Consider the following 136,483-nt stretch of genomic DNA (forward strand, 5'->3'; position numbering starts at 1 on the left):
GTATCATATCAATTTACTAACCAATATGTATCGGTATCATCGGAACCTGATATCAGACTGGATATACCAGTCAAAAAGTGGATCATTTTTGTAAGTGCACCTAATACCAGCCCAATATAGTTTGATTCCAATTAATCTATATTAAATGGGTCTACCCTCTTTATAGAATTTCAACATCCGTACCTGCTTTGTGGATCATTTTTTTTTCTACCAAAAAAAAATCTCTGTTTTTTTTTGCTAAACAAGAAAACCCCAATCCTTTGGATTTTCGAATGCTAAATAAAGAATTTGAATGCGTCAGGGTGTGTTAGAAACCACACGTAGTGAACTCATTTCATCTTTGTTAACCAAAAAAAATCATTTCATCCATGATTTTGCCCATGATTTGAAGGCGTAACTAAATAATAATATTTTTCTAATATGGATTGGGGTCAACTGAAGCCATTACCCAAAACCAAAAATATAACTAAAGTTAGAAATGGCGCTATTTTTGTGTGTCCATCATATCATGGTACACATCTGCTTTTTTTGGTGATGTGAAATAAAAAATAAAAAATAAAAAATTATATGGTCCCAGCATTTCCCATCAATAAATTAATAGATATCATTGGCTTAGCTTTGCAATTGGTTTTGTCAAAACTGTTATCATAGGTTGTTAGGGATTTGGATAGAATTTATCCTTTAAAGTTTAATAGTTAACTATTAAAGATAGGATGTTTAAGTACTCATAAGTTTTCATCAATCTACTTGCGTTTGATGTGAGATTATAACTTTGGCATTTGATGTAGAATCCCAACACATTCTTCCATGGAAGAAAGATGAATCATAAAATTGAGTGATTGAGATATTTTGAAGAATATAATTGGCTTTACTAAAGATTCACTTTAGCGTTTCTATGCCTCAAAGAAGAATCAATTCCGCTAGGACTATCACTACTATTAGCATAATTGTCATGATGTTTAGATGACCCAATGCGTTTGAGGGGACTGGATCCCATTTTCGTCCGAGAATGGGATCCAAGCTCGCCTCACACCTAGGTGATACTTTGACAATTCTAAAAGAAAATATGAGTGTAATGCTATAATATCTCATTTAGTACTTAATTGGAGTTTAAACTTGTGAAGTGTTTCTTCTCAACATGCTTTGATTTGTTTTGGGAATTGAGACTTTGATTTTGAGAATCCTTTCTCTTCATCTGATGGTGATGAGGTTCAATCAGTTTCTTCCCTTTAGTAGTCAAGACTCGCCAACACTTGAAACCTCACTTTAAAGGTTAGCACTTAGACCGGATAACCAAAGCCTACTCATTTTGACAATTCCTTCTCAACCAACCTTTTTTTCTTGGAAGTGAAATGAAATGTCATACCTTTCTATTTCAGCCACCCTTAGCATGTGTTTTTTGTGTTTTAGCGGTTGGTGTTTCTTGTTCTTCGTTAGACTAATAACTTTTCAACCTTGGTTTCTCACCTATATCAAGGACGGCATGGAAAACGGTATCATTTACATAATTAAAAAAAATATATTTAACAAGATGTATGATACATTAACGTGAGAAACTTTTCCCTAATCTTTTGCAGTTTTCATGGTGGCAGTTGATTCCACTTAATCCTTCTTTGTTATCTTAAAGCAGTAGAGAAATTGTAGGCAGGACCAGTCAAATTCAAAAACCTTATCCATTCCAAGGATCATTAGAATCTCTTTTGGCAATCTAAGTTTCCACAACAATCCAAAATCCTGACTAGGTAGTGTTTAGTGAAGTATGGAATAAGATATATGTTGTCATCATGGTTATAAATATCAGTATTGTAAAACGGAACAGGGCCAGGGCGTCCACAAGGGGCAGCCGGCCCGTCCCGCGAGCAAAGGGAGAGAGGGCCAGTCACTTTAAGTGACCAACAACTCTCTCCCCTTTTCAAACCGTATCCATTTGGATCATCAATCAATTGATGTAACAAGTATTGGGATTCTTATCGTTCGGCCGATATTGATATATATATCGATTGTATCGGGACGTATAGGCGGTTTTGCCAAGATAAGATCAAAATGAAGATCATCAAGCTATCACATCGACCATAGAATCCTTTGAATTTCAAGGGTAACACTTTCAAAGCAATTCTTAGTATCCCTTTCATGAAAACTAAATAAGTGGAATTGTGGGGAAACGCACTACGCTATTGTGTCATGGATCTTAACAGGTGTGGAAACTGACCTTCCAGTGCTTAGTGGTGAGTTTCATCTCTCTGTGTCTCACATATCTCAAGTTCTATATATACTCATCCAGAGATGCTTTTCTCTGCAGTGGTTATATGCCTCTGTTCCAAAGTGTGAGGAAACAAACATGGCAATGACATCTACACTTATGTTGGTTCTCAAGGTCCTGATGATCTTGGTTTTTGCTTCTTGGGTTTGTCTTTGGATTCTTAAGCCCACAGAAAGATGGAATAAATCCTGGCACACAGCTGAAGAGAGTGTGAGGACTACATACTTTGGATACAATGGTAATTAATCAGCATTACTTTGTGTTTTCATCCAGATGTTCTTCATAAACCCAAATTCTTTCCTTCTTCAATCCAAAGATTTTGTTTTATTTGATTCATGAAGGTTCTCTGACCCCCTCCCCCAATTGCAGGTCTTAATTTTCTGGTTTTCTCATTTCCCCTTATAGTGGTGGCTATAGTTGGATTTGTTCACATACACTTGAAAGATGGAGAGCCAAGAAGCAGGTAAAGAATTCTGTATCCACTACTCTATTATCAATTTACTGTGTTTCTAACGCGATTTTGATTCGTTTTCAGTGGCAGAAGGATGAGATTCTCAATCACCACTCTCTCTAATCCGATCATCGTGCACAGCCCAGTGGGTACTGTATCAGGAAGTGAGCTACTGGTTGGAGCCCTCTTCTTTCTATTTCTAGCTTGGACATTCTATGCTCACATCTCCAATGACTTCAAGAAGATGGAACCTATAAAATCATTGAAATTGAATGTGTGGGTACTCAACAAGTACTACTACTTATTAAGTATATAGAATTGATTGAAGATTGCAGAATATAACCTTTAAGTCATGCTTTGCTCATAATTCAGATGGCAGTACAAGGTCATGAAGTTAGGGATTCGATTTGGTTTGCTAGCAGAAGCATGCTTGGCATTGCTCCTCCTTCCCATCTTAAGGGGGATGGCCTTATTTCGGCTACTGGGTATCCAGTTTGAAGCTTCAGTAAGATACCATGTCTGGCTTGGGACTTCAATGATATTTTTTGCCACATTGCATGGCTCAAGCATATTTTTCATATGGGGTGTTAAGAATCGCATCCAAGACAAGGTAAAACACAAGTTTTTTTTAACAATTTTTGCTGCTTTGATTACCATTCCATGTACATTACAGTGGAAAGAACTCATTTTTTGAATCCATATTTCAAGAACAGGCAGGACTATGGCAGAAAACAGGGAGGATTTACATTGCTGGAGAGATTGCTCTGGTAGCAGGGTTAGTCATCTGGATCACATCACTTCCACAAGTGAGGAGGAGACAGTTTGAACTGTTCTATTACACCCACCATTTATATGTTATCTTCTTCGTATTCTTCTTGTTTCATGTCGGAGACCGGCACTTTTACATGGTTTTTGGTGGGATTCTTCTGTTTGCTCTGGACAAGCTCCTTCGTATTATACAATCAAGAACAGATACTTGTGTTCTTTCCGCACGCATCTTCCCTTGTAAAGTCTTAGAGCTCACTCTCCGAAAACCACTTGGTAAGTACGAAAATCCTAGCTCAATAAAATTGTACTAGTAGTTAGTTCACTGTAAAAGTCTTCTTTACTGTTTACAGGATTGAAATATACTCCAACAAGTGTAATCTTTATGAAGATACCTAGTATATCAAAGTTTCAATGGCATCCTTTCAGTGTGACTTCCAGCTCCAATGTAGACAAGGACACAATATCTGTGATGATCAGATGTGATGGAGAGTGGACAAGCTCACTCTTTAATATGATCACAAGTGATGCTGCTGACCAGATGAAGTGCATTCCAGTTGCAGTTGAAGGTCCTTATGGACCTGACTCAATCAATTTCCTAAGGTGGGTAATGTGAGGAAAGTTGTAACTAACATGGAAAATAATGATCCCAAGGTCTAAATCTCTTGATGAACTTTGTCCTCAACATTGAAGAGAAAGCTCAATGTTAAAAGTCAATTTTTTATTAAAAATTCCACTTTTTGGCAAGATCAGCCAATCCATATGGTTGCTGTATCGGTATTGGGCTCCGGCGATACCGATACTCAGAACAGTGGTGCCTCTAGGTTTACATTGAAATGTTGTACTAATAGGCAGCAGCTCTATCACTAAGGGGTTATATTTAAGCTTTCATTGGATTATATTTGATAACAATTTACTAAGTTCTTTACAATCTAATATGGAGTACTAATAAATCTTTCATCTCTGTGGCTTCAGATATGACAGCTTAATTCTCGTAGCAGGGGGGATTGGAATAACTCCATTCATAAGCATTTTACAGGAAATTATATACATCCATGGCAGAAACAAGAACAGTATGCCATCAAATATACAATTGATATGTGTTGTAAAGAAGTCTCAAGACATCAGCTTGTTGAACTCAGTTTGGCCAATACTTCTGAACCAAAGCCATGAGCAAGTAAATGCTATAAAAATCAAAATCTTTGTTACCCGAGAAGAGAAATCTAGTAAAACCATAGGAGAACTAGTGAACGAGCTTTCTCATGTGGGTACAGTAGATTTCAATACAAAGGGTTCAAGTTATACAATGCCTGGACCTGAAAATTTGCTTTGGATGGCAGCCATAGCTGGGTTTTCCTCCATTGTTTTCTTTATAATGTTAGGGTGCCTTAACCGTACCATTCTTCACAATGAAGATAAAGCATCTGAAAAGAAGAACCCCACCTGGGTTACAGATCTTCTTCTAATATGTTCATTTGTCATTGCTATAACATGTGGCACCTTGGCCACAGTCATTATGAGATGGAGGAAAACAAAGAATGAAATTCCAGAGAACCCAACAAAACAAGCTAAAGAGGTTGAACATTCTTGGCTAGAAGCAAGGGGTGAGCTTGAACAACATGAGATCCATTATGGCCAGAGGCCTAACCTTCAAGGTACTAAAGCAGTTCTTTTTCTTTTTGTTCTTTTTTTTTTTTTTTTTTTGCTTTCCACTTCTTGAATTTTGACATTGAATGAAATGAACAGATATACTGTCAAAGTTTCCAATCCAATCTGGAGTGTCTGATGTAGGAGTTTTAGTTTGTGGACCTGAATCCATGAAAGAATCAGTGGCTTCATTTTGCCAGCAGAATTCACAAGGCCTAAAGATAGGTGCCAAGAAAAGGAAGCCCAACTTCAGTTTCCATCCATTGAACTTTGCACTATAGTTTTGTGCAAGCTTTCTTACACAAAACTGGTTTATGCTTCCACACAGTAACACAATCAAGAGAGTCAAGTTATCTATGATTGCCTCTGGTTCTGTTAATTGTTATTGGTAGCAGAATCTCTGTATGTGTGTGTAACAATAACATAGTAGGTTTGCTTGATAGAATTGGATCCCCTTCTCTCTATGTCTCTGTGTAATATATAAGATCAAAAGAATTTAAATAATAAATTAATTACCCAATATTTGGAAACTCAATTTTGGGTCTGCCAATAGTATCCGGACTCTATACTCACATTCCAAGTATAACTCAATGTAATCCTTGTAATTCAGGCAGTGTTTGGTATGCATTCTAGGTCGATGTCACATTATCGGACAATAAAAACAACTATTTTTATTATCCGAGAATGTGAAATCAACTTAGAATGCATTTTAAGAATGCATACCAAACACTGCCCTAGTTTCCTATTTGATCATGGCCTACAAGGACTCACTCATGTAACCTATATATTGTAATGTTCTATGCGATTAATGTTGGAATTTTAATTTGTCTTTAAAATTCAAAATTCAAAATATTTAGAAGATTACGTTGGTTTCCTAGTAGGCACCAATAGGTGTGACTATTGGAATACTTGTTTGAATGGTTAATAAATAAGTATTTTGGGAAAATGCATGATGTTAGGGCATGTCTCTTGGAGATGCCTCCTAATGGTGTCTCTTCCTCACCTATATATAGAGAGGGGGTATTGCCTATTTCTCTACGATTTTGTGTGGAGACAATCTCACTATTTCTATTTTTCCGAAAGCATTAAATCATTTTTTCTAAACCTTCTAGTGTGCCTAGCTTTGCTCTCCCTTATAACCGAAGTCCTTGTGCATCAGACCAAGGTTCGGTGGTTGTTTTATCTTGGAGGTAAAACGCAAGGAACCCCGATTGCACTGATACGGGGGGTGTTTCAGACCTTAAGGAGAGCGTCTTCATTGATGCAACTCAACCACAATTATTGGTTCGTGAATGGTTAGTGGCTATCAACAACATCAGTTTTATTTTTTCAAACCGGGTACTTGTTTCTAACAATTAATATACAGTTTGAACAGTAACAAACCAGTGGCGCTTTCAACCAGAAAGATTTATAGGCCAAAGATCCTCCTCTATCACGGTATCGCCTTCTTGGGCTTGTCCAAAATGCAGAGGTTGAAATCCAAATCCAGCATCATCTCGTTCCTTTTCCTGCTCTACCCTCTTATCTGGACCAGGTTTTTGTGTTGGAACCTCCACTATCAATCCTCTAGTTCTAGGGGACAGTTGCAGCTTGGCTGCCATTTCTTCTTGGGCCGGGCCTCAGCTCTCATGGCCTGGATCAATTCTGAACCCTTTACCTAATTACATTGGTCTTTCCCACAACAAAATCAGCATTGGGCCAATATGAAAAAACTTGTTCCAGGACAATCATCCCGTACGGGGAGTTTTCATCTTATTAAGGTTGTGTTTGATATTTATTCTCAAAATAGATTTTGGGTTTAGAATGCATTCTGAAACCCAGTTTTTTTTTGTTTAAAATGCATTCTAGACCCAGAATCTATTCTGAGAATACATACCAAACACAGTTCAAGATTTAAGCCTACAAGGGCCTAGACATCCAGCTGTTTCTTATTACCTATGGTAAAGAAATAATCTTCTCGCAAAGATAAGATATGAACTGTTTGATCACAGAGAATGATGGACCTTGTACAATAGGGAGTGGAAGTTAATGATAACACAGGAGTTTAATCACAGGGTCACATCATTGATGGAGAGGAGATTCTGTCTTCTCTACATGTGACCGGAAAACTTAATCCTTAGAAAATCCTTTTATCCCTTTTTAATGGTTGTCTTCGTAGGTTTACATTAAAACATTGAAATTTCAATTTTTACACTAATATCCACCTTATTGATGAGCTTCATTTTCTCAAACTTTTTCTTTCTTGTGGGAAGGTCTTCAAAAAATAATTCATGTGGATCTCTTTGGCATCAAAATCTGGTTTTCTTATAAAATGGAAGAAGGTGTAAGTTTGGCCCGGCGAGTCTAATCCCAATTGGACCTGGCTGGGCTTTTCAGCCTGCACGCTGCGCCAAGGTTAAGATTTTCAGACCTAGTATAAAGTCGGGCCTAGACATATAATGTACATACATAACATTATCATATAAAAAAAAATAAAAATAAAAATAAAAATAAAAACAGGGCTAGCCCGGCCTTGCCTAATCTAGAATGACAAAAGAGAAACTGTCGGGGTCAATAAGAGCTGGGTTGAGCCCAATAGGGATGGGCCTGGGCTGTGATATCCAAGTCCAACCTCAGATTGGGCCGGGCTGGGCTTGAAAAAGAAATTTTCTCCTCCACAGATGTAGCAAAACTTTAGTAAAATGCGATTCCCTGCTAGGTATAGTTCCTGTAAATCCTCTCATATGAGTGGAAATGACCACCCTACCCCTATCCGAACACATTGCTCAGGTGGGGTCCATCCCCCTCCTATTAGAGGCACTAGAGATAATTTTCCTAAGGGTGATTGGTCGCAGCGCGACCCTTATTTTACTTAAACGAAACATTAAACGCAATAGATCAATGTTAGCCGTTGATTCTTGTGACTGCAATCTTAACCGTTGGTATTAATTCTACCTGATTATCCTAAGGTTACCGGTACCACTTCCTATCTCCGGTTATGAAAACAACTTAAATGAAGAAATGAAAATTATTTTCTTCTTCGGTTATGAACAGGCCGTCTCCGACGATAAACCTGCTGGAGACGGAGAAGGAGATGGAGAAGAAGTGTCATATGTGCTCTGTAGATCGTCTATGGACACAGCAAATAGCGTTTCCTGGTATCAGCCAATAAAAGAAAAGCTCCCGTGGCAACGCCGACGACAACAAATGAAGAAGAGGAACCATTGAAATCGTCGGAGATTTGAGAAGAAGAAAGTTTTTTCAAATCCTAATGCGGAATGATGGTTCCTGCAACTTCTTTTTGAATAGTGCATCATTGAAACTAGCCTCTTGTACCAAGATTCCCAAGTGTATTCAATAAAATTTTAAAAAAAATACAAGTTTTGAAAAACTTTTCTTCTTCTTTCTAATTCCAATTTCTGATGCTCAGTCCATAGAATTCACTTCCAATTCCATCATCAAGACAATAGATGGGTTAGGAAAGGAGTAGGGAAGAGGGAACATTAGGTTAAAACCACGAACTCTGCAATAAACCCTAGTATCCTAAAGAAAAAAGTGGAATTCTACTGAGATGGGATGAAAAAACAGAGCATGGGTAGGGACTGGGATGGGGAAAAAGGGGATGGGGGTGAGGGGTTAGGCGAGGAGTAGGGAAGAGGGAAGGCGTGAACAGGGTTGAAAGAGCAACAGTCATCTCCGCTTACATGAGGTACCTGTACTGGATGACTCCGTTGGATTCAAGTTCTTGATTTGGGGATTTCTCAGTTGGATTCTTAGGGTTCTATAGACTCTGTGTTTCTAATCTTCTGAAGTCTCGCACCCCCAAAAAAGAAAAAAATAAATTTCTTAACTTTCCACGAAGAACAATATTGTTCAACACATTATTGATTGAGGTCTCTGACACTAGTCTTAAAAAATGGCTGGTTTTCAAGAAAAATTTTAGTCAGCCCTTATGTTTCCATGGTCATGCTCAGACATCAATCCTTGTAGGATTTGGATTTGCAAATCCTGAACCTGTTTAAAATTCCTTACCCTTAACCACAAAAATTAATCTACCATTAATAAAGAAGAAGAAGACTAACAATTCAAAGCCAATCTACCATTACTCTGTTTTTATCTTCCTTCATATGTCCATGGTTGTACAAAGTATAAGTTAGATTTTCTCTCAACTGATCGAAATATGACGAAGATTCTTCGGAACGATGTTGGATCTCAAATGGAGTATTTCTCACAAATGAAGGAAGAACATTCGCCAAAAACAAAAGGTTTTCCCCACCACCAACCGAGAAGAAGACCCTTCGATGTTCGATGAGTTTTTTTTTCGTCTGCTCCTCTAACCGGTTAAGGGAAAAGTATTAGCCGGTTAAAGAAAAAGTGTTAGCAGATTATGGGTTCACATGTTGGACAGTAGTCACAGTACATATATTTTTGGATTAAAATCAACGGTTCATATTGATCCGTTGCGTCTAACGCTGCGTTTAAAGAAAATATGGGTCGTGGCGCGATCTTTTTACCTTTTCCTAAAAGGAGTGTTTAATCATTCTTCTCTTTCCTCGTGATTGTTGATATCTGGTCTGAGAGGAGACGGGTTGGGATTAGGTGAGGAGTAGGAGTACCAATACAACATGGCCATGTGGCTGGTCTGCATCACCCTAAGTTGTTAATATTCCTGGGTCCCATCTTTCATGTGCCACTGAACAACCCAAGATTCCTTTCTGATTTGATTGCTTTCATCGCCGTAACAAAAATCTGTCTAGCGTTTGACCTGTGGGTTCAAGGTTTAGGAATCGGGATCGGACCGGTCGAATCAAATTATTGGAATTGGGTTCAACTGATTCTAATCCTGAAGCTGGTCGATTCAGATCATGGAGACCGATATCAATATGTATCTACTGTATCAAGTTGATACGATATCAAAATATCGTTTTTTTAAATAAAAATATGGATCTTCATATCATGTATCAGTTTGATGTCGGTATCGACCATAGCCCATCTGATCCTGATACATAAAACCATGATTAAAATCAAAGTTTCTAGGCTTTATGGTTGATTTCTTTCAATCCTTGACTGAGTCTTGTCGATTTAGATTGAAAATCTACATCGATCAATTCTAATGCTGATTCCAATCAAGGATTTAGTAATCGGTATCGAACATGGTCTAATCGGTCCAAGATCGACCACTTTCATGGTTTTAAGATTTGGTATTGGCCTAGATTGACTAGTATTGTCCCTGATCAGTTCAAATCGGTATGTGATCTAAGTATCGATACAAATTCCCTTATCAGGATCAGCCGATACTAATCCAATCCGGCCGATTCCAACCTCTCAAACCCTCAGTGGGGTGGGTTGGGTTGGGTGTAAGTGTAGCCTCCCAAATTAAATCTAATTTGAAGGTTGATAGACTTAAAAAAGAGTTCGGGGTTGGGTAAGGGGGTTGAGACTCAAGAGTCGAGATGCCACCTCCACAAGTTTAATAACCTCATATTATAATGGACAAAGTTTTTCTCCACCTATAGAGGACGAGTCATCCACCATTTAGGGTTTTTGTATGTTCCAAAAGACTCTCCCGATACCCATTCCCGCGCTCTCTCACCCTACGATGAATGGGAATCAGCTAATCTTTACCATTGTATTGGCTTTATTTAAAACCAAACACACTGAAACACATCATGGGGTTGTGCTACAAAAGAGAGAGACAACTTCCAGCATTTGTCACAACTCTGTTCCTATGATGGAAGATTTCATTTACTATTATCATTAAAAAAAAAAAAAGATTTCTTTTACTAGATGTAAATATTTGATGCTCTGTTCGTATTGATGGTGTTTAACAAGAACAAAACAAATATCTTTCTTGGCTTGTGATGATGGTTCACGCAAGATTTGATCCAATCATCAAACCCCATTTTAAGGCAAGAATTGGACCTAATAATTCATATTTTCCTACCATAGAGTATCATAAGAGTTCCCCTTATATAATACTTAAGTGGAAAAGTAAAGGATCCATGTTAATGCCTAATAACTGACAAAAAATTTTTAAAAAAAGTTTTATTGATATTTCTTAAGATATCAAATAATTTGTAATTTGATTTATTGTTTTCTTAATCTAACATTTTCTAATAAGGGTAAATCTTTCATTTCTCGTGTATACTAAAAAAACATATGAGACAATGACGATTCTTAAGAGATTTTCTTATTGATACCCTTTAAGGTATCAAATAATTTGTAATATTATTTTTTTACCTTTTTAGTATAAAACATTTTTTTTTTTTGCAATGAGAATAAATCTTATTATTTATTTATTTTTTTTGGGTGGAAAATAAACTTATTTATTAAATTTCTCATGACAACCAAACAATGATATGATTTTCTTTTCTTTTATTTCACTTCATTGCTCAACGTTCTCAACATTTTCACACTCTCTCTAAACAACCAAAAACAATGGAATGCTTAGCTAGCAATTCCCTAGCCCTAGTTAAAGCAATCTTTTCAAAGTGGGTTTCGGTTGAGCCACAGTGTACTCTATGTGGTTTTGATACAGAATCGATTTGACATCTCTTCTCCTTTTGTGAATGATCTAAACGAATTTAGGTTGCTGGTCTTTTGGAATTGCGAGTGGAATGCATCTCTCAATCCTCATTAATCAATTTTTGCATCTCTTTCCTCTTAGATGGCTCCCTTGATAAATTTATGTCAATTTGGTTTTTCTCAGTGATTGTCTTAACTTGTTATTTTATTTGGGACACTTGGAACAAGGTAATTCGAGGATCAACCAAGTCTGATCATCATCTAGTTCTTAAGCAAGTTCTTCGATGGGTGTGTAATCTAAACATTACCCCTCGTCTTGTTAACTCTTTGGATGTTGATTTCTTCGACTCATTTTTATCTGATGATAATTACTTATCTATTCTTTCTTTACCTTATTATGACTATTATATCTTGATCTGCAGAGGAGTTGCTATCCAGCCTTAGTTTCATCTGCATGGGCTTTTCGCATTTTGTTTTAAGGAAATATTGTATTGATAGCTGCAGGTTTTGAAGCTTTGAGAAGTAAGGCAGAAACAGAGATAGCTGGTATTCTAACAGGAATCAGTCAAGCACAAAAGGACCATCTCTCGATTACTGAGCAATAGTGCCTAAACAAAGATGCTCCTAGGATGCTGCTGATTCCTTCTAAGTAATCTTGCCCATCATGTTTCCTACCCACCCTACTTTATATTTTGTCCAACATTTTTGTTTTGGCTATGTTACATTACCATGATAACCCGCTGGTTTTAATCATGCAACATTTAGCTTTATGCACTCCCTTTGGAAAACAATCATCCTATATTAGATAGTATGATGTAAATATTTTTTAATTAATATAAGTTTTCTTTTGTTACCCCAAAAAAAACAAAAAATTCCCTAAGCCTGGTTCCTACTTCCTACTCTTTTTTAAATGATTGAATATTCAAAATCAAAATTTCAAATATACACTTGTTGGGTTATCAAATTTTGGCTTGTTTTTTATTTTGAAAATTGTTGTTTAAAGCTTGATGGAAATGAATTCCGTAAACTTTTGTCCATCTTGTCTTTTACATGCTTGCACGTAGCTCATGCTTCAGGCCATCATCTCAACATTTTTTTTAGTCTATTATAATAATTATAATTATAATTATAATTATAATTATAATTATTTTTTTTAATAGTTTATAAAAGGAGAAGGTTCTTGAGCAAGAGACATAGAGGAACACCTATAAGGTGTGATAAGATAGTTTTGTACATTGGAGTGTAGCACAATCATTCTATATGAAAAGATAAAAGATAAACACAGAGGTGCTAGCTAGTGTATCCTATGTTCCTACTCCAGTGGTTTAGAAAACATTTTCCCTTTTATAAAACTCTATACTTTTTAATTTTTGATTCTTGTTTACCAAAAAAAAATTCTTGTTTAAGTGTTGGGTTATAGGACTACATGTTAATCTTGCGAAATATTTCGGACTTAAGTATGAATAATATTTTCATTCTTTGGTATACTTTTTTTCATATGACTGAAACATCTTTATTTATAATTTTAAATATTTAACAAAAATTAAAATATTGTCCCACAAAATGTTGTTCCAACACTTGTTCTTTTGGAACAGCATATCCTTCATCTCACGACTTTAAATAAATTTTCCTTTAACTTAACAAATGTGTTGTTTCCTCCACAATGGTAGTTGACATTGGATTTTTGTTAACCATAGATATAATATGCCACCAAAAACTACTAGGCATAACACCAGGGTTTTGAGAGATTTGAATTTTTTTTTCTAATGACAAAGTTTTCTTCTACCCATAGAGGACGATTCACCCACCATTTTAGGGTTTTTGAATGTTCTAAAATACCCTCCTGATATCCATTCCTGCCTCTTGACAAATGGGATCCCATTCCCATTCACCGTGGACAGAGGGAAACTCGATTATTTTTTTAATATGTTACCAGATATTTTGAAGCTAAGTCATATATCAACCTCAACTATTATCTTGGTCGATTGATAAATCAATGCATCATTCATGGTGTTTAAGTTATGAATAACCTTACATTAATTATTAATCAAGAGATGTTTTGTGGAGTTGTTCTTGAATTCCTTTTAAAAATATTGATGGTAGGTATTCGTCGCTCTTGCTTCAAATCTGCCATCTATCATACCTTTAAGATCCATAACAACGTAGCGCATACGAAATTGAAAATTTTTGCACAAGTAAACCCAAATCTTTCTTGCTCATGGGTCAAGTTTCACCCTAATATGAATTGGCTAAGTAACGAAATAAAGCATTGAAAAATTTAAGGAGAATTTTAATTTCTTCACCCCACGAATCTACTGTCATAATTATTTTCCTCTCCCTAGTCATTGATTCCAAACACTCATTAAAAATACAATAATAACCATTGATGAAGGAATTCCTCCTTCACCATAATTCAATGAAAACTCGATCCAAAAGCATAACATTCTCATCTTTGAAGTGGAAGCTTAATAAAAGCCACCAAATTTTAATTCCATTTTTAAGATCTATCCAAGTTAAAATATTTCTCTTACTCAAAAAAAAATTTTTAAAGATTCCAAATGGCAAAAAAAGACTGATGCCACATAGGCCGTTGGTTTTCCTTTTCTATGATCTTTAGGAATCTTCCATTTGCTTTAATTTTTCAACTTTCAAAAATCAAAAGTACCAAACCGCTCTTCCACCAAAGAAAAGGTACCAAATCCCTCCAAAAGTGCAGTCCAGTCTTCAAGGAAAGAGGACCACAACCTCTCTATGGTCTGTACTCTCTAGATGTGTGGCACTCTGGTCTGGTCTTTGTTAATATTTTTTTTATTTTTTATTTTGGCTGAGTAATAATATTAAAATTTTTGTTTAGAGAATAAAAAAGAGAGAATATTCTTGTATGTCGACTACCACGAAGTCGACACCAATCACCCAATCTTTAAATCAAATCTCCCAGTCCAAAGGAGAAAGTTGCCCAAATCCATATGACCATATCCTTCCTTCTTTCCTTCCTTTGTCACCTCTAATTGTAGCGTGTGTTTGGTGGGCCCTCCTCCTTGACTGAGTGGCGTAGAAACCTCGTAGCCGATGATGGTGCACCTTGACCTCAACCTCTCAATCAATCTTCCAATAGGCGTTCCATTACTGTGATTTACGCGTTTACAATTAAGGCTTGAAATGGACTCCCATATGGACATATCACAATCCTATTGTCCAATGCGTATTGGTATCGTATCGGACCATATGTACCAGTTTTGCAAATGATCAATTCTGATACCGTATTGGTGATGACATGGTATTGAATAGGGGTAAAATGATCAAAAAAATCTATTTTTAAAGGAAAATCAGGGGTAAATTTGTCTAATATGATCGATCTGTGCCGATACCAATCTGATTCCATATTTGCTTTTGAGTAGACCATTACCCATTTTGATATTGTGCATTAAAACCATGATATCAATAAGATTACAGTCAAAAATGTTTTTCGGATCAAAAAGTGATTTTTTTTTACTAGAATCGATCCTATATGGCTAATAGAGTTAATGCTAGTCTGTATCATTATCAGTATTGATATCATCGGTGGCTGATATTGGATTGTGATTATAGAAATCAAGATCGTAGGGTTGCTATCATGTAACATCCAAAAAACTTTGGAGTTGGCCATCTATTAATCGTATTCGTACATGAAGATTTACTCTTTATAGGTGAAGGCTTCACATATGGTTCTTGACTCCATTCATTAAAAGTGTTTAAAGGGGTATTATAAAAGAAAAAAAGACATGTATTGTCACGAAATCATACATAAACAATCGTTATCCATCACATACGAGGAGGTGATCCGGACTCCAATTAATTAAAATTTGAGTTATTCCAGTTACAGGGCCAGCCCAACCCATAACTGGGCCCCACTTGTAAAATACAATAATTTAATAACAGATACTACAACTACAAGTCATATTCTGATCCATAATCCGAATAATCCAATTTTTCTTTCCGGATTTTTGTGTACAGTCCACACAATCCTATCCGTATTATGATATTGTGGTGGACTACGCTGCTTACTTAGATAATAAGGAAAAAGTATCCAAGGGTACTATTGCAATTACATATGATGTATTATTTGAAAGACTTTTTAGAGAATTGGAGAGGATTATTTTCCTTCAAACATTGCCCCACATCCTCAGTCTCTAGACTGGAGAGGGACTAGAAGAAAACCACCGCCCTTTGAAAAGGCGCTTAAAACCGTTTTATGTCAGAATATAGGTCAAGGATTGGATCATGGGAGGGCTCTGGCTGTCTGGCTGGCTGGCCAAAGAGCCCTAACATTTAGGTTCATGGGAGGGCTCTGGCAGTTCGCTAGCAAAAGAGACGTCCAGGGAAGGGTGTCACAATCCAATTCGAACCGGTTGGTTTGACTCAAACCAGACAAACAAAATTGAGCCAAATAGAAACTGAACCCTTGTCGAGTGATTTTGGATTAGATTTTTGAGACCAATAAAAAATCGAATTGATTAGATCGACCAAAACTGAAAATCAAACTGAACTCGAAATCAAACTAATGGGAAAAATTGGTCAGAAATCGAAAAATGAAAAACGAAAAACATGTAACATTGAAATTGAACTGAACCAAAATCAGTATTGAACCGATAATAGCTCGATGAGAGAAAACTAATAAAAGCTGAATCTAATCAAAACAAAACTAAAACTGCCCTTCAGCTTAACAAAATCTTTTTCCAAGTATACGACAATTTAACAATTTAAGTTTTTATTTCATCTAATACAATCAAAACAAGACCGAACCAACCGATTGAAACCCTTAGACTGTTAATGTATAATGTGGTCCTCCTACGAGTCGTCTCTGAATGTTGACACCTCCAACCCTAAACCGGTCTTGTTGATCCATTTCTTAGTTTGTTTCAGTTTTTTTTTCGGCATACGTGTGAAGTCACACGATTTTGAAAGTTCACAAAAGGATTATCGTCGAGTTCGGATCTTCTATCCATGGCCCACATGGTGAGAACCAATCAAACAGAATTTCCGCGTCATCTGACACAGAAGTGCAGAGATTTTGTTGGGTTGGTTTTCAGCATGTGTGGGGTGGCACCCCAAGTGGGTAGAGGATCCAGTGGACACTCCACCAAACCCAATTAAGAAAAGGTTGCGCGTGGGGCCTCTTGGCTATGCTACCTATCGTGTCACCTGCTTAGCATGCCACGTAGTAGTGTAAAAAAGTTGGATGGAATCATGATCAAAAGTGGAATTAGGAATTAAAAAAAGGAAGAGCTCAGTGAATAGACATTGAAGATAGATTATCGACCTTTTACTCTTAAGCGTATATACAGTGATGATGACGTGGCTAAAACTGTATGCCACAATATGTGGTACTGGTTAGACCATGAATAGAGAAGGAGAGGGAGAGTTGAGGGGAAAGGGAATGGACGTTTTGCATCTCTCTCTCTCTCTCTCTCTCTACCCAAGAGGATAAGGAGATTAAAGGTGGATATCCTCTGCACCTTAAAAAAGACTAGAAATAACTAAATAACTAGAAATTGAAGGACATATGGGAGCTGATGGATTTGTATACCTAGTTAGGTAGGACCCAATCAAAGGCTCCATCACTCATATTCATCTAGTTTGGAATTTTTTTTTTATTTTTTTATCATAAATCATGTAAACAGAGACTAATATGAACCCTTTATCAAAAAAAAAGGACTAATATGAACCCGACTTTAGCCTTATTAAAGGTCAAAAGTTTGCCGACTTCATTAGTTAGAATTGAAAGCTGCAAATTGGGAAAACCTGAATCGATACAAACCAATAAGAAAAAGAACCAAACTCTTAATGGTTTTGAAACTAAACTGGACTGCAATCAATCGATTGAACCTGAATTTTTAAATTAGGTCAGCTTAGTATGTGGTAGGTCAAAAGGCTTGATTTAACGTATTTCATTAGTTCTGGAGTTTTTGGAGTATTAATCAAATAGCTAACATTTGGTATTAAAGCCAATCACCATGTCACAGGTTCGATCAAGCCACGAAAAATGCTACTTAGGAAAGGACTATCTGGAGTAGAGTGAAACTATTAAGAAAGGACTACTTGCTGCCAAGCAGAAACCTTAGGGTAAAGTGGAACCATTTGAAAATGATTATTTATTGTTAGAATAAAAACTACCTAGAGTGAGAACCGCTGAGGATAACAGTTGCAGAAGAAATCGAAAATGGATTATGTTACTGACTTTTGGCGTGATGGTCTGTTATGTGCCTAATGGTAGGGATGTAAACGGATCGGATTTAGCTCGGATAGTACTATATCCGTATCCGCATCCGATTAGTTTTCGGACGGATTCATAAAGTGCTAAACGGATATGAACATGGATACGGATCAGATATTTTATCCATTTACATGTAAATATAGCTTTTTCGGATAGCTATAACCTATCTGTATCCATATCCATATAGCTTTCGGATGGATTCGGATAGTGCTAAACGAATATGAACGTGAATACGGAAATGGATTTCGGCTATTCATTTACATCCCTACCTAATGGGAATTGATCTAATGTATGGACGTTAGATTATAATTAGGTCAGCCTAGTTTATGATAGGTTAAAAACTTAATTTAACACGTTCAATTAACTCTGGAGCTTTTGGCGTATTAATGAAGTGCCTAACACCGACTTTGATTTAAGCCTAATTAATACCTAAAACAGATTCGGCTCAACCGGAGCCAAATTGACTGATTGACACCCCTGGTCGGGGCTTAGAAACTTCATCTAAGAATCTTCTTGTTGCTTGGTGTGAGCCTCGCTGTTTGGGAACACACTTATATTATCTACTCGAAGGTTTTCAAAATCAACGAAGATAATCATAAGTATCACATCCACATATAAAGAGACAGATAGAGAGGGAGGAAAGGGAGTCGTGGATAATCCTTTACCATTTAAAAATTTAACAGAAAAAAAACCGCAAAAGATCCAACATTAAACGAGAGGTTACTGAAATTCTGGGCTGATTCCAGGGTTAGCATAGTTTTGTCGGTTCCAACTTCCAAGACAAAATCACATATTGACATTATTTACATTGGACACGGCATGTATTTAGATCATATTTACCAAGAATAATTATTAAAGTTAAGAGATCGAAAACGGATTATGTTGTAATTACAAAAGATATTTATTTGAGTGTTTGAGACTCTGGAGTGTCTAAAACCAATGAACCAAATCGTCCCATTATATTATGGGGATCGAGATTCATAAAAAACTGTGCTGATTATCCAGAACTATCTCGTTTGAGGATTCAAATCCTCTTCAATGAGGAGATCGTTCAATGAGGCATCCAACGATTGGGCTGCCTGGCACACATCTCATCGTGTGTTCAGGCAATCCAGTCAGAAGCCTGGGATCCGGCTCCTCTCCAGGGAGCCCATCACCCAGGGAGTGTCTAGGGAACATCCAAAGGTTGGGCTGTGTCACACAAATCTTAGCACGTGTCCAGTCAGCCATCGAGATATGTGCGACACAACCCAATGGCTGGATGCCCCCCTAGGCGCTGGGCTCCTGGGAATTTAGCTCGTCTCCAAGGAGCCCAACACGCCTAGGGTGCTGTCAGTCGTTGGGTTGTGCCACACACATCCCTAGGCGTGCGCCGAAATGTATGCGGTACCACTCAACCGCTAGATGCCCCCTGGTCGCTAGGCTCCTTAGAAATGATCCTGATCCGACTCCTGAAGAGGAGCTCAATGATCCTCATTGGGCAATGCCCTCATTGGAGAGGATCGGGATCCCCGTTTGACATCCTTACATACAAGAATGGGGAATTTCTTGATAATTTATTTCTCAAGCCTCAAAGCATTAGATTAGGATTGTAATTAAATAATTTAGTTTAATAATCAAGATTACCGTGGTACCCGTAACTAATTACCCTTCTACTATTAGTAGGCTAGTATAAATATAAACAAAAATAATTTGGGTTCATATTCCTTGACGAAATTATGGATAATAATATGTTGGGATAATTACTATCACTATCCTACACTTGATCTATATTTATTAAAACTACCGTACTTTAAACTATTTTTCTGAAACTACCCTGCTTCTAAACTTTTACATTTCCTTCTACCTTCGTGTTTTTAAATATCCAGATTGCCCTTCCTTTTCCCATAGTAACTTACTAATCTATTTAACCTTTCATTCATCTTTCTTACGTCTACTTTTTACTATTTTTATCCTTAAAATAGTAAAAAATAAACCACCCACCCACTTCTTCTCTCTCGTTTTTTACTCTATTCAGTTTTTTTTTGTTGTTTTTTCTTCAATTTTTCTATTTAATTAATTTTTTATTCAACATTTCATCCTCATCATTCTTCAAATAGATCATGGTTCTAAGTATCGGTATCGTGTCGCCCGTACCGAACGATGTACCGGTTTTGTTAGTCATCGATATCGATACCATTCTGATACCGTATCGGTAACACGGTACTGACAAGGGGTAAAATGGTCAAAGAACTCATTTTTTTAAGGAAATTCAAGGGTAATTTTGCCCGATACAGTCGATCTAGGCCGATACCGTACCGGTATCGTATTGATTTTGTAGGTTACCGATACCTGTTTTGATACCGTGCACTAAAACCATAGAACAGATCGACTCTCATCAAAAATAGTAAAAAGCAAATTGAATAAAAACAGGAAGAGAGAGAAGTGGGGTGTTTTGCAGAGAGTCCATCTGTTCCATGGTTTTAGTTTTAGTGCACGGTATCGGAACGAGTATCGATAACCTGCAAAATCGATACAATATCGGCCTGGATCAACTGTATCAAGCAAAATTACCCCTGAATCTCCTTTAAAATGAGTTTTTTTTTTTTTTTTTTTTTTTTTTTAACATTTTACCCCCTTTTCGTATCGTACTACCTATACAGTATCAGCACATAATCGGTGACTAGCAAAACTGGTGTATATTGCCCGATACAGGTGATACGATACCAATACTTAGAACCATGATATGTTCGAAGAAGAACGATGAGGATGAAATGTTGAATAAAAATTTAATTAAATAAAAAATTTGAAGAAAAAAAAAACCAAATGGAATAAAAAATGGGAGAGAGAAGAAGCTGGTGGGTGCTTTCATTTTTTACTATTTTAATGACAAAAATAGTAAAATGTAGAAGATGAATAGTAGATTAAATAGATTAGCAGGTTACTAGGTGAAAAGGAAGGATAATCTGAGTATTTAAAAATATGAAGGTACAAAGAGATGTAAAAGTTTAAATGTAAGGTAGTTTTAGAAAAGAAATTTAAGATAAAATAGTTTTAATAAATATAGGCTAAGTGGAGGGTAGTGATAGTAATGTTTATTTCGAAGGAACCAGAGATTTTTGGGATTTAGGTTCACATTCCTTGAAGAATACGAAAAGTTTGATTCCAAGTCCAGGTGGGCCACCTTTCAAATACTTTTCCTTCTTTTCCTACTTTTCCTACTATACTCCTTCATGCTCGAAACGTCACTAAAAAATAACCCAAATGGGCCATGGGGCTTCGGGTATCTGTTTTTGGCATATCTTCTTCCGTTCTCTTCCTACATCTTCTTCGTTCCTGTACTCTTTTGAATATTCGGATTTGTTGGGTTTAGCTTTAACAACACATTAACAGTTGCGTTAGACATTGGGAATTAGAATTCCTCCTTGGGTCGGATCTGGTAAACAATCCAACCCGAAGCGTCCATTATAAAGGTGCACGGTTTCAGCGCCAGAACCACTTAACCCCCCGATGCCGTTAAAATGGTATATCAAGCAAATAGTAGCTAACCCTAACCATCAGAGAATTAAACGCCGTTAAGCTTCAAGTTTAGAGTCCAAATCGAAATGGGAAAGGCAGTCGCTTTTAAAGAGCAATTACTTTTAACCTTGCCGTGTGGGGTTGTCAACGACGTCAGTTTAGGTGGTGGCCCACCAGGACTGGGCTACCCATTCTCTCTTCTCTTCTATCTCTTCCACTCAGAAGCTCCAAAAACAACTATAAATAAGGGAGGGTGGGTGCGAAGGAAAGGCTTGAAGGAGCCACTCGAGCATCTCTCTCTTCCTCGCCTTCTCTTCTAGTTTTCTAGTCTTGTCTTTGACTCTTTTCTCCTTCTCTTTTTTCGAAATTCGAACTTTATCTCGTAAACTATTTCAGTTTACCTCAAAAGCTACACCTGATATCTCTTGGGGTTTGGTATCCCCAAAACCCTAGAGAAGCATGGTCGGAACTTGTCTCGATTCCAAAGCCAACACCATCAAGTTCCTCTGCAGCTACGGCGGCAAGATTCTTCCCCGACATCCCGACGGCAAGCTCCGTTACGTCGGTGGAGAGACCAGAGTCCTCGCCGTTGACCGTTCTACTCCCTTTGCAGGTTCGTTAATTTCTTTCACATTCTATTTTTTGTTTTTCTGTTTACAATTTCTGATGATGAAGAAAACTGAGAACAAAAATTAAACAGTCGATTTCGAAAACGATTTGTTTATTTGGTAAACGTTTGGGACAATTGAGAGTGAGATGTTTGGATTTGTACAGAGCTTTTGGTGAAGCTTGGAGAGTTGTGTGGATGCTCTGTGAATCTGAGGTGTCAGTTGCCGACCGAAGATCTGGACGCTTTGGTGTCCGTTACTTCAGATGAGGATCTCGCCAATCTCATCGAAGAGTATGATCGAGCGAGTATGTGCCGAGAGAAAGAATCACCAGCAGTTTCTTCTTCTCCGTTAAAGATCAGAGCTTTTCTGTCGCTGCCAAAATCCATGAAAAAAGTTTCTCCTCCCCCGTCGGCTACGTCCAGTATCGATGTTGCTTCGGCATCGAAATCACCCTACGCAGCCGTTCGTTCGAATCTTCCTGGCATGGAGATCCACCGTCGCGTCCATCACGGATCTTCTCCGGTGGGATATCCGGTCTGTTTTGAGAAATCCGCCGGGAAACTCCGTTACTATGCCTACAATGCTCAAGGGGACCCTAAGCGTCCCTCTTACCTCGTACACAACGGGAATCACTGGCAATGACTCTCTCCATTCGACAAACTCGAACTGAAAAAAAGTTCCAGAGAACCAAAAGAGAGGCAAAAAGGATGGAAGAAACATATTTATAAACAGAAGCAGAGGATAAAAAAAAGAGTGGAAGAAGTTTTTGTTCTATGTAATCAGAGACTGTAAAAACGTTAAAAACTGGATTCCTGGATCCGAGCCATTAATGCATATCGTATCAGCCCCAAATTTCTGAATCCAAATCCCTCCCAATGTGATCGTGACTCATGAGTTACTTCTTCGTACTTTGATATCGGCGCCATTGTTTCAGAGTATCTTTAGTCAGCGTCTTCGTCCTTTTCCGTTGTCCCGTGGTCAAGCATTGAAGCAAAATACCCGTTAGGGTTCCGTTAAGTACCGTCATTTTTTTAATTACGAAAAAGACCTTATTGACGGGTGTTTGTTCCATCTTTGTCGGATGCGTGTATCATGTGCCACCTGGTCCCTCTGGTCATTTTATTTCCCCTTCTTCTGTGTTTCTTCCTTACACGTATCTGTTCGTTTTCTCCGTAAGTCTCCTTTTCCCCACACGTCTTTTTTTTTTTTTTTTTTCCTCTTTTCATTGTTAGACACTCGTTCTGTCTATTACTTTTCCCCTGTTCTTTCTGATTTGATTGGGTTTTACTGTTTCTGTTTGCAGGTTTGATGATGGTCTCGAGTGGTTGGAGGAGGATGCCTTCGCCCGTTCGAGGAGTAGAGATCCGAGAACCAGAGTACGTGAATTCAAATGAATACATAAGATATTTTTTTTCCCCAAGACTTCTAATTCCACGATTTTATTATAGCGATCTCTTCAGGCTTGGAAGATCTTTAACTGGGTTTGGAAAGACAGGGAAGGAGAAAATGTTCTTAACAGTTAACCCTCTAGAATTGCAGATCCATAGAAGATAATAAAATAAACTAAAAGGATAAATAAAAAGATAATTGAATGAAAACGTTGAAGGTCTATGAACAGTGAAAGAGATGTCATGAGTCATGACCCACTACAGCTGTGAACTTGCAAGATGGGCAAAAATTGCTTTGGAGGGATTATAATGAATCTTTGGGTTCCAATTGAAGTGATGAAAACGAAAGGAAAGCAGAAAGGAGAGAGACAGAGAGAGAGAAAGAAAGGTATGGATGGAAGGTGGGTGATCGCCATGATTGACCACATCTCAGGAGAAGAAAGAGAGAAGGTAGATCTATTATCTAACCCAGAATTTGTTAATTGATTCAACAAGTTTGTTTGAGGAATTCTTGGGTTGATGCACCCCCTTAAAAAAGATGGAAAAAGGGAGGGGGGGGGGGGGTTTGGGTTGTAAAATTCTAAAATTAATGATGAAATGAAAAGGAAAGTAGGCTGAAGAGAGAAAGAGAACCTAAAATTACACCCACCTCCTTTCCCCAGGATAGTGGGAACATGAGACATGGGATGCTTCCCAACACGTAAAAGGAATAAAAAATTGTGGGTTTTTCTTATCAGAAGAGCAGAAAGACTTGGAGAAGTATTAAAAGGATAGGACGTTCAAAGAAGAAAGAGATCCACATTCCATAGAGACTTGAATAGAGATTATGATGTCGAGAATAAAGCTGAGTTTTGGTGATCAGAATAAAGCTGAGGTTTGAAAAGTATACCAAAACACACGGCAGACAAGAATGTTGGGAATGATTCATATATCAGGTCACTCTATTTAATGGTTTAAGTTTTAGCCTTTTAGGTTAGACATTTCAATATGGTATTAAAGCATTTGGAGGATATACATTGAGTATTGGGTATGAGAACTTAGATGACTTCATATACTTGTTGGGTCTTTACCTAAGGGAATGTCTGAATGATACTTCTATAGTGTATTTTGAAATTGATACTGTTTTTTTAGTTATCCTTGTTTTATTTTCAAAATATTTTAAATTAAGTGTATAAAAAGATTTTCAAAAATAATTTTGAAAGTGATATATTCATTATCAAAAAGAGTTGAAGCAAGGTTCTAAATATCGGTGCCTAGACAAAACTTGACATTTCGTATGCTGTCAAAACTGGTCAAAATTATTGAAATTGGTAGACCGAAGGTTAATAAAAAAAAGACTATCGTGTGCTGTCAAAATAGAAATCCCACCCAAGACAATGCTTACACACGTCAAAAATTGGTATTTTCTTGGATGCTTTCGTCAAGGTCAAATAGAAAGGATAGATTGAGTAAAGTGATGAAATGATAGGGATCCTCTAAATTACTGCAGCTGCGTCATGACCATGATTTAATTAGAGCAGATTAAATGTATATGCTTCTCCGCGGTATTGCTCCTGAGCTCTTCGCTTAATTCTTGAGGGCCAAAAAAAAAAAAAAAAAAAAATTGGGCAATATTGCTGATGAGATGACTTTTAACAAATCTTTATCCCATAAACTATGCGTTTGCGCTCCTGAGAAGATAACCTTTGGTAGTTGTCTCTTTCGCCGTCCATAGTCCAAGATAGGAATGATGTATTCTTAAGACTGAGATCATGAAATGCTGATTCCTAATTGGCATATGCAAACAGATTATCTGTCAAATTGAGAGCCCAAAGACACATCATCATCATCATCTTCCAGTGGTGGTGGATCCAAATCCTCCCTCTACCCAAAAAAAAAAAGAAGGGATCCAAATCCTCCCTAACTTCACTTTTTTTGTCTACTAAAAAAGATGGAAATCCTCCCTGACTCACTTTTTTTATCTACTAAAAAAGATGGAAAGATGAGACATCCACTGTTTCCTTTAAATAAGAGAGAACTAGAGAACTAGATGACCTTGGCCTCTTGCAAACAATGGTCAGCGTTTGCTGTTGGGGAGCATGGCCCTTGTGCGAGTATGGGGACCAATGGAAATATGCACGTTAGCATCATGGTGGGTGGAGTTTTTGCTTTTCATGGGTGTGAGGTGGTCATTCTACATTTCCACCTCTTCTATGTTTGGGCATGGGTATGGGCAGTTCACTCCTCTCACAAAGAACTTTTCTCCTTCAAATAATATTAAATAGATTACAATCCGTAGTATCTACTATTAAAATCTAACATTTGACTATTAAAATGGACTGAATTTTCCTACACCTATAAAGAAAGAATTCATCTTCGTAGGAATCTAAAACCTTTGATTGAATCTAGAAAGGTATTTGTGACCAAGAACAATAGGGTGTCAAAGTTAATAATGAATCTAAAATCCAATCATACTAGTGGAAAATGAATTCTTCTTTCTATATAGGTGATGGAAAATTTAATCAATTTGAAATACGAAAATTTTCCTCCATTGTAGATGATAGGAATCCCACCACTGGGAATCTGGGATGTTATAATGACCACCTCTCTTCATGGGAGTCATTATGAGATCACAGTGGCCACCACCTCTAAAACAATACTAACATAGCCAATTTAATATAGTATAACTACTTATTTAAAATATCATAGTCATTATGAGATTGCATCGATCGGTGGAGTTTCTCTTCATCCTTTATTTTTATCGAAATTGTTTACAATTGATCAAATCTTTGCCGCTGCATAATTTCTTGGGGCCACCCACTTAAGGCTCACTAGGGCCCAGAAGCTTTCGGTTCATGCGTGGCATGGGGGCCATGTACGAGCCCAGGGGAGATTTAGTCGGCCTAAAGTCGGATACCCCTCCTGTCTCCAAAAAAAAAAAAATTTGTTTACAATTACGTGTATTTTTTATTTTTTTTAATTTTTAAATGTGAATCATTAAGATGTTATTCAATGAAATCGGATCGGGTTCGGATTAGATATCTTTATTGGGTTCGAATATGGCACTATTCTATATCTATTTTGTAGAAGCACATGTGGAGAACCTTAAAAAGAAAATACACATAGAAAGTAAGAAAATTTTCTCCATTGCTTTTTAAAAGCTGCTTTTATATTAAGTTGCAAAAAAGGACTCAAACACAGCTGGTCCGTTGGGCCTGTGCCCCGGCTAACATCTCTGGAGAACGCAATGGCCTTTAGAACAAATTAAACAATTTGAACCATGATCTGGAATCAGATAATCATGAAATGGATCAGGTTTGTTGAAGGATTTAGATGTAAAAAATGTTGGCAATTTCAGCTTTATAAGGGTGCGGTATGCAAGGCCATGTCTGTCAAGGGAGCTTCTTAGAAGAAAATTTTATGGCCCTTAAATCTTTCATTCAGTTTTGACTGGCTGGCAAAACATCAATAATCAAGGGTACAGTTTTATGGGAGATAGATATATACACTAGCGTTGTATATTGGCATCAAATACGTTATAAGGGGAAATATATCTTTTGATGGGTATCAGAGTATATAATAGAAGGTTCACCGATATTAATGATGAGAGGAGAGATAATGTGTAAAATAACGTATTTATAAAGTGTCGTGTATACATCATTTTCTCAAATTTTATAGGTTATAACATTTGTTTTGATGCGCGTGGCTGGCTGCATGTCTTGTTTGGGTTTGGTAACATGAATATATCATTTTTCTACCAAAAAAAAAAAAAACATGAATATATCATTCTGAACAACTCTCCCCCCCAAATCTCCCTCAAAATTATAAACAAAAAAGAATGAAAAAAGTAATCATGTCAAAACACTAGAGTAGTTTTTTTGGTGAACAATACACTAGAGTAGTATTTTCCTCTCACATGAGGTTCTTGATTATTATTCTCTTCGGCTTTGATCATATGGGTCCCAAGTGAATGATACTATTCTTGCACCACCATTGAGGCGACATGCAAATCCCCTCCAAACCCACGATGCCATGTGGCAATGTGGGAAACCCTCTCCAAAAATTAATATAGCCCATTTAGCTTAGAGAACAAGTCAACTAACTACCAAAAGGTCTAACATAAATAAAAAAAATAAAAAAAAATAAAAAAAAAAGAACTCTGTCCGAGAATGTGACATGCGCCCCCATGAGTCTATCTTTTTTCTCCCCATATGAAAAGACAGCACTGCCTCCTTGTTTTAAGGAGGAGGGAGAGATAAGACACATGGAACATAGGAGAGCCATACCAAAAGGTCCAACAACACAGTTATGTCATTTTCCTGACCAAATCCCCCCACCTTTCCCCTTTCCCCTTTCCAAATCACATACATGCACATTGTCAGACACTGCCACTATACCTCCATTATCCATCATCAGAAATAATGTCCCCCGTTGTCCTCTAGAGTTTGGATTCATTCTGAACCATTTATCTTCACTCCCTCCTGAAATTAAAAAGAGATGATATTTGAGTGAGGACCTGAAAAATACCAGCTTCATTTAGCTCGTCTCCAGGGAGCCCAGCATGCCCAGGGTGCTGCCAGCTGTTGGACTGTGCCGCACATATCCCTAGACGTGCGCCGAGATGTGTGTAGCACAACTCAACCGTTGGATGCCCTCTGACAACACCCTGGGCATTGGGCTCCCTAGAGAAGATCCCGATCCCCACCCCCACACACACACCCCCAACCCAGGGAACCCAAAAGGAAACAAGTCTGAACTGTTCCAATATAGTTTTCCATCTCTCTTTATTCTCTGCCCTTGGTGAAGGCAATTCGATATAAACACTTTCCCTCTAAATAGACAGCACAAATTGGTAAGCGAAATTACTTTCCTTTGGAATTACCACAGAAAGATTATAGATTATGGCAGCAAACATCGACTATTGGCAGAGACATTATTGTTACCTGAAGATAAAGTTCTATGTCCACCAAGGTTTCAAAAGACAGAATCGGGGATTCGAATCGGCTTGGAAAATGAGCAGAATTGGCGGGAATCGTTCGGATTGGCTATGGCTGATTCACTATTATTAAAACTGTGGATTTCCCTGGTTCTAAAGGACCTCATTTTTAGCAGCTAATATTGCTTTCATTGTTTTTTGCCCTTCTTCAATAATTAACATTAGCAGAAAAAACGTTACCTGATCGTGTGGCCCGCATGGATCTTGCACCTAGACACAGAAGCGCGTGAAAGTACTGCACTGTCCCCATAGAAAGGCGAAAATCTGGCCAATGGGCAATGCTTGTGCATGCACACCCATTGGCCAGCACGTACGTGTATCTAGAGGCCGAGGCAGCATTCTCTCACCCTTAACAGTATTCATCCAAAAAGATTATGAAGTGGCAAAATTGATTCGGAAGGAGTCAGCAAACATTGCATATACGAAGGGAAAAACTTGATAAATTGCTGCGATAAGAGTATTGTTTGAAACATCTTCAAATGTAGCATCCTACAGAGAAAACCTGACATCTCCAAACCATGCCGGATAAAGGTGAATGACCACAATATACAATATACAGAGGCAAACTGATGAACCTTATAGAACCCACATCTGAGCTTCTTTAGGGAATTTATTTATTTATTTTTTGGTAAAGTTTAGGGAATTTAAGTGCAAGTGAACTTTCAGTTAATGATCCAAAATTCACTTTCCATTAGCAGGGACTGAAGGATTATCAATATTTTCTATGAGGAGGTGAAATTTTCCCAACGAATCCAACAAATGATGAGGTGAAAATTTTGATGATTAAAATACAAATATATAACAGGTAATTTATGTCCAAATTCACTTTTGGAAAATATATAGGGTCACATTCACTTGACCCTAACTCACCACATATCTCATAGTCAGGGGGATCGGGATGGTCTATGTAAGAAATTAATACGGCTAGATCAGTCTGAGTAAGTAAAATAAACTGATAGAAACTATGTATTCTTCTTGAACAGGAAAGGAAAAAAGAAGAGGAGAATCGATGAGAGCTCCCAAATGACTGCAGATCAGATGGTTGAGAGATAGCTAAAATGGCAATTTTCCTATTTAGATAATCTGTTTGATAAAACCAACACCGTATTGTTTCTGATCCTCCAAATATGAGATGTCACTGTTTGGCAAGACCAACACAGTATTATTTCTTATCCTCCAAATATGAGATGTCAGGAGATATTGGAGCTTTGTGAACCATAAGTCCCACAAGCAATATGAGCACAATCAGTTTTGGTCATTCTGAATGATCAAACCTTGAGAAAAGTTTACAGAAGTGCCCTGACAACTTTCTTCTGTCAACTTCCAGATGCAAAGAATTATCAAAATGCAACGGAAACCTTGCAAAAAGAACATAACATGATGTATAAAGCTCATATTCTGCTTCAACAAGAAATGTGACCGATATGTGAATGAGGAGGTTAAACAACATACATGTCTAACAAAAGGGTTGTGCATCACCTAAGTGCAACATTGACTATAATTATCAACTTTATAGTTTGCATAATAGAACATTTTCAAGTGCCTGGATCATCAACTGGTTTCCTGTTCGAATTCATCACCTTCAGACTCCTCTGCATTATCGGCATCATCATCATCAGCATCATTATCAAAGTCTTCTTTGTCATTATCAACAGTCATTTTCCCAATCACAACCATGTTGCTATTTGTCTTTCGAATCTCATTACACTGCGAAAGAGAAGATATATTTAAGTGATGCCAAATAGACATGAGAACAAAATGGAATTGTGATAATTGTCCAAGTAAAATGATTCAGAATGAGGTATCATATACTTAAATAATCGTATCTTAATCAAGAAAAATAGGAAATAAGGTTGCAGGAATAGTGGAATCCACAAACACAGACAAAGGTGAAACCCCCGGAAAAGATAGAGCAAGAGCCATTTATATATGAAGTAATCTTAGAGGAATAACAAGTATGGAGGACAATGCTCATCCACAACAAAGGATCTAATCCCACTTCTTCACATTTAATCCAATAATAGAATACAAAAGTGTCTCTTAATTCCAACATTTCAGACTGAGTCAAGATAAGTTTCTTGAAGTGGGATAAACCTTTCTCAAGGTTCATATCCTCCTTCCACCAAATAAATACTTAGAGATTTAGTTTACTCTATGTTAGCCATGAGATTTTTTTTAGGGTGTTAATTATTTTATCTAAAAATATAGTTAGCTTCCAATAGGAATATTCATAAGGTTCTATTCTCTAATTATAAATAATTTTTCAAGAAATCAACACAGTTCCACAATCCATGGAGCATGACTACTAAGCTCTAATATCTAACAATTAACAATTATTCATAAGATGCTCCATCATATTAGCAGTCGTCTTAACAACATTTCTATTTGGATATATTTGTACATATTCGAATAGAGCTGATTGGGGGGCAAGGATCCACGTAGCTGACCCCATTTAGTTGGGATAAGGCTGAGTTGTTATTGTATTCTCATGCGTCTTATGTGAATAAAATCTAGGTAATGTTTACAAACAGGAACATCTTCAACAGTTGAGCAAACCATGAGACTATAAGAGCATTCCTGGAAAAATAAAGATTTTTAGAACCAGAGAACTGCCGTCCCTGACGGGGGGGCATGGAGGGTTACAATGCTAAACCCAAACAAGAAAGCATATGCAGCAAGTGGATACATATCCATGACCAGTTTTCATTTTCTGGCCCTACAAAAAAATGTTGGATACTGAAACGCATGGGCACCCTATCAAACACTGATAAAGTAAGCTAGGCTAAAGGAACAAAAACTAGCAAACCTATGAGAAACCAGAATCGTAAGTGAACCAGAAAACTATGAATAATGGCAGAAACTAAATGTAATTAGAAATTGCAAACCATTAATCTGATGGGGCTGAAACTTACATATATTAAAGGTCCTAATGGGGTGAGTATGTGGTAAAAATATCAAAGCAAGTTGATGGTTAGATTCAGGGAAACACACAACAACAAATACAACTCAGCCTTATCCCAATTAAGAGAAACACACATAGACAGAAACTAGAAAGTAAAGGAAACTAACATAGCTCTCAATCTATCAGTGCAATGGTGCTAAAATTTGGTTCGATTGGAGTAGAAGGGGAAGGGAATCACATATGCAAAATCCAGCCTAATTTGATAGTTAAATTCTCTGAAATCATAGGCAGAAGTTTCAGACTTAGAAAAGGAAACTCCTATTGCAAGAACTGTAACAGTATGTTAATCAAGAGCTATAAGAACAACAATAGAGGATTAGATAAAACACTAAAGAAGTTAGAAATCTCCCAAGAGAAGGCCACGGTAGAGAGAAAACCTGATTGAAATTCTGCAGAAAAGTAAAAGAAGAGGAAGAAAAGAAACTGGAAAAAAGAAGAAGAAAAAGGGGCTATGACCAAGGGCTTCACTACCTATGGCCTGCGGGAAAGGCTTCACCGCCAGTCCCAAACCAAGGATTCACCACCTTGGATTGCCACTTGTTTCACCACAAGGTTTGTGACTGATTCACCACAGTGCACACTCACATAGAGCTAGTATTTCAAGATATCATATTCATTGGCTAGGGCTCCCCTCACTTTTTATTTATTATAACCAATTAACTGATTACAAGAATTGAAACTCTCCTTACTACTAGGCTGCCAAGCAAACACTAAAAAGGAATACTTTTAGAAAGGACCCTTAGCTATTACAATGAAAATAGAAAGCAAATAAAGTAAAAACTATGATGGAATACTTCTAGAGGATCCATTGCTATTACATGAAATATAGAAAGTAACAAAATTAGAAACTTCTACTTGATATCTACCTTAATCACTAAGTAACTCAGTACATGGAATTAGAAACTAATTATATTAAAGCTGATTTGGAGTAGATCCAATACATGATAAGCTAAGAGAAAGTTATTTAAGGTGGCATGGCCATGTTCAACGGAGGCCTTTGAATGCTCTAGTATGGATGAGTGATTTGATTCAGATTAAAGGAACTAAAAGAGCCTGGGGCAGAGTTAAAATGACCTTAGGAGAAGTGGTGAGGAAAGACATGCATAGCTTAGGCCTTGTATCAAGTATGACGTTGAATAGAGCTGATTGGAGGGCAAGGATCTATGTAGCCAACCCCATTTAGTTGGGATAAGGCTAAGATAGTTTAAAATATTCTCACCTTGCAACACCTCCAAAGTGTTTTCATGCTATATACTTCTCTTCTTCTAACCTTCTAAAATCCATAGAACATTCCTCATTTTCAGGACAGCACAATATTTCCCACCCAACCCAATGCTACTCCAAAAACTCACTTCCTTCCCAAAATATAGTAGCGGAAACAAGAATTATTTGCTGCGTAACAACTTCTGGTGTTCCAGTTTCTGCTAATACAAATACAACCCCATCTTCTCTAATAAGGTGATTGGTTTTAAGTTGATCAAATATAACTTACCCAAAATGGGAGGGGAAGAAAGAAAAGAATACCTTCCTTTCTCCTGATGCCTGGGAAGTTGGCTTCTAGTTGTCTTATGCAGCAAACCCCAATGCAACAATAGTAGAGAATGATTTTGGTGCAAGTTTTAGAGCCCTGCGATTTAACAGATGGTGAAGCCCCTGCGATTTAACAGATGGTGAAGCCCCAGAAAGAATGGGGGTTGGATTCTTGCAGCTAATCTCAAACAGTTAACTAATTGCCTCAATGACAATGGCTATGAGATCCAGATCTGAAAAGTTTCTCTTTTTACTAGGGGTGGGGGAGTTAGGCAATACCCAGATAAATCTTGAAAAACCAGACTGCTTCAGAGGCAAACAGAAGATACAATCTCACACCATTGATTAACTATTCTCTTATCCTAAAAACAGATTGTTTTGTTAAATTAATGAAATCACTCCATTTGAACATACAACGTCTCAACTCAACTCAACTAAGACTTTTCTGAACTAAATGGGGTCGTTTACACAGATTTTGTGCGGCCATTCACCTCTATTTAAGTTCATGTTAGTTGTCAAGCCTAGATCACTCAATTGGTTCTCACTACTAATGCCCATTAGACTATGTCTTACGTGCATTCTGCTTTGACCCATTGATAATGCTTTTTTATTTTGCTTTTGGATTTTATTTCTTTTTCACTTCTATCTGTATGGTATGATGTAGCGAAGCCCATGAAATCCGTTAAAAGGGCAGAAGATAGACGAAGCTCTACAGATTAAACAAAAGAAATTGATGTTGGGAAACCAGGGCTTAAGCAAGTGGATGAATTGATTCCATCGTCCAAGCTAATCAGGCGTTGGGATTAAGGGCAGTTAAGGCAAGGGCCGCAAGGCTACAAAGAATTCATGATACAGGTGGTTTCGTTCCTTCTAAATCTTCGTCACATATATACTGTAATATATTTGAGAGAAATGTTCAAAAGGTGAGGGGGGAGGGGAACGGAGGAAAGGAAAACCTTTTCTTCGAGATCGGCCTCTTCCATGGCGAGGAGGAGTTCGTCGCTTTGCGGGTGGGGCCATTGAGATGGAAGTAGAACAGAGGAAGGGATCATGCTCGTCGAGGCCGGATACTGTTTCATGAAAGCCGGAAACTGTAACATTCTCTTTCCCTTCGAGCCACCCTTTTTCAGTTTTCTCTCTCTCTCAACTTACTTACTATTTCGCTACTGTCTTCTAATCTTTCTCCTTTTTCGCTCGTCCACTGCGTTTCAAGATTCAAATGCTACTATAGTGAATTCTCCAGTAATCAGATCCTTCTCAGGGTTTTAAGAAATAGAATCGGGGATGGAATCAGTCAGTGACCATTTTGATCCGGATTGATTCGCGATCGGTTGGAATCGGCTCCAAGAACTTAGAATCAGTTCTCAGATTTAAAACATAGGGAGAATGTTCTAGGGGGCGCAGGCTGCGCCCCGACACATGGGGGTGGGTACAATGACCATCCCTACCCCCTGAATGGTAGACCCATGTGTCTGAACACAGCCTGCGTTGTGGCACAGATAACATAAATCCTAAAAATAATATGAAGAATTTCTGAGGTTTAGATTGCGAATAAGCCGTACCAGATCGGTTGGAATCAGAAACAATCACATTGGAAATCAGTCCCGGCCAGATTGGGTATCAATTTGAATCGATCTGATTTGAAATGGTCGATTTTTAAATCACTTTTTATTATTATAAAGCATACGGGATGAAAGGTCCGGTCGGGTTCGATCGATCTTGGTTGAGCCTAACCGGACTTAACCAATTTCAAACCCTACACCATGGCCTCTTGTATAGCTAATTGGGCTTAGCTTGGACGGACATGGTATGGTTTACAAACGGTCGGTCAAGCTAGTATAGATTTCAATCACAACTAACATGGACATTTATTGATTGATTGATACGACACCAATAACTAAAACTGTGTCAGCATCCAGGCTTAGCGAGGGTTCCGAGAGCCCATCACATGAGGATTGGGCTCCTCTCCTTGGAGGGCATAGCCCAATGATGCCCAATGAAGCATCCAATTGCTGGGTTGTGTTACACACATCTCGATTGGCTGACTGAACAGATGCTGAGATGTGTGCGGCACAGCCCAACCGTTGGATGTCTCATTGGGTGATGCCCTTCAAGAAGAGGAGCCGAGTCCATCACGTGATCCGAGTCCAACGGTCCACATGCCCAATGGTAAATCCGGTTCGGTCTAGCTTTTATGTGGCCAACCCGAAACTCAAAACGAAAGATTCCCGCTAACCCGTAAACTTTATTGAAAAAATAGAAAGGCCAATTCCCGCAACAGATTAGGATTAGTACTGATTACAGATAGTCTTTAATATGAGATTGAAGGATCGATCAGATGATTCAGATCATCGAAGGAGAGGAGAATTGGAGAAATGAACTGAACGGTTTCTTCACCTGAAATTTGAATTCCCCATAAATTTTTATTCTCTCATTGCCGTGTCTCTGCAGCATTAAAATCAACTCTGGAGTTGCAAGTGAGGACTTTGATGGTGGTTTACTTTTTTTAATTTTTCTTCCTCTATCTCTGACCCTCGTGTCGCTTTTCTTTCTCCTCCACGTAGCTCTATCAGGCTTCGCCAGCACTTCTCTTCTACTTTGCCGACTGCCGAGACAACAGCCTTTCTTCTCCTTCTCTCTTTCTTTCAGGGTTCACAATCGATTCGCTTAAACCTCTCTCCTGGTTTTAGTATTTTCTGTTGCTTTTCAAATAAGGAGGAGAAGAAGAAGAAGAAGACTTGTAGTAGAAGATAGTAGAAGATAGTAGAAGGAACGAGTTGCAGGAGATGAGGTTGTACGTGTATGTGTTGGAAGCCAGGGATTTGCAGGGGACGGAATCAAAGGGGAATCTTTATGCGAAGCTCCAGGTTGGGAAGTATAAGTCCAACACCAGGGTTGTTAGCAAAGCCCTGAACCCCGTGTGGAATGAAGAATTCGTTTTCAGGGTCCATGACATTGACGAAGAGCTCGTTGTATCCATCTTTAACCAACGTGATGACCACGGCTTTTTCCATGCCTCTGCGGATTTATTGGGTGGAGTTCGGGTTCCTGTCTGGTCGGTCGTCGGTGAAGACAAGCAGACACTGCCTCCTACTTGGTTTTCACTCGAAAAGCCCAAGACCGGCAAATTCACAACCAAAGACTCTGGTTAGAACCTCTCTGTTTGTCTTGTCCTTCTCCTCCTAGTTCATTTTACCCATGTTTTGGTCATTAGTTACTCTGCTTCTTTTTCTTTTCCTTTTTCTTGCGATGCTCACTATTAACAATTTTGTATGCAATCACATGGGAGAATGTTCTCTGTGCCGCAGAGCGGGCTGCGCCCAGGCACATGGGCAGTCTGTACAAGGGCAGGGTGGTCATTGTTCCCACCCCATGTGCCAGGGCGCAGCCTGTGCTGCGGCAGAGAGAACAGCGCCCCACAAATTATTGGGAAAAAAAAGGAGAATGGATCATCTGTGCGTACCAACAGGTGAACGTACTGTTATGGCAGACATGGCAATGCTGACCAGCTTAAGGGCCCATTTGCCAAATACCTAGAGGACTCTGGGATAGTTGGTCAGTTTATTATACCAGGAAGTCTTGAGCAAAATGGTGTCGTTGAAAGGCATAATCGCATTGGTGAGGAGTATGGTTAGTAGGACAAATTTATCTAAGTTTTTATGGGAGAGGCTTTGAAAACTACTCTTTATATCCTTAATCGTGTACCTACTAAACCCAGTTTAAACCATCTTAGAGTTTGGGGTGCCCTGCAGAAGTAAAACTATATCATCCGACTTTGAACAAGTTGGATCTCAGGACTATTCATTGCTATTTTGTTAGCTACCCAGATCATTCGAAAGGATATAACTTTTATAATCCCTGAGGAGACACTAGGAATTTAATATATGTCCAAGTGGGAGAATGTTAGAATTTTAATCCTATTGGGTTTAATATTCCAATATTATGGACTAATATTTAATATTCTAAACTCAGGCTAATTATAGTATTGGTCTAATTAAGGAGGTCATTAGGTCATATTAGGAATCTATCTGACCACATTAAAGCCAGTCCACATAGGATTCTTAATATAACCCAATGACCTTCTTAATTAGACCAATACTATAATTAGTCTGAATTAAGGATATTAAATATTAGTCCATAATATTAGAATATTAAACCCAATAGGATTAAAATTCGAACACGTACATCTCAGAGCCAATCACATTTTAATTTTGTTTCCATAAAAACCCCTTCTCCCCTTGTAAATGGCAAAAATAGGATAGGTGGTTGGCTCTCGCATGTATGTTCTCCTTTTGTTGGTACGTGCAGAGGAACCGAACTCAAAAAATAACCCTATTCCCACCTTTGAGTAAAGTAAAATAAAGAATGTGTTAGCACATGAACAATAACTGGGAATAGTGTCCATGGGTTGAGGTATCGAGCGATATGTACCGGTTTTACAAATGACTGATCCCAATACTGTGCCAATACCGTATTGGTGACACAGTACGGACAATGAGTAAAATGGTAAAAAAAACCATTGAGAATCAGAGGCAAATTTGTCCGATATGACCGATCCGTGTTGGTACCTATCCGATACCGTATTGGTTCCCGGGTTGATGCATACCCATTCTGATACCTTGCGCTAAAACCATGATAGTCACTTGAATAGTAAATGTGAAGACATACACAGGCCCCCAACACAAATCTGGATGGGCGGGAAAATTCTTGAACTGCCATTTTTCATAAATTTTGATTTTTTTATGTAAGTTTGATCTTATTTGGTTTGTTAACTGCATGATTCTTTGCAAGGTAGCTGTTTGTATGTTAGTGTAATCCACAATTGCAATTTCGGTGGCAGTATTTAGGATAAACAGTTGTTTGTGACCATGGATGATAACTAGTAATCTAGCTTTACAGAATCAATCATGAATATTGGAGGGAAGATTCATCTCACTGATACCTTGATTATTGGATGTAAACAGCAACTGTTTTGTTGCCTGTAATATTTTTCTTAATCAGTGCAGGGAAGATTCTTCTCACTTTATCATTACATGGAGAAAATAACAGCAGTCTGGAGCCTCACCCTCTTTCTGTACAGTCAAGGCTCCACACTGCAAACACCAAAGATTCCGCATGCCCAGTCGAACAATCTCAAGATATTGTGAACTCTGCATCTCCATTCCAGAAGAAATCTGAGGGGAAGCAGTTGGTGAAGGCTATTGCAAATCGCTTGGAAAGGCTTTTCAATAAGAATGAGGAAGGTCTCACATCTGATTCAAGAAGTGAAGTTTGCTCAAATTCCGATTACGAGGATTGCATGGATGAACCTTTCCCTAGTTGCAGCTTTGAAGAAGCTATTGAATTAATGCAGTCCAAAGATGGGGAACAAGAAGTGCTGGACAACCTCCAGGGGGGCATCCTTCTTGACCGTTCCTATGTGGTATCACCAATAAATTTGAACACATTGCTCTTTGCCCCCAATTCCCAGTTCCAGAGAGATCTTGCAGAACTGCAGGGAACTACAGACTTACAAGAGGGATGTTGGACATGGAAATCAGTAAAGATTTCATGTTTAACTAGAACTCTTACTTACACAAAAGCGGCCACAAAATTAGTCAAGGCCGTGAAGGCCATTGAGGAACAAACTTATCTTAAAGCAGAAGGAAGGGAATTTGCAGTGCTGACAAATGTGGGAACACCAGATGTTCCATATGGAAATTGTTTCAAGATAGAGCTACTTTACAAGATAATGCCTGGGCCAGAGTTATCTTCTGGAGAAGAGTCCACTCATCTTGTTGTGTCCTGGAACATTAGCTTCTTTCAGAACACAATGATGAGAAGTATGATTGAAGGAGCAGCTCGGCAAGGATTAAGGGAGAGCTTTGAACAGTTCGCAGACTTGCTATCTCAGAATCTAAAGGAGGTTAATTCTGCAGAACTCTTAGGAAAGGAAAATATGCTGGCAACACTGCAAATGGATCACAAGTCGGACTTGGAGTTGGCAATTGAGTTCTTTTGCAATTTCACAGTAGTTTCAACGATTTTCATGATCTGTTACATCCTATTACATATTCTGCTCTCTGGGCCCAGTAAACTCCAGGGGTTGGAGTTTGATGGTCTGGATTTGCCTGACACTTTTGGAGAATTGATCACCAGCGGAATATTAGTTCTTCAAGTTGAGCGTGTTTTTAATGAGGTTTCACATTTTTTTCAGGCTAGACTGCAGAGAGGTAATCTTTTCTACAGCTTCCATTAACAGAGATTAGCAAATATATGTTTGAATTGAATTATTCCAGATAGTTTATTCTTGCTTATAAATATACTTCACCTATTGTTATGTTGATATACGCTCCTCCTAATAGGAAGTGACCATGGTGTCAAAGGCCAAGGTGATGGATGGGTGCTTACAGTAGCTTTGATTGAAGGAAATAACTTAGCATCTGTTGATTCAACTGGATTTTCAGATCCCTATGTTGTTTTCACCTGCAATGGTAAGAGTAAAACAAGTTCTGTCAAGCTTCAAACTCGTGATCCTCAATGGCATGGTATGATTTTGGATTTCTCACTATGTTGTTTAAAGATGAATTTTTTTTTCCCCATTCAGTGGAAAGTTTGTGCAATGGCTAATAGGGAGAGTTTATGTAGAGATACTGGAATTTGATGCTATGGAGGACCCTCCATCAGTGTTGGATGTGGAAGTTTTTGATTTTGATGGCCCGTTTGATCCAGCTGCTTCACTTGGTCATGCTGAGATCAATTTTCTAAGACATACATCTGCAGAACTGGCAGACATGTGGGTCTCCCTTAACGGAAAATTGGCACAGGCATCTCAGTCTAGGTTGCACGTGAGAATTTTTTTAGAAAACAACAAGGGAGTTGAAACCATTAAAGAGTACTTATCAAAGATGGAGAAAGAAGTTGGAAAGAAGGTAAAACTATTCTATCACAATTTTTATTTGTTTTCTAAAGTAGTCCATGACTCTCCTTTGGTCCTTGATCCTCGATAAACAAGACAATTCACATGGTCCACCAACTCATTAGTCCAGAGACTACACACAATTCAACTGGTGGATGTTATTGGATGGATTGACTTGAAAAGTATTCAAACACCAAGTGATGAGTAACTGGGAAGAGTCAAAATGATTTTAGTCAATGACCTATCCAACAGTCCTTGCTTTAAAAGGAAAACCTGGATCAATTAGTCAGTGGGTAATGTTACTTAAAATGGATGGGTATATGCTGAATGTTCTTCAAGCCCTTTCTTGATTTCTCTTCTAATGTATGGTTTTCTTCAAAATGCACATTTTGCAGTTGATTCTTCGGTCACCTTACAGGAATTCAATGTTTCAAAAGCTCTTTGGGTTGCCCCCAGAAGAATTTCTTATCGATGACTTCTCATGCTACTTGAAGAGAAAGATGCTTTTGCAGGTCCATATATTGCCTTACACTTTTTCAGGAATTTTCTGGTGATAGGCTGAGTAGAGTTTTTTGTGCCTTCTAGAGTCTAGAGGTTACATTACAGGGCTACGAATAAAAATGTTGTGATTCCTTCAAGTTATAAAGAGCATTTGACTGTCCATGTCTCATTAAAGTCATCTTTATAGAAGGGAACTCTGTACTTATGTATTTCCCAAAAGTGTGATTATTTTTATTACTTTTGGGATAATGCTCTGCTGGAGGCAGCGCTGGTGGGTTATCAAATTGACGTGTATAGCTGAGAGAGTTGATTCAAAGTTGTGAACTATAATTGCATGGTAATGAGATTGGTTGTTGTTGCAGGGTCGGCTCTTTATTTCTGCAAGAATAGTTGGGTTCTATGCTAACTTGTTTGGACATAAAACTAAGTTCTTTTTCCTCTGGGAAGACATTGAAGATATTCAAGAGATTCCACCATCACTTGCTTCAGTGGGTAGCCCATCTTTGGTCATAGTTCTGCATAAAGGCAGAGGTATGGATGCTAGATATGGTGCAAAATCTCAAGATGACGAAGGCAGGCTTAGATTCCACTTTCTATCATTTGGTTCATTCAGTGTAGCAAGCAGGTATCGTGCCATTGTGTCAGCTAGTATGCGTCAATGTACAAATACTTACGTGTATAACAATTAACAAATGATGGGTACTTTATTTCAATATAATTCAGTCCATTAATGTTTTGGCTGGCGACCTTTTATGGACAGGACAATCATGGCCTTATGGAGGTCAAGAACCCTGACCACAGAGCAGAAAGGGCAAAGAGCAGAAGACTGGGAAGATCAGGATGATAGATCTATTCTGGTTGAAGATGACGAGAGATTTTCTGGTTTTGAAGGCGCAACCATGTCCAAGGTTTACTCAGCAGAACACCCTTTCAATGTGAGTGGTCAATTGGTTGTTCTTTGATTCTCTTATTTTGTGATTGCCATTTACTTCTTTTGGTGGGTCTGGGTGATATTCGCCGGAAAGATTATACAGTTGATCTAATGTGTAAAATGCTTTGCGTGGGAGTCATTTAGGTGTCTCATAGGAATTGCGTGTGCCATCCTTTGAAAGTGAGTGGCCGTGCCCCATCTACTGTTATACCAGACTAATGTAGAGAAGTAGTCAACAACTAGGCTTTCCTGAATGAAAACAGTAGAAAAGAGTACAAAGATCTAAGAAAAAAATTTGGAAATTCATTTACCTATTTATAGACCTGAAATTTAGGGAAGTACTGGAGAAAAAGTTAGAAACTAAACCAAGTATTCTCAGCTGGTGCAAATACAACTGGAGCTAGGATTGATTCTCAACCTTTAGAAATGGGAGCTTTGACCTCCGTTTGCGTATCCATGGATGGGTAACAATGACAACAATAATGCTGATCTTAGGCTCGGTAGAATCTTTCTAGTAACAGCAGTTGAGTACCACATTGATCTTCTGTTTTAATTACTTTCTATTCTTCTTACTGGCCTTCAAAATGTCACTTCTGCTGCTACTACATCACAGACCCATGGAATTATGGACATTTTAATGTAGCATATGTCCACTTGGTGTTGCTTTCTTGTTCAGATGTCATCTTCCCTTTATTTTTGAACTAAAAGGTACTCAAATTCCTGTCATTTATTTTTCTGTTGAGGCTTTATTTTGCAGATAAAATCATTGATGAGACTGTTTGATGGAGATACTTTGGAACATAGTGTGATGGGAAAATCTGGTTGTCTGAACTATGCAACGACACCCTGGGAAGCCGTAAAACCTGAATTTTATGAAAGAGATATCTCATACAAGTTCAATCGCCATGTTTCAATCTTTGGAGGTGAAGTAACCAGCACACAGCAAAAATTTCCCATTGCAGATGGTAACGGGTGGATGGTGGATGAGATTATGACTTTCCATGAGGTCCCATTTGGTGATCACTTCCATGTAATAGAAGCTTATCTGTTTCTTCTTATTTGTTCTTATTTCCAATGCTGAAAGACATTTTCAGTCCCATTGAGCTTCCATAGTATTCTCTCTCTTTTATTTGCAGGTCCATTTGAGATATCAGATTGAGACGCGTGTACTTGGCACTGATTCATGCCATTGTGAAGTTTATATGGGGATAGCATGGCTGAAAGGCACCAAGTTCCGGCAAAGAATTGGCAGAAATATAACGGAGAAGTTTACCCGCCGTTTGAAGGAAATTTTTGAACTGGTAGAGAGAGAGATCCTTTTGGCAAATGCGCAGGATAGTTTAGCCTGACTAATAATGCACTAACAAGTTGCTTTTATTTGGTTCTCATTCTTTTTTATGTATTTGGTTTAATTCAGTTTAATTTGGTTCAGATTCGGTTTATTTGGTTTATTTTTTTATCAGATTAATTTGGTTCGATTCAATTCATTTTTTTTCCTGGTTCGGTATAATTTTAACGATTGGTTTCGATTCCGATTCTAAGTTAACACTCTTAATCTCATTCGCTCTCAACTTCCTTCAGGATTGTTTATGATTTGGCTGTTAGACCAGGTAAATCTCAAGTCCTTTTTATGGGTTGACCAAGTAAAACCCCGTAGTCCAAGTAATACATTGCAAGCCATATGAACCAGGAAAGATTGTAAAGTTTAGAGAATGGAGAATAGATGGAATATCTTCAGTGATTTTATTATCCATACGATGGTGCAAATATGTAGAACAAGGCAATCCCCTTGATTGAGGGAATCAAGGGATAAGATTTTACAAACATAGATGAAACAAATGTGGAAGGCATGTTGTCGTTGGAGTTGATGATGAGATTCTTTCACTAATTCAGCCAATATAACTAATATTCCCCCTCAAGTTGGAGCGTGAGGATTTCGAATCGGCAAGTTGCAAGTGAGATAGAACATGAGAAGTACAAATCGATCCATTTGGAGGCGTTCACGGATGACATGACAATCAATGTCGATATGTTTTGTTCATTCATGAAACACGGGATTAGCGGTAATGTAGAAGGCTACTCTGATAACATGTAAAGTTTAGAGAATAGAGAATAGATGAAATATCTTCAATGATTTTATTATCCATACAATGGTGCAAATATATAGAACATGGCAATCCCCTTAATTGAGGGAATCGAGAATAGGGAATCAAGGGATAAGATTTTACAAATATAGATGAAACAAATGTAGAAGGCATGTTGTGGTTGGAGTTGGTGGTGGGATTCTTCCACTAATCCAGCCAATACAGCTAATAAAGATTGGGGCCGTGAGAATCATGAAACCACTTCAGTCAGGTCTAAGGTTGGAGAAGAGTTGAGCTTAGGACCTATGAATCTATTAGTAATACCTATTAGGTTACTCAGATGGAATAAATTCCACTCCCTATAGGACAAATCATCAAAATTGCCCTCCATTTTTGTTTTTTTGTTTTTTTTTTGCCCCTAAAATTAATGGTTCACCAACCAGCGAACCCTTCCCCTTAAAAAAATGGTAACTTTTTAAGGGGAAGCGTTCCCGACCCTAAGGTGTTTCCTATGCCATCTCACATCTTTGATTTTTATTCATATTTTTAAGAGAGAGAAACGGGGAGATGGAGGAGAAGGAATGAGGTGTTGCGGAGAGGGAGAGAGAGTGAGAGCATGGGGATGAACGGGTGCTTGTTAAATTTTATATGTTTTTAAGATTCGAAATCTCTTTTTTTGTTTCCCTTTTCTTTCTGTAGTGCATGCAAAAGCAAGGGAACTTTCTTTAATCCAACATTCCTCACAAACAAGAGGGATGACTAGCTTATAAGTATTAATAATGGGACTTATAAGGGATGTGGATTCAAACATAAAGTATCCTTCCTTGGGGATGTCCGCCTTCACACATGCGGACCAGGCTGGGCTGGGGTCGGCTGTGGGTCAATCTTATTTTTATACGTATACCATATATTGATACTGATAATGTACCGGTTTATCTGTGTCAAATTGTATCGAATAAATTCGATATGGTATGAGTGTATTCATACTAGTACCAGATATCATATATCGATATCGATATCGTACTGATTTATCTGTATCGAACCATATTCAATATAGTATAAGTATGAGATACTTGTACCGAGTTGGTATTCGATACAGTGTTGGTGTGGACAAAACAATGAAAACACATCATACCATACCGATGTCTATACCGAACAATACCGAATAGATACAGTACGGTATCGATATGAGGTATATGTGTAGCGTACCAGAGTACCGAATACTGGATACCGAACTGATTGACACCCTTATTTGTACTAGTATTCTGAGTCAATATATTGAGTATAACTTTTGGGCTCCTTGTGTAATCATATTTAGAGGTGCATCTTATGTGATTAGAGAGTTGTTTTATCTTAGGCTCTCTTTATATGCTTTTATTTTTTATTTTTGCCTATTTAACAAAAATCATTTGTGAAAACCATTTTTGGTCAAAGCATAAAAGTTGTTTGGTAACTACTATACAGAATAGATTGTAAACAAAGAAATATGTTTGGCATACCTATGTGCATAATAGTTTTTTGAAGTGGGTGGGTGGAGAGATGCCACCTTTACCCATCTTCCTTCTCAAAGCATTAGGGGAGGAACAATAAGTTTGATGAGATGGTGCATCTATACCAGGGAAAGGGTGGGGAAGGAGTATTGATGTGGATATCAGTTTGGAAGCTCAGGCCATGGAGAATTTGGAGAAAGATAAGGAGTTCCTCATGGAGCAACAGTTCTAGTCTCTGTTTATTCTCGACTCAAATGAGTATAATTTGTTGTAAGTTGTGCTTGTGTGAAAGGTTCTTCTGGCTCTTCAAACTTCTTCAGTGTCTACTGCTCTGGAATGGTCTCCGTGACCATCCGGGCCGATTGCGCGCATCAACATCATCTTCTTCTTCCTCTATGGTGACCGAACCTCATGGCCTTCATCTCCTCCTACTCCGGTAATGGAAGCTCTGACCTAACCTATCTCCTTCCCTTGTTCGCTGTTAATGGCGATCGAGAGCCCCACCTCCTTACTCTCTTGTACTTTTCCTTCGAAAAAAATCCCTAGTATGAGGTACTATCATATTCTCTAATATCTTCTTTCTTCTCTGTTCCTCAACCTTGGCCACATCCCTATGCTCTCACCATATCATCTTTTCCTTCTTTAAATTCATCTTCCTTCCCTCATCCACCCAATATCTAACCAAGCCCTGACCCACATCGTTTTTTAATCCCCAATATTAGGTGCATTTAACTCAAGTCGTGATTGTAGCATCCCCATGTCTGGATTGAGGATTATGTGAGGGGTGTCTCGAGTTCCTGATGGAAGCTGAAGCAACCCCCATATCTTTTCTAGGTTAAATTGTCGTCTATAGGGTATTTAATCGAGTTAGGATTTTAATCTAACTGTTTCTAGTCGACAATAAGGAGTTTGAAGGTTTTTATTTGATTCTTGAAGAAACAAAAGATTGCTGATATAATCTTTGGAGATCAGATGCCAAACCTTTAATCCTGAAACCAGCAAAGCCATTTGGGAAGACAGTTACCTTGGGGTCTTCAACCTTTGATCTCGTTGCCTGACTTCGTCTTCTTCGTCTTCTTCTTCCCCTCCTCTGATTTTTTCTTCTTTATTTCCTTTTGAAAAAGAAGAAGGATCTATGGTTACAAGTTTAATATCTAATTCAGATCTGGACTTTCTTCTTTGCTTCAATTTTTTATCTTCAGTTTTTCAGCAAACAAGAGATAAAACAAACTGAATCTGTTGCAGGAAAAATAAGAAGATGAGGGGGTGGGTAGGGTTGTAGGAAAAATAAGAAGAATGGGAAGTGGCGAATAGGGTCGCAGGAAGAAGAAGATGAGGGGACGGGTGGAGTTGCAGGAAAAATAAGAAGAATAGGAAGTGATGATGGGGGAGGAGGAGAGTCGATATTTCTAATTCAACAATGAAATGAAATTATTACCTTTCGATTTTGGGACCTATGAGCACGTGCTCATTAAAGTCCCGGTATATTTGATTGAAAGTGATTTTCAATCAAAAATCATAAACACCTTTCAATCTATTTTAAATAGAAACAGGCTCCATAAACGATAACAAACACAACCAAAAACGTTTTTTGAGGCAAAAATCAAAAATAAAAACTATACCAAAGATGGCCTTAGAGGTATAAACGAATTGTCAACCCAGTTTACACATTTTCGGACATTTAAAACCTTAACGACAATATCATTCTAATTAGATTCAACTCAACGGTCGTCAACTTCAACAGAAAAGGAGAAGATACTTCGGTGTTGTGCATTTCTACATCAACCAATACAAGAATATTTCGGCCATATACTCTGCAACTTTACTACAGATAAGTCTTATATCTATTGCTCATTGTATTACTTTACAATAGTACTAGATGAAGAGGATGAATTCTAAGGTTGGTTCCATGGGGCTTCATGAGTCTAGGCCATCGTTGCACCAGCTTTGGTGTCTCAATGGTGGAGAACAACCAGGGAGTAACTGCTCATTAAAAAAAATAAAAAAAAAAACAGAAATTTTTGTTTGGGAAAGAAAATTTTCCACCATCCTCCAGACAGCAACAAGAAATCAAAGTCTGATGGTAAGAAACATGGAGATAGGGAATATGAAAAAAGTTTAAAAAACGATTGGATCGAGTTTCCCTCCACCCACGGGGATGCCATTCATCGAGAGGCGGGAGAGTGCGGGAATGGGTATGGAAGGGTATTTTAAAACAAACAAAAACCCTAGTAGGGGTTTGTAAACCCTAAGATGGTGGGTGAACCGTCCTCTATAGGTGAAGGAAAACTTTGTCCAAAATGATTTATCAAATATCTCAACACGTAATTTCTCTAAACATGAGTATAAATGTGTTGTTTACCTATTAAAACATTGGCTGGTGGCGTGCCCAGCCTTTTCCCAGATTGGGTATGCCATCAGTTTTTGGTAAACTAGTGGCATACATCAATTATAGGATTGGACATAGGAAGGTAAGGGTGTTTTTTCTAAAATTAGTAGAGGGAGCTAGGATGACATATGTTACCCACCTTGGTGGCGTGTTCTACCTTTTCCCTAAAACATATATCTATTGAATGTAAAATTGAGCCATTTAATGATCGATTTGATTTTTGATTTATTGATGATAATTCAGTCGAGCTGGTTGGTGTAGGCCTCCGAGTCCAGTTCCTCTGCATGTACGTACAAGAGCAAATACATTTGAGAGGTAACCACTAGTCCCATTTTTGCCATTTACAACAAAGACAAGTGGCTACCCCTCACATGTAAGTTCACCTACACAGTATGTGTAGATGATCCATTTTCCTCCCCAAATGGGGTACCCTCCCCTACCTATGGTGCATGAATGACAAATGTCCTTTTAATGTCATAAATACCCTTCATGCCCTCTTAAATGGCATCCAAAGGACCGGTACAGATAGGGATCTCGACTCATCGTCCATGACTTTAGTTCAGAGCGGGTGAAAGCAAAACTTTTCCCGCAGTTTTCTTGGGGAAGAAGGAAAGAAAAGCAATCGACTGGTTGTCGTCATCTCCCCTTCCTCTCCATCTTCTTTTCTTAAATGCTACTGGTGAGTGTAAGCAAGTCACTCGTTTGCATTACGAACTGAGGATTGAGTGGAGTTAAGGAGAGAAAGCTAAAATCGACGGTTCTTCTTCTTGTTGGAAAGCGCTTAAATCGGCTTATGGCTATGCATTGAGTGTTTCCAGGCGTTCAGCTTCAGACCGAGAGATCTCTTTCATTCTAAATATAATTCTTGTAATTATTATTCTTCCTTCGTTACTGCCGATCATCTCGCGCAGGCTTGGTATATTTGAACAATTTCTCTTCTTTTCCTCATATTTTTTCGTGTTAGGGTTAGGGCTTTTACTTCGTATCGTCTTCTTCAATTCACTGTTAGAGTTTCTGCGGCTTACTGGAACGCTTCATCGATCAATCCTTACTTCGGAGTGTTAACGTTCATACAACATGCCTGATTTAGTGATCAAGGTAATTTTTCCTCTTCTACGTAATTGATTTTATTTACAGGGCTGGAGACATTTCTGGTTTATATGTTCCTGCCTTTAAACGATGTTTCTGTAAACTTTTAAGATTGTTGTTTGCTCAAGAACAAGCAAAAATATTGGGTATTCGATTAGATTTTAAAATCTAATCTTAAAAGTATGGTATTGTCGAAACCATCAACTGGTCGAGGTATTGAGCTCTGAGGTTGCCTATTTTTGTGCATTTCTCTCCGTTATATGGTGGTTCTTTCTATTTTCTTTTTACAGAAATGTTTTCTTATCTGAATTTCTCCTGCACCACTTTTAAATGAATGAGTTCCCCCCCCCCCCTCCGTGGGTTTCTATCGATCATCTTTCTTACCGTGTTATTGTCGTAGTACGAATGATCCCTACTCTCTATCCAAACGTACCTACTTTCTCAAGTCATGTTGAATTTAATTGTTTTAGCATACTTGGTCGAATATTGTTGCTGGGATTCGCTTTTCTAGTCCCTTGTTGCTCTAACAAATGTGCTTTATGCTATTTAAATTTGTGACGTGAAGTTGTTTTTAGAATGCCACATAGTGAATCCTTTACTTGATGATTGCACTGCCTATGAAGTTATTTTATGCCAGAGTGAGCCAGGGTGAGTTAAATTGCAATATTTATTTGCAGTGATCAGAATCATTTGAATGATAAGATTGGATTTGGAGGCCTGTATGCCCAGCGTAGATCGTTGTTGAACCAATTAAATTGTGTTGCTTGTTGAATTGAATGGATCGCAATAGTCTGATTCAAAAGGAAGACTACTGTTGTTTTACCTTTGACCTACTTTAGTTTGACCACGAAGTGAAGCCAATGAGCCTACTTAATTTGCTCTATTTGGATTTCAGAATGATGCTATATTTATCCTGATGGCTTAAATTTCTTGAAATCGTTCTATTTTCCATCTGGCTATGAAAAAATATTTCTGCTTTATTAGATTAGATGGGGAACCTGTGATCAGTGTCGATATTTGAATTTGAGCATTGATCAATCTAATATGTAGTTCCCTTTCAGTTCCTTTGGAACGTGCTTCCATTGTAACATTACCTGAACATTTGAAAACCAAATTTGAATTTAGCTGACGTTCATTTCTGAATCATCCCATTCTATGTAGGTAAAAGCCATGGATCACCCAGGTGGGTGATCTTCCAAATTCACGCTCCATCACACAACCCTTCTGTATATTAGTAGTAACTTATCATTCTGTTCTTATCTGTTGTTCAGTTACATGATTAGGTGGCCAAGTTGAAAGCAATGCTTAAATCATTTGAAAGATGCTCTTCTTTTCCAAGTGCTGGTTCTCAAATACTAATACAAAAAGTGTTAGGTCTCAAATCGTAACCAGAAGAAAATTTTAAATTAACAAAGAATTCAAAATGAAGCAAAGTTGAGGTCTATAGGTGTGATTTTTTTCTCATATTTTGACATTAAGGACTTTAATTCCCTTGGTTGAGAAATTGAGATTGCTGTACTTCTACTATCCCTGTTTAAAATGTGAAGGTATGTACATCTAGTTGGTGCTGGCCATATACCTTATGTGAGTTTTGACTGAGTTTATAGACAACCTACGGTCTTTCATAATTGTACTGGATTTTCCTTTTTATTTCATATCTATTGTCCGTTATGAGTAGAAAGATTTTTCTTATTAAAATAACAACAATTATAAAAGTATGAATAATAATAGTAAGAAGAAGACAAAGCAATTATTATAATTGTTGATGTACCTGGTATTTCACTGCATGGTTGTATCTCGCTTACACCTGTGGTCTGATCAGCTGTGAGATATTATGTATTCTAGTTCTTCACTTGTTTGGGTATTGGTTCAGGTGAAGTATGGGGATACACTTCGACGCTTTTCTGTGTTCGTTCAGGAAGATGGCTCCGTGGATCTCAACATGGCCCTATTGACGGCAAAGATCTTTAATCTCATTAAGTTTGCTCCTGATGCTGATCTTAACCTCACATATATTGATGAAGACCAAGATAGTGTAACACTTGTTGATGATGATGACCTGCATGATGCCTTTAGGCAGTGTCTCAATCCGCTGAGAATAAATATATTGCGGAATGGTACTGGAAATGGAAGATATGACACAAAATCTAGTGGAAGTTCAACCCCTAAGAGATCACCCTTCATCCAGGGACCTTCATTCGCAAACATCAATTCTGCTATTACTGAAGTCATGAAACCTGTACCAGAGCCATTCCATGATGTACTCTCAAAGCTCTCTTATGATTTGGCTGCAAAGGCTGCATCCTCTGTTCCACTGATGACTGAGCTTGTTGAGTGCTTGTCAAAGTTAGGACTCAATAACCTGAATTCAGTTTCCCAGTGTAATGATGATGCACATTCAAGCACACAGGGTGTGGCTGCTGAGAACCCTGTTGGCTTCAGAGTGGCTGAGGATCTGGAATCTTTAAATAAATCAGCACATGTTCAGATTGCTAAAGTTTCCAACGCAAACTTAGCAGATGATAAAAAAGAGTGTGACAGTTGTAATATTACCAGAGGTGTGGGGACCTCAGTTCCTAAACCTGCTACTTCTGTGGATCTTAATCTGGATCCAAGAGATTCTATAGCATCAGGATTTTCGGCTACTGGTTTCACTGTTCCTGCAGCTTTGGGACATAATGATATCAGTGGCAAAGGAAAGGACATCCAGAATGAGCATATTGGTAATCTCAGTGGGAAGCCAGTTGCTTTTAGAAGCGCATTTTATACATTACCTGATCATCAGGTGCATATTAGCCCCCATCCATCTCAAGCTTCAAACACAGCCAAGCTACCTCTCTCAGCAATTAATACCCAAGGTGGTTCAAGTGTCTTGGGTGGAGACAACAACAACAAGCAACTTCCTACTGGTTTTCGGCATTCTTCTGTATCACAGGTTGGTTTCAATCCCCAGAGCAAATGCCCATTCAGGGGGGAGAGTGGAGTGGAATCCTCTGATGTTGTGCCTTCTGGTGGGTACTATCGTTATCACCCATCAAAAAGGAGCGGCAGAATCTTCCACAAGGGTGTTAGGTGCGATGGTTGTTTTGTGTATCCAATAACAGGCCCTCGGTTCAAGTCGAAAATGTAAGAGTGGCAGAGTTTCCATATCTCTTGTTCTTTATGTTAGTTACCAGGGCAGTTAGTATCATTTACAGTGCTAATGATTTACTTTGGGATCTCATTTTGGCAGGAAAGAAGATTATGACCTGTGCAGCATCTGCTACTCAGAAATGGGCAACAAGGATGAATATATTAGAATGGATCGTCCAATGCCATTCCGGTCTCCACGGTTATTTAAAAAGCTCTATGATCCTGTATGTGGAGACATGATCTATTTATACTAATGATTTTTATGTACGTTCATTGTACAGTGACCTATTTAACTCTCTTCCTCTGTCTTTCAGCGCCATCGGTTTCCAGAACCATCGTTACCACACATGATGCAAGTTTGTAAGGTGAAACCATGCCGACAAAAGCTTGACAGTTGCTTCGTTGAAGATGTGAATGTTATCGATGGAACTATGATGGCCCCAGAAACACAATTTACTAAGATATGGCGTATGCGGAACAATGGTACTATTGCTTGGCCCCGTGGAACACATCTTGTATGGATTGGGGGGGACCAGTTCAGTGATAAAGTTTTGGTGGAGTTGGAGGTTGGATATTAGTTTCTTTGCTGTTTAGTTTGCAGTTTCTGTGTGTTGGGGTATTTGATTCTGTTAATAAATGCTCGTAACTTGTGCAGATTCCAGTGGATGGCATCCCTGTGGATAAAGAACTTGATGTTGCTGTTGATTTTAGAGCTCCTCAACTCCCCAATGGTTATGTGTCATACTGGAGGATGGCGTCACCATCAGGCCAGAAATTCGGGCAGCAAGTTTGGGTCCTCATCAAGGTTTCATTAATCACAGTATCACACCATTTAATCCCTCCCCCCTTTTTCTCTTTGAAGGACAAACTTGTGATGATTTAGTAACTTTTTTTCGTTCATGCTGGTGCAGGTAGATGCTTCTTCTCAAGAGGGCTCAATTGCTAGTAGTTTTCATGGCTTGAACTTGAACTTGCCCCCCGAATGCAGTGGGGCAAAGGGAACCGAGATCATTGATGTGAATGTTGAGCCGGCAGATAGTAGCTCTCTAGGGACTGGACGCTCTACCGTTGAGATGGAATTAGTGAGGCCTGTCTTAGACAAACACCCAAGCAAGGATCAAGCACTTGAGTTCCCTGTAAATGACAGCTTACTTGTTGGCAGTTGGGTTTTTGGTCCTGTCAATCCAGGAATACCTGCTTCAGTATCTTATCCAATCATTGATATCTCCGAAGGGCTTTCTGAACCTTTTTCATTGATGGATATGGAAACATCAGCTGGAGAGTCTGAGGCTGAAGTTGAAAAAACCCTTCTGAAGGAGCTTGAAGAGATGGGTTTCAAGCAGATTGACTTCAACAAGGAAATCTTGAGGATGAACGAGTATAACATGGAGCAGTCTGTTGATTATCTCTGTGGTGTTGCAGAGTGGGATCCAATCCTTGAGCAGCTGCAGGAGATGGTAAGATAATGTTACTTTTGAGTTTTAACTGAGAAAATATGGAACGGGACTGCTATCTTCAGTCTCCATATATTTACAATGTGAAGCAGAAAGTGCATGGCATAGCATAGAGTTATATGCCATCTAGCAGTGTGTGTTGGTCGTTCTGACCACTGGATCTGGTTATATGAAAATTCCCTAGGTAGACCATGTGGCAACTTGGTGGCCTATGTCAGTCCCTTTGTTTTTGTTCTTTAATTGGAGTTCAATTTTTTTTAGACAATTATCAAAGCATTTTGCGTGGGCATGTCTAATTGGAGCAACAGTCCACCCATGATCGGCTGATGATGTGGACATGTTCATGAAGTTAGGTGTCTAGAGGCACTGCCATGTGGCAGAAACAATAGTTTTTGTGTGGAACCTACCTAATATGTATCCTTTTGACTTTGTTTATTGGTTTATATTTGAGCAACACTGATAAGGTGCTTTGTTCTTGGTGTGGCCTGGCCTTCTCTACATGGACAGTATCAAGGAGACTGCCCCTCCCTGCTGGACCACCTTTTAACTACCCTGTATAGAACCAGGGAAAATGTTTGAACCCTAGAGTTGCCGTAGGACTGCACTGATTCTTTACGAAGGCAGGTCAAGGAATGGTAAAGAGATGAAGCTGCCTCCTTGGCCTTTTTTTCTGTGGCGTAATTTGTAGAGGTCTCTGCCTGTTAATGTGAATGTCGGCTTGGAAGGACCCAAAGGAGGGTTGGTTTTTAATTTCTTGGCTACAGACTGATGGGTTGGAAATTTGGGTTTGGTGCAGGGATTCTGCGACAGAGAGACAAATAAGAAGTTGCTGATTAAGAATGGTGGAAGCATCAAGCGGGTTGTCATGGATCTTATTGCAGGAGAGAGCCGAGTAGAAACCTCTCCACCTGCCTTTTAATGTAGATAGCTAGTATCAGGGACGATGAATGTCTTATGTGTTAATTTGGAAACATTTGAAGCTGGTGTATAAAGGATGTTGATGTTTCTGTTTATTCTGCATTTATGAAGAAACTTGGGAAGTTATTAAACATGACCTAATTGGTGATCTAGTAAGGGACATTTTCATTTTAGTAGAAAGATATTTATATAGTGGTTGACTTTGGCTTCACAAATATGTGGAGCCAGTTGCAGTTATACAATGTCTATGTTTTCTGGTGTGCTTCATGTTTCTTCATGCAGGAAGCCATTAATGCTATACTTCAAGGGGGGTTAGGTCTCCTTCATCTACGATCAAGAGAGAATCACTTCATTCATGTGTTCTGGGTGTGGGAAGGATAGTTCGAACTTTCGTATACAAAATATTATATAGTTTTCTTTTCTACCCTGATTAGGGTAAAAAGATTATGCTGGTCTATTAGGTATAGTTATGGGCCTAATGCATAATACAGGTGGGTGTGACTTGTACTTTTGGCCTGAGTATATAATACTATGCTTGGCATGTCAAGAGTCGAAGACTAACTTCCTATCAAGGTAATAGGTATCGGTGTTCATATTGGTTTTGGTTAAAATAATACTGATACAAATCGGCTGAAATCAGGCCATAAAGAGCCAGTATAGGATCCAACTTCCAATACTGATTATTAAAACCATGTTTCTTATGCCCTCTTCCTCTAGTCCTTGTAATTTGATTCAGCACATAAAATTTAAAGTAAAAAAAGTGTTTGTAATTTGATTCTAAGTGAAATATGGGTCAAGGCTTTTATTGAATTTACTAGACCACACAACTTTCGTCCTGTGCTCCACTCTTTCTATTCACAGTGGTTTTATTTTTCAATTGATGTAAATGGTTGTGTTCGGAACAGAATAGGGTTTTTCGGGAGTTATGATGTTTTATTCACGACGGACAAAGTCCTTCTTGCAAGAGCATCTGCTATAACATTAGCAGTTCTTGAAATAAACTGGAAGATACGGGACTCAAAACAACTTACAAGATTCGTAATATTTGATACTATGAGACAAATTACGAAAAGGAAATCATAGGACCAAGTACAACTAAAGTAGCCTAAGCTGATTAGGAAGGATCAAATTCTTTGGAGCAATTGAGTTCATCTTTGAAGTTGAGTGGAGGTCGGCACAAGATTGAGAATTGAGACAACACCAGACATCACATTAAGAGAATGGTTGATGTTTCTTCCTCAAATCTTCATGATATCAAAGGACCCTTTTGGTTCACACCAGTTTGCATACTGTCCCTATTGTGGTCCACTGATTGAAACAAACTTGGTCAAAAAGAATGAAAAGAATGAAGAATCACATAGATCATTCTTTTGAATTATTTTAGAGGTAGGCACGCCACATGATTTATGTTGGCGAAATTTTTCCTTCACCCACGGCGAAAATTTTTCTTTTTGTTTTTTGAGGGGTTGGGGGGAGAGGGAGTTTCCCAAAGTTTCAATATTCGGAGTCTCTTCAGTCGGAGAATTAAATTGGAATCGGACGTGACTGATCCCGATTCGAAACATTTTGAGGTGGCCGCTTCTAATGTTTTTTAGACCCAAATCGCTGGATTTCAAATCTGAAGGGCTGATTCTAGGGTTTTTGGGACTGATTCTAGGACAGAGACCGACCCCCAATTTTGAATATAAAATCTTTGGGTATTCTCTCTTCGATATTTTTAATATTGCCCACAGCAAGTTCTCTATCAATAATGAATATCTAGTAAGGTAATAATCATTAATGATAAAATATATTCCAAGGGACCAATTTGGTTTTTTATTTTATTTTTTTGTTTTGTTTTTTTAACAACTTGGTTCCATGTTATATAATTAATTAATGTATCCTTAACATCTACAAGAACTAACTAATAATTATATTAAGGTGGTGCAATATAATATTAGTTAGGGAACGGCTATTCCTGCTCCTCAATTTTGCTAGCAACCCTAAATTTGGCATCTCCACCTGCCTTAATGGGAAATCACTTTTATTGAAAATATTAGAATTAGATATTGTATTACTTTTGGATTTAAAATACAATAAATGAATGAACTACTTCCATGCCTTCTATCTCGATTCTCTATACACCTTTTAGTAAGTTGACCCAATTTTAAAAATTGATATAACAGAAAATTTCTAACTAAATATAATATGTCATATTTCTTACATGAACCTTTCTATTTTTTTTGTGAAAGAAACTGATTTTTTCTAAATAAATAAAATATGTCATTATAATTTTTGGAATTGAGTTATGGGAAGGCATTCTTTGTTGGGAGTGGCCTCATGTTGGGACTTGGGAGTGCACATGGAAGCACCTTTCCAAATTGAAGCACCTTTCCAAATTTCAAATGGTATTTCTGTCTTTCATAAGTTGGGGTGGTCATTTCAACCCCCCCTTACACTTTCGAACAAAGTTCAAAGTTTTTTTTCCCTTGAATTATCTATGAACTTTTTTGCAGTGCTAGATTTACCCATATTTATAATAGAGTAAAAAGTTACATCAATAAGAGGGCTAGAGATGGATACATTCAATAAGGACTCGGATTTTATTGATAAGCAAGAGTATCAATATAAATACTATAGCTCATTATGTGAGAGGACATGAAAAGATATTCGCACTCCGACGTCATGGGGATCTTTTTTCCTTTGTAATATTTAGGATTTGGTGCTAATTACTTTTGGTAAGAACTTGAATTAAAATGTTAAAGGCTGTCAAAAGGGACCCTCCTTTCAAAATAAAGGAAACCAAATTAGGATTTAATAAATTGAGTCCAGCTATTAAAAGAAGTAGTTCCATGGTAGAGACGTTTGTAGTCTATTGTATGTTAAAGAACAACTTGCACATCTCTCTCTTGTATAGTTGTATAATATTTTCAATTCAAAGAGGAAAAAAAAAAAATTTCATCTTTTCTTCACAGGTAGTTGCAATTGCCATTCTCATAACTTTGAAGTTGTTGAATGCCAAAAGCTCAAGGACAATGGTGTGTGTGAGAGAGAGAGAGAGAGGTGGCCTTTTCTGTTAGAACTCTGGATAGAGGTACAGTATTGCATATGGTAGGTAACAGTCTCCCATTCAGTGACCAAACTTTTTACAATCTATGAGACTTTGACACTATAATTCGTGTCTACCAGTCTGTGCTTGAGAAGACAGAAGGGACCAAAATGTCAACATGGGAGAGACGTGGGGAGTGATATCCATCTCAATAAATTCTGTTAATTTTTATTTCAATTAAAATTGACCAAGTGATAAGATAAAGTATTAAAAAATTAGATCAAGTTTTCTTTAAATGATAGTAAACTTATGGTCATCATTACATTTGGATGGATGCTATGAAACAATGAATAGTATTTTGAACCACCTTAGGGTCTGGGGAGGGTTATAATGTATGCAGCCTTACCCCTACTTCACAAAGAGATTGTTTCCAAAGACTTGAACCCGTGACCACTTGGTCACAATGGAGCAACCTTACCGGTGCACTAAGATCCACTAAGGGTGTCAATTGGTCCGGTTCTAGGCTATCGGTCTGGAGTCTTAGCGGTTCCGGCTCTAAGGTGTCAAGACCATAGCCGGACCAATAAGTTTACCGGATCTAAATCTAAGACCCAGGACCGTTAACTAATGAGTGGTCCGGTTCCGGTTCCTAATCGGTTCCAAATACAAGGACAATGAGAATTTCTCTAGAAAAACGAGAGTTTCATCATACATAGATATAGTCTTGTAGAGCCTAAAACAAAGACATTGATTCATATACTAGCTTTAAGAGTTCAAAATTTCTATTTCAAACTAAACTCATGTACTAATGACTTAAAGAACAACAAAAGAGCGCCAGTTAAAAGTCTCAAACAAAGTAATGTTATTAATAGATTAGGGTTTAAAGCCTTTTAGGGTTTTAGAGATCTAATTTTCCATTCAATTTATTTACATATCATCCAGTTCCAACGGTTTTGGTGCTACCAGATCCTTAATGGGCTACCGGTTCTAGACCCGTTGGGAGACCCGGACCAAAACCGTCCCAGACTAATAGTATATCACGAGGACCAAATCCGTCCCAATAAGCTATTGGGTGGTCCAGTTTCATTTTTATCGGTCCGAATCGATTCCAATTATCGGTTCTGATCCTAAATTGACACCCCTAAGATCCACCCTCATACATTTACCTAGTAGATAAAAGTTATCCGTCTAAAAACCTCTCCAAACATTGATGTTTAGAAATATTTTTATCAAAAAAAAATTGGGAAAAAGAAGCATGGGATTCATCACACTCACTCCCTTGGAAAATTAACTCCAGCAATTCCTTGTCTGGTCCAATACCCTAGTGCTTGTAATAAGATGATGGGGGTAGACCCCACCCGGGCAATATGTTCGGGTAAAGGTGGAATGGTCATTGCGCCACCCCTGTTAGGGGTACTAGGGGAACTAGACCGAGCAGGAAATTGCGGGGATAAAGATCTGACTCTCTCTTTCTCTCTCTCTCATACACACGACCATTGTCCACATGCAAAAGGCTTCATGCTCCAGTGTATGATGCACGACCATGCACAAAATTTTTTTCCTTTTCCAAAATACGGGGAAACTTCCTAAGCTATGGGTGTACTCTCATTAAGATCATTCGAAAAGGAATGGTGGCAGGTGGTGTCGAGGCTTTTAAGCGTCAGATTGGAATCCAAACAGACTTCACATATTTACAACCAAATGCCCTTCAAATCCTGGTCCTATCGCACAAAAGCCTCCGTAGCACACCAACCTTCTGATTTCTGAATCAGTAAAAAAGAGAAGAAAAGGAGAGAGCGAGAGAGAGGAGAAGAAGAAGAAGAAGAAGAAGAAGGAGAAGAAGAAGCATCCCATGTCGTCTGTACCTTCCAACGCTCAATTCCCGAGTCCCAGATAGTTGTTTCTTGTGTTTTGGTTTGAGTAACCTGAACAATCACCGAAAAAAGGTAGGATGACGTATCTTAGCAAATTTAGTAGTTTAAAATATCTGGAAACAAACAAAATTAGAGCCTCAAACTCATCAAATTTATCTTTTCCAGTAATCTCTGTATTCGTTTCTACCCTACAATCAATAACACCAATTTGCATCTGAAGCCCTGAATTGCTCTGATGATCTTCCTTTTTTTCCATTAGATAGATAGATAAATAGATTTAGTAAACCCGAAGAGTTAAAAGAGTTGTATGGATATGTCGTAGCTTTCAAAAAAACATGCACTGCACGCTCGTTTATGGAAACTGACGACAAAAAGCAGAGCATCCGAGGAATGGCAGCTCTCAGTGGGTTCCCTTTGGAATCCAGTTAACTTAAAACCGGGACCATCATCTCATCTCTCTCTGTTTGTGTTTTCGTTTCATTTCAATAAAAAAGGTTTCTTGCTTACAAGTTCCAAATAGATGTTGGTGGGTTGCTCGTCAGACTCGACGCCGGTATTTATTTAAACCAAAACAGGGAAAAGGTCTGACGATTATTTCTTATATATTCTCTTCTTCTTCTTGTTTGTTTTTCATTCCCTGATTATTGGGGGATTCTTTGTTCGATTATCTGAAGCTTGATTCATCTCGTGTTTACAGTACACTAGGGTTTCTGGGTATTTGATGCTACTTCTGTGATCTGTTTATCTTGAAATCGATTGCTCTTGGTTATTTTTTTTTTATTGGGTATAGCTGGAGTCGAGGAAGGAGAAAAGAAACCATTTGTTCATAGTTCTACAGGGTGGTTGCAGTCCAAGCAGATGCCGTTGAATATTGTGCACGACGCCGATGGATTGTCTAAGATTATATTGATGGAGCCTGGCGGATCGACTGCCGAGGTTTTCCTCTCTTCCTCTTCTTCTTATAATTTAGACTAGATCTTTTTTTCTTGGTTTTTATCTTTAGGGGTAACCATGCCTGTCTTCGACTGCTAAATAGATGATATTACAAGGTTCTTTTTCTTTATTGTAAGTTTTCAGTAAACATTCTGGCTAATTTTATATGTATATATGGTTTTTTGATAAAGAAATAATTCTGATGTGCTGCCTGGAGGAAATAAGTATTAGAGTTGGATTATTAGATAATCAGAGTCATTGGTATGAGATTGATTAGAAAGAAAGAGGAAACTGTAATCCTAAAAGGAAAGCACTCTATTGCAGAAGCTGATAATAAGAAGTGAATAACGACTTCATTTTAAATTTCAGGAAACAAAAAGTTATTGAGATTGGTATTCCTAGTTTAGCTTTTCCTCCATTACTCCTTGGTTGATAACCAACTCAGACTCATTGCTCCTGAAAATTTACCTTGGTTCTTCCAGCCTCTTTCCTCATAGTTAGCTTTTTTGATTTCCTTTCCAAATGAATTTGTTGCAGAGTAGCTTTTGTGAGACCCTGAATAGACATCGGATTGAAGTACTGGGTAGGAGTTCCATATTTTGCAATAAAAACCCCACTATTTGGGATTTCTATTTATTTTAACCGAAAACATCTGTCGACGTCAATCCTTTTACTGTTTAAAGTATGGCCATCATGTTTTCAGTATGCATAGGAACCCGTTCAGAAAAGATGCCTAGTTGCAAAGCTGATCAAAAGTCTGTCTTTATAAAACCAATTTTAATATGTTTGTTTGTATGGGTATCAGCAATGGAGTGGATGCCATATATTATCTGGTTGTTGAAGTTTCTAAACTCTCTTCTCCAGTTCCATGATGAGTTCTTAGTTGTTGGACAGACACCGGTTATCCTTAAACCCAGATGTTGGCTTTTTGAAGTCTTTACACTTCAATTTTATGTAAAGTAGTTGATACATGTATTAGTCCTGCTGTAAATAATTCTGAGAGTGACCATCAAATTAAAATATTAACTGCAATGGGGACGTGTTTAATGTCCATGTCATCTAGCAAAGGAATATAGATGATCTGGAAATCTTATGCAGGGCAACCGGAAAGGTCTCTAAGAAGTTCAACATGTTGTCTTTCATTCATTTGCCAGGTGTCCTCCTTAGATAATTAAAGAAACCCTCTTCTGCTGGCAGTTTTGAACTGAAAATTAGAACTTGAATGGCTAATACTAGGGAAAGAGTCCATGGTGAATTTTAAAGCTGACATAGACAACCACAATGATGTAGCCATACTACAGGTTCCTTATTTGATGGACAGTACATCTGCCATGTTATCCTTCTAAGTGGGCTGAAATGGGGGAGTTTGCTTTGAGGGGTTTAGTTTTTCCTGCCTTGAAATTCTTTTCCCAAACACAATTCATATCCTGTGTAAGCTGATGTGATTTTCCATATCTTCTAAAAACAATATATGCATAGAAAAATAGTCTAAAGGTGTTGGAGTAGTCTTCACTTCTACTTTGTTATTAATTCAATTATTTAAGTGAGCTATTATCCAGTCTGAATTAAAATGGATGTAGGTGCTCCTGTATGGCGGGCAAATTGTGTCCTGGAAGAATGAACGTAGGGAAGAACTGCTATTTATGAGCAGCAAGGTAAATCCATTCTGATAAAATGCATCTGCAGTATTTTCATTTGATTAAATGAGTTCTCTTCTTTAGGGAGAATAGGATAGTGATCTACTGTTGTACTGTTGTTGAGACTTTTATGGTGGTTTTGCTTAACTAGGCACTAACAATAAATGGTTCTTGCTGTCTTATTATGACAATATGTTGGTACGTTCTTCTTTTTTTTTTTTTTTAAAGGTATATATGTATATGTTAGTGCATTCTCACCATGGATATTAGTTACTTAGTGCGAATATAGTCTTTGGATGGGTGTCTGTGGAACAAATCTGACATGATACTTTCCTTTTTTATATTTTTATCCCATATAATCCATTAGATTTAATGCCAGCAAAGTGAGGAGAGTAAATGGAAACCTCATTATCTATGATAGAAACCACATTATCAGAATTGACTTAGCTGTTTCAGGCTGCGAAGTTTCTTTTTTGGTCTTGTGCTCTACTGATTTTTTATGTTGTTTTTTATTACATTCACATCCATCAACACTCTTAGATTTCTTTATTTCCATATTTTCTGTCTTGTACGACATAAAGTAACGCCTACCATAAATTATCAGCGTTTTCTTTTCCTTTCGATAAAGGCATAGGTTGCAAATGTTACATTTTCTATATTTAGGGATAAGGTTTCCTGGCTGGCACACTAAGGAAGGAATCTATTGGTAGGCATCCCTATGGCCATCCAATCTAATCAGACAGCTCTCTTCTTCCTTTTCCTCTCCCTTCTTTTCAACTCCATAGTGTGGGCCTGCAACTCCGGTTATCTGTATCTGACAGCCCTACAACTTCGATGATAGGACTCTGGCAACCTGATTCTTGCATCCTGCACTGGAGTTCTGCTGTAATTTTGTTCACTGATGATCTCTCCAGCTACTAGTTCCAGGTTTAGGTCTAATTCCATACTTTGAAGGTTTATTAATATTTAAAATTTAAACTTCATGGAATTCTCTTGTGATTTTTCGGGAGGATAAAGGTTTAAGATTTCATGAAATCACTGCCTTTCAGACAGATTAAGGTTGAAGATTTAAGCAGTATCTCAAAACACGGAATTGGGGATCGAATCGGTCCTGCCGATTGTGATCTGATCTGGATTGGAATCGGCCGAAATTGGTCCCAAGAACCCTAGAATCGGCCCTCAGATATAAAAACTCAGCAATTCTAGGGTTTCATGGCATGAATCGCCTCTATTGGACCGGCCGGAATCAGGATGTCACGGCTGATTCACCGATCCTATTCCTGATTTTTGAAACCATCATGTGAGTCTTTTATGAGTTTTTCCGGTGAATTGCACTTTTCCAGATATCACCAGAGTTGCAGGGAGATTGTCAATTTTCCATAGTTCGCCGGAGCCAGAGTTGAAGGATCCATTGTGGGTGATGGGAGAGAGGGAGGGAAATTGGAGAAGATGAAGGATAGATCAGACAGTTCAGAACATGCTCGTCCAGAGATAATTCTGGGTGCCCATCCAGAAATCCGTCTCCCTGTTTTTAGGGAAAAATTTGGTTGGCAGCTGGCATAAAACTTGAGCATCCAAACCAGTCCTTAACTTGGAAAAATTCTTTGTTTTGATCTTATTCCAGAACATTAGGTGGATCTGTTTAGAGTGACATGATTTGTGTCACATTCTTTAATTCAAAGCCTGAAGCAGTTGCTCTTGATTGGCTACATTTCATTTTATTTCTAAATAGAAGAAATTTATCCTAATTGCCAATAAGTATGACGGCTTCTAATGTTGAACAGGCTATTTGGAAACCACCTAAAGCTATCAGGGGAGGAATACCTGTCTGCTTTCCTCAGGTAGGCTTGGGAGTACTTTGAAGACCTATTTAGCATCCATGTTTAGTTTGACCCACTTAACTAGCCCTTTTGCTTTTGCAGTTTGCTAATTTTGGAACCCTAGAACAGCATGGATTTGCTAGGAACAGATTGTGGTCAATAGATAGTAGCCCCTCTCCTTTACCTCCGGCTAACACCCAGTCTTGTGTGGATCTCATATTGAAGTCCACAGAAGAGGATCTAAAGACGTGGCCTCGCAGGTATATCTGTTGACAATTTGGATTAGTTAGAATTAGTGTTTGGAGATTAAATGTGTTTTGCAAACCTGTTAACCTCTTAGTTTAATCTATTTGTGTAGTTTTGAGTTGCGGCTTCGTATTTCACTCAGTGCTGGCAAACTTACTTTGATCCCTCGAGTGAGGAATACTGATAACAAGGCATTCTCCTTTACGTTTGCTCTGCGTAATTACTTATCTGTATCAGATATCAGGTTTGCCCAGTTACCTACAGCTTATTGCATTTAACCAAGGATGATTGATGATTGAATCTGTTAATTCTATTAGTTTACTGTTGCCAAAGGCCCACTATCCATTTTAGATGTTATACACTTTTTCTCTTCCCTCTAATCCCCCCCGGGGTGAATTCTATGGTTGGGTCAGTTCACTGTTATCCATTTGAGAGAGGTTGCATGATGCAATTTGATTTGCAGTGAGGTGCGTGTTGAAGACTTGGAGACACTTGACTACTTTGATAATCTGAAGGAGAGAGAGAGGTTCACAGAACAGGCTGATGCTATTACTTTTGATGGCGAGGTACTACGTTCCTTCTTTTTCCTTTTATGTTCATCTGTGCAGATATTTTGTGGGTTGTGGGTTGTGGGTGGTGGGTGGTAGACAAGCTAGGACTAAACCTGTGAACTAAACATCGTGAAAAGAAAAAAATGGTTTAGAACTGGAATTCATTTTTTAAGCGTCATATTTTGGATCATCAGCTCTCTTGATATCTAGAAGTCTTGAGTCTCTTGACGAATGGTTTGTTTATTTTCTGTTGGCAGGTAGACCGAGTGTATTTGAGCACACCAAAAAAGATTGCTATCATAGACCATGAGAAGAAAAGGACCCTTGTGCTGAGAAAGGAGGGCCTACCAGATGCTGGTGAAAACCTAAATCATGCTTTCTCCATCTCTACATTCACTGTTTGAAAAAGTTATTTATGAACACATTATGCAAATATATTGTAACACATTACATTACTTGCAGTTGTATGGAACCCATGGGACAAGAAGGCTAAAGCTTTGCCAGATTTTGGTGACGAGGACTACAAAAGCATGTTATGTGTGGATGCAGTTATTGTTGAAAACCCAATTGTCTTGAAACCATCCGAAGAGTGGACAGGCCGCCAGGAGCTCTCCATCGTCTCATCAAGTTATTACAGTGGGCAGTTGGATCCTCGTAAGGTTCTTTCTGGTTTACACTGACCTTCTGTTCAAGGGCTCACAATGCTTCCCTGTAATATATACTAATTGTCTTATTTGATGCGCAATGTATATGCTATTGCTTTTTCTGTATTGTTTTCATTGTAGTAGGATTCCAATGGGTTTAAATAACTAAATCTGTCAGTCTATAATATTGGACCTAGCTTCAGACTCCCAAGGTTGAAGCAACAAAGGGTTTCCTTGGAGTGTAAATCTAGCTGTGGGGAAAGGCAGTGAAAACATTGAAACCTCATACTATGATGATTAGAGTGCCATCAAGCAAAGCTGTTTTTGGTAAATCCAGACCTGAAAACAATTTTGAGGGGTTATCAAAATGCTGCACAACACCACAAGAAAGCTTAAGAGAGAAATAGGTTCGATTGAAAACGCAATTGTTCTGCCATGGGCTTTGGGAAGGTACTTTCTTTTCCACCTTCGGTGAGTTTCTTATAAGCGCACTGCATTAAATCAGAGATCCAAGGAATGTATGGGCATCTCATGTTTACTGTCATTTTCTGGTGTGAGTGGACATAATATTCTTTTTTGATGAAAGTGTAAAAGTCCTTTTTAGTGTAACAACACATACATGATATTGGTTTTTGATAAGGCCCATTTCCATGTTTCACAATGTTTTCATGGTGTATGCAGTGTCATATGGTCTGTTGGTCCAATCTGGGTCGTTGCTTTTTGGGACAAAGTTTTCCTTTACCCATAAAGGACGGTTTACCCACCATCCTAGGGTTCCCAAATCCCTCCTAGGGTTTTAGTATGTTCTAAAATACCCTCCTGATACCCATTCGTGCCCTCTCCCACCCCTCGGTGAATGGGATCCCATTCAGCATGGGTGGAGGGAAACTCAGTCCTTTTTTTTCCTCTAATTTTTTTGGTAAACTACAGTTGAGGTATCCAATGGTTTAAAAAAGGACATTTGCAGCGTTTTATATTTCAAAAGTGATATTTGGGGTTCCTTATGAACTAGTGATTTTTGTTTTTTTGACAAATCAAAATTAAAAATATTTTCAAGGGAGAGGGTTTTCTACACGGATAGTATGCAATTTCATGCCTTGGAATTGGAGGAGCGGCATTATGGAAAAACACTAAAAATAGGAGGTGTAGTGCTATGGTAATCTGAGTCCTATGAAGGTTTTCCATATGTAATTTTGAAATTAAATTGGTATTATACAAATCTTTTATCCTATATTTAATGTGTGAACAAAAATATTTCACAAGGCACTTCAAAATGTCACTTTTGAAACATTAAGTACCCCAAATATCCTTTACTTAAACTTCGGATACTTCAAGTGTAATTTACCTGATTTTTTGCATATTCCAGGTAAGATTGAAATTGGATCGATAAGATGTTCAGTTTAGAAAAGCTTAACTAAATCGATAGCTGTCAATTGAGTCAGTTTTTTTATCTGTTATCAGTTTTTAATCCCTTATCGATGTGCTCTTGATTTTTTCATATATAAAATTGGAAAAGAATTCTGTGAGCAAGGGGCATAAGGGAGCACACTAATAAGATGCAACAATTCTCTTGATTTTTCATATATAAAATTGGTAAAGAGTTCTGTGAGCAAGGGGCATAAGGGAGCACACTAATAAAATGCAACAAAATAGTTTCATACGTATCATTTACATGAGATAGACAAATGTGCTAGCATACCTTGCCCTACAATTTGAAGAACCTTTTTTTTCATTACAAAAATAAAATATGTACATAATATTGAATCTTTTAGCTTTTATTTTTTGGAATTGATCGGTCTGATCAGTTTTAATCTTTTAACGGTTTTTAAAAACTAAAACCATATCAAACCAATAAGGAGTTTGGTCAATTGTTCGATCTCATTTTTGACACCCATACGGTATATTAGTATGGGGAGAGTTACATGGATGAAAACCTTATCTTTAGGTTACATCTTGTTGTCACCAAAGTGGAATTAAAAAATTGTAACCTTTTAATTATCACGTCTCATACTAAAAGTTATTCAATGTAAGATAAAAAAAGATTTTTAAAAAATCATAAATTATTTAATGGGCAGAAGTTTTTTGTGCAACAGAGGCTATGCCCAAAAACATGGGTTGCTCATTAGGGGAGTAGGGTGATCATTTTGCCCACCCTCATGTGTCTGGGTGTAGCCTGCGCTACTGCAGAAAGAACATTTGGCCTTATTTAATATAAAGGAAAAAGAATGCTACTTGATCACGTGCCCCTACACCTAGACACAATGGTTGCCAAATGACAACCCACCCCCATATTGTATACTTGGGCGTACGCTCCCATTGGCTCAGAGGGTCACACTTATCTATATCCATCATACCTTATGTTACGTTGTCTCATAGCCAGGATTCAGAAAATCGTAGAGCCGATTCGGATCGGATCCAACTGGTACTAAAAACTATTTTGTTATAAAAAATAGAATCAGCATAGGAATCGGGAACCGGTCCATGAATTGGTTCGATTCAAGGTGGGAATCTGGATCGATGTCAGTCTATTCCTACCCAAATAGGCCGATTCTTGAAACCCTGCTCACAACGTGAGGTTCTTTCTGATTGCAGATTTGCAGTACTGCTATAAAGTTAAAGGTCAAATTGGGGGTGGCAAGCAAGCTTCTGGAAGTTGTTCTGGTTCAGGTAGAACAACAATCAAGCAAAACTTATTGTAGAGAATAATGGAGGGAAAGCGCAAACGGAAAAGAGGAAAGCGACGAGGTGCTCAGAAGAGCAGTAGTAGCTGTAGCAACACCACGACGACGATGACGACGCACAATGATCTCATGGATCTCTCCGTCTCCAACCAAGTCCATGCACCTCAACCAAAGCGCTGCAAAACCGGCCCACTTGGAAACTCCCTCTCCGCCGCCTCCAACTCCAATTTCCTTCACAAGGTTTGTTTCTGTATTTCTCTGTCTTTGTGCGTGTGTGTTTGTGAACCACTGAACTATACTAATGTGAGAGGTTGCGGTCGTGCTATTATATAGATGCGAGCTAGGTTATCCGGAGGCCATTTCAGGATGTTAAATGAGAAGTTGTACACTTGCAGGTACTTAATATCCACGCACTTCTCTTCCTCCTCTTCTTTTCAATTTTTGATTGTTTTTCAAATTATTGATTGTGTCTGGGTTTTTATGTGTGTGTGTGTGTGTATGTGTGTCTTCCCTTCTCAGCGGAAGCGAGGCCTTCAACTTTTTCAAAGAAGACCCGTCTCTTTTTGACATGGTATGGTTCTTGTTCCCTTGCAGCCCGTCTTCGACTTTATGGTTCTCACCCTTTTTTTTTGAGCTAAATACATCTTATGGTTTCCTCGTCTTCTATATTCAATTTCCTTGAGATGTTGTGCTCCTGCTTGAATTTGATAAATCAAAAGATTGTTTGATGTTTAAACCATACATAGTTATGAAAGTCATTGGCAACTATACAGAGTTTGAAGCCTTACTTCTTCGCCATCACTAGAAAGACCTCCAAACTCCCCATGGCAAAGACTTCAAGAACAAAACCAATAAATATAGTCTACAGTGTGCATTCAATCGACTCTATGTAATGTTGAAGGTCGATTTCCATGGCTGTGCGTATTGCAATCATGATCTGCTGCAACAACTTAATTTTTTCCAATCCAATACCATAAAGATGTCCAAAGGCCTGCAGTTGTCAAATTATTGATCTACCCTCTATACCTTTAAATCCTAATTCCATATCATTACCATAGTTATTAAGCCAGGAAGGCAACCATGGCGTTTTAGAGGGTCAAAAATCAAGGCGCCCAAGGAGCCTGGATGCCATGGCAACAGACGCCTTGATAACTATGGTCATTACCATTCTTGCCATTATCTGCCATGTCATGATGTACGTCTGCCTGATTGCATGGTGCAATGCTATCTTTTTCAATTTCACTTGATAAATGGGTTGGCTGCTTTAGTTGCTTTTCAATAGCATTTGATTCTATCTTCATTTAAGACTGCTGTTGGAAATGTGAACCCTTCAATAATCTTCTGTTTCGTTATTAAGAAATTAGACTCTTTGTTATGAAGTTTCCTTTCTTGCTCAGTATCATGCAGGATATCAAGAACAAATGTCACATTGGCCAGAGCAGCCAGTCAATATCATCATCGAATGGCTTAAGAACCAGAGTACCTCTTTGAAGGTGGCAGATTTTGGCTGCGGTGAGGACTTAACGTATCCATTTAAGTAGAATTTATTTGTGAATGAGATTTTAACTTGATTGTGACACTCTTGCTTTTTTTGTTTTTAATCTTTTGGTTACTTGGCTAATTCTGTCGTACTCCAGGGGATGCACGCCTTGCAAAAAATGTGAAGAATAAAGTCTTCTCTTTTGATCTCGTCTCAAATGATCCTTCAGTAATTGCTTGTGACATGTCAAATGTATGTGCTTTCATTTGAAATAGTATCCAGTTCTTTCATGACTTGATAATCCAAATTCAATAGACTGCTCCTCTCAATACTCTCATCTCTCACTCCTGACTACCCCTTAATAAGTAAGTTTATTAAATTGCTGACCATGATCTTTGTTTGGGTTTATCCTTTTGTAGCTAGAGTTATACTTGCCATAGGTCATCACTTTTTGTATATAAAATCATGGGACATTATTGGTTATTATTTACTAGCTGTATGGACCAACCTGGTACTTCCCTGAAAGAGGTGGCACCTAGGTGTCCAGACGCCTTGGTCGCCTGTGCGGGCGCCTGGGATGCCCTGGTCACCTTGTTGGTGTCACCATGTGTCCAGGCCCAGGCCCACTCCAACACCTTGGGTTGCCTAGACACCAGGACAACTATCTAATAGCGTTTTTCTGCAGTTTTCTTGCAATTATGATATTTTAATAGAATGCAAGATCTGCAAATACACACAACCCTTTAGGTTTTTCTAGTTTTCATAATTTTTTTTACATGCCCTCTTTAAATATTGCCATGTGGACAAATGATGTGGCTATTCTCACCATGGGATAGAGAAGCCATGATCTAGATTAGCCACATGTCAAATTTCAGAGCCTAATTCAATCAGATGCCATCCCGTATATTGGCATGCATCCCCCATGTATGTCGGTGCACATCTATATTCTATAGTACTCAACCACTGCTGTGCACTTTCCCATAGCTCTGTATTTTCAAAGCTTTGTTTTGTGACATGGAATACTCCAACAGAATTGAAATTCGACACCTGACCAGTAAGGGTCTGTACAAAATTTGGGCCCCATTTGATCTGCCACATAACAGTTATTATCATTTTGAATTGGGCGTGTAGGGAGGTTCCTACCACATGCGTATAACTACCGGGTTCCTGCAATACGCTTTCTCAGATGTGGTCTTCTTTCTGTTTCGAGGCTTCCTTTTTACTAGGTTGAATGAATGGTGATTTATACTTTTCCTAGCATTGACATAGCAGTTGGTTGAGTGCAACTATAACTATTATTTTATGCTTGATATTTAAGGCAAACGGTCCTTTACACAAACCACCTAGGATAGGCGTCCTTCATGGCCCACCTACTTTTGCCACATGAGCATTGACGTTGCAATTCCAACCATTGGATAGATAGGGTAGTGATGTAGTATCAAAGAAGAAGAGAAGAGCTTGGCACTTATTTGCTTATGACTTTTCCTTAGTTAGCCTGCACATAATTTTCCTAGTATGAATAGGAGTCATTAAGTCAGCCCGGTCGTGGGTTAGAAGGAGGGTTAATTTTGATTTCAATAATGGAGTCCTAGGAAGATATCAAGTTGGATTTTGTTTTCAGTTTCAGTTTCAGTTTGTGATTGATTTCATAGTCCTCGTTGGAATAGGCTTCCTTCTAAGCTGGGCAACAGGTTTGTTTAGTAGTCTTAGTTTCGTTTTTCAGATTCAGTTTGGTAATAGGTTTTTGTTATTCCAAGTCAGTATCTGATTATGTCCAGAATGAAAACTATAAATACATGTACATGCTTATGGCTAAAACCCACGATTTATCAGTTAGAGTTTCAGTTTTTTGGTAAACATTGCTTGGGGATCGACAATTTTACTTGGTGCATTCAAAAGGAGCCGCAGGTGGAATCCTGTTTGATTTTTTCTATTTTATCTTCTAGTTCTTCCTACTTAATCTTCAGGTCAGTTTTCATCTCTTACTAGAAGTCTGTGGCACCCTGTTTTCACTTCTATTTTCAGCTTGCTTTCTGGTTTCGTATCTTTCTGAATATTCCACAGAATTGGTTCAAACTTGAGACTTAAGCTTCTGAGTTTCTGCTCTCTTGAGTCCTGGTATATATATTGCTGGGGTTAGATAGCTAGAATTCTAGTTCTAGCACTCTGTTTTCTTCGTAGTTTAACTAGAATGACTCTGTGCAGCACTTACCTAGAAATACAGAGAGAGGAATGGAAAATAAAGAGGAGGAATTTTGAGTGCTAGAACAAGGGAAGTTAAGTAGGAGACTTAATGATGCTTTAAGTCACCTAAAGGGCTTATTTTATTTGAAACAAGCCTTGGGTTGGGTTTTATATGTGTTGGGCTTTTGATCCCGTGTGTTTTCTTTGTAATGGGCCTAAAATATGGGTAGAAAGTAGGAAAGCGGGATTTACTTCATTAGTTTAGTTAAAATCATGGTTTGAGTCAGTTTCTTTCATTATTTTAGTTTCCTAGTCAGTTTATGTTACCTTATTAGTTAAGAATGGGTTAGACCTTTCCTTTTTAGTGTTTGAGTTTTTGGAGTCTTCTATTTAAGTTTGTAAAGCGATACAGCCTTGTATATGAATTTGATTAATGAGTTTGAGAAAAAAAACATAGCTTTGTGCTTTGCTCTGTGTGAGAGTATGGTGAGATGCCATTGGTGAGAGACCAAAATACATTGAGAAGCCATGAGTGAGAGACCCGAGTCAGAGTGAGACTACCCTATCTTCTTTTTCCCTTGTTTGATTTCTTGGTTTTTTAAATTTATTGTGTTGAAATTTCCTACAAATTTGAGAACCAATCGAAGTATTTACTGTTGCTGGACATGAAGTTTGCGATCCTCTTGTGGACTGGTTATCACTTGTGACTGATCTACATTACTGGAGGCATGGAAAGTAAAGAGAAGGAATATAGGATGCACTTTCACCAATGTTGAGTCCGGGAAAATGGTTTTTGGGTTCATCTTCATTACAACATACAATTCCTGCAAAACTTGGCTGGTTAAATCCAACCATATTGGACCAGAATCAGCCTGGTTTTGGCCTTGGTTAAATATGGAGTTGGATGAGCTGAGGAAAAACATTCCTGCCAAAAGATTTTCTATTGGGCATCTGCTACAAGTTGGGAAAACTTAGAAATACAAGTTAAAACTTTGGAACTTCCCTTGCCATTTTATATTTTTTCGGTCACTGTCAGACCAACCAGTCATAGTTGGTCTGCTCTCTACTTCTTGGAAAATGCCTGTCCTAGGTTGATGAGGGGTTCTAACCTAAAGATTGTAGTTGGTTGAGTAGCATTATGTATGTTTATTACAAGGATTGTACACCTCTTTTGCCACCTGTTGATCTTCGATATTAACATGAACCAGAATATCTGAAGTCATCCCATGAACTAATATTCTCAATACTGTTAGTTTCCCTCTGTGTATGAAATAAGTGTAGATATAAGTATGACGTATGATCTTTAATATGGTTGTGAAAATATTTTATGTATTTTCTGATTTTGGTTTTGTTTATTATTTAAACCGACCATCAAGACTTGAGTTTTAGTGGGTAAAAGGTTTGTTCAAGATGTGTTGCCTTCTGATGCATGCACCTGTAGGAGAAATCAATTTTCACTCAATTTTATTTGACTTTTCTTTTTTGGGAAAATTACCAAAAAAACCCCTGTAGTTTGAAAAAATTACACCGATCCCCCTCAAAATTACATTCACCTCCCTTTGGTGGGGGTAGGCATAATTTTGAGGGGGATCGGTGTAATTTTTTCAAACTACAGGGGTGGTAAACATAATTTTCCCTTTTTCAAAATATCTAGAGGTCTAGGAAACTGCAAGAGCATGTAGTTATGTATATGTGTCTCAATAACATGTCTTCTTGCCTATACATTATAGAGGGTGGTCTAGGGAACTATAAAATGAGAAATAGCGAAAGAAAGGGAGGCGGTTTCAAACAGTTCTAAAATGCACCCATTTTTAACTGCTTTTTGAGCACTAGAGAAGGCCTTGTAGGTTATGATCATAAGGGCACCAAAGAACTTCACATTGCCTTTTATAACATTCTCAATCAAAAGGAGGTGAATGTACATTGCTTTGGTGAAAAAAAATTTTAGGCTCTGATGATTTCCATTCTTCACCGTGCTACCTCCACACCTGATGATCTGATCACTATGGTTAGAACTATTGATGCTGCTTTAGAATGCTGAAGTTTTAAAACAAGCTGGAGTTAAGCAAGATGGTACAGAAAGCAATTCGGAAAAATAGGAGGAGAAATGAGGGAATGGTTTAGATTGATGATTAAGGATAACCCAGTGGCAATTATGTTTATCTTGCTTCAATCATCCACAGGGAGAAACTGAACAGCATGTTGTTCTAAGAATTATAGCCAGGGTATATAGAAAACAGAGAGATGGTTCAATGGTGCTATGTGATAAACCTTGTTAAGCGGTTTTGAAATTAACCATGCTTCATGGCAAAATACAAGGAAATTAAGAAGGGCAAGAACATTTATTTGATGATTTTTGTTGAGTCATGTAGCAAAGCAATTTAAGTGACCCATGCATCTTCTGTGTTAGACTTTGCAGCACTAAAATGGCCGCATGTTGACTGCATTACCTTTACTCACACTGGATTCAGTTCAGAAGCACTTCACTGGGTGGCAATAAGGCCATCTCTTTGGCCATTCTTTGATTTAAAAAGATTGGGACTTTTGATAGCTAATATTAAAAGGAAAATGTCCAATACATTCTGAACATTCAGCTCAGGTGGTGAGGAAGTGGACATAAGGCCCAATCCAAATGGTTCCCCAGTTGATGTAGAGTTTGGATCAACAACTTTCTCTTCGTAGCTGGAATAGAAAAAGTGTCCTAGCGAAAAAATTTAGTTGGACGGTTGGACCTCCTAAAAATATTCCGATATGGTAGCTATATTATTCCTTATAAAATTATAGAATAATATAATACCTGTGCTTCTGTACAGGGGGTTGCCTTTTGTTCAAGTCCTCTTGGATGTTTATTCCTCAATTGTCTATGTTGGTGTAGGAGATTCCTGGTTTGCTGATATATACTTATCTTCGGATCTCTTTTTTTCACTAGATTTTACAAGAAATAGAAGGTTTTATAGGATATAGCAAAGGCATACAGCATATTTTGAAGTATAAGGTTGACTGGAGTCACAGTCCAATCTTGCAACTGATCAGTATTATTTTCACTTCTATTTGCACAACATATTTCTAAGTATACCATTGACTGGAATCGCTGTCCAATCATGAACTGATCGGTATAATGTTCTCTTACATTTGCTTGCACTCTCTGCTAACATGCAGTTGCTCACATTGCCTTGCAGATTCCCCTTGATCCATCATCAATGGATGTTGCTGTTTTTTGTCTCTCACTCATGGGAACTAACTTCCCAAGTTACCTACAGGAAGCACATAGAGTTCTTAAGCCATGGTTCGCACAAGAACGATTCCTGTTAGACGAGTTACAATTGTACGTTTTATTGGCAGTGAACTGATTTTCAACGTCGTGCAGTGGCTGGCTTTTGATAGCAGAAGTAAAAAGTAGGCTTGATCCAAACAATGGAGGAGCAGACCCAAATAGGTTTTCGAAGGCAATCTGTGAACTTGGATTTAATCTAATTTCTAAGGTCACTCAAGTTCCTATCCTATGTAAAAAAGATAATGTAGAATAAAATAGAAGTTGACATTTTTATTTTTGTACTCACTCACTCATGTTGTGTGCAGGATTTCTCAAATAAGATGTTTGTTTTGTTTTTCTTCAAGAAGAAGGTTCAGTAGCTTCATCTTGTTGAATCTTAGATGAAAATGATTGACTTTTATCCTGTTATGGAAGGGCATATGCAGTCCGGAATTCATTAAATTGCACATTTCTGTTATTTTCTGCAGGAGAAGCCATGTCGAGAGAAGGAAATCGAATGGCCTGAGCTGAAGCCCTGCCTGTATAAGCGTCGCTGAGTCAGTGGTGTTGGATTTTTCTTGCTCCAGGTTGTTGACGTGTGTGAAACTTTCATTACCCCTGCTGTGAAATATAAGAAAATCAGCTTACGTCCCTTTAGTGGAGAATTGCATGTGGGTGTAACTTTTCCACCAGCATCTTGATCTAACTATTGCTCCTGTTCATGGATGCAGACCTTCCAATGGTGAGTTGTTCATTGCTTTGGTATCACATCAATCTAATGATCATGGAGCTCATTTGAAGGACCATTGTTGTAGTCGACCAGAAAAGAAATGGTGATTTACATTATAATATAAGTTGATGTTATACAGGTTTTTACATTATTTAGATCCCAAACAAGTGTAATCAATCAATATCTTGTAACATTAATATTTACCATTATACTTTTTGTCTATAACCTCTTGAACTTTCTGAATTTTCACTTACTCAAGATCAGTTTCATTAGTACCCCAAAAAGAGAACAAAACGAAAATGAGAAATGAACTCTCTTTCTTTCTTCCCTCTCTCCTCTCTTGTAGAGATTTACTAATGTTAGTTTCTTCCACTCTGCCACCACTGAGAAAGGATTCTCCTATATTTTCCAACCAAAGAGCTACTGATTGTAAACTCTGAACTACAAAAAACTCTCTTTCCAGAGGGGTTTGGGGGGAAGAGCTAGTGCACTTGGACAAACTCTGAACTCTTGGACTTGCAGTATGCCTGATGTGAAGGCAATTGTCATAGTAATCAATTTTTAAGACTGGCTCAATAATAAGATCTCTCAAGCTTAGCTTGGGTCGTAGTATGTAAACCCCTTGTGTCCTGCTCATATATGTTTTCTCCTCACTTCAATGTTATCTGGTGGTGCTCTATTCCACAAGTTAATAAATCATTAGAGCAAATTATATCTGGTTAGTCCAAAAAAATGTCATGTGGCATGTTGGGTGGGGTTCAATTTTTGTGGATGGAGATAGATCCTTGGGTTTCTTGTTCATGTGTCAAGTTTTAACTAGGGATGTAGACAGATTGGATACGGATCGGATGTGATCGGAGCCGGATATTCCCTGGCTGAATACAAATATCTTTAAATGGATTCGGATACGGATCAGATTCGAATTTTTGACCATCGGTTTACATCTTTTCCTTGTATAACCCGGACCATCCTCCCCCTAGTGGATACAATTCGTTCTCAATCCATATCTGTTAGATCATGAGTCTCTTTTCATTATATTCTAGAACTTGTTGAATTTTCAAAAATCCTCAAAATCATTATTTATTTAATTTTTTATTATTAAATATTTGGATTTTTTTTTTTCAAAAGGATTTTAATCGGAATATGCGGATTATTTTCTAGATATCTTTAAATGAATACGGATGTCCCTAAATGGATATGGATTCAGATTTCGATTATCCATTTACATCCTTAGTTTTAACCAAATCGAAGTCTACTGTCTATTGAGTGGCAAAATAGAAGTCAACAAAATCCATTATTTTTATAATTGATAATTGGATACACCGACTTTAATTGAAATGGATCAGAAGATAAGCACTTAAATTCTCAAACAGGGGGGGAGTCCTTTAGTGTGACCCACTTGAACAACCAACAAACCTACCAGCCAATAAGCATTAATAGCTGAAAAGAAAAAGAAAGAGGCTCCGCTACGGGCAAAGGTTGAGGAAGAAGGTTCCGTTCATTGACTCCATTCCGTACAAATAAATGTAAAATAACCTTTCCCCAAACAATTTCTTACGAGGAAATAATAGCTAGCCTTAATGCATACTTTTATACTTTGGCTCAAAGTCTACGTTGCAACTTGCACAGAGTCTAACAAAGACCAATAACTTAATCAATATATCTAAAACCAGACCCACAACTTATCCATAGATCCAAAACCAGCCCAATAAGTTATTGGATAGGTCAGTTCTCACCGCCTTTCGTTCTCTTTCTTTTCGCTGCTCGAGTCCCAGGCCAGTCTGAAAGTAGCTTCATTGGTTGCTTCTCTAGATTAGTACTCCAATAAAGGTTAGGAACATGGCACAGCGTACCCTCACCGATGTGTCTGGTCAGCACATTTAGACCTCTTGTTTGTCCCTGCGGAGCGAACACTTCTTCTGTGCGGGCCGGTTCCGATCCGGTTTCAATTCTGATGACCGATTGATACACTTAACCTAAGTGCATACATTTTCCTTAATCAATTACTTCTCTTCTAGATAGTAGGGTATCCTATAAGGCTATAATATTCACTTCTCCATATAGCAATTTTTTTCTTTCAATTAATTCTAATTATGTAGACCTTATTCTAGATAGGAGAGTACCTTGTATACCTAAGAAATAATATGAGAGAAAGAGAGACCAATCTGATCAGATAATCCACATTTAGAAACCAAGATTTAATTAGATAAACAAATATATAAGAGGAAATGGCTTATAATAGAGATGGGAGGTGTGTAACTTACAGATGATGCAGTTGAGATTTGATTCTTGATCTAGGGCATGAGGACCCACAAACCTTCACTAATAAGTTCGCATTTGTGATGATTTAAACCTCTATTGACTTGGAAATTTATCCTCTCAAGTGTGGCCTACTGCACCATATTTGAGAATCCAATCGTCCACCCAATACTTGAAAAGATAAAAAGACGTCACTACCTATGTTTTTACAATTGGATTCTTAAGTGTGGTGCACTGGTAGTGCACACACTTGAGAGGATGAAAATCCCTATTAACTCATAAATTTCACCTCTATTACCATATATATTTTTTTTATTATTTTATTTTTATCGATGGTGTAAAATTGTCATTATGTTTTTTAATTTCTATTCGTGGGATAAAAGGCTGACTTATTTACTTGTGTGTTCTTAACATTTTCATGTATCTACTTATATGATATGGGGCGATTTCCTTCCACTTCCGACAAAATGGAGTGGGATGGACATCATAAATGAAGGAGAAATATTTTCTAAATTTGTCTTATGGAGAGGAGTAATAATGACCTTAGATTTGTGGGTTTTCCTTCTCCCACGGTGGGAGAGGGAGGAAGAACTTTTTCCATTGTAACATTGCTTCTTCTAAATTTGCACTTTTGAAGTAAGAAAGAAGAGTTTCATTACTACTACAATGGAAATTGCAAAAATATCCTCAATAATCCTTTCTAAAACACTGAAATGCAAAAATGAAATGCTTTTCAATTATTAAATAATATTAGGTATAGGAATGCAGATATTAGATGAAGTGTGCAACAAGTTGAATGTATGTTCAAGTGCAACCTAAAAGTCAAAAGCAGAACAGAGAGTTGCCTACAAAATTCAACCCATTACATGTAAACCTACAATGGAAAGAAAGAAATCATGCAAAATCTGCATTAAAAAATGTCTTTTCTTCTTCTTCTTCTTCTTCTCCATTTTTTGGTATTTTTTTAATTATTTTTCTTGCAGGGTTGACTATGTAACTAAAACTCTAAAAGTCTCATATGGGTTTCAAAGTATTCATCTTGGAACCCTACATACCATGAGATGGGATTCAAGAAATTTACAGAACAACAAAGGCTAGACTTAAATCTGAATTCAAAGAGTTAAAAGAAGGGGTACAAGGAAGAATCAGTTTGATGTTTAACATAATAGAATCTTGAAGGGGGAAAGTTTTCCTTCACCAACAGTGATTGGTTCATCCACAAATCTAAGGTCATTATTACTCTCTCGTTCTCTCAATGTGAAAGATTTAAAATGCTCCTCAATATTCCTTAATACCCATTTAAGTATATGAAAAAATTTCTCCTTCACCGTGGCTTGAGAAACACTTGATCCAAGACTTAAATAGTAGTGGGGACCAAAATTGATTTGAGAAACAGGAAAATAGTTTTGCAGAGAGAGAGAGAGAGAGATATTATGGCTCTTGGTTCTTATTAGTTTCGTCTGGAGTCTTTGTGTTGGGAGTAGTTAAAAATGGCTGCAATTAGGTCCTACTCAGGAAGTAAGAACCAATTTAATGTTTGGTCTTTACTTTGGTAGTAACGGTTTCTAAGTTCATCCATCCGGTCCACATAATTTGGTTTGACTTTTTTTTGGTCTTCGTCTAATTATAACGCTAAATCATATTAAAAAACATGGGAAAGGGATCGCTGTCAGGTTGCGTGGTCCTTGCACCATCACGGGGCCAATTAAGATAATACGCGTGGGAACATCCAACATGGGTGGGGTTTTTTATTTCGAGGGGGTGGAGTTGGTTATTTCGCCCTTCCAATGTCTGGGGTGCAAGCACCACACATCATGGCAGCCTTATTTTTCCCAAATATGCTCTCCCTTGTATTTGCATGTATCCTTATATATATCTATATACACCTGCAACACTTTAACTACCCAACTATTATTATTTTTATACTAAAAACTAAATGTTCATAAATACAAGGGTTGTTGTATATTCTAAAATACCTTCTCGATACCCATTCTTGCCTTCTCGTACCCCTCAGTGAATGGGAACGTATTCACCATAGTTGGAGGGAAACTCGATCCTAAAGTTTATTACATTTTGTAATTAAATTCCTTGAATTTAAAATATAAAATAAAGATTTCATTTGAATATCTATCAAGGGGGAGAGGGATATCAGATTGGTGACACAATATGGATAGAGGGTAAAATGGTCAAATATGATATGATATCGGTATATCTTTGAGGGTAAAAACGTCTGATAGAACACATACATATCGACGTAGGTTTTGGAAATACTATAAAACTATGGGTTAGCCAAACCATTGTTAAAGAAAGTTTGACTTTTCTTCTTATCGGAACACTGTGACCTTGGGGATGGGGTTGTACTACTTGAATCTAAAAACATGATTCACGTGGGAAGGCCAGAAATGATACGGAACCAACTACCAGGATCCAGTATGGGCCCACCAAACACCCAGATATGATGATATAGTTTGGCTTTTAGTTTATCATTCACCGTACGTTGCAATCATGATATTGTACGTTCATTATTGGATTTAATCAATAATATGATTTTATTACCACCGTCCGATCAGATCAGACGGCCTGTCCTACTCTTATCATCCAAAAGTATGGCCAGTGGGACCCGCATTTTTAGCCAACAGGGTTTCAGCCGATCTGGTTCGTGTGATGCCCTTATCAGAAAGGAAAATTTGAGAGATGGAAGGGGAACAGAAGCCGAGAAGCCGAGAAGGCCTTCTGCGAGAGAGGAAGAAAAAAAAAAATTTTTTTGAAGAAATAGTGAAGAAGAAGGTGGGTGTCTGTGAATCTGTGGAAGGATTGGGATTTTGGGGTTCTTCGTCCCAGCATTTCTGTGGAAGTGGATTGTTCTCAGTTTGAGAATCAGTGTGAACTCTGCATGTGCGCTTGAATAGTTTTTTTGAGTGATTGGTTCTCACAGTCTTTTAGTTTCTCTTATAAGTAATCTCCGAAATGGTATCGAAAGTCTACCTCTCTTACTTCCGTTATCCTTTGGTTTCTTTCTTGGAAGGAAGAAATATTATTTATTCTTCACTTATTGACAAAAACCCTGTTCCTTCAATGACTTTGTCTGCAGATGGAGAGAGAATGGTTGTGTACTTAGAATAAGATTTAAAAAATAAAAAAAAAAACCTCGATCCGGTTCCTACCCAACAGACTTTCAGGCTTTATAGTTGAGATTTAATGAGGATTTCCAGTGTTTGTAAAGATTCCTTGATTGGTTCTCCTACTTTCCCATCCCTTCCTCTTGTAATCTCTTGCATTTCAGGGAATTTTGTTATGTTCCCAATGAAAAGTTCTTTCTTCTGTTTCTGAGAGCTCGTTGGGTTTCGGATTTGTTTTCCTCGTTTTTCCCGGGTTGTTGGTGTCTTGGGGATCTCTCTCTCTCTCTCTCTCTTCGACATGTGAGTTTTTATTCTTTGCCCACCTCAACAAAAGCATCTGTTAGTTGCTTACTTTTGATCTCCGTTCCTGAGGATTATTCTTGAGAGAAAGGTTTGTTTTTGAAAAGAGGCCATGCGAAGAGAGCAGAGTATGTGTTTTATGGTTCTCTGCTTCACGTCAGCTTATCAACTTACATAGGGCTTTCGATGTCTTTGTTTTTTATCTCCGTTTCCTATAAATGGGTGATGGGTACAAGTGTTCGTTGCTAGATAGACGGTAGATCCTTTACCATTTTAGTAAGATGGAATCTGGTAATGGCTTCTACTCAGTTGACGAGTTCCGTTTGGATGCCAAGTGGCTGATCGATCCCAAACATCTTTTTGTTGGACCCAGAATTGGAGAGGGAGCTCATGCCAAAGTATACGAAGGAAAGTAAGTCAGTAAGGGTTCTTTGCTTCTTGTATGGAGTGTGGATTGTGAATTGTGATCTACTGGTGGCGTTAGTGACCTAGTTGAAATTTTTTTTTTTGGGAGAAATTCGATGTCGTTTTCCTCGGTTATTTTCAATTTGATTGACTTTAGTTCTTGTTAATCTTGGAATTTCTGCTTTTAATTTTGTTTGGGTTTTTGGAAACCATACTTGGTCAGATCAGAAAATGCAATTGCGATAATTTTCTTGGAGAGATTACCTTCTCCGAGTAGTCTTCACCAAGAATCTCAACAGATTTCTGAAACCCCTTTCTCTTCTCTGATTTTCTGATTGCTTCAGTCTTATTGATCTTGAGTTACATCACTAGATCGGACTTCAAAATGATCATAATTTTTCAGACGAAATTCATATTGCTTGCATTTACTTGGAGGCGTTTCTTATTGATCACAATTGACGTGTTTAATTTTATTTTTATTTGCATTACAATTATCTCATTGAGTTTTTCTTTCTATACAGGTATAAAAACCAGAATGTTGCTATTAAAATTGTCCATAGAGGGGAGACCCCTGAGGAGATTGCTAAGAGAGAAGCACGGTTTGCAAGGGAGGTTGCAATGTTGTCCAAAGTTCAGCATAAAAACTTGGTTAAGGTCGTTTCAGTCCTTTATCAATGGATATCAACAACCTGGTAGTTACTGTATAATAGTTTGGTCTCATTTTTTCGTCTTAAAAAAAAAAAAAATTGATTTGGTTTCCCTTCTATGTCTAATTTTAGTGGCTTATAAATTTTAATATCATGTACTTGGGACGTTTTAAAGCATCTAACACTAACAATGCTTATTGTTTATCAACAGTTTATTGGGGCTTGTAAGGAGCCTGTTATGGTGGTTGTAACTGAGCTTTTGTTGGGAGGTTCATTGCGTAAGTACCTGCTGAACATGCGACCTAGGTGCTTGGACACACATGTGGCAGTTGGTTTTGCGCTTGATATTGCTCGGGCAATGGAGTGCTTGCACTTGCATGGAATCATTCACCGTGATCTGAAACCTGGTAAGTTTCATTTCTATTGGTAGCTTACAGATTCAATAGTATCATGATTTGTTGGCATTCTACCCATACTATAGTGATTAGTTGGCATTTTCTACCCCTTATCAGTTTGTTCAAACCAACCGTAGTGGACCTTGATTACTTTTGTTGTTGGGTAGCAGATACTGAATTAACTTGATTCCACTGAAAAAGTTGGAAACACTACAATTCTACAAAGATATGATGACTACGAAATAAATGATCATGGTAGGTTAGAGGGGACCATTTGAACTTCCTTTTAAGTGAATTGATATTCTTAGTTTTCAAAAATGTTCTCCCAAACAACTTTTTTTGTTATATTTTTCTGATGCATTGTTATCTATGCTTTGCCAATAATTTGCACAGAGGACAAAATGTTCATTGTTAAATTTTGTAAGGGGCAAGAGATCTCACCAATTTCTATTGTAACAGAAATACATGATAGACCAAGAGAAAAGAAGAAGTGAGAGAGAAAAGAGGAATTGATTGGATTCAGAATCCCTAGTTGATCTCACATAACTCCTAATATATATTGGTAAGGTTGAAAAGAAACTGTAATTGCAAGTAACTTCCTGACTGCTGACTTACACATAACCCCTAATATATATTGGTCCACAGCTGGAGGCTCATGCAGTGTAACAAACCTCATTTTTCCAGCCGTTGAAATGGGAATCTCAGATCAGAAGGGGCAGATAACAGATGTAGTTCGCAAAATATTTAGTTGTGGTTAATTTCCTTGAATAAGATAATTTAGAGGCTATGTCCTTGCTTGAAGGTTGTTCTTACACTATTGTCAAAATTGGAAAGCCTATTGTTTCCTTTTGCTAGCATTTCCATTTCTTAACAATTACGAGTGATCTGACTTACTTAGCTTAAGTAAGTTTTTTTTGTGGCCTTTGAAATGTGCTGTTAAATAATCATGTGAATTGGGTTTGTTCCTGGTGCCTACACTTGGCTATTGAATATGTAGGTTGTTGTGTTTGCTTTTTTTTTTTTTAGAAAGCTTTTTAAAATAATATTAAGATGCATATTTGATAACTTTACATCTTCTTCCCTTAACAAAATAGATTTCAGCGAGTAGTTGGATTTTGTTGAGCTGTATCAGATATGTACCCATGCTCTGAATATCAAGTCTTGCCTTCAAAGTGGTCAAGTTGAATTTGAGTATGTGAAGATCTTCGCTTTGTACTCATTGTTGAGAATTCAAGTTAGTAATTATATGGGTACTCCTGTCAACATCCTGAGTTTTTGTGAAGCTCCATGTTAAGGTACAGAGCCATCGAGTCGATTGTAGTTTGCACTTGTGTTGAAGATCCTTTTGAGTTGGAGATATAAACAACTGAAGACACATCCAATGCATTTACAGCCTTTTCTTTTTGGTTGGTTGTCAAGGTGGAAGTTTCAAAATTGGTAGTTGTATGATCACCAATATATCCAAGATGTTTACATGATTTTGTTGATGTCTCTAACCAATGGCTGGCTTCCAGGATTGCGGAGTTATGTTAAAATTTCAGGTTACAGTATAGATATTATCATTAATTTGCTAAGTTACCCTTTTGACATTATTTACCTTGGAGGAATAGAGAAACAGCTTAATACTAAGGTTTAATGCATAGGCTTCATGTGTTACCTTTGCCTGATTTGACCACTGTTTCACAGTTGATGCATGAGCCTGTGTTGGTTAGGAAAAAGTTTGAAGGTTTGTGTCCTTTTCGTCTCATGAATAAATATTTTGGTTCAGTTGAAGTTTGAAAGGAGTACAGTTGACAATGATCTTTTGATCATTTGACATATGTTATTTAAATAAAGAAAGGTCATTTTGATGTTGGCACAAGATGGAAGTGGATGAAGAAGAGACATGGAGAGACTATTGGGTGAAAAATAAAATTATCTAATACGAGGTCTGCTGATGAGCATGCACCATGGATGCATTTTGGACCAAGGGGTTCAATATAAAAGTGAGTCTCACCATGAAGAGCTACAGTTTAATGGAAAAATGTGGTCATTCAGATCCTCAATGTCATAGATGTAGTACTCCATCTATGCCAGTATTGTGATACACATCCTGAGTGCTGTGGGTAGACCATGGGCCTAGTGATCCGTTCAACCAAGTGGGTGGATGACCCCAAACAGAGTTGCTTATTCCATATAGAAGATTTTGTTGACCCATTTTGTCTGGGTAGTTTCAAATGGTTTGGGAGGTTTTGTTGATTGTTCAAACTTTTTCCCGGAACCCAGTCACCAAAACAGATTGAGAGTCAAAGCTCGGTTATATAATCTTCTTTGCAGTGACCCTGAAATTCATGGTTTTGGGATGATGATCACCAAGTCTTGGTTCTCATTAACAGGCCTTTATCACTTTTAACTCTTTTTGGTTTGCCTTTTAATTGCTGTGTACTAACAAATGTCTATTGTTGAAACCTGTCTTGGTTCTTAGTAAAAGTAAATTGTGACAAAGAACTGAATTAACCATTTACTACACATAGATGGAATTGTCTTGGGTTGGGTTAGAAGGATTGTGGCATAAATTTGGCTTGATATTATGAACTGTATTAAATGTTTGGATGTATGTAAATGTAAATTTTATACGAAGTAGCTTTTATTATTTGATGATTCCATATGTATATGGATTTATTGAACTTTCAAATTCCAAGATCATTGGAGTAATAGATGTGCCAGACCTGCAAAGAAGGAAGGCTTTTCTGTGAAGAACGTTCTAGTCACGAGGGAAAGTAGGTTAGACTCCAAACTGCTGTTAAACTGTGACTGGGTAAATGTATTATCATAGTCATTCTCCTATGGGAGTGAAATAAAATCCCAATGCTACTGCTGGACTGGAATAAGTATGGTACACTAAGTTTTATTGAACTCTAGGCAAGCCTTCCCACTGGGGGAGCATTGCAATGTGAGAATTATACATAGAAGTAATGTTTCTAATCCAATCCCAGGTCACGAAACCCTTCTTTGGGATTGCTGTGGGCCCACAAGAATACTAGACAACCCAAGTTAAGGGTTTAGTGGCAAAATTGTGAATATGCTGAAGTTTTGGGTCCTTTAAGAAGGGACAAATATTAAATCAAGGACAGAATGGGTATTAAGTTTGAAAGAGAAATCTGAATCTGGAATATTAAAGGAGGGGCTAAAATAGAAGGAATTTTGTAAGGATGGAGGGCCTTGTGTAAATAACAAACAATTGGACCATAAGTGGAAATTCCAAAACCTGGTTACCATCAACCTCACGACTCCCGCAGTAGTGGAGTTAAACCTGAGTTTGATTTGAAAGATGCATCTCGCTCGTGCAACCAAGAATAAACCTCAGATTTTAGGTGATGGATCACAACTTATAGTTCTATCGATTCCACTTGATCAACACCCAAAATAACTAGCAGGAAAATAAATTTTAGTTGCTGAAACTCAATCTGGCAAAATCAAAAAGAAATAAACAGAATGCAGGTTTCAACCTCACAGTAGGAATGGAGTAAATTCCAGGGGGTTGGATCACCTGGAATATAAGAGCTGACACCCAAGGTATAAGAAGATTGGAGGAGGGGTGAGGGAGATCGAGTCCACACAGTGAGGGACTGTAAGGTTGTCAAAACAGAGCACGATAACATCATTGCTGAATAAATGAAATAGAAAGAAGGAAATACAGGAAGTAGAAGAAGAAATTAAAAGAAACTTATGCAGGCATGTGGAAGAAAAACAGACCTGAAGGAAGGAGAACAGGTTTGGTGGGAGAGAAAAGAAAGAAGAAGAAAGATGAGAACGAAAGAGGGCATGCCAATACTTGGCCCCAAGCCACGGTAACAACACTCCACTGATTTCAATTCTTTCATCTAATAATCTCCATCCATTAGGTGCATATAAATAAGAAAAAAGATTCCTATACGACAACAACAAACTCAGCCTTATCCCAACTGAACGGGGTCGGCTACTTGGATCCATGCAAAACAAAGTAGGGAAAACTGATTGAAAGTAAGCTAAATGAATAACTGAAGACATAAGAGATGAGAAGTGTGGAAAGAGAAATGAAAGTACGAGGAAAGAGGCACAGCCTAGGAAGTCTGGAAAATCTCAGCTAGATGGGGTCGGTAATATGGATCCTCGCCCTCCAATAGGTTCTAGCCGAGGTCATACTTGTTACAAGACCCAGACTACACATGCCATTCCTCACAACCATTCCTATGGTCATTTTAGGCCTGTCCCTTCCTATTTTCGCGCCTTCAATTGGAATCTGATCACTCCTCCATACTGACGCATCCCCAAAAAAAACAGAAAAAAGACTCCTATACATATTCTTAAACAGAAACTGTGGTAAAATAGGTAACTACCTCAAACCAAGAAACCAATTTCCTACGGTATCCTACTTCGCATAAAAATAAAGATTACAACATAATCTCAAAAATAATTAAACCTCTAAATATCCCACTAGACCAAACTAAATTTGGGTCTGGTTCATCCTGGTCTAGGGCCTCTAGGCTTTCAAACAGGTTTGTGCCAGTCTACGAAAATGCTACTGCATCAGTTTCCTTGCACAATTTTCTTGTGTAACAGGTGTTGTTTTTATTCCTCTAACATATGAGGCTAGGGGCCATGTGTGATCATTGTCTATGACCTAGAAAGGAGGTGGAGACATTTTAGAAATGAAAGTTGTGGCTGTATCATGAAAAGATATTGAAAATCCATTTGCTTTCTCTGTATTTGAGGAGGATTAGTCGCCTATATGATGATCGTTTCTATTTTTGCAGTCCTAGTCCTTGTTTATGAATCACTGTATTTAACTTGCTTTTTTAGGTGTCAATATTCATTAGTGATAGGCTGGTGGCACAGAATTGATAAATGCATGAAATATCTACCAATCTAGTGAATATTCACGTGCATACTCTTTTATTACTACTATGTATGTTACAACGAGAACTTTGAGAAGCTGCACAGGTGTCAGTTTCTTCCAAGTTTGCATTTATCGTTTTGTCTTACATGTGTAGATTTTAGGCAGGAAGGATGAAATTTTCAATGCTCTCCTGGTCATGATTACTCTGATGGCAGAATTCATTCTAAAATTGTAACTTATGAGTCGCATTAGACTAGTTCAACTTTACGTTTGTCAGTGCTCTGAATTAAGGGAGAAGCAATATGTTCTATATTGTCACATTTTTGTTTAAATTATCTGAGTTGACATAGTTCATGCGTAGGAATGTAAACGGATCAGATTTGGTTCGGATAGTGCTATATCCGCATCTGCATCCACATCCGATTAGTTTTTGGATGAATTCGGATAGTGCTAAACGGATACGGATCGGATATTTTATCTGTTTACATGTAAATATAGTTTTTCGGATAGCTATAGCCTATCTGTACCCGTTTAGCTTTCGGACGGATTCGGATAGTGCTAAACGGATACGGACACGAATTCGGAAACGGATTTCGGCTATTCATTTACATCCCTATTCATGCGCAACATTGAAAGCTTATTTTTATCCAAGTTTAACCAACACCTGCAAGAAGCTTATTTTTAGCTTATTTTCTTATTTGTGCCCAAATAGTTTTCATGGAATGACATATTCTGTCACAACGGTAATTATGCTTTCCTTGTTCGTCATGTTTCATTGTGGTGCTTAAAATGATTCCTAAGGAAATGTAATGAAGGTAAAATATTTTTTTATTAGCATTTTTTTTTTTTTTTTTTTTTTTTTTATAGTTTCTGATTTTTTTTTTATAATTTATTATCCCTGCCTGTCTGCAAGGATAGTGTCTTTAGATTGATTGAATTAATTGTTGAAATCCTAATTGATGATAGTAGTACATTTAAGGATGTGTTGGGATTCTATAGCCCAAGATTAGTTGAATATTGTAACCCGGGCCATTGAGTGGACTAATAATTCTGACTGAATCTTATGTTTTTTCTCCAGAAAACTTGATATTAACTGCAGACCACAAAACTGTAAAGCTTGTGGACTTTGGTTTAGCAAGAGAGGAGTCTCTAACAGAGATGATGACTGCCGAAACAGGAACTTACCGTTGGATGGCACCAGAGGTAAACTTCGAATGAACTAGTTTGGACTTCCTTGCTCATCGACTATGTGAGAAAGTCTTAATCTAGTACCCCCTCCTATTTGCTGGCAGTTGTATAGTACGGTCACACTGAGACATGGGGAGAAGAAGCATTATAACCACAAGGTGGATGCCTACAGCTTCGCAATTGTCTTGTGGGAACTCTTACACAACCGGTTGCCTTTCGAAGGCATGTCAAACCTGCAGGCTGCCTATGCAGCCGCTTTTAAAGTAAGCATCTCGTTTTGATCCATTAAACGTTTTCTATTTTAGAGGAATGCTAAACTAAGGATCATGGATCATGCCACATGCCACATGCCACATGCCACATGCCACATGCATGTGGGATTAGGATCCACCAATTAAGTTCTTTGGAGGATATGGAACCAAAAGATGATTTAACAATTGGATGGTCCCGAGCTGGCCGAGCATTGGATGACCTTCCATAGAATGCTGATAAGGTTTAATGGTGAGATTATCAACTGAGTCAGCTTTTCTGTCTAGGTAGGCAACTGATTTAGTGTATGTATAAAAGACTTTTAACTTAACAATTGGATGGTCCCGATCATTGGATGACCTTCCATAGAATGCTGATAAGATTTAATGGTGAGATCATCAACTGAGTCAGCTTTTCAGTCTAGGTGGGCAACTGATGTAGTATTTGTATGTATAAAGACTTTTTAACTTGCTTTTATGAGTCCTTCTATGCTGTGATGGATTTCTACCCAAAAAAAACAGCTGTGATGGATTACTTAAGGTTAGTCTCTGCTGTTTTCAGAATGCGAGGCCCAGTGCAGAAAACCTGCCTGAGGATTTGGCGCTAATTCTGACTTCGTGCTGGACAGAGGACCCGAATGCCCGGCCAAACTTCAGTCAGATAGTGCAGATGCTACTCCGTTATCTCTCAACAATCTCACCACCAGAGCCTGTGATCCCATCCCGCATTTTCAATTCTGAAAATGCTGTTCTTCCACCGGAGTCTCCAGGTACAAGCTCTTTGATGGCAGTACAGGATGACTTGGGAGAAACCCCAACAGCCAAGATGGAAAACAAGTCGAGAGGTCTATTTTTCTGCTTCAATCAGTGCTACTGATCCCCGATGAAAAAGATGGCGTCTCCTTTCTGTGAGGATCGTAACCTGCATCTTGAGGGGCTTAATGAATTAGATTCTAATCTCACTGAATGTATCTAGAAGAGTGTAGATTATGCATCTCAGGAAGTTTCTGAGATCTGTAGCCAAGATAACAGTGCTTTGTAGCTGTTGGTAGTGGTGAATTTGCATAATTGCAAGTGATTCTAATTACCTGACTACTATGAACGTTCCTTCTGATATGATGGGTATGCAGCAATCAAAATCTATTTTTGATCTAGACCCTTCCCTTTTTCACTGTAGGGTTACAAGTAAAAGGAGATGAAGAGAATTAAGTAAGATTAAGGAGAAAGTTTTCCTCCACTCATAGAGGACAGTTCACCCACCATCTTAGGGTTCACAAACTCCTAGGGTTTTAGCATGTTCCAAAATACCCACCTGATACCTATTCCCGCCTCTCGATTCTAAAATTAATGTAGAAACAAAATAATTTCTTTTTATTTTTATTTTTTTTTGAAATCATGAGATCTATAAGCAGCCACTAAGACAGTTTCAAGGCATGACATGGCAAAGGATTAAGGATGTAGAAGATCTAAAAATATATAATTATGTCAGAAATGAAGTTAAGAAGATTGTGGGGATTATAAGGGTGAAGAAATATGATATTTATAACAACCTGAATACTAAGGAAGAAGAAAAAGTTATCTATATGATAGTTAGAATGAAGGAAGTGATGAGTTTAGATTTTGATCATATTAAATGTATTAAAAGTGATTATGGTAGAGTCTAAGGAATGAGGATATTAAAGAGATGAAATTATTATTTTTATAGTCTACTTAATGTAACTAATTCAAGTTATAGTGGATTGACGAAACCTTGGATTGAGGCATTAGACATCAAGTCTCCTGTTAGAGGTATGAAAATAAAATTAGGGTTTTTGAAGTAAAAGAAACATTAAGAATGATGAAAATCATCAAGTCTTCAGGCCCAGATGGAGTCCCAATAGAAGTGTTGAAGAGTTTAAGAATATGTGGCTTAGCTGGTTAACTAAGCTATTTAATAACATTATGTGCACCGAGGGAATGTCAGATGAATAGAAAAGAAGCATTGTGGTCCCAATTTACAAAAATAAAGACGATATTCAAAGTTATAACAACTATAAAGGCGTAAAACTAATCAGTCGTACTATGAAATTATGGGAGAGGGTTATTAAAACCCACTTGAAAAAAAAAACCACTATTTTGAATAACCAACTTGGTTTTATGTTAGAAAGATCTACAACAGAAGCTATTTACCTACTTAGAAAATTCATGGAAAGATTTAGAGAAAGCAAGAAGGATATCCATATGGTCTTTATTGACCTAGAGAAAGCTTATCATAGAGTTCCTAAAAAATTAATCTGGCATGTGCTACAGAGGAAAAATGTTTTAAGTAAATATATGGACATAATTAAAGACATATATGATGACATGGTGCGGTGACTATTGTAAGAATTGTGGGAGATTGGTTCAAAGTAGTGAATTCCTAATTACAGTTGGGTTACATTAAAGATTAACTTTAAGCCCTTATCTGTTTGCGCTTATCATGGATGAGTTAACCAGAAGCATCCAATGAGAGGTTCCTTGGTGCATGTTTTTTGTTGATAACATTGTTTTGGTGGATGAGACAAAAGTTAGAATTAATGCCAAGTTTGAGTCATGGAGATCAACCTTGGAATCAAAGGTTTTAAGATAAGTAGCAAGAAAACAAAATTTATTTTTTGTAACTTTAGCAATTTTGAGATGGATAATGATGAAGGGGTGAAACTTTGATGAGGTAGAGATTCTGCAAAATAACAATTTTAGGTATCTAGGATAATCATCAGTAAGGAAGTTGATATAGAAAATGATGTCTTACAAAGGATTAAAATAGGATGGATGAAGTAGATAGGTGCATTCGAAGTGTTATGTAATCGACGATCCCTATAAAACTTAAAGGAAAATTTTACAAGACAACCATAAGACTGACTATAATATATGATGCAGAGAGTTAAGAAATGTCATATAGATAAGCTAAGCATAACGGAAATGAGGATGTTGAGATGGATGAGTTGCAAAACTAGAAAGGATAAAATAAAGAATGATAATATTAAAGCTACTTTGGGAATAACCCCGATTCAAGATAAGCTACGAGAAAGCCGTCTAAGGTGGCATGGCCATGTTCAAATGAGGCATTCAGATGCTCCAATTCAGAGGAGTGACTTGATTCAGATTTAAAGCTCTAAAAGAATTAGGGGCAGGCCTAAAATGATCGTAAGAGAAGTGGTGAGGAAAGACATACATGGTTTAGGTCTTGTAACCCTACGGAGCCCCCTATAATGCACCTAATATTCCTCGTATCCCCCTAAGCGGCTCAATATTCCACGTAGCACCCTTGCTTTACCCCTCTAATGCCATTTAAGTCCACACAAGATATTAAATACTATAAAATGACCAAACTATCATTTCTTCTATTTTTTCTAAAATTTGAAAAGACCTAATTGCCCTGACCTATTTACTAAAATTTGAAAAGACTAAAATGTCCTCATCTTCTCCAAATCATCCTTCTTTTATACCCTTCACCACCACCACCGCCACTATTCTTATATTCTCGCGGATCGAGTTCATTCGGTGCCCTGTAACTATAAATAAAACGGTAAACTCCGATCCGCAAAAACAGTATTCGAATTAGAAATCAAAAATCGAAACCAAACTCGCATCACTATTCAATCCAAGAGAAGTTTTTTTTTTGTTCTAAAGTTTCAGAAACAGTAGTAGATCAAGAAATGGAGGGCGGAAAGACAAAGGGAGCCGGAGGCAGTAGAGGCGGTGAGAGAGAGAAGGCAGTAACGAAGTCTATTAAGGCAGGTCTGCAATTTCCGGTGGGTCGTGTTGCGCGTTTCTTGAAGAAAGGTCGTTACGCTCAGCGACTTGGGACTGGTGCTCCTATCTATCTCGCATCAGTTCTTGAGTATCTCGCCGCTGAGGTACATTCAATCCATTGTTTTTTTTCTTCATTTTATTCTTATTGTACTAATTTTTGTTTATGGATGAATAGGTTCTGGAATTGGCTGGGAATGCAGCGAGAGATAACATGAAGTCAAGAATCATACCAAGGCATGTGCAGTTGGCAGTGAGGAACGATGATGAGTTGGGAAGATGTTTGATGGTGTCACCATTGCTACCGGTGGTGTTCTCCCTAACATCCACGCTGTTTTGTTGCGTAAGAAGACGGAGAAGAGCGACAATGCTTCTCAATCCAAATCTCCAAAGAAAACTGCTGCTTGAAAGGATTTACAAAGCTTTTCACTAACATCGTAGATATTAGGCTGTGTAATCTTCCAGAAATGTCTTTATTTTGTTAAATGGAATGGAAATTTTGACTTTATCTTTGGCCCATTTTCTGATTTCAAAAGGGTTTCATCAAATTCGGTTCTCGCGTATATATCTACCAAGGAAAAAGGCTTGAAAATGCATTCCTCTTTCGATCCAGAAATTTTCAATTCTGAAAATGGATTCCTCTTTCTATCGAAATAGGGTTAACATGCAAGATGAATCCTTAATAGAACTTTCACAAATGGTGTGGCTGGTTTGATGTGTAGGTTTTTTTATTACAACATTTGAACTGTAGATCAGGTGTTACCTTGGTGATCTGAGCTTCCCTGAGATGATCTAGCCTGCGAAAACGCCATAAATTTCACCTTGGTAAGATCGTATGAATATCATCTGCATTTGCCGAAGACTGTTGGTATTCTTCAGAGCTTCGTCCATTGCAGCTCGAGCTCCTTCCAGGGCTGGTGGTGGTGGAGATGGGTATATAAAAGAATATGTTGATTTGGGAAGATGACGGCATTTTAGTCTTTTCAAATTTTAGCAAATAGGTTAGGGCAATTGAGTCTTTTTAAATTTTAGAAAAGAAAGAAGAAAGGATAGTTTGGTCATTTCATAACATTTAATACCTGGTGTGGACTTAAATGGTATTAGGGGGGCAAAGCAGAAGTGGTACGTGGAATATTGAACCACTTAAGGGGATACGAGGAATATTGGGTGCAGTATAGGGGTACTTTACCCTTAATTAATTATATTATCTGAAAAGCTCAAAAAAATGCAAAATACGAGGAATATTGGGTGCAGTATAGGGGTACTTTACCCTTAATTAATTATATTATCTGAAAATCTCAAAAAATATGCAAAAAATAAAAATAAAACGCCGTTGCCGGGGATCGAACCCGGGTCACCCGCGTGACAGGCGGGAATACTTACCACTATACTACAACGACTACGACACTAGTATTGCATTCATTTATTTATTCAATCAGGATATATCAGTGCATGGCACAAATTATGAAACAAGAGATCAAAGATGAAATCACGATCGAGCAAGGTTCAAAATCCAGGTATCGGATTCGGTATCGATCATTGCCAAAATCTTTTCGAATTGGGATTGGATCGATACAAATCGGCCAAGATTGGTCAAAAAACCCCCCATAATCATTTTTTCATTGATCGGGTCATGTATCGACCAAAGTTGGTGGATGTTTTTATCTCGGGGTTGGATCGGTCGATATTATCTAGATCAGATCGATCAATATCGGTTAAGATAATATAAAAAATAAAAAAATATTCAATCGGACCGGTCAAGGATCGGATCGGATCAACCGATCCAAAGAACGATCCATTCAAACCTTGTTGTATTGGTCTAATCTCAGGATCGGCCTCGACTGATACCGATCCAATCCGAGATTCAGAATCATGCGACCGAGTACCACCTCTTCTCTAAGGGTGTAAATGAATAGCCGAAATCCGTTTAGCACTATCCGAATCCGTCCGAAAGCTAAATGGTTGCGGATACAAATAGGCTATAGCTATCCGAAAAGCTATATTTACATGTAAATGGATAAAATATCCGGTCCGTATCCGTTTAGTACTATCTGAATCCGTCCGATAGCTAATCGGATGCGGATGCGGATATAGCACTATTCGAGCCGAATCCGATCCGTTTACAACCTTGCTCTTCTCGGATTGAGCTCCTCTCTTTGGAGGGCATCGCCCAACGCCCTCCAAAACATCTAACGGCTGGACTGTGATGAACTAATGACACATCCCAGCATGTGGCACGATAAGCCAACGGAATGTGATATAATTCAGCTGTTGAATGCTCATTGGACAAAGAAAATTATCATGTCAAGTACTTAATGCGGTCAAGTGTGCATCGTGCAATTGGACACCACCCATGTACGTATAATGGGTCCCATCGTGTACACATGGACGATGCCCAACCGCACGATGCACACTTGACCGCGTCAAATATTCAACGCGATAACGATCCCATGGGACAATGCCTTCCACGGGGAGGAGCCGAATCCCCTCTTCTCCGGCCGTCCAATCTCTCTCTCTCCCCATCAATCAAATATGACAGCAGCATTAATGATTTTATGTACAAAAGAAATGAATGAGGGAAATATGAAGAAGAAGAAGAAGAAGAAGGAGGCGGCGGACATGAGAGATTCTGCAAATCGTCAGTAGCGCTATCAAAATCGTATCCTTTCCTATCCTGCCGCCAATTGAGAAATTAGTTTTACGTTTCTTTCTCCAAAGGCACAATACCACCTACCAATCCACACCAAACGTCTATTCCCCGTCTCATCATTTTTTTTTTAATTTAAAATTTTTCTCAATTTATAACCGTTTGGTTATAATCAAATTTCCAAACACATCGAATAATGTGTACCGGCGGGTCACCCTCTGGCCTGGCGTCTTGCTTGCTGTCTTGAATCCACCTTCATCAATATTGCAGGAATACTTTTGCCTTTTTCTTCATTCATATTGATGGCGGGTCACCCCAGAAACTGATACGAATACGGATCGGCGGATCGGCGGATCGGCATTATATCGGATAATTTTGTCAAATGACACTCCACTTGATGCCCCTTGCACTCTCCTATTGGGCCATTGGCCCCTCAGCCCAAAAAAATATTTTCTCTTATTTTTATAGTAAATTACGAAAAAGGGTAAGTTACAACCGATCGAAACAGTTTGGACCAAATATCTATTGGTTTAGTTTTGGGTTGGGGTTTTATAGATCCAATAGAAATTGAAATCAAATTAGACTAAACCGAACCTAATAAAAAACTGAGACCAAACCGATTGTAATCCGATTAGAAACTGAAAGCTTGATAATAAAAAGGAAATTCCATTGATTTTTTTATGCATACATGTAAAATCAAAATTAGGTCAGATGGAACCCAATAGTAACCCAATTACAAAACGAAACAAAAAAATTGATGAGAAATTTGATTGAAACCAAAACTTTCAAATGGTTTGATTCCAAATTGACCATAATAGTAGACCAAAACCAATTCAACCCAACTCAAACCAAACCAATCGATTGACACTCTTACCCATAGAGAAAATTACTATCACACGCATATATCTGTTAATAAATAATTATTTAAGGGAAAACGCTGGGTATGCAAGTATGCAACTGTCTCTCTCTTCCTCCAAACACTTCGAATAATGCGGTGCAGTTCAGAATCATTAAACCCCATTTAACATAGTTGCATCTGTCCAGAGTCTTCTATCCAAATTAAAAAAAAAAAAAAAAATTCTATCCAAAGTCTAGACTCTAGATCAAGGTAACAAAACATAGGGGCGTTGTTCTCAGTGTCACAGCACAGACTATGCCAAGGCTCAAGGGGGTGGGCATAATGATCATCTTACCCCCTGAGTGGCAGACCCATGTGTCTAGGCGCAGCCTACGCTGCGACCCAAAGAACATTCTCCTTAAAACATAATATTGGCCTATTGGGTTACCTGTATCGGATACTAGGATAAATTTGTTGTATTGGCCATTGGGTCGATTCCAGATTATAATTACTTTTCACCCCTTCCCCAAAAAATACCCATTTGGCCAACTTAAAAAAAATTCCCCTTTTGACCAATAGAATTGATTTGCATTGATATATTGCTCATACAATCATGTTTTTAGTCCATGGTATCGGATTGGGTATTGGTCATCTTCAGCATGGATCAATCGGTACCAAACAAGTTTGTCCCTAGTTTTCCATTAAAAAGAATTGGGATTTTTTACTGTTTAACCCTTGATTTGTACTAGTTTACCAATATGGTATCTAGAACCCTAGTACAGAGTATTTTTTTGGAATTGGGAGCTTTTTATATATATTTTGTATAGAAGGGGTGGGTGGATCGAACCAGGGAGGGGATAAGGTACCAGTCAAGAGACTCGAACTCGAAACCTCCTGGATAGCATGGGCATGAAATGCATCACGGCTCACCAACTGAGCTAGACAATTGTTGATTATATTGTTTTATTCTTCAGATGGCATGAGAGAAATTGTGTTGTTTTTAAGTCACATAAGTCCAACACATTACACCTAAAACTAAGTTCACCTTGGCAAAATAGTCGTATTCATGGACAACTGGTGCCATTTACCTTTCTCATACCCCCTCACAGATCCAGTCCAACCAAATCCAACAGCTGATCAGGTTATTGACATCACAGATAGAAATTTCTTGCACTCCATTGCCGAGGGAGGCTGGCTAGGCTGCTTGTTGCTTTGTTAGTGTTTCTTATGATTATGTTATACTAGGTCCTGCCTTTGAAGCTGAAGCAAAAGCCTCTCTTTTTTTTCAGGAGATTCTCCCAGGAAGCAAATAAAGCCATTGAACAATGTGTCAAAGATGCTATCTCAAAGGGATACTTGGCTTCGAGTATCTAGAAGTTTGGACAGACTCTTCGGATCTGGCATTATGGTTAATCATCTCATCAGACAACAGATTTGCCTTGGACTATTTTTGTTTTGCTCTATGATATTAAATGCTTACTGGATCGGTGTAAATCAATTGTAATTTAAAAGGTAGGTAGTTTTAGCACATAATTTTACTAACTCAACTAGGATTATTAAACTGGACAAATTCCACTCCTTGGTTGTTCGATCTTTGTAAGATCGACTCCTTGCGTTTTTCCTGCACCTTTAATTGAACTTATTTCTACCAAAAAAAAAAAAACTAGGACTACTAAACTTTTTGGCCTTTTTTGTTGAAAGTAATTATGATGTTTAACTATTTTCTTTTTAATACTATTTTTTATTTACAAAAAAAAAAAACTAAAATAAAATTTAGATCAAAGGCTTAAAATTTTTTAAAATGACTAATTTGGTGGCCAACCAATTTGCATAAATTTTTTTAACGAGAAATTTGAGTAGATTGTTGATTCCTGTAAAAGTGTAAAACTAAGAGGTTTTTTTTTATAACACTCCAAGAAACACATTTTTTCTTTTTTTTTTTGGTTTTAAGAAACGGAAAAACAACCAAACTAGTGTTCGATAAACATGTTTTGTTTCTATTGTTTTTTGAAACATAAATAACAATTTATGTGCGAGAGAATAAGTTTGAAGAAAGAAACAAGTATGACTTGTTTTTTCTGTTACTTGAAACAAAAAAACTGAAACTGTGCTCGATAAAATAGGGGGGTTCGTTTGCAATAAGAAGAAACTCAGCACCATTGTCATACTCAAGATCCTTCAGCGGCATCTAAGGAGGTCAACAAATATTCGTAAATTCGTATTCGATCCGCATTTGTATCTGTTTAGGAGAATCCGGATCCATCTGAAACTAATTGGATATGATAATCCCCCTATCCGATCGATTATTATCGATATCCGATTTGTTTAGCAATTCGACAGTAATAAAATATCTGAAATATATCTTTGTGTCCGTCTATCCTTTTAAATTACCTTATTAAATTTTGTTATCTTATTTTTATAATTTTATAAGTTAAGATAATGTGATTCTTTTTTAAGATTTTCTATTAATTTATATATATTGTTTTATGTAATGTGATACATGGAATCACATGTCTATGTGAGAAAATCAAAGACTAAGAAGAGTAAAAGAAAAGGTAGTTGTTGAGCTCTCAAGTCTCAACCTTAACCCTCATCAAAAAAACGGTAAAGATGTCAACAGATAGTCGAAAATTCGTATTCGATCTGAGTTCATATCCATTTAAGAGAATCCATATTCAAAAAATACTGTCCGAAAACTATCTGAATCCGTCTAAACATAATTAGATACAAATATGATAATGCCACTATCCAACCGAATTCGATCTGTTTACATCCTTAGCAGCATCCTCAACCTTCAACGCCTGCTCTACGGTAAAAAGAAATTCTGCGTCATTGTCATCATCATCTTCAAGCTCCTCTAGTGGCATCCTCAAGCTCCAGCACCTACAACTTGCCTATTGCTTTCTTCCTCCGTTCTCTTTCGTCATCTACCACCACTGCAAGAATCCAGAAGGGCCCCTTGTGATTTGTTATCAGAGCTCTAAACCCTCTTCTATTTCTCCATTGAAGGCAATATATTGTAGAAACGAAGTTGTTCATTTGACTGATTGTCGCCGTTCGTCCTCCCTTGGTATCCAAACTCTTTCGACGTTTTCTCTGTTTTTCTCCGTTTCTTTCTTGACCCTTTACAAAATCACTATAACTCTATAAAGAAACACCCCCACAAGTGATTTAGGTTTTCCATACGTACTATCTTTTCTTCTTCTCTTCCTCTGCTCGGATTTTTGTCCGGGCTTAAAGTGTGTTTAAGATCTCATTTGGTTTTTGGTCTACCTCCACTTCTTAACTACTCTGCAAATTTTTATTTTTGGACTGTGCGGTCTAGTGTAAGATAAAAGACGTTAGATCCCCATGAATGATACTTTTTTTTTTTTGGTGGATTCACATCTTAGTCTCGCAAGTGTGGAAGAAGAAGAGGAGGAAGCAGAAGAGTTCTTACCCCACAATTTTTTCCGTTTCCAGAACGGGTTTACCAAACACCCCAAAAACTGTTACATAAACAGAAAAAACTTTTTCTGCTGTTTTTCAACACAGAAATAGCAGAAAGGTTATCGGACACGGATTCTGTGTGTTGGGTGATTCCGTATCAACATAGGTCAATTTTGATACCTAGTCGATCTTCTATCGGTAAAACAGTGCAGAACAAGGAAAAAACTGTGGAAAACAAAATCCATATTTTATATTTTTTTCAAAATCAAGGGCAAATCTAGCTGATCGAAGCTAATTTGTGTATTATTGATTTCCAAGATGATCGATCCCAAACCAATACCTTTTTTTTTTTGTGCATTGGTATTTGGTAAGCATCCACATGTATGTCTAGATTAAGACCAAAAAATAAACGTAAAGATAGATGTTTCAAATATGTAATGAAAGAAGGTTTTGTCTTGTGCATGCAAGACAATTTTGCCGGTAACCACCCCTTGGTTGTCTATGATTTGTAACTCAGATCCCTTGCGGTTTACACGCTGAATAAATGCGTTGAAGTTATACCAAAAAAATAAGGACCGGGTTTTTCTCTACAGATGGTTAATGGGATCCCATTCATCGCAGGCAGGGAGGGTATCGAAAGGATATTTTAAAACATATAAAAATCCTAAGAAGGGTTTGCAAACCATAAGAAGGTGGGTGAACAGTACTCTCTGGATGGAGGGAAACTAAGTAAAAAAATATATATAAATATACTAAAAGATAAGAAATATAGTGGGAAAAAAAGGATCATGGGCTACTTTGCAAATTCTACATTTCTATATATTAAGCCTCCCTTCTCCAGGGGGGCAGGAGCCCCGGAACTCAGCTGTGCCAAGTAGATGTAGCTGTGAGAGATCAATCAATGGGGGTCCCCAGAAGATCAAGATGGGTCCGGTACATGATTGGAGACTTTAGAAAATCTATCATCATTAGTACCCACCACATTTTTTCAAACTTTGCTTTGAGGAATTCCTCCTTTCCGCCTTGCCTCCTCGGATAATGAACCATACAGCCCAACTCGAACAGTTGTCCTCAAATCTTCTATTCTTCCTATTCATTCTTCATACTAGAAAGGCTAAAAGGAAATATACCTTTCTAGGAAAAGAGTCCCCAGGTCAACTCAGTCTCTGTCTATTTAATTGATTGGTACGTCTGTGTGTGTGTTGTGTGTGTGTGTGTGTGTGTGTGTGTGAGAGAGAGAGAGAGAGAGAGAGAGAGTAATAGGCTATTTACTATTTAGTACTTGCAGACTCCCAATTCAAGTGTGAAAATTTCAAGACCCATGAAGATGAATAGCAAACTTGCCAATATATTAGTCAAGATTCAAGTGTAAAGCCCATAAATCATGACAATTTTAGCAAGCAAGTAGTGGGTTTGGGTAGAAAGCAAGAACAATCGATCTTCTTTTTCTTCTTCTTCACAAGGATCATTCCATTCTAAGAGTATGAATAAGTACCAAAATAAAACTGAAGTCAACAAAAACTAAGTAGAGAACTGTAACGACGAGAGATTACTACAGGACAAACACATGTAAGAAAAAAGTCTAAAAAAAGATATACTAAATCCAAAGCCAAAGTACATAATTGACTTCCTCTGTTTCAAAAACACCCTCCCTCTTATATGGTGTGGAACAAATCGATGATCTATCAGGTGTTTTGCAACTTTGCAGCAAAGATATGGAGAAGCTCTGGGTTCTGCATTAAATCTTGTAGCATTTCTTCAGACATGAGTGGGTTTTCCACAGCTGCTTCTTTCTCAATATTGTAGGATTGGGAACCAGAATAAGGAGCTTCTAGTGCATTTTGACATTCTAAATAGAGACTGAAATGGTCACTTTCAATCTGCTTCTCCAAATCCTCCACCATTGCCCCATCCACAGACATTCCATAGTTTTGGTACAGAGGAGCAGAAGGGTTATTAATGTTAGAATGAGCAGAACCAGATTTGGGTAAGAATCCATTAACGACCTCCTCTAATAGACCAGAATGAGAAGACTCTGTAGGAAAGAAATCCATAATTTCAGAAGTGGGTGCAGTGGAAGAAGCTCTATGAACTTCCATGTGGGGTTGATTCATAGAAGAGCCCTTCAAGGATAAATGGTGAGGGAAGTAGTTGCCGAAACAAGTAGAAGTGTCGATAGGAGGATTAGAAGCAAAAGAACAAGAACCAAAAGAAGGAGAGATGGCGAAGTAGGGTTTGGGTTCGGGTGTTACAACAGAGTTCGAAGAAGAAAGTAAGTCATGGAGACTCACATTGGAAGAGGAGGAGGAGGAGGAGGAGGAGTTGGGTTTAGGAAGCCCTTGCTCCCAATCAGAGAAACCCACGTGTCGGTGGTCGTTGTTAAGGTTCTTGTTTGACGGTGGAGATGGGATAGGGAAATCAAAAGAAGAGGAGAAGAGTTGGGGGTGATGATGAGGTGGGGAATTAGGGTAGACGAAGTTGGTGCGAGCTTTTTGGCCTCTCATGGTACGAGCAGCACAATCGTAAGCATAAGCAGCTTCTTCTGCAGTGTCGAAGGTACCCAACCATCGCCTCTCTTTGGATTGTGGGTCCCTTATCTCCGCTGCATATCGACCCCACGGCCGCCGCCGAACTCCCCGGTATTTCATATTCCCACCACCGCCGCTACTTCCACTACTACTCTCCTTAATGCATCTTTTGTTGTTGCATTTCTTTTGCTGCAGTTCCGTGCATATGTCTTTTGGGTCCGATTCTGACAAGTGTGAGAAACCATTGAGTCGCCTCAGAGCTTCTTCCATGGCAGCTGACCTTCCAAAATTTCTAGACATGTAGAGAGAGAGAGAGAGAGAGAGATAAGAGGAAGTGAGACTGGTAGGCATATTTATAGAGAGAATGAAGCAGGAAGAGAAAGAATTTTGAAAATATTCTTCCATAACGATTAAGATTTCTAATGGCCCAACTGTCTTTCTTTAGAGGGCTGTGATCTGATGATGGTCAGTATCTTTCTCTCTCTCTCTCTTTCTCTCTGTGTGAGTGTAATTTTTGGTGATTGAAAAGGCCAGCAAAAGGCCAGCTAAGATAAGAAACTCGGCTATTTCCGAGATAAAAAATGGGGGTTATTGTTTATAGATGGTAGAGCCTGATTGATGTAGATTGAGATTTAATGAGATAAAGGGTTATTTTTGAAAATATTTCTTGCATCGAAAATAATAATTTTTTTTTGAAGGGGAGGGGGGGGTATCTCAGTGCTATCTCATACTCATCTTGTGGAGCTTTTGAACCCATCTCCATCCAACATGTAATAAATAACACAGATTTTCAATTATTAAGCGGAGCCCGAGCCCAGAGAAAAGGGGAAAAAAGAGAGAGAGAGATGAGGAGAAGGGTAATTTACTTCTGGGGAGTTGAAGAAGAACAAGTCTGGACGACCTCTGGGGTCTGCGTGATTATCATTCTGAATGATTACACTGGCGGCGCTCAGAAATTGTTTCTCCTTGTTTGGGTTTTCTCTGTTTCTTCATTTAAAATTTTCTTTCTAAAACTTTTTTGTTTAGGTATCCTTGAAAATATTTTCTACATGTCCCTTGATGATACAAATTGTTACGCACAGCACAGTCATAGAGTGTATAGGTTTTCTTTGGGTTCACATGGAGTTGTCTGTTGTAGGGGTTTGTAGGGATTTATTAGGGTAGGGTAGGGTAGGGTAGGGAGGGAGAGATGGAGTCTCACACTCACCATTCATGCATGCACAGCGAGCATGCATTGAGCATAAAAGGATTAAGTACTACGTAGCCACACTGTACATATGGAAGTATGGAACTAACCCAACGACTCTCTGCTCTACTAACCATTAACCAAGCACCCCCTTGCCTCTTATTTGTGTTGTAACTCCTCGTTGGTATCAAGGTTTAAGGGTGTGTCGATCCGGGGTTGACCTGGTGGGTCGCTATTTTCTTGGGAAAATTGCATCGGGAGATTGTTCATGCCTCTTTAACGACATTAAATCCATATTTACTTGCTTTCTAAGAAATAGAGCTCATTGGTATCATATTGAGCCCTTGTGGGTCTTCTCTTGCTTTCTTGTGGGGTCTTGATGGTATCAGCCGATAGGCCCTTGACAACTGCACCCAAAAAAAAAATAAAAAATTTAAGGGTGTCAATCCGTCAATTCAGTTTCAATCGGGTTGAATCCTATTAGTGTGTTATTAAACCAATTTGCATCCAAATTATTGAAGAAGTTTTTGGTTTTGATTAATCTCAGTTTGATCCGATTTCTAATTGATAATAAATTAGGGTTAGGGTTTCACTTTATTAGAAGAGAAACACACAATGTGAGAATCTTGATTACTTGAGATTACAAGCCCAACATGTAAACTTTTGATCAACCCCTTCTCTAACGACACCGTAGAATTCTTGTTAGGTTTCCTTTGAGGAAATTCCACATTCCAAAATGAGGGATTGCAATGGATGTCCTTGGAGAATTCTTGTCAAGTTTCCATTGAGGAAGTCACACACTCCAAAACGAAAGATTGCGATGAATGTCCTTGGAGATACCTGCACACGGAAGATAGAGAGCCGCAGAGTTAGAGAGCACGCCCTTTGGGATGAGTTCGGTTCCTCTGCACGTATCAACAGGTAACCAACCACATGTCCTATTTTTGCCATTTATAAGGGGAGGATGGATTTTTATGGAAACAAAATTAAAATGTGATTGACTCATAGATGAACATTCAACTGTTGGTACGTGCAGATGATCCATTCTCCTCCAGGACGGCTGCTCATATAAATAGGGGGAATCGCCTAAGGTTCCAAACCCTAATGGGTGGGCCCATGGTGGCCCCCCTTTATTTGGAAGCGCGTGTTGGGACAAACCCAATACTATAACACATATCAATTTTTTTCTTATCAGTTTGTTCGGCTACAATCATATTCGATCTGGTCTGCTTTTGGTTTTATATGTATACATAAGAAATGAGCATTTTTCTTGAGTTTTCAATTTGTTATCGAGATATTATTGGTTTGATCTTAGTTTTTATCGAATCCATAGGATTCCATTTTTAGTTCCAATCAATGCATTTGATCGGTCCAATTTTACTGTTGATTTGATCCTAATTGAACCGGTTGGTTCAATTGTTTAGAAGATTGAACTTTGACACATTTTTCAGGTTATAGGTATCGATCATATCGATCATTGTGGATATCAATACCACTATAATATGGGTTTGTATCAAGTATATATAAATTAAGTGGATCACATTCACCGTGGGATAGGAGAGAATAGGAATGGATAGCGAGAGGATATTTTGAAATATGCCAAAACCCTAGCATGAGTTTATATATGAATCCTAAGATGATGGGTGAACCGTCCTCTATGGGCGGAGGAAAACTTTATCCTAAATTAGAATGATTCACTTTTAAAACAATACTCTCAATTCTATCATTACCATACTGATATAGAATACACCATGATTCATGGTTGCTATGTCATGATCTATAATTCTATACGGTGGTAATGGCATTGGGCAGAGAACACTTGCTCTCGTACCCATTATAGTTTCATTTCATGATCATGATAAGGTTGATATGATATGAATTGATGTGACCATCAACATGAAGTAATGAGAGACTTAAAAAATTTATAATAATAAAGAGAGGCGAGGAGGAGGAGGAGGAGGAGGAGGAGGAGAAGAAGAAGAAGACGAAGGAACATAAATGGCGGTGGCGAAGCCCCGAGGAGGATTGGTTTGATGTTGGTGAGTTTAATGTTAAGATGGCTGAGACAGCAAAAGTCCATAGCAAAGAGAGGAGGGAGAGAGAGGCAGACCATTGCAACTAGATTTTGACGACAAGAAAAATCCTGTGACAGGAGAGTAGGCAGCTTTTCACGGCCGCAGAGGTGGAGAAGCTCTGGTGGATTATTAATGAATTAAGTTATCAATGATATTCCTTTCCTTTCTCTCTTTGTTTATTATTACCTGGAATTACAGCAATGGAAATAAATGGAATGTCTTTATGTCTCATCTGTCATTCCGCAGTATCTTTGTACTTAAAACTCTCTACTCATGAATGCTACTATATAAAACTGTGAAAAAGGAAAATGATCTACAAATACTCTCAATTGACTTTAAAACTTTTGTGTGAGAGTTGCTATTTCATACAATCATACTTGCAAGTTGAGTTGGAAGTTGGAACCATGGTTTATTTATGTTATTGGTATCCATGGTTCTAAGTATCGGTGTGTAGTAGGCGATATGTATCGATTTTGTTAGTCATCGATATCGCAATATTGTAAGCATGGTACGAACAAGGGTAAAATGATCGAAAAACTCATTTTTAAAAAAGATTTAGGAATAATTTTGTTCAATCCAATCAATCCAGGCCGATACTGTATTGATATCATATCTGTTTTGCAGGTTACTGATATCCGTTTTGATACCGTGCACTAAAATCATGTTGGTATCAAATCCATGATCTTAGTTATGGTATCGGATTGGGTATCAGTCACTTTCGAACCTGATATAATACTAACACAAACTCGTTATGGGTCAGCCCATATCAGACAATTTTGTCCTTGTTTATCCTAAAATTGGGTTTTTTGACTATTTTACCCTTAATATCAATTCGGCATGAAATCAAATCGGTGATTAGTGATACCAATACGGATCACCGATATGAGTGATCCAATACTTATACCTCAAACCATGATCAGATCGGTTGATATGGTGGATCCTTATTGGCCATGATCAATATCAATACAATATTTATACGTATGGTATGTATCAACAAATAGGGTGGTTTTTTTTTAAATTTTGGCCTATTCAAATCAATATCAATCGATATGTTGGTACAGTCTATGACCAATACTGGATTTGATACCTTGAACTAAATCCCTCCATCCCATGTATGTCCATGACCTAGATTTAAGCACATGTTAGATTTCAGAGTTTAATTAAATGTCAATGTATTGACATGCATCTCATGTATGTCCATGCATGTATACTAATACTATAGACAAGTCTAGCACTCTCACTAATCCAGGTGAAACAAACAGTTTTAGATTAAAACAATCAAAGAAATGGGTAGTTCAGATTTATCTTGTGGTTTTTGGAAACGTCACTCTTTTGTTATAGGGATAACTATTTTATTTATTTTCCTATATATGATATGGGCAAGACATCTCTACTTGGTCACATGGTCTTTACATAAGTGGTTGGGTCAATGAGGCAACACATCTGGGTATCTTCCCCAGCGTAGAGGCAGTATGTTATGGTACCCTGTAAGAAAGCATAGGAAACACCACCGAGTAGGGATTTTTTTCCCATATGATTTATTCAATCATTATTATTAAAAAAATATTTTGTCTAAACTTAAATCAACAAGTGAGTTCATGATTCACTCTCATTAATTAAAACATGGATTTAGGGATTGGGACATATCGATTCAAGTAGTCAACCAATGATTGTCCAAGACCGATCTGATTTTAAAAGGTGATAAAGGGTTGCAAGATTTTGATTTGAAAAAAGATTGCAATCAAATTCTCATAAGATCACTAAAATACCATCCCACCCGGTTGCGTAGTGCGCTATGTCAAAATGCTCAAGGGTGCAACAGTCATTTCGTACACCCTTGTGTCAAGGCATAGGGATCACGTGTCTAATACGACCAGGTGACAATCTTTCTCCCTACTTTTATAAAATTTTTGAAAATTTTGAGAAATCACTTGCAAGTTGCAATGCAGTTCCAAAACTTGTTGTTTGGGGTAGAAGCGGAGTCACCTGACTCACAAGTTAGTTATACAAAATGGAATGTTGGTTTTTTCCCTCCATATTTGGGGGATCTAGAGTAAGAACAAAAGGATAGATGATCAATAATAATCACTATACACACCTGCATGAAAAACTCAAAATGTGATCAGTTTATAAAAATCTGACGGTTAAGAAGCAATACAATGAACTGATCAAACAGCTAAGTTGCTATAGTCCCAAGTACCAAGAAAATTCACATGATAGGGGGAATTCTTGTAGTCACGTTAATTGCAGACGTACATTTGGGGGTGGGGGGAGGATTCCTGGGTTCATTCCAATTTGAACTAATGGAGTTTCCTTGACATTTCGATATATAGAAGTCTATTATGATTCTATCTTTCAATCTATCTCTCTACACACACTTCAAAGACCTGGAACCTAGTTCCTACCTCTGGACTCTGGTCCTCTACTACATCAAATAAAGCCAGAGGCCAGCCATGGACATGGAGGAGAGAGTTCAAAAGAAGTATAGGGTTTTCTCTCTCTCTTTATGTGCCTGTGTGTCTGGGTTTCTTTGTTGCACAGGCGCACGCGGAGTTACGGATGAACCAGTTGCAGGCTATCTACCGGCAATTCCAATTCGAAACAATTTCAATCATCCGAAAGTGCACAGACAAAAGCATAAAAATCTATAGGGAAAGGCAAACCCTACTTCTTCCCTACACTCTATCTCTCTACCCATAAAAAAGTTTTGCCTTTTGGGGGTTGTTACCAGGACTCTAGTCTACCCAGAAAGGATTACTGTCTTAAAGTGAGATGGAAGGCACGGTATAGTATATTACATTGGGGCTACAAAATTCTGGGAAGGTTTGACAAATCAAATACAGAGTCAAAAGGGCTAAGTCATTTAGTCATGGGTTGTGTGAGTGATCTTGTGAGATGTGAGAGTCTAATTCTCTGCTCTGTAGAGGAGATTTTTCATGGCCCAATCTCCCCTCTGTGTGAAAGCTGTAGTAGTAGTACTGTTGTTAATAGCTTATAGGGTAGTATGTGGGGAAGAGCTAGTATATCTTTTGACATGACCCAGTATCAATGACTGTCGGACCCTCTCTCTCTCTCTCTCTCCACAATAATTTTGGGGAGGAAAAAATGAGACAAATTCTTTTGTTTCTGTGTTTCTTTATGGATATTCTTGATGAACAATTAATACTTTAATACAATAACAATGAAGTTAAACTAGGCTATTGGATAGAAGGGCTTACTCTTTTTTTCAGTAATGAAGGCTAGCTTCAAGGTCTTCCTTCAGGTTTCAGGGCTTTATTTTTTCTCCACTCTGCAATATCCAACCTTTTTCAGAATGTTGAAAAGAGGAATACAGATATGTTGAGGGTGTTTGTAACTGCCCAGCACTGTACTTGGGACTTGGAGTACTATTACCATACGTCTTCCCTATAGGCTTTGCATAGATAGACTGATATGACATATGAGAGAGAGAGAGAGAGAGAGAGAGAAGGGTTGGCAGAGATGGTACAGTAATGAGCCTTTAAAGGGCTTAATTTCCCAGGTCCGGCCCAGGAAATGGAACGGGGTGGGTTTGGTCTGGTCTTGGTCGAGTGTTGAAGCTTGAGGTCGTCCACTCGTCCCGTCCCCTGCTTTATTTGAGACTTTCTACATACACCATGTAGGCATGTACTGGGAAACAAAAAGTTGGGTTATGATTTATTCTATTCATGCAAGTTCTTCAGGAATAACTACAAGGTTAAGGTTAGTTCCAAAGATGTTAAGAACAATTGCAGGAATTGAACTTAATAATTTACCAGAAAAAGTTTTTTGAAATAACCAACTAAGAAATTATAGAATCGGGTGGGCCAAAGGAAAACAACAAAAAAATAAAAAGATGGGGAAGTATGGATACTAGTAGGTACAATCGTGTTACACGATGGCAAGAGAGTCAGAGACCAAGCATACATGCATTTAATTTTATTCTTTTGTATGGGTTTAGAGTTAATATAAAGTTTAGATAGAGTTGAGGGTTTGAGGGGGTAGAGAGGTCTGTCAAATTCCTCTGCAACTGTAAGCATGCAATTAAGGAAATGTAAAGCACGCATGGGGGACAAAGAAGTCGATGGAGTTATGAACACCTGCAACCCAGATTTCAACAACACTATTATATCTTCAACTAATAAGCCTCTCACACACACACACACACACACACACACACACGCATCCCCAACAAGCCACCCCAATCCAAAAGGCCAAAACTCCCCAGTAAGAAAGAAAGGCAATAAAAATCTCTCTTCACTTAATTACTTCTTTATACTTTTCTTTTTGGTAAACTTCTTTATACTACCATATCCATATCTTTTATGTGTGTGTTATCTGTCTTAAAATAAATTATCATCCTAATAAATAAAGTATCTCCTAGATCTCCAGATCCCTCAATGCCTATAATAAGAGGGGGAGACCCCACCAGGACAGAGTGTTCGGGCAGGGGTAGGTAAGGGTGTCAATCTCGAACCGTAATCGTATATTGAAATCGAAACCGTTCGTGTAAAATCGTATCAAATCGCACCATTGCAAAAATGATACGGTACAGAATGGTCAAACGGTATTGACCACGGTATGGTACGGTAATGGTTTTTACAGTCATACCGTCGGTATGTATCGAAACCGTACCGTTTTATCGTAACCGTACCATTTTGGGGTGTAAACATGTAAAAATGAAACCGTACCATTTTCGTACCATATGCATATCATTTTTATATTATATATATATATACCGTTTTCATATACATACCGTTTATAAAAATCAAATTTATACCATTTTTTGTACCGTACAAAAACCATTTTCATACCGTACCAAAACCGTATTGTGTATATACCGTTTTCATACCATATCAAAATCATACCATAGCGGTACGATTGCGGTATTGAAAATAGGATTCTTAAATGGTACGGTACGATATCGATATTGGGTACCGTACCAAAATCGTACCGTATTATCGAAACCGTACCGTTTGACAGGCCTAGGGGTAGGGTGGTTATTGTGCCCCCTTTATTACAAGCATTGGGGAACCAGGTGGGCAGAGATTTGGAGGGAACAAAGATTCCTAATGAGGTGCATCAAAATGTTACCATACACAAGAGGACAACAAGATCATTTCATATGAGGAGGAGAGTGATAAACACGGAGGTGCTAGCGTGTCCTAGGGTTCTAGTAGCTTAGAGAACCTTTTCCCATAATAAGATTATGGAAAAATGAATGCTAACCTGTCGCTGGGCGCGGTGTGTACCTGAGTCTAGACACAACTAAGCGTGAAAAGACCAGTGCACCCCTGGAAAGGCGGAAAGGACTAGGGATCCGCTTAGGGCTGCAACAAGGTCAGGTTGGGCCGGACTATTTAAAACCCTAGCCCAACTCTGACTCAGGGCCTAGAAAATCCAACCCTAACCTGCCCTTAGGGTTGGGCCAGGTTGACCCTAGTTAATTGGCCTTGAGCTTGGAGTGGGGGAAGGGAGAGATGCATGGACTAGAGTACTAGATTGAGTTGGGCTAGGTTGAGGAGAAAATTATCAATTCTACATAAAATAACACTATAATAAAATATATTATCACTTATTATTATTATTTTTTTTGGTAAGACATATTATCATTTATTATCACTATAATATATGTTGAAGGTATGATGTTTTGTATTCAGTTGCTTGCGTTGTGGGCTGATTCCGAAAGGCCGTAGTGCTCGACGGAAATGGTCCACCATGCGTGTTATTTTTGTTATTGGGTCCTCGACCAACTAGTGAGTCCATGAGGGGGTGGGGGGGCGGCAACCCTAAGGAAATTATTTTTAGGGTTATATGAATATTTTTAGTAAGACTGTACCTATATAGGTTTCACAATAAATTCGTAATGAGGATTCATTCTTTGTAATCTAAGAGAAGTGTGAGGACGAGCGACTATAAGTCTATTCTCCATTGATAATGAAGCGGATCTCATCTTACCGTGCACGTAGACAATATTGTCAAACCACGTAAATCCTTACATTGTGTGATTTTTTTTTTTTTACGATTTCTGTTCTTTTTTGTATTATTTTAGGTTTTCGTTTCGGTAGTTTACCAATTGAAAATCAAAGCATTCTAAAACCAAAAAAAAATCCAAAACTAATACTTTTTGGTGTACAAGGAAATGTTCATGGACATACAAGGAGATGCATGAAAAGATAAATGGGGGTATTAGATTGATTTTGAGGCTGAAATTTTATACATGGTCAATATTCTAGATCATTCCCTATGTATGCAACCGTTAGATTTGCTATATCACTCACTCTCCCACCTGGTAATAGTAAAATACCTATAAAAAAAGAGATTATGTCCCACAATACCATTTGGGAACAACTTTTACTTTTACTATATATTTAGAGAAAAGTTTTTTGTGGAAGAGTGTATCAAACACGCTCAGACACAGTAAGAGTAAAAATGACTGTCCCACCCCTATGAAAGACAGGAATCCTACCTTCCAATATGCTTATGTATGTGTGCTCATTGACCCCATGAGTGTGCACGGGCCACGCTCCCCCACAGAGATGACTCCCCCTATATATTCTATTAGTTCAAAATTAATTAATTATTGAGTTGATATGGAGATAAGGTAACCCAAGTATGAAAGCAAACTCTTATCTTTTTGTCTAACATTTGTCTCTCCCCCCTCTACAAACTAAGAGTGGGTTTTTCCAACTCACAGAAGGCACCACCTTGTCCCTGACCCTCTTGTCTTCCCCCAATCTCTTTAATCCTTACCTCTTTCTGATTCCTTACAAACCCTATAAAAGAACTTAGAAAGATAAGATGGCCTGCCAAATCTAGCTCTCTCATCACTGATCATCCATCCCCCCAATGCCCCATCCCCAACAAAAGAGAGGGAGTCAAAGTCCCACCAAAAGACAAATAAAAGAGTCCAAAAATCCTTTCAATTCTAGCCCTCCTGTTTTTTTTTCTTAATTTCCACCCACAATTTTAACCCTAACCTAATTACTACTGTTCTAAGCCCGTGACCTCTACTTCTAATGTCTCCACCAGTCTCTGAGTAGTCAGATCAGTTGGTTTGTATTGTATCTGTATTTGTACACACCATCCCCAAAATACGTATCAGATGACAAAAATACGTATCTCTTCCGTATAAAAAATTTCTATCACAGTCACAGTCACAGTCTTATAAGTAAAATTGAGAAAGAATATCTTTACAGAATCACAATGAAAGAGAGAGAGCCTACTATTAAATACTTTGTCGGTTTAGCCCCTCTCCATCTCCAATAAGCATTAAGACACGTTGCTTTCAAATGGATTCATGGTCAGCATATTTGCTTCCCAAAATCTACCACCAATCATGTGCCACGTGTGTACGTGTTTACCACGTGATGAAAAAATCATTGATCTCTTCTGGTCCCCACACCCTATGCTGCTAACCTGAGCTTTGCTTAGCTGGCTGGAGATTCTCCAGCTGTAAACAAATGAGGAAGTAGCTAGGTTTTGTGAAAATGAATATGGGCTTTGACTTCGAATTGGTAAAACTTTCACTTCCCACCACCACAAGCAGTTAATAATTATTATCATGTCTGCTAATTAATAACCGTAACTAACCAGTCTTCTTCTATTATAAATAACAATTGCCTTTAGTTTAATATAAATAATTTATAAGGGTATTATAATGACTTTGTTTGACTAATAAATCGATTAGGGTTTTCTCACATTCTTGCCATGATGATAGTATGAGAGGCAGGCCCAATGGGTCTAGATCTGGGCCTGGGCCTGTATTTTCAAGACTGTAGAAATTTTAGGGGGGTTTGGTTCTATACAGTAGATGCTAGGGGTGCAACCTTGAATCGGGCTTGGCTGGGTGTTTTAAACCTCAGCACATCCTTGTTGGGGGTTCTATGTCTTATATTCCGTCGCTTGCACAAGTGGGCTGATTCTGAAGGGTCGTTAAGAGGCCGTAGGGTTTCTCTATATTTGTAGCCAAGGTTCTTTCTCTTTATGCAATCTGAAAGAGGTGTGAGGACGAGTGGCTGTAACCCTATTTTTCATTGATAGTAAAATAGATCATGAGATAACCATGTAAAGTGATTGCGTGATTGTTGTTTGTGATTTCATTCTTTTCTGCATCGTTTTAGGTTCTCAATTTTCTACAAGAACAACTTAACAAGTTAACGTAGCCAAGCTTGAGGTCTTCAAGGATGTATTAGATCAGGCCTAGCCATGCCAGGCTTAATCCAACCCAACCCAACCCTGATTGGATCGGGGTGGGCCGGGTTGGCCCTTGTTAACCTTGGCAGCCCCTAATTTTTGCTATTGGATGGCTAGACAGGGTTGGGGTTCGTGGCCCTGATTACCCCATTGCTTTTTTAACTGTATGTATGATATAATAGTGTATAATTGTTTATTATATATACATTATATAATTAATATACAATTATACATTTATATATGTTCATAAATATAGGATCAAGCTGGGTCGGGCTAGGTTCAGAATGAAGCCTCAACCAAGGCCCAGTCCGACCCTACACCAAATCTAGAAATCTCAACCCCAGCCCAGTCCAGACCTTGTCGGGCTCAAGACAGGTTCGGAATCACCAGACAAAACTTGCAACTTTAGTAGATGCTTTACGTACATAATTTTTTTTTATGTGAAAATAAAATTACAATATTGACATCGATCAAATTTTTTAGCACAAATAAAGTGGTAAACTTCTACTATGCGATTTATAACAATAATAAATTTTAGGGAAAATGATGGTCACGTTGTGCTCTCTCAAACTATCTCTCCTCCCTAACATGTGGGTCCCTTGTATATGTGCCCCCTTCTGGGCTCCCATTGGGTCCCATCGGCTTGGCATGGGAGATTGCATATCCCACACCAGAAACTTATTTTCCTTCCAAGGCACTACAATTAGATAGGTAGCCCACGGTGGAGTTGGAACAACCAATATATGATAAGCAGGATCTTTATCTCCTCCAGTTCCCCAGTTCCTCTAACATAAGGGGCTGAAATGACCACCCTACCCCTGCCCAAACACTCTGCCCGGGTGGCATCCACCACCCCCTATTAGAGGAACTGGGGAACTGGAGGAGATAATTTTCCATGATAAGAACTGCTTACCATTTCCACAACCGTAAGGGAAAATCTGCACGTCACATTCCAACCCATATCATATGGGCCTGTGGTAGTCCATTAAGGGCAAATTCAGGGTTCCACCACCCATGGAACCCATTGGAATCCATGAAAGTTTCAAGTTGGTATACTAAAGTATATCAAGCAAAAAGAAAGTAAAAGAATTTTTGGGGACCATTACCAATACAATTAGGTGTGCCACGTGTACAACACGGAAGGGGACGAGAGCATCATACGTGTTGCCACTTCTAATTTACTCTAATTGCTTCATATGATGGAAGCAATTCATGAGGTAGGGGGAGGCAAGGGTGGCAAGTTGATCCCACCAAGTGGGAATATTCAACATTAATACTAACAAGACAAATAAGATTGAGAAAACTGGTATGATATGATATGATATGATATGATATCTAAGAAAGAACTGATACGATACAATACGATACGATATGATATGATATGATGTGATAGGCAATCCACACCCACACGACCACGAGACAGTTTTGGCCACCTCTGACATGAGAGAAGCACAAGGGTCCCTCCCTAGCCCTTACCCACTCCCTCATCCTCTTGGTGGTATCAAAAGCTAAGCCATTGTATCTCTCTCAGATATGATTCAAAAGCTAAAACGGATAAAAAGGCAAATGTGATTGAGTTATAGTGGTGGTTGGAGCATTACCAAAAGCGATGGAAGCAGGTGGGATGTTAATGGTTTTGATCATCCCACTCGTGAGCCCATGACAAGGAGTGAAAGGGATAAAGAAGTCCAAAGTTTATACTTCTAAACTTTAAATTGAAGACAAACCCACAAAAGGAGACTCAATCCACAATAACATCAGAAACTCGATTGAGACTCTTTTGGACCAGCTGTTCCAAGTTTCAGTTTGAGACTTATTGCAACTGGAAATCTAGTCTCTCTTAGCTCTCAACTCTCAAGTCACTTCTCGGAGGTATAGAGATTGAATTCATAAGAGCCCTTTTGTGTTCATCTTAAAATGATCTTTTATTACAACTGTTTCATTACAACATCTTCATTTTGTTCATATCCTTCAACTCAGTAAGCAGGCCACTTGGATTGAGTAGTTTAATTTCATTTCCTGAACCACTGCAGGGTTGCTGCTATCTATATATGATCTATGTCAAAATCAGAAAATTCAAGGAAGTAGGTGGCCTTGTTTCAGAAGAAGGGTCCCTCACATATGATGGACCACTCCCCTTCTTGCTAATTTCTTACATTTACCATTTACTACTTACTTAATATTGATGTCTCAGCAGGCAACAACTAGAACATCTGAAGAAATAGCCATTCTTCAATCTTTAGGTTTTTTCATTTATTTCTCTCCTAAAAGAAGAAAGACAACACCTACAACTATTCCTCCTTTGTCCATCTTGTCATGGAACAATAACAGAGTAGTCAGGTTTAATTGCAGCAACTCTGATGCATACAAATGGTTACCTCAGTTTTAGGTTTTGGGCAGTCAATATCTCATTTTGAATTATATGGTTGCTTTCAGGTCCCTCAAAGATAGTGTTCGACTCCCTGCAGGAAGAGATTGCAATGGAGGGGGTAGTGACGGAGGAGATGACCTTTACCAAGGATTTGAGGGTCGAGATTCCAACGCAGACGGTAAAGGATACAGAGATGAGGACCAATGTAACAGAGTTGGTGACCCGAGCACCCACTCCAGGGCTCATGAGACAAACAAGTGCAAAGGCCAACTGCCTCTGCTCTCCAACAACACATGCTGGTTCATTTCGGTGCAGGCTCCACCGGTCACCTAGTCTCCAACGCACCAAAAGTGCCACTTTTCGTAAGTCCCCTCCGAAGGAAAACACCGGAAGCACGGTAGAGGCCCAGTAATATACTGTGTTATTGCTGTAACCTCTATATCTCTCATCAACTTTGGTGTTTATTTGGTTTGGGATTTTTTTACTTGTAGAATATTGTCTAAGCTGTAGTAATAACCAGTGTTGTCAAGAATTCAAAAGATCACAGAGAGATTAAACTCAATCGGCTTGGTTTGTAATTCCAAATCTTATTGGATTCATTCTGAATAATAAACATTTTGACTGCAGCGGATGATAATAAGGATTACCAAAAAAATGATAATCTAGAAAGGCATGTAAATGTAGTTCTGTTAGCTACATATTATTCCAGACTGCACAACAGAATAGAGAGTCCACCAAGCTTATCTTCTGGACCATAATTTAGTCAAATTAGGTGTGTAAATCATCTTATAGTACAGAGAAAGGACACTTATTGGATTGTGAATGATCACTTTTGGAATAATTTCTGGGGATATTACCGGTTCTTGCAAGCAGATATCAAGTTGTGGGGTAAAACTAACCAGCATAGGTACCACAGAAGTTTCAGGTGACTGAAAAAATGGATATTAATACTGAATCCAACCAAAGAGTAAATCGAAAAATGGAACATCAATTAATGAATGGAGATGGTGAGTATCTGTTGGAGGGTCCAACCCAAAACCTTGAGGCATTAGAACATAAACTAGATTTGCAATCAGCCCTGCATTTTTGAGAATAAGTAGGCAACATGAAGAACCAGCATGGAAATAGCAGAAACCAACAAAATCTGAGTGTACCAACTTCCTTGTTGGGAAGAAACATTGTCCTATGAGTTCAAAGACCAAACATACATATAAAGACGTAGATAGAACGGAAGAAAGAAAACATCTCAACAATACAATGTCATCAACACCGAGGGTTCTCCAATATATTTCCATAATCAGCATCTCTCTTCTATCAACTACTGTCACTCTCAAGTTCAAGTTACTCCAATATCAAGCTCATGGTTGTCTGTGGCAAATAACACACATCAATAGCAATTTGATTTGGTTTGCTTGAGGTTTATCTTATCTCGATTGGGCCTTTTATTTTATACTTTTCTTGGTTGTTCAAGCAGCTGTGTTTATCTTATCTTGATTGCTCTGTTTCTGTTCCAATTACTTTCTATTTCACTTTGATCAAAATCATTATCCCATCAAAGGTTCCATAACTGATTGAGAAAGCTAACCCTACCCTACAAATCATTTGAACGATCAATCAAAGGTGGTCAGGCCAGCTAAACAATCCAAAATTTCAGTCAGATCCAGCAGCTTTAATCCATGCCTCGGCAACTGGAGAAAAATCAAAACACCATGCTCCTAAGTCCTAACCTATTTCTTCCTAAGAATTACCTCATGTCTAAAGAGAATTTTATTACCAATGCCCAACTAAGGTAGAAATCTGATAGGGATTGGTTTTCACCCTTTTCCAATCTGACCCAATCACATAATTCCCAAGACCAAGAGAACCAGTTGACATGGCTTAGCAAGAGAATAAAAAAAGGTGGGAGGATCGGATGACAGTGTAAAGGAGAAGCAAACATAAAGGTCCAAAGCCAGTTTTCATGGTTTACAAATAAGACCACAAGAGGGAAACAAAAGATAAGCTCTAATCCTGATAAATATATTAGGCATATTGGAAAGCCATTGGAAAGCCATAAAGCCAAGCTGCCAAGACAGTCAGTCCTCAGAAGATATTTAAGAACATATCCTATTTTAAAAAGTATGGGTATTAAACTATTGTTCTTGAAGAATACTGAAGGAAGAGGGATTATTTTGTAAGGTTTACACACTTGTGTCACCTTCAGAAGTCTGAATAATTGCAGGCATAGCATTTTCATGGTCTCCTCTGACTTAGTTCATTGGATTTTAACCAGAAGTTTTACGACATTATTAACACCAATAAGCTGGAGAAAAGAAGGATATTAAGATCAATTAGATTCAAGAATTAAGGTATAGATTTCTAAACTGTGTAAAATTTAATGCCCGAAGAAGAAAACAGAGAAAGAAGCCAATATTGCATTTCACAAACATATAGGCCCCACTAAGTAGAATCGATAAGTTTTAGAAAAGAGAAAGGGAACAATTGTTTATAAAAATACAAAAATAACAATTGAAGCCCACTTTGGTCATTTACAAACTTGGGTTCCCAGGCATTTTGCACAATTGGAAACCCCCAGGTGGTTTTCCTCTTGTTTCCTGAAGATTCAGTTGTTTATTAGGATAAAGTACACGGGCAATGCAAAATGAGATCTGATTTCCTATCGTTTACCAAAGAAGTTGCAAGCCAAAGAAGAGAAAAGAAACAAATAAACTATGTATTGGCCTACTCAATAACATTTCGTTGCCTAAAGTTACATGCATAATAAATCAATGCCTTTCATTCACACTTCTGTTGATCGACAACAACTTACTGAAGATTCTCTTGGGTCTAGTAGGAAGAGAGCAGAAGGCCTTAAGTTTTGAAGTCCTCCCAATTCCATCTTGCTGCACATCATTCTCACCCACGTCATTGTCATCTTCAGCTAGCTTCATCCGTAGAGTTGACAGCTTTGACTTAGGAGATTTGAGGCCTGAGACGCTCCACTCGTCGTCTACCAGACCAGTGGTGTTAGATTCTAGGGGTGGGGGATGCTTTGATGGGTCATGTTCTTGTGTCGCTAGAAGCGCCTTGATGTTATTAGGGAGCTCAGTCACTTGGCCACCTGCCATGGTAGCGCGCGCTTGCTCAAAGAAAAGTACTTGTACTACCACCCTCAGTGGGAGTAACTCATTCTGTGCTGCGTGCATGCATGCTTCCATTGAAAGCTTCTTGCAGTCTAGGATGCGGCACAACCGTTTACGTTCGCTCTTGTTGAGTTTTGGATGTGCCTGAATGATCAGAGACAGAAAGAAATATGCATGACTTCTTATTCCTGTTTTATTAATAAATGGGTATATTTATACTTAGACATGATTTGTGGAGTTATGGGAAATATTGTTTTAAGAGTATACTTCCAGGATACAGAAAACACAGGTAGGGGACCTAGTCCTCTTCACTGGGAGATCTCCTAGCTAAAACTAAAATTTGTTCTGATTGAATGGTTACAAAAGTGAACTCTCTTTCTTCAGATCCCCCCTCCCCTCTTTTTTCCACCCAATGTTGCACCAAGAAGCAGAGAGTTAGGAATATTTCATATTGTTGATCTGACCTACTTGATCTCCCAAGCAGAAAACTCAGGAGGAAAAATCCAAACTGCATGCATCACATATTTTCTAGGATTTATTTACCAACAGAATCAGCATGAGTGATACCCAGATTGGATATTCAGTAAGCTAGATAAGCATATATACGGCAGTCAAGATTGAATGCATGGCTTCCCTAGCAAGAGGAACTCCTCTAGTGTGTGCCCAATAAATCAAATGACAGGTTTACTAGTAACAAATGAGTAGCATCTACCCACTGCTAATTCAAGAAAAAAAAAATTGGATTTCTGTTATGCATTCTCTGTCAAACAGAGAAAAAGCTTGGGGGAGACCCAGGAGGAAAATAAATTCAAGTCATAGAAGAGGCTTAATACATGAAAATTGGACATATTTCATCACACTGAAATTTACCTTTAGGTAAATATCGATTGCTCTGTAGAGATCATCATGATCAGGCCTGGCGAAATCCGGAATCGCCTCAGCAAATGCAATCACCTTTGACAAAGGCAAATGGACATCTCGAGCAATCTCTTGAAGATAACCATCCACGAGTTTCGCTACCTTCAATTTTGAACTATGTGATGCCGAGGAAGACCTCCTGCTCTCCTGAAACTCAAAATCAACATTCTCTGCAGATCGAGACCTCCTCCTTTCAAACCCGAGCTTGGATCTTGGAGGGCTAGTAGGGGGACTCTGACCCTGCAACATGAATTGCTCCAATATGGTCATGACCATGTCCACATCATATAGAGTTTCATTTGTGTACGAGAGTGACGGTATCAAAAGATCATTGACTGTTGCTTCCTCCAACTGAATTCCCACTCTTCTGGCTAATTCCATCTTAGAAGAAGAAGAAGCACCAAGTATGTTTGCAGCCTTTAAGAGCTTAAGCAAGAAGCTGCAAGAAACAGAACCTCTCTCCATGGGAAGTAAGCTCACTATTGATTCCAAAAGCAACCGGTGCTTTGAGGTTATCTCTCTGATCGAATCCGAACAGTTGTCCGGAGTTGCTTGTTTGCTGGTGGCAATCCCATCTTTAGACATGGTGGGTAGCCATCGTGATGCATAAATAAGCAATGCCTCACCGATGAGATTAGCGGGTATCCTTCCACCGGATTTAATAGCCACCATGGTTCTCCAATATTGGTCTATAACCAATTCTGCTATATCTTCAGCCCACCATCCCTTTGGTGCTAGCCTGTGTCTCTGGCTCTCCGTTCCGTTGCAGGAACTATCATCTCTGCCCCCTCTGGAATAACTCCGTGACAAACACACCTTAGAGGGATGCGTCAGGACTTTGGAAGCAATGGCATCAATACATCTGCCTGTGATGCCAAGATCTTCTGACCACATAGAGAAGGATTTGGTGCTCTGTAGTGTTACAATGGAGTCCCTCCACCCTCGGAGAATGCATGAACTGAAGAAAACTTCAAGCTTATATATGAGATTTCCCTTCTCTGCATCCTCGGTCATCTGGAGATATTCAGCAGCACATCTTACTGAAACAATGTTGAAGGCACTAAGGGTGATGGTAATGCCATAGCAGAACTTAGCACAGGTCTCAAAGGCCTCAACTCCACCAGGGAAGTCCGGGAGTTGAAGTATTTGGTGTTGGGAGGAATCCGGTGATTCAGAGCATAGTTGCTGTAAGCGTGAGCATTTGGAAAGCAGAGGAAACTGTTTCGCAACAAAAACTGAAGTGAATCAGACTACTAGAGTAAGAACAACACCAGCAGAATAACATTTTCGAATTCTCAGATATGGCAAGCAATAGCTCAAAACAGGAAATTTCAATAGGGGGTCTATTGAATTTTATTTACCTTGTGAAGCAAATATCGGCAACCCTTGACTTGAATTATAAGATCACTGGAAACTTCTGAGGAGATAGACCTGCATTTAAGAGGAGAAAAACCTCAGCTTTTCTACTCACAACGAAGAACAAACAGCTCCCAGACAAAGAAGAGAGACTAATAATCAATGTTTCCTTGTACCTTACGGCTTCAGTTGTGTAGAAAGTATCAGGACGAGATCCAAGTTTCATAAACTTCATTCTTCAGAGCTAAATGTTTCCCTTCAGAAATTCCTCAACATGAATGAAGAAGCAGGAATTCCCAACTCCATAACAGATGAAAGCTTCTTCTTGCCCACTTGAAGAACACCCTCAAGTCCCAAGACAGTATTCAACAGAAGAAAGATACGTTGTTGTTGTACAGAAACAGACACAGTTAACAGAACCCATTTCCTGCAACAAGTGCTCGCCACTTTCAGTTACCCAACTTGGAAACAGTCCAAGATTTCAAGGAAACCACCACCTGCTGGATGTAAAATCCAAGAAGAAATGAACGGTAAGACGATCCCCTGAGGCTGAGGGTTTAAGGAGTTGCAGTAGAAAATGAAAGAAGAAAAAGAAAAGAAAAGATCCACATGTATGTAATTTGCTAATTAAAGTAGAAAACAGTCAAAAGGAAGGAAAATGAGAATTGATGTCATCGCAATCAAATCCCAAATCCCCCCTTCCCTCAATTTGATTTTGACAGGAAAAACAGAGGAATGAAGCCAAAAGGAAACAAAAGGAAACAGAGCTCTACATTTCCAAAATTTCCGAAACAAAAGAAAAGGAAAACTAAAAAAGAAGGAAACTTATCGAGATTAATTAAAATAAAAAAAAAAAAAAAAAAAAGGCACCGCAAAAACAAAAGGGACCTGTGACAAAAAGCAGGAGTGTCTGATACTATCTACAATCGGAAAAAGCCGCCGGGAAAACGAAACAGAGACGCCACCATCACTGTGAAAGGGATTAAAACATAAAGAGATTGTGGGCTTAATCATAGTAGTAAAATACCGTGGGTTCAAACTTCAAAGTAGAATTCTAAGCGTGACGCGTGAGAACTGACCTGCAAAACTGCGAAGAGGGTGTCTTCTGGTGCAACACACAGCAAAGGGACTTAGCCAGAGCCCCTCCTCGCGCCCCTCCACTTATCATTGATCCACTTCCACACCCATTCTTCACTCCCTGCTCTTCTTTTCTCTGCAAATTCTCTTTGTTTCAGTTTTGATTATTTTAAGTCAAACACTAATTTATACGCAACATTGTACGTCTCTCTCTCTCTCTCTCTCCCTCTTGTCAGAGTGCGTGTGTATCAAATCATCAACTGTCCTGTTCATAAAAAAAAAATCATCAACCGTCAAAAGTTTTGAAATTTACAAAAACCTACAAAAATAGGGTCATCACTCAGCAAACAAACCCCAAAATACAAAAATAGTTGTTATTTTTTTTTTTCTTTTCTGGATAAATATATGAAATTTCAATGAATATAGATTTATATCGTGGAGATAAAAATTATAAAGAAACATATACATTATGGTTTTTGTTTTTTTTTTTGTTGTTGAAAAATCCAATTTTCTGAGTTGTTGGGATAAGATATGTTTGCAATTATGTGTCTATCACTATACTTATATTTCTACCAACAAAAACTATACTTTTCACATGAAATAACTTCATTGCCCTCTGATGTTCATTGGTGTGTTACTCCATGCTGTTTGCTCAAAGAACACTTTCATGGTGGTTGAACCAATCACTTAAAAACGAAACAAATCTAAATTGAAGTAGATCAAAACCAAAGTTGTTTTCATTAGACGACTTCGAATTGCCTAATTCAACTCGAAGATCGATTCAGTCTGACCAAAACCAGACCCACACCGTTACATACATTTTAAGAAAATAGCCATCTTACCTCTTCTCCCACATCATATTGAAAAATCACCTCTCTCTCTCTCTCTCTCTCTCTCTCTCACACACACACACACACACACACATACACACACATGTTTAGTCACTCAAGTAGCCCAAGTGTCAATTTGTGTAGGTGAATATGAAACTGAAAAAGAAATCTCATACCACAAAGTACACAAGCTGAAGTTTGACAATAAAGTATGAGGTGGAGGTCCGTGTGGAGTTGAACTTGGGGTTGCTTGTCTCACTGCATTGGATTCTCCAGCCATGTAGGGCCCATCAGCCCAACCAGTCAGCATTGAAAATTTTGTGGTTCTCTTCCTCCACACAAACAAAGCTAATTAAGGGGCAACGACTTAGCACTTACAAGTGGGTCAAGAACAGTAACGGTCAGCAACAAACGGTGTTCGTGGGTCATGAATAAGACCCACCCGGTTCTGTATTGGGCTTGCTTGCAAGTGGCATTCTCGAAATTTTTAGAGAATGAAACAGAAGGGTGGAATTCTAGAAGAAAAATTAAAACTATGGGAGAGGGTAGGGAACCCGTGGGGTCGGGTATGGGCTCTGGAATCTGGATATTATGGAATAGCTGTCTAATCTTTCCTTTTGCCAGAGGGAGCAATCCGCACGATGTACGGGTCACTATCCGTGTCACCCAACTGGGATGCCAACCGACAACGACTCCCACTAGCTGGGACCCTCCAATTTTCTCTCTCTCTCTCCCACAATCTTCAGTTCTAAAAATCTGATTCGATTATTAATGCCATTCGCAAACCTGTTTTAGAATCTGATCTTGAATTCTATATTTATTCTTTTGTTATTTTTTATTGGAAAAAGAACCTACCTGACGGTCCTGATTACCTGTCATTTGGTCCGTATGTATGATTTTTATTTAAAAAATTATTTATTTTGATTTTTATATTTTATTTCAATGAAATAAAAATCAAATTAAATAGAAATTTTGAAATACATGAGCTATTATAGAATTTCTGTTGCACAGATTAATTTGAGGAGCAAAGTAATAATTTCATGTTAACATAAAATACCACCCGTCTTCTTCTCCTAATTGTTTCATCACTATCATGTCACCTCCCCCAATACTCCCCCGGGCCAACACCATCACCACCTTTCCCAAAAAAATATAGAGCATCTATTCTAAAAAATTGAATTACCAAATTGATTTTTTTTATTCTTTTTGAAATATTTCATATTGAAAGAAACAAAATAAATTCAATTTTTTTGACAACAGCAATGCATGCACATGCACTCCCATTGGCCAATGTACACACACACACACACTCTGGAGGAGGCTCAGGCAGCGATTTCTTTCCCTTTATTATTTTAAGGATTTAGTTTTTATGCACTAAGTGTAAGTACACAATCGTACCTTTTAACAATAGTTGGATAGAGGTGGAGGGGCAGAAGTGTAATAAGACATCCTCTCTCTCTCTCCAACACCCCAACCTCCCAAAAAAAAAAAAAAAAAAAAACCCCAAAACCGAATTGAACGGTCCAGCCTGAAATGAACCTTTATCGTTTTGGTTTTTATGAAACCAAACAGGATCGATTGAATGGAGCGATCAAAGCCAAAAACAAACTGAACCCAAAAAACCAATAAAAAACCATTATTTTACAGTAGGGTAACAGATCGATAAGAACCTGTTAAGCCAATCCGGTAAAGATCGAACCATATTAGGCCAAACTCAAACTTGAGAATTAACAGTTTGGTTTCAATTTGACCTAATACCAGTCCAAAACCAATGCAACCCAACCGAAAATGAACTGAACCAAACCGAACCGAACGGAACGTTTGATACCCCAAAATTAAACACCTCTATCTATATTTACCCATCAAAATAATCAAATTTAATCAATCTAAAAGTTAAAACTCAAAGTGGGAGTGGAAGGGGCCCTCAAAGTGAACTGTCCTTCTTAAAAAGGAGGAAAAGCCAGTGGTGCCACCAGCGAATTTTCAAAAGCAAAAGGGCCAGCCACTCACACTAGCCTAAATAAAGGTTGTCCCACCCCCATTCTTTATTCTTGGGAGAATTAGTTATCCTGTCCTGTGGGTTTTAGCTATAAAATTGATTGATTAAACTTTTAACCCTTATTTATAGTGTTTATGTAATCACAATCCAATAGATAACTTTGTTTATTTCCTTTTCCCCCACCTCTCATGTCATATAAGGAAATAGAAGTAAGCCTATTTATATACATATCATTTGGTATTAACCGTATTAATTTTTACTCAGGCAATTAATTAATTAATTAAGGGTAACCCTTTTCCTTCCTTTATGAAATTAACCAATAAATATGGTTGTTTGCTTTCTCTAATATATTCGAAGCAGTATCGATTCTCCAAGGATTTATGTTACTTTATTGGGATTGGTTACATTATTAGTGTTTTAAACTTTCATTGGACTCTAATATACAATCTTTGTTCTAATCCACATGGATTCGGAAAATGGATGCTATGGATCTTCTAGTTTTGCCCATAGTTAGTAAGTTCGGATATGGATATGTACATGTATTAAATGGATTTAACGGTAATGATATAATGTAGGCAATATTTGTTCTAATTAAGTCACAATGTTCTTGCTATCCGTCCATGTCGTTAGAACCCTTAGTCCATCGTGTGTTAACCCATAAATAGTAGTTGCCCTAACTTTTAAGGATTCAAACACTATTCAAAGCTATTAGGACTGCCCTTAAGGTTAGGGCCACTAATATGACACTTGACATGTTCTGTTCTAGGTGACAAAATCAATAATACCTTTCTCTGTTGCACGATACTTTCTCTAACTCACCCAAAAACCCAATCAAGGGCCACGATCTATGGATGCCTTTTTCACCTTAGCTTAAGGAAAACTCGATCCAAATGCAATGTGAAGTCACTAAGGAGGCATATAAGTAGAGGCAGTCATGTAGTCAAGGAATTAGGTGCAAAAAGGTTAGGTATTAGTATGTCTCTTATCTTTTGAATTTGGCCATGCCTTTGGCTTGACATTAACATAAATTTTGATTAATTTGAGTTGGGCAATGAGACAACTACAAAGCAAAGGGTGCTCTTGACTTTGATTTCTCGATCAAAAAGAAATGAAATGAGACGTTAGGTTAGATTAGGTTAGGTACTTAGGTTAGGTTAAGTGACAAGCTAAGCTCACAATTAATTGTCTACAAGATCCATGTTTTTTGTGAAAGACAAATCCAAAATTGAAGGCCAAGAAAACCAGCCATGATTGCTGCGTCAATTTCAACCCCATTGGGCAATAGGGTGGATTCGGGTCCTCTGTAGCGCGACACAGTGTGTAGTGCACCATTCGATGACACTGTGTGCTTGGGCACACAGCCCAACACATATGCAGTGTGTTGGACTACGTGCCCGAGTACACAAGGCCGTTGGATGTGCACTACACATTGTGTCAGTGTGTTGGGTTGCGTGCCCGAACACACAGGGCCGTTGGATGTGCACTACACATTGTGTCGCACTACAGAGGAGCCCAACGCGCAGTAGGGCACGGTGCCATAGTCTATGTTGGTTGTTGAGACGGCCAGGAAAGAAATGGGTGAGAGAGCAATCGAAAAGAAAGAAAGAAAAGTAAGAGGCATGCATGGGTTGCTAATGGGAACACCATAGAACAGAATCGACGATGATCTCGGAGCAATTGCACTTTTAAGCATTTAACCCCACTAGGGGTTAAAAACCTAGGAATCTCTGGGGTTAAAAACTTAAAATTTGGGAGAGGATTAGACACAATGGAGGCATAGAATGAGGTATCATACATTCACACATGAGGGGCATGAAGGTCATTTAAAAGGGGGAAAAGATTGAGAGAGACACTATGACCACTAGTTTGGGTGCATGGGCGGTGTGTCCAGTCTTTTCTCTTAAAATTTTCAAATAGATTCTTTATTTTTCTTTTGAACTCTAAAAATTTTGTTGCGAAATATATATAACACATTTTAAGGCATGAGATTCACATGATATCTGCATGTCTTGGTATCTACACGCCTCACCAATTTATGGGCATGAGATGGTTTGTCAAATAGAGTCGGTGGGGAGAACGAGAAGAGTGTGTGTCAGAGGGGGAGGGAGAGGAGGAATTCAGATCCTCTACTGCCGAGCTGCCCAGGCATGGTGAGGCGTGCAATGATCGCCTTACCCCCACTTGGTTAAGGGTAAGACGGTCATTGCATGCCTCACCGTGTCTAAGCAACACGTTCCTGCCAGGCAGCTCGACAGTAGAGGATCCAAATTGGGGAGAGGAGAGGTTGTACACACTATCCACCTTTCCCCCTAAATTTTAATAACTATATATTGAAATGTATTGGAGTTAACTACAAAATCATTTTTTTGAAGCAGTTTTTTGTCTGAGAGTGTGGCCTACGCCAGCACTCTCATATGTCTATTCTTATTCCATTTTTTTTTTTTAATAATGATTACAAAAGTTTTTGTTTTAATTTTATTTCTCTTCCCTTTATCTTCCTCGCAACTAGATTGAGCCTAAGGGAAATATAGAGTTTCAAAAATTAAATAAAATTTATAGTAATGAGAATTAATAATATTTTTGTAAATATAGTATAGCAGAAGCCAAAAGATTCCCACAATACCAGAGTAGAAAACTACATCAATGAGAGGATGCATGGGAGACAGATTCATTCAGTAAAAACTCACATTTTATCTAAGGAAAGAGATTGTCATTCTGAACCCCATGACTCATTTTTCCCATATAACATTTTTGGTTTTAATACATTTCTCATACTTATTTGGGATTTGAATTAAAACTCAGTCACAAAAAGGGTGTGGGGTTCTTATAACATTGATCTATTCATATATTCATATCTACCCCATATAGGGGACCATGGTGGATAGCAGTTCATAATTGGTATATTATTGTTAAAGTTCACAACAAGAACATTACTATACAATTTACACATGGGACATCTTGATCAACCTTAAATCACTATTACAAAAGAATGAAATTGCTTTAGAAATTTTTTTTTTTAATTTTTTTATAAGCTCTTCTCTTTTTAAACCCAACATTACTTCATTGTCATTGTCATTATTGTCAACACTTCTCTCCTATAAAAATAAATGTTCATCATGGAAAGAATAAGCTTTAATTGATTAGAAAAATGTCAGAGAAAAAAATGAACTCAAATAGGAAAGTCACAGGTATAGGAAAATCTTGGTGCATATATAACTAATAACCTCTGTTACTAAGTAATAAATTTGAAATTAAAGTATACTTATATTTCAAAGAAGATACTCTCCCATGAAGTGTCACACCTCAATGACAAACCAAACATTTAGCTTATATAAGGGATGAACCCTTTTGGTCTAAAATACCAAAAATTGACCAACATATGTAGGGACACATTTTGTTCATGATCAAACCCATTTCAAATATATATTTCTTATACCAAAAGAATACCTTTTATTGATCCTTAAGTATCATTTAGAATCTTTCTTCTTCACTTTCTTTCCCAAAATAGAATTTGTTATCATATAATTAACATTCTAATTGAATGAAAAAGTAAAGGACTAAACATCTACTATGGAGTAGCTTTTAGTAATTGACAAATTCTATACGTATTAGAACCATTAGTTACTAGAGAATTAGCTATATAGAATTATAAATTATGAGAGTTGGTTAGATCAGCTATCCTTATATTGGCATCATACAAGACTAGAAGGAAGAGAAGTTTTAACATTGATCATTAAATGAGCAAACAGAACTTCTCAGGGGCGTGGTACATATGGACTTAGGTATTGGTATTGGTATATGGATCGGCTGTATAGGGCCATATCAAACCATTTTGCCCCTCAAAATACCGATATCTTATTTCTTTGGATCATTTTAGCCTCTCCTATTTTGATACCATCGATACGCTATCAGTAAAGTATCGATATAGATCTCGATCGATACCAATACAAATCACCTGATATGACCAATCTGATACTGATACCTAAAATCATGTGTACACTATACACCATGATCATGCTCATTTTCCATAAATTATGTTTGATTATGAAGATTCCCTCGTGTTTTTTTTTTTTTGGGGAAGAGGGTTGGGGGGGGGGGGGGAGAGGGATATTCTTCTCATATTGGCCTTCATAATTTGAGTTAGATGTATGATGTAACAACCACAAGAACACTAATACAATGAGGTCACTACAAGAAAAGGCAGCTCTTGTGACACACAGACTTTTTAATTAATGACAGTTTTTCTAAACTTGCCACTAAATCGCCATTATTAAATAACTGTGGTACATTTGGTGGCGGTAAAAAAAACCGCTGGCATTTTTACCGTCGCTAAAGATGATTTTTTTTTTTTTTTTTTTGATTTTTTGATAATGGTCTCTTTCAACTGTTTCTCAAATGGACCCATAGACAAATTGGTCCATGACAGGTACAGTCAATACTTGCAGAGTCCATTTGCATTTTCCTTTCAACATGAAATACTTGAAGGCAGGACAAAAATATTTAAAGAGTTAATAGATAAGTCCAAGTCCTAGTGCCCCAACACTAAATTGATTCAGACTGGGCTTGACCCACAGCTTTAGCTGTCCTCCTACATGTCGCTTTTAATATTTCCCAATTTGAAGGGAAACTAGTAAGCAAGGTCATGGTCTTCATGGATGTGGAAAACAAAAGATTAGGGGAGGTTTAAAAGTCAAGTAAGTTAGCTTATTTATGAAAAATTGGTCGCCATTGATTGATGCCGGAGCATTGTTCGAGGAAGCAACCTCCATTGATTTCGATTTCGATTCCGATTATGCCGGAATCGTCGTGAACCTTACAAAAAAAACCCAATTTTTCATAGTCGACATCAACAAGAATCAACAATCTGATTCCAATTTTTTAGAACACCAATTTAGCCACTCCTTAATTCCCTTGATTAGCCTTAGCTATATAACACCATAGAATTTTAATCTTTTGTAGAGTGAAGAAAACTTGAAATTAGAGGAAAGGAAAACAGAAATTGGGAAATTATAATAGTTGGTGGGAGTAGAACAGTAGAAGCTGGTTGAATCCATGGTCCATAGAATGAATGATTGCAATATGACATGCCTAATAAAGGATTTGGAATTCCAAAGTAAGCTTATCTTACTCATGATTATAGTCCAATTGGGTGGGCCTGGGCCATCTCATCTAGCTCATTAACCCAAAGCTTTACAAACTAATAATGGAAGCACAGAGGGTACTACGAGGGACCCAATGGCACTCACCACCCCAACTCCTCTCTCTCTCTCTCTCTCAAAAACTGTATCAGAAGATTTCACTGCATCTGTTGCCTTCCATCCTAAGATAGATAAGAACTAAAGTCACGTATAGTAATCTCTTTTTTTTGTGTGACAATCTAAAAGTTGGCTTTGATTTAGTAGGAAAAAGAAAACCTAAAATAACATAGAAAATAATGGAAATAGTAAATAAACAATCACACGATACAAACAAAGATTTACAAGATATCTGTTTTACTATCAATGGAAAATAGGGTTACACTCGTTCGTCGTCCTAGCTCTTTCAGATTGTTTACATAGAAAGTATCATTTGTTACAAATTTATAGTGAAACTTATACAGGTAATTTACCCACATACCCATATAACAAAAATTTATCGGGGTGTTGTCAATCATAAATCACTACTTGGATCCGTTAGTTAGCTTGTCAAGATTCTAGTAACGAAAATAACACGCAAAGTAGGCCAATTCTTTCAGGCGGCACCACATGACCTACAACCTCTTAATGGACCTTCGGAACCAGCCCACTTATGCAACCAATGGAATACAAGATATCATGTCTCCAAGGTATTCGGCTCTCCTCTAGCCATGGTGGGAGTTGGAGGATCCAGCCCAGCGAAAACAGGGGTACGTGTTTGGGTCATTTCACAGGCGATCCCCCTTATGAAATGACCAACCCCCTCCCCCCTCTGTTTTTGCTAGGCTGGATCCTCCAGCTCCCGCCACGGCTGGAGGAGAGCGAGATCCTCTCTCGCTCTCTCTCTCCATGGTTTGTGTGCAGAGAGAAATTTTATAAATCAATTTAAGGGCATGGAATCAAATAGAAAGAATATGATGCAGCTCATCATCTTCACATGCATTTAGATGTTTGCCGAACCAGAATTTCACTATTTTTTTCCACAATAAACAACCAAAAACTGTAGGAGGCTTGCACCTTTTTTCCTTTTTGTCTGGGAATTCGGTAGCCATGGATTTTCAACAAAGAGAATTGCACAGCTGTTTATATTAAAAGCATCCACGATACCCAACCATTTCTTGTCACATTTGCAAATCAGGCGCCCTGAAAGGAACATTACACAGAGAGAGAGAGCCTAAAGATGATAGTTAATAATTGAGATCAAAGTCAAAACTAGTCTTAATGGAGTGGGATGAGCTGTAAATGTCCTCTGGTGTACCTCATCAAAAGGCAGAAGATCGAGTAGAGGAGAAGGGGAGTAAAGTTGGGTTAGAGGGAAGGAGATAGAGAAGGGAACCATGAAGACGGAGAAGCCAAAACAAAAGACAAGCTTTTTGTTGGCCGGGTATATTCTGTTAGGTATATTTTATACCTATTTATATGCTCTAATACAAGTATACTTGAATAAGGAATCAAGCTGTGGTGGACTCCACTAGATAGAATTCATCTAATCTAAAATCCTAGTCTTTTCTATAAATACTAGTTGGCGGTAATAACCTGTTTATTCCAGACATGATATGCATGATGTATTGCTTAAAACAAACTTGTGCTTAAACCCAAAACCCTAACACTTTTACTGTTGAGAATGAAATGGAGCGGTGATTGAGGGAGTTGAGTTACGGGACAATATTGAGACACAAACACAGATATATCGTCCCATCATCTGATGGATCGATCAATCGATGAATCACTCTTAATTAATTACTTGTTCGATCGATCTCTTTTGCAATGAGATGAAACTGAATATCTATCTCTAGACGTCTCTTTTTATCAAAGATGGGATGCAACGCATGCTAGACAATATGAGTGTGAAGGTAGCCGACACATAACCTGGCCCCTTTTGCTTTCTCTTATCATCAGTTATCGTTGCTGATGAATAACTAGACATGGATCCAATTAATATTGGTGAGTTTAATTAAGTTCATCATTCATTAGTCTTATTAACAAAACTACCTGTCCTGCTATGACTCCTCCCTCCATCCATCCATCCATCCATTAACATTCTTTTCAAGGTCGGTTTGACATATTTTCTTTTTCCCTCTTGATAGCTTTGGGCTTTTGACTACTCTTTCTTTCTTTACTGGTTTGACTATCAGTTTCTGCTTTAATTTTTGGTTACAACTACTGATGATCGAGGGAATATATTCTCCCCAAATCTGCTTTTGATTGGATTCCAAGTCTCCATTTACGATTACTACCAATCATTTCTACACTTATCTAAAGGAAACTGAATTGTTTTGTTTAATTTTCTTGTCATGTCTTCTAGTTTCACTGTTGGACTGCATCCTTATCCTGTCTTACTGATCACTTACCCTGCTACCATGCTTATACTTTCTTTGAAGTATGTAAATAGAAGTAGGAATATTGAGGTTGCTCATAGTATTGATACCCACTTTGGTTTTGGAGGGATGTTTGGTTCCAATTAACTTGGTTGAACTAGTCTTTGGGTTAAGTTTCTTTTAATCAACCCCTTGGTCATGAGAAAGATGTTGGGGGTACAATGTCTTGTATTCCGTGGCTTGCATTTGCAGGTGTTAAGAAAACAACGTCCAAAATGGTGATTTGCAGAAGAAAATGCGAAGTGAAAGAGAAACACAAACACACACAAGACAAGATTTATGTGGTTCACCCCAAAGAAGAAAGGCTATATCCACGGTCTAGCGATAGTACTAATCCACTAATCTTTGAAACAAAATACAAAACCCTCTCACCTATTTTTCAAAGAGAAACAATATTATATAAGAAAGCCCTAACCCCAGAAATACGAAACTGCTCGCCTTGTAATCTATCCGGTTTGGACCTGAACCGAAATAGGTTGAAATACATATCAAATTGAAGCTCTCGAAGATTGCACTTTTTGCCCATTCTGGCGCGTTTTGAAGGCGAAACTGCCCACCGAAGAATCACCACAACACTCTCTAGACTGAAATCAGGCTTCACCAATAACAGTGGGCTGATTCCGAAGAGTTGCTAAGAGGCCATAGAGGCCTTCAAGCCCGAGGCCTCAAAGTTTGGAGGAGATAGTCTTTCAGAATTGGCCCACCTTGAGCATTATCTTCATTACTAGGGCCTCGACGAACTGGTAAGTCCATAGTGTGGGTTAAGGACAGCAGTTCCCAAGGAAAATTTTAGGGCCACATGAGTATTTCGGTAATATATGCTTATATAGGATTTCACTATATATTTGTAGCGAGATAGTTTTCTGTGTAATCTAGCTAAGAGATGTGTAAGGACAAGTGACTATAACTTTATTCTCCATTGAGAGTGAATTAAATCTGATTATCACATCGTGGATGTATGCAATCTTGTCGAACCATGTAAATCTTTACATTGCGTGATTGTTGTTTACAATTTCCATTCGTTTCATGCATCGTTATAAGTATTTGTTTCTTCAAAAGAAAGGAAAAAGGAACCTCGGCCATTGATGAATGGTTGATGTACTAAATCTTGAATGCTTTATTTCTTTTCCACCTACCTCGTTATACTACAAGGTTTTTTACCAAAAAAAAAAAAAAAAAGTTATACTACAAGGTTCTCATTATCTCAAAGGACCATCTTCATAAGTTATAAATGTAAATCATCCATAGTGACAAGGAACGCATTAATCAAGTTGCATTGCAGGCTATTCGGATAACTTTGGGTTGTGTTCAATGTGAATCTTATGAATTTAACTCTGGAAGAATATTAGGTTATATGGCTGTAAAAGCAAAGCTAAAGCAGCCACCTTTCTTGACAAAATGGGATTTTTATTTGAAAAAAGGAAAAGAATATTTAAGAATGTAATTCTGTTTTGTTAATGGCAAACACAAATGCTTTTTATCTTTCTCTTTCCCCCACCCCTCTTATTCCTTTTGTCAAATAAAAGAATTTATAAAGCTTGTAATTTATTAAGCTTAAGTCAATTTCTGGTTAGAATTTTGTTCCTAATATAATTCTACTGGACCTAATTAAATATCTTAAATCAGGTTAAATACATTATTGGTCTAATAAAGAAGGGTCATTGAGTTGTATTAGGAGTCCTATGTGGACTGACTTTGATGTGGGTCAGATAGATTCTTACTGGGACTATGATGAGAGATGCGTTATAGAAATTACTATATAAAGAGAGCTAGGTCCCCCCTCTAGCCCATAACAATTAACTATTCTCAATCTCTGTTGAGGAGTGCATTCTGAAAAGAGAAGGAGATATTCAGTGTTCATCATCCATGTGCATACGGTATTCTCATCAAACAAGTTATCTTTGGGAATAGAGGGGAAGCACCTAGATCTTTGGTCTTTATTTTTTGTTGCGATTATCATCACTATGGATTCGAAACAAGGTTAGTGATTCTGTCTCCGATTTTCTATTATTTATTTAATTGTGTTCTAGAATGTCCTATGGAGATTCTAACTTTTATGATTTTGTCTCTGTTTTGATCAAACTATTCTAAAACTTCTAAGATATATCATAAGTAAGTTAAAAAATAAGTGAAATAGTTAATCATAATTATGATAATTAATGCAAATCTAGCATCGACCAACACAGATAAACATCAATCCATTTGGGTTTTATTTATGTTTTTACATAGAAATTAAAGGTTTGGTCATTAAGGGACACTCAATAAACCCACTAAGAAAAGGCTATTAGAGTTGGTTCTCTTAGACCTTTAAAGAAAGTAGAACCAAATATATGAATTGGTCATACTTGTTTTTAAGCTTTTAATCATGAAACGACTAGTTATCTCATTATGAGCCATCCTTTATGTGACATATATGCTGACGATATGTCTCAATTCTTTAACTTTTTATATGTCAAAGAAAAGATCTTTTTTGGTGAATTGAAATAAAAAAAAAAAAAAAAAAAAAAAAATTTAAATAAGAGAAACCTTTCCACAATGTGTTTTGTTGGGAAAGAAGTTGATGAGAAGACTACATGAGATCACATACATGGGACCCAAACATAGAGAAACTGAGAAGTGAAATTTTTTTTCTATTTCTTTTCATTCGGTTCTATTAAAAGGCATTTCTGCTAGTGGAGTCGGATCATAAAGACTTGGTGTCTTATCTTCAACGTGGGACAAGTAATTCACCGATGGATGTAAAACCTATGCTGGATGACATACTTCATTTATCATCTTATAATAATTCATATTATTTTTCATATGTTCCAAGGGAGGGAAACAATGTGGCTGACTCCTAGCAAGAAAGGCACTATTGGTGACGTGTACAACAATTTGGCCAAATTCCAATCCGTAAATGCAGGAGTTATGTTCGACTTCTATCTATATGTAATTCACGTTATTCTCAATAAAGTTCATATATTCCTATAAAAAAATAAAATAAAAGAAAACCCAAATGGGATTTATAAAGAATTCCATTAATTACACCCAAATGAATGACAAATAACTATTGTTGTTTTAAATGTTATTTTATTTATTTTCATATATATATTTTTTTCAATCCCTCATTTTCATTCATTCACTCCTAACCTAGTGAAGCACAAGTTAATGAAGTTTTAAGTTAATTCTTTGATTCAAATAAGTTCCATATGGTAGACCGGAAGAGAATCTGATGCCCATGGTGAATTTGTATCACATACTCATACGTGAACACTTCACATAAGATTTCGTGATGACACATGTCCTTTTGCTTTTATAAATGTCTCTTTAAACAGTCTTAATCCTTTTTCCGGGTCATCTGATTCATATTGGTGTGGCGTGGCCTACTAGTTAATTAGTAGTCGAGTTCAAGGGGGCAGTGCAGAAGAAGCCAACAAAGGAACCCCATAGCTCCTTTCCTTGATGGTCATTTTCTATTACTACACTCTTCAAAGGACGAGACAGTGACAAATGACAAAACAGAGAAGCATGCATGTACACGTGGGAGATAGGGATTGTGCCAATTAACTTGAAAGTGTTGGTGAGGGAACAATGACAGCAACCCCTGATGAAGGAGTTGCCACTTGGCCGCCACGTCCACACGGACTTGCCACTTGGCCACCATAAATCAATTCATTCATGCATTGCACCCCTTGCACTATATTTATATCATCAGTCATTAATGTCGTCTATTGGAGACATTATTTATGGTGATGTCTTCTTTGAGATGTACATTCAATCTTTCTTGTTTGGGTGATTTGGAACACAGGAGACCATGATCAGCATCACATGAAAACAATAAAGATAGGGATCCAGATCCTCTACGGCGTGCTGCCCGTAATGGTTTGAGCAGCGCAGACTGAGCTGTGCATGCAAAGACCGCCTTACCCCTATCTAAATGCCTTGCCTAAGCAGGAGTAAGGTGGTCATTGCACGTGCAACCCAGTCTACGCCGCACAAGCCGCTACGGGCACCTGCGTCGTAATGGATCTGACTTGATATAGATAGAGCTACACTCAGCCCTTGGATGCCACGTGGCAGCATTATCAATTAATTAATGACGAGCCTATGACTCAACTGGTTTGATGGCCTATCTTGGAATTGTGGGCTTTTGGAATCTGGACTTAAAATTTATCATGGACCTTATATGCCCAGTAGACCAAAATTTGGCTCAACTAGGGCTTGAGTCAGTCTGGTGAGTGTGACTTAAAGGGTTACTATAAGATTAAGGAGAAAGTTAGTTTTTCTTCACGGTGGTAATCCTAGGGTCATTATTATTCTCCCGTACTAGTTGAAGGTCCGAAACACCAGTCTTAGTTTTTTGACACCCATCCCATTGCAGTGATGGGCTGGGGTGTAGAGA

At 38.0% G+C, this 136,483-nt stretch overlaps 10 protein-coding genes, 1 non-coding gene and 1 pseudogene across 14 annotated transcripts; 8 read left to right on the forward strand and 4 right to left on the reverse strand.

The window, feature by feature from the left end:
* The first annotated feature begins 2,231 nt into the window (after positions 1–2,231).
* LOC122638247 (ferric reduction oxidase 8, mitochondrial) lies at positions 2,232–5,561 on the forward strand. Its single transcript, XM_043831117.1, has 8 exons — positions 2,232–2,498; positions 2,630–2,723; positions 2,802–2,987; positions 3,084–3,321; positions 3,425–3,752; positions 3,830–4,079; positions 4,452–5,131; positions 5,223–5,561. The coding sequence occupies exons 1-8, from the start codon at positions 2,339–2,341 to the stop codon at positions 5,402–5,404; spliced, it is 2,118 nt and encodes a 705-aa protein (XP_043687052.1). The 5' UTR covers positions 2,232–2,338; the 3' UTR covers positions 5,405–5,561.
* A 16,145-nt stretch (positions 5,562–21,706) lies between these two features.
* LOC122670406 lies at positions 21,707–22,849 on the forward strand. Its single transcript, XM_043867269.1, has 2 exons — positions 21,707–21,991; positions 22,153–22,849. Exons 1-2 carry the CDS (start codon positions 21,838–21,840, stop codon positions 22,629–22,631), a joined length of 633 nt encoding a protein of 210 aa, XP_043723204.1. The 5' UTR covers positions 21,707–21,837; the 3' UTR covers positions 22,632–22,849.
* Positions 22,850–29,730: 6,881 nt separating this feature from the next.
* Positions 29,731–58,247, reverse strand: LOC122670449. 2 transcript variants are annotated; one of them, XM_043867326.1, is made up of 4 exons: positions 58,222–58,247; positions 35,518–35,524; positions 33,801–33,953; positions 29,731–30,059 (listed from the first exon to the last, which is right to left on the reverse strand). In XM_043867326.1, exons 3-4 carry the CDS (start codon positions 33,942–33,944, stop codon positions 29,904–29,906), a joined length of 300 nt encoding a protein of 99 aa, XP_043723261.1. In that variant the 5' UTR covers positions 33,945–33,953; positions 35,518–35,524; positions 58,222–58,247; the 3' UTR covers positions 29,731–29,903. The 2 variants fall into 2 exon arrangements, with proteins under 2 accessions (XP_043723261.1, XP_043723260.1); XM_043867325.1 differs by lacking the exon at positions 35,518–35,524 and adding an exon at positions 35,431–35,434 and having other exon boundaries at positions 33,801–33,945; positions 58,222–58,240.
* Positions 35,603–42,548, forward strand: LOC122670443 (C2 and GRAM domain-containing protein At5g50170). Of its 2 annotated transcripts, XM_043867319.1 has the most exons (10): positions 35,603–35,991; positions 37,851–37,886; positions 37,944–39,056; positions 39,189–39,371; positions 39,472–39,755; positions 40,138–40,254; positions 40,606–40,868; positions 41,004–41,178; positions 41,932–42,204; positions 42,311–42,548. In XM_043867319.1, exons 1-10 carry the CDS (start codon positions 35,631–35,633, stop codon positions 42,521–42,523), a joined length of 3,018 nt encoding a protein of 1,005 aa, XP_043723254.1. In that variant the 5' UTR covers positions 35,603–35,630; the 3' UTR covers positions 42,524–42,548. The 2 variants fall into 2 exon arrangements, with proteins under 2 accessions (XP_043723254.1, XP_043723253.1); XM_043867318.1 differs by having other exon boundaries at positions 37,851–39,056.
* On the forward strand, positions 48,065–53,927 carry LOC122670444 (protein JOKA2-like). Its single transcript, XM_043867320.1, has 7 exons — positions 48,065–48,235; positions 50,100–51,352; positions 51,459–51,582; positions 51,673–51,924; positions 52,014–52,163; positions 52,270–52,815; positions 53,609–53,927. Exons 1-7 carry the CDS (start codon positions 48,215–48,217, stop codon positions 53,729–53,731), a joined length of 2,469 nt encoding a protein of 822 aa, XP_043723255.1. The 5' UTR covers positions 48,065–48,214; the 3' UTR covers positions 53,732–53,927.
* A 684-nt stretch (positions 58,248–58,931) lies between the features above and the next one.
* On the forward strand, positions 58,932–64,659 carry LOC122670446 (putative glucose-6-phosphate 1-epimerase). Of its 2 annotated transcripts, XM_043867323.1 has the most exons (9): positions 58,932–59,211; positions 59,421–59,568; positions 61,146–61,220; positions 62,987–63,043; positions 63,125–63,282; positions 63,381–63,512; positions 63,732–63,834; positions 64,077–64,176; positions 64,282–64,659. In XM_043867323.1, the coding sequence occupies exons 2-9, from the start codon at positions 59,491–59,493 to the stop codon at positions 64,497–64,499; spliced, it is 921 nt and encodes a 306-aa protein (XP_043723258.1). In that variant the 5' UTR covers positions 58,932–59,211; positions 59,421–59,490; the 3' UTR covers positions 64,500–64,659. The 2 variants fall into 2 exon arrangements, with proteins under 2 accessions (XP_043723258.1, XP_043723257.1); XM_043867322.1 differs by lacking the exon at positions 58,932–59,211 and having other exon boundaries at positions 59,275–59,568.
* A 2,494-nt stretch (positions 64,660–67,153) lies between these two features.
* Positions 67,154–89,473, forward strand: LOC122670448 (ribosomal RNA-processing protein 8). The gene is made up of 11 exons (XM_043867324.1): positions 67,154–67,384; positions 67,478–67,539; positions 67,664–67,715; positions 68,542–68,656; positions 68,782–68,876; positions 73,988–74,094; positions 74,176–74,290; positions 74,388–74,432; positions 74,550–74,670; positions 74,702–74,872; positions 89,462–89,473. Exons 1-9 carry the CDS (start codon positions 67,169–67,171, stop codon positions 74,616–74,618), a joined length of 876 nt encoding a protein of 291 aa, XP_043723259.1. The 5' UTR covers positions 67,154–67,168; the 3' UTR covers positions 74,619–74,670; positions 74,702–74,872; positions 89,462–89,473.
* On the forward strand, positions 80,197–89,362 carry LOC122670445 (serine/threonine-protein kinase STY13-like). The gene is made up of 6 exons (XM_043867321.1): positions 80,197–80,881; positions 81,396–81,528; positions 81,733–81,928; positions 87,853–87,977; positions 88,067–88,225; positions 88,773–89,362. Exons 1-6 carry the CDS (start codon positions 80,751–80,753, stop codon positions 89,085–89,087), a joined length of 1,059 nt encoding a protein of 352 aa, XP_043723256.1. The 5' UTR covers positions 80,197–80,750; the 3' UTR covers positions 89,088–89,362.
* A 2,410-nt stretch (positions 89,474–91,883) lies between the features above and the next one.
* LOC122670754 lies at positions 91,884–92,498 on the forward strand (annotated as a pseudogene).
* Positions 92,499–93,309: 811 nt separating this feature from the next.
* TRNAD-GUC lies at positions 93,310–93,381 on the reverse strand. Its single transcript has one exon. It is a non-coding gene; the product is annotated as a tRNA-Asp (tRNA).
* Positions 93,382–100,580: 7,199 nt separating this feature from the next.
* Positions 100,581–101,693, reverse strand: LOC122672047 (ethylene-responsive transcription factor ESR2-like). The gene has a single exon (XM_043869555.1). The coding sequence runs from the start codon at positions 101,691–101,693 to the stop codon at positions 100,581–100,583; it is 1,113 nt and encodes a 370-aa protein (XP_043725490.1).
* Positions 101,694–117,715: 16,022 nt separating this feature from the next.
* Positions 117,716–121,147, reverse strand: LOC122672662 (BTB/POZ domain-containing protein At1g67900). The gene is made up of 4 exons (XM_043870132.1): positions 120,821–121,147; positions 120,650–120,719; positions 119,241–120,506; positions 117,716–118,514 (listed from the first exon to the last, which is right to left on the reverse strand). Exons 1-4 carry the CDS (start codon positions 120,877–120,879, stop codon positions 118,014–118,016), a joined length of 1,896 nt encoding a protein of 631 aa, XP_043726067.1. The 5' UTR covers positions 120,880–121,147; the 3' UTR covers positions 117,716–118,013.
* Between the last annotated feature and the right edge of the window lie 15,336 nt (positions 121,148–136,483).

Source organism: Telopea speciosissima, chromosome 8 (assembly GCF_018873765.1).
Source record: "Telopea speciosissima isolate NSW1024214 ecotype Mountain lineage chromosome 8, Tspe_v1, whole genome shotgun sequence".
Taxonomy (NCBI): Eukaryota; Viridiplantae; Streptophyta; class Magnoliopsida; order Proteales; family Proteaceae; genus Telopea; species Telopea speciosissima.

What these genes read in the sequence shown, in the direction of transcription:
- LOC122638247 (XM_043831117.1), top strand. Translation starts at nt 2,339, where the DNA reads ATGGCAATGACATCTACACTTATGTTGGTTCTCAAGGTCCTGATGATC. An exon ending in GATGGAGAGCCAAGAAGCAG is followed by an intron (nt 2,724 to 2,801) that starts GTAAAGAATTCT and finishes TTTCAGTGGCAG; the next exon opens with AAGGATGAGATTCTCAATCA. An exon ending in AGAATCGCATCCAAGACAAG is followed by an intron (nt 3,322 to 3,424) that starts GTAAAACACAAG and finishes TTTCAAGAACAG; the next exon opens with GCAGGACTATGGCAGAAAAC.
- LOC122670406 (XM_043867269.1), top strand. Translation starts at nt 21,838, where the DNA reads ATGGTCGGAACTTGTCTCGATTCCAAAGCCAACACCATCAAGTTCCTC. An exon ending in CCGTTCTACTCCCTTTGCAG is followed by an intron (nt 21,992 to 22,152) that starts GTTCGTTAATTT and finishes GGATTTGTACAG; the next exon opens with AGCTTTTGGTGAAGCTTGGA.
- LOC122670449 (XM_043867326.1), bottom strand. Translation starts at nt 33,944, where the DNA reads ATGTTACAGTTTCCGGCTTTCATGAAACAGTATCCGGCCTCGACGAGC. An exon ending in AGGCCGATCTCGAAGAAAAG is followed by an intron (nt 30,060 to 33,800) that starts GTTTTCCTTTCC and finishes TCTCTTTCGCAG; the next exon opens with TGTAATGAGATTCGAAAGAC.
- LOC122670443 (XM_043867318.1), top strand. Translation starts at nt 35,631, where the DNA reads ATGAGGTTGTACGTGTATGTGTTGGAAGCCAGGGATTTGCAGGGGACG. An exon ending in AGAGAAAGATGCTTTTGCAG is followed by an intron (nt 40,255 to 40,605) that starts GTCCATATATTG and finishes TTGTTGTTGCAG; the next exon opens with GGTCGGCTCTTTATTTCTGC. An exon ending in CAGCAGAACACCCTTTCAAT is followed by an intron (nt 41,179 to 41,931) that starts GTGAGTGGTCAA and finishes TTTATTTTGCAG; the next exon opens with ATAAAATCATTGATGAGACT.
- LOC122670444 (XM_043867320.1), top strand. Translation starts at nt 48,215, where the DNA reads ATGCCTGATTTAGTGATCAAG. An exon ending in TTAAAAAGCTCTATGATCCT is followed by an intron (nt 51,583 to 51,672) that starts GTATGTGGAGAC and finishes TCTGTCTTTCAG; the next exon opens with CGCCATCGGTTTCCAGAACC. An exon ending in AAGTTTGGGTCCTCATCAAG is followed by an intron (nt 52,164 to 52,269) that starts GTTTCATTAATC and finishes ATGCTGGTGCAG; the next exon opens with GTAGATGCTTCTTCTCAAGA.
- LOC122670446 (XM_043867323.1), top strand. Translation starts at nt 59,491, where the DNA reads ATGCCGTTGAATATTGTGCACGACGCCGATGGATTGTCTAAGATTATA. An exon ending in CTAAAGACGTGGCCTCGCAG is followed by an intron (nt 63,283 to 63,380) that starts GTATATCTGTTG and finishes CTATTTGTGTAG; the next exon opens with TTTTGAGTTGCGGCTTCGTA. An exon ending in TTATCTGTATCAGATATCAG is followed by an intron (nt 63,513 to 63,731) that starts GTTTGCCCAGTT and finishes TTTGATTTGCAG; the next exon opens with TGAGGTGCGTGTTGAAGACT.
- LOC122670448 (XM_043867324.1), top strand. Translation starts at nt 67,169, where the DNA reads ATGGAGGGAAAGCGCAAACGGAAAAGAGGAAAGCGACGAGGTGCTCAG. An exon ending in CATAGAGTTCTTAAGCCATG is followed by an intron (nt 74,095 to 74,175) that starts GTTCGCACAAGA and finishes AACGTCGTGCAG; the next exon opens with TGGCTGGCTTTTGATAGCAG. An exon ending in GATTTAATCTAATTTCTAAG is followed by an intron (nt 74,291 to 74,387) that starts GTCACTCAAGTT and finishes TGTTGTGTGCAG; the next exon opens with GATTTCTCAAATAAGATGTT.
- LOC122670445 (XM_043867321.1), top strand. Translation starts at nt 80,751, where the DNA reads ATGGAATCTGGTAATGGCTTCTACTCAGTTGACGAGTTCCGTTTGGAT. An exon ending in AGCATAAAAACTTGGTTAAG is followed by an intron (nt 81,529 to 81,732) that starts GTCGTTTCAGTC and finishes GTTTATCAACAG; the next exon opens with TTTATTGGGGCTTGTAAGGA. An exon ending in ACCGTTGGATGGCACCAGAG is followed by an intron (nt 87,978 to 88,066) that starts GTAAACTTCGAA and finishes ATTTGCTGGCAG; the next exon opens with TTGTATAGTACGGTCACACT.
- LOC122672047 (XM_043869555.1), bottom strand. Translation starts at nt 101,693, where the DNA reads ATGGAAGAAGCTCTGAGGCGACTCAATGGTTTCTCACACTTGTCAGAA.
- LOC122672662 (XM_043870132.1), bottom strand. Translation starts at nt 120,879, where the DNA reads ATGAAGTTTATGAAACTTGGATCTCGTCCTGATACTTTCTACACAACT. An exon ending in TACACAACTGAAGCCGTAAG is followed by an intron (nt 120,720 to 120,820) that starts GTACAAGGAAAC and finishes TCTTAAATGCAG; the next exon opens with GTCTATCTCCTCAGAAGTTT. An exon ending in GCCGATATTTGCTTCACAAG is followed by an intron (nt 120,507 to 120,649) that starts GTAAATAAAATT and finishes GTTGCGAAACAG; the next exon opens with TTTCCTCTGCTTTCCAAATG.